The sequence below is a fragment of the Elephas maximus genome, chromosome 1 (assembly GCF_024166365.1).
Source record: "Elephas maximus indicus isolate mEleMax1 chromosome 1, mEleMax1 primary haplotype, whole genome shotgun sequence".
In the NCBI taxonomy this organism is placed as follows: Eukaryota; Metazoa; Chordata; class Mammalia; order Proboscidea; family Elephantidae; genus Elephas; species Elephas maximus.
In genome coordinates this window covers 28418048-28536061 of record NC_064819.1, presented here as the reverse complement: position 1 = coordinate 28536061, position 118014 = coordinate 28418048, and the positions used below count along the sequence as shown (strand labels likewise).

The following is a 118014-nucleotide window of genomic DNA, read 5'->3' as shown; positions in this document are numbered from 1 at the left end:
CCCCTTTTACACAGCGTCCCTGCTGGGCTAATCTGCTCCTGGTTGTAATCAGCAAGCCCTGAGTGTTCCCATTCCATAAACAAACACGGCTCCCATAAATACCACATCCACTGGCTTTGAATCCTGGAGCCACAGACTTTCCCCAGACAGCCCCTTGACACCCTTCTACCTGGTGGGACGTCCTTGCCACCTGGTCTCAGCTAAGCTGATTTCCCTAACACCTTTGGAAATGGTAGGCACTCTTGAAGAAGGAAAGGCCCCATGTGCTTAGTTGGAGCCAGTTCCTGGTGCAACAACGTTCTCATATTTCCAGCCATGTCCCCAAATGTCCAATGTCAGTGCCTCCTCCAAAAGGTGGGAGGAGACATATGAAAGAAAGAGAATTAATTTTTTGTTTGTTTGGGCCAGGAATTTTATAGAAAATCTCATCACAACTTTATGCAGGAGATGAGATCACCTGATTTGATAGAAAGTGGTGCTCAGATAAGAGGCAGGGAAGATTCCCAGCAGGTCTGTCTGTCTCTAAAACACAGGCTGTCCACTCTGCCCCACTGCCTCCCGACATTGGTATGATGTCTGCAGCTTGCCAAGAGCCTCACACAAACTATCTCATTTGATCCTCACAGCCCTGAAATCTGGGAGTTATTTCTGATTTCCATTTCACAGAGAGGAAAGCTGAGGCTCAGAGAGGGGAGCTTAGAGACAGCAAGGTTTAAGAGAGAGAGCACTGGACAAGGAGCGGGAAGGCCTGGATCCTGCTCCTGAACAGCTTTGGACTTGGGCAAGTTATGTGCCCCCTCTGACCCTCCGTTTCCTCATCTGCAACATGGGGCAGTGGACTAGATTGTCTCATGACCCCAGCAGCTCAGGTAGTCTATGATCTTATCAAATCTCTCCATATTCCTTATAACAAGATTAGAACTGTGGTAGCAAGGGGGAGCCAACAGAAACTCCTGTACTCAAGTGTCTCCGTTGGGATATTTGCATTTGTTCCTATGCTCAAGTTCACACTTCTAAGTTCATACAGTTACAATATCTTAATCATAATAACACTGTTTCTAGCTCACCATTAACATTCCCATAGGAAATGGAGATGCCAAATTGCTAATAGCACCCCAAGGCTTTGCAGCTCAGACTATCACCCACCTTCAGTGATTTTTATCATGTTTAAATGTGTTATAATATCAACCTTTTAAATTTTAGAATTAGGGAACTCTAAGCCAGTGTCTGAAAACCTTGGTGGCATAGTGGTTAAGAGCTACAGTTGCTAACCAAAGGACAGGGCAAAAAACAAAACTGTTCCCCAGAAACAAATGCAAGTCACTGACTACACTGAGCTGGTGAAACCATTTGAAAAACCCAGCTCTGCTTGTCTGTCTTTGGGGGTGGGGGTGGGGGGCTTCCCTTTGCTAATGGGAATTGCCAGCAGTGGTAGCAGGCCATTGCTGAGTTAAATAAAGCAGTGGCCCAGACTAGCTGTAGGTAGAGGCCCACAGTCCCTGTCTTAGGCTGGGCTCTCTAGAAAAGCAAAACCAGTAAAGCATGTAAATATATATATAGAGAGAGATTCATATCAAGGAAATGGCTCATGTGGTTGTAGAGGCTGTAATGTCCCAAGCCCATGGGTCAGGATAGAGGCTTCTCCTGATTTATGTTGCAGCGGGGCCTGGGGAACCCAAGATCAGTACGTTGGGAAGCAGGGGTGTTGCTCTCAGGCTCTGAAGATCAACGAATCCCAAGATTGGCAGGCAAGACAGCAGGTAAGCTGCTAGCTCAAGCCCTAGAAACCGGAAGCCAGACAAACAGGAGCTGCAGAATGCAGATGAGCAAAAGCCCCGAGTCCTGCCAGAACTTCCACCCACACTTGACGCAGGCCACACGCCCAAGGAAATTCACCTTCAATCAATTGGCTACTCACAGCAGATACCATCATGGGGGTGATCACATATCAAATCCCAACAGGGAAGTGACCACAACATCACACGACTGCCAAAACACTGAGAATCATGTCCCAGCCAAGTTGACACACTGTCTTAAGCATCACAGTCCCCATCTGTGGCACAAAACCTGAGAGTGAGCAATGGCGCCATGCATGGTATGGCAGTGGGAAAAGAATGGGCAGGCGGGGCTTGAGTCTGGGTCCTTTGTTACTTGTAGCTCTGTGGTGGTGGGGCAGTTACTCAATCTCTCTGAACTTTAATTTCTTCACCTGTATTTCAAAAAAGAAAAAAGGATGCTTAGGTTACAGTCTCCTAGAAGCAGTTCCAAACACAAGATTGAAGTGTAAGAAATGCATGTGGGAGGTCATCCCAGGAAGCCCTGGGAGGAGAGTAGAGGAGTAAGACAAGGACGAGAAAGAAGTCAAAACAGGGTTGTCGCCAAGCAGGTAATGGTGGGTACAGCTGGAACTCAATCCTGCCGGGGATCTTTGGAAGGCAGTGTAGAATGTGCCTCACTCAGGGTTATCCCACCCAAGGGGTGAAAAATTGGGGTATATAACCTCAATTCCCTTCCGTCATTGGCTAGGGATACTCCCAGAAGCACCAACTTCCAGTAAAACTTCCCAGTATGTCTGGCCTTTCCCATGTACTGGCTGAATTTGCTCCAAGGATTGGGCAGGCTTAGATGTGTGGAGAAAACAATGACTGTCAGCATTCACTGAGTGACTAATAGAATGCTGTTTTATATGTATCAACTTAAGTAATTCTAACAGCACTCCTAGTTTACTATTCCCATTTAGTAGATGAGTAATTGAGGAACAGAGAGATTAAGTAATTTGTCTGAGGTTATTCATTTAGTAAATTATAGAGCAAGGATTTGAACCCAGGTGGTCTGGCTCTGGAGTCCTAAGTTGATGTGAATGTCTATCATGCTCACCTGCTAATCAAAAAGGGTGGAAGTTTGAGTCCACCCAGAGGTACCTCAGAAGAAAGGCCTAGCAATCTACTTCCAAAAAACCAGCCATTGAAAACCCTGTGGAACACAGTTTTACTCTGATACACGTGGAGTCAGTATGAGTCAGAATTGACTCAACAGCAGCTAGACTTGTACTGGCCTAGCTCCGGAGCTTGCATGGTTAACCATTACACTAGGCTACCTTTCTAAAAAAAAAAAAGAGCTCTCATTCATGACTACACAACACAATCAACGTGTCATTTCCTGGGGATGCTGTCTGCGCCCCAGGATTTCTTACAGAGTATCCTTCATTGCTTTGGTGAAGTTGTCCTAGTCCAACACCTTGCCTTTAGATCTGGCCCAGAAACCTGCTTCTGTCAGACAGCACAATGTAGATGGGTCCACTCCTAAAGTGTGCACAGACACACATTATCCCACTCCAGAGACTGATGTGTAAACCAGGTCATTAATTTCCAATGAGTAATAACTATCTCAAGGAAAGTTAGTGGTTCAATGGTTAAACACTTGACTGCTAACTGGAAGGTTGGCAGTTCAAACCTGCTAGCCACTCTGCTGGAGAAAAGCCCTGGTGATCTGCTTCTGTAAAGATTGTTATTGTTGTTAGGTGCCAAGAAGTCACTTCTAACTTCATAGCGACCCTATGTAGAACAGAACAAAACAGTGCCCAGTCCTGCACTATCCTCACAGCTGTTGCTATGTTTGAGCCCATTGTTGCAGCCACTGTGTCAATCCGTCTCATCGAGGGTCTTCCTCTTTTTCACTAACCCTCTACCTTACCAAGCACGATGTCCTTCTCCAGGGAGTGGTCCCTCCTGATAACATGTCCAAAGTACGTGAGATGAAGTCTTAGCATCCTTGTGTCCAAGGAGCACTCTGGCTGTAAAGATTACAGCCTAGAAAACTTTATACGGCAGTTCCACTCTGCCCTATACCAAAAAAAAAAAAAAAAAAAACCCGTTGCCGTTGAGTTGATTCCAACTCACAGCGACCCGATAGCACAGAGTAGTACTGCCCCACAGGTTTTCCAAGGAGTGCCCAGTGGATTCAAACTGTCAGCTTTTGCTTAGCAGCCATAGCTCTCAACCACTATACCACCAGGGTTTCCACTCTGTCCTGTAGGATTGCCGTAAGTCAGAATCGACTCAATTGTACACAACAACAACAAATATCCTAGGAACCAGAACCCTGGAGTCCTTACGATCAATAGCAGTCAGAATCAGAAGTTTACCTGAAAACCACGGGCTCAGAAAGAGGGAGTGGGAGGATTTGTGTCTGACAGTTGGGGGTGTGTCTCCTCCTTGCTCCTGCCTGGAGGACAATGACTCTGAAGGCTCTGGCCAAGCCTTCCTCTCCCAACAGCAGTGTTTGGATACACTCACCCATCACTTTTCACTGGGATTCATGTTTTCTTGGATTTCATGGTTGACCTAGTCCCTGCTGCTTATTATTTCTTCACATAAGTGACTCGTTGCTTTTAATGAGGTTACAGTAAAACCTGGAGCATGGGGAGGCTTTCTGTAAGATGACTTTGGGGGTACTGTTGGTTTAGTGATAGAATTCTCATCTTCCCTGAGGAAGACTTGGGATCGATTCCCAGTCAATGCACGTTATGCACAGCTGCCACCCATTTGTCAGCAGAGGCTTTTGTGTTGCTATAATGCTGAACGGGTTTCAGTGGAGCTTCTAGACAAATACAGACTATGAGGAAAGGTCTGGTGATCTACTTCTGATTATTACCCAGTAAAAACCCTATGGATCACAAGTGTCCAATCCTATTGTGCAAGAGGTCACCATGAGTTGGGGCTGTCATGGATTGAATTGTGTCCCCCCAAAATATAACAATTTGGCTAGGCCATGATTCTCAGTATTGTGTGATTGTCCACCATTTTGTCATCTGCTGTGATTTTCCTTTGTGTTGTAAATCCTACCTCTATGATATTAATGAGGGGGGATGGGCGACAGTTGTGTTGATGCGGTAGGACTCAATCTATGGGATTGGATTGTGTCTTGAGCCGGTTTCTTTTGGGATATAAAAGAGAGAAGCGAGCAGAGAGACAGGGGGACCTCATACTGTCAAGAAAGCAGTGCCGGGAGCAGAGCATGTCCTTTGGACCTAGGGTTCCTGCGCAGAGAAACTTCTAGGCCAGGAGATTGATGAAAAGGACTTTCCTCCAGAGCCAACAAAGAGAGAAAGCCTTCCCCTGGAGCTGACACCCTGAATTTGGACTTTTAGCCTATTTTAATGTGAGGAAATAAATCTCTCTTTGTTAAAGCCATCCACTTGTGGTATTCTGTTATAGCAGCACTAGATACCTAAGACAGGGGCTAACTCCATGGCAGCTAACAACAATAACAAAGATGACTTTGAGGATGTCTGCTGTGACCCTTGAAAAGTTTAGGAGTTCACTGTCCAAGGAGGTAAAAAAACATGGGTAGACAACTACAACTCAAGATATGGAGGATGATGGAGGTGAGCATGGAGTGTAACAGGAGCTGAGAAAAAAGTTGTGCAGCCATATTGGGAGGGAGGATGTTGTCAGGAAAGACCCCCTGAGGGGACTTTTTCAGGCTCCTTTGATCTGGCTGTACTTTAGCACCTCCCCTCAGTTGGGTGTCTTTGTGCACAAACCACACCACCAACCCCCAGACCCTGGCACAAGGTACTGTATCATTCAGGATATGTGTCATGATCTGGGGGGTTCGGATTTTGTTCAGAAAGTACTTGGAATTGGAAAGATCAGACGGGTTGAAATCAAGTTATCAACACAACCACAACTGTGTTGGAGAAAGAACACTCTGAAAGTAAGGAGGATGTTGGGTTGGTAGAGAGAGAGAGAAGGCTACGAGGCCTGTGGGGAGGCTCTGGTAGTACCAGGCAAGACACATCAAGGGATATAAGCAGAAGCAGGGGAAGTGGAGGAGAGAGGATGGCTTTCAGAGATCCTTGGAGGGTAGACTGGACAGAATTTTGTAACCAACTGGATAAGGGAGAAGAGAGGTGGGGGACAAGATTATGGCTGGGTATCAGCTTGGGAAAGAAAGTGACTCTGGATGTGGAAGCCATTGATAGAGAGAGAGAGAGAGATGAAGTTGAATCCATGGGAGAATCAAGTGTGAAGAGCACCAAGAACAAAATCAGGGAACCCTGAGATTTTAGAGACAGGAAGAAATTTGCTGGGAGTGTGGAGGAAGCAGGGCCAATGCCCCGCCTACTGGTATTTTTCTGATAAGTAGGAGGTACCTCTAGAGGCCAGCATGTGATGGAGTCTTAAGAGAGTGAGGAAGACACAGCTGCTGTGGGGAGTGGGTGAGGGAGCTGACTGGGGACACAGAGAGGACTGCCAAGCCTGGGTTGTTTTCTCCTTGCCTGACAGCTGCTCACCGTCAGTGCACCAGATGGAATAATGAGGTAAGATTCTCCCAGCACAGAAGCTACACCCCGGGAGTGAAGCAGGTACTTTCTGGACCACTAGAGGGCTGTTGGGGCCTGATGAAGTAATTTGCTCAGCAAAGCGGATGAAGAACCTCCCGAATGACCTCTGTAGTTACAGCCAGGAGTGGGCCTGCCCCTAATATTTTCAGGCCTGGGCAGGAGTACAAATGGAGACCCATATACCAGATGTCTAAATATTTACAAACTATAAATTTATCTATTCCCATGGCTGGCTTGCATTCCCAGCCAGGGCCTTGCAGCCCATTCCCAGGCAACATTTTTGCAACCCAGAGGCTAAAGAAGCTGAGCGCTCCCCTGGACCAGTCCTGCCACTGTGAGCCTAGGAGTAGCTCAGATCAGCTCCTGGAGCAGGACGGGGCAGGAGCAGGACGGCGCAGAAGCTGGACCTGGGCCCAGGACTCCTAGCTGATGACTGGACCCCCTGATCCCTGGGTAGGGACCAACTCAATTAAGACCCTCAGGAAGCCAAGTGTCTCAGTCATCTAGTGCCGCTATAACAGAAATGCCACAAGTGGGTGGCTTTAACAAAGAGAAACACATTCTCTCACAGTCTAATAGGCTAGAAGTCCGATTTCTGGGTACCAGCTCCAGGGAAAGGCTTTCTTTCTTTGTTGACTCTGGAAGAAGGTCCTTGTCATCAACCTTCCTCTGGTCTAGGAGCATCTCAGCTCAGGGACCCTGGGTCCAAAGGACATACACTGGCACTACTTTCTTGGTGGTGTGAGACCCTCCTGTCTCTCTGTTTGCTTCTCTCTTGTATATCTCAAAAGAGATTGACTCAAGATACAATCTTCTCTTACAGATTGAGTCCTGCTTCATTAACGTAAGTGCCTCTAGTCCTGCCTCATTAACATCATAGACTTATAACACACAGGAAAGTCACATCAGATGGCAAAATGGTAGAAATCACACAATACTGGGAATCAAGGCCTAGCCAAGATGACACACATTTTTGGAGAACACAATTCAATCCATTCCCTGGAGAAGGACATCATTCTTGGTAAAGTAGAGGGCCTTTGAAAAACAGGAAGACCCTCAATGAGATGGATGGACACAGTGGCTGCAACAATGGGCTCAAGCATAACAACAATTATGAGAATGTCAGAGGACCAAGCAGTGTTTTGTTCTGTTGTACATAGAGTCGCTGTGAGTCAGAACTGACTCGACAGCACCTAACAACAACAACAACAAATTCAATCCATAACACAGAGGCAGCCAGCACTGCCCCTCCCCGCCTTCCGCCAATCCCCACCACTCACCATTTCGCCAACTCAGCATTTCCAGGCAGTTCTAAGACCTCCCAAAACTATATTATTGGGGCAGAGAGGAGGGAAAGAGCACAGTGATCTTAGGGAAACTGGCTAGACATCCCCTTTAGGTGATTATAATCAAAATGGGCCCTCTGGAAACATTCAGCTGCTGAGTGGGAAGACAAACAATACATACAATAGAACACTACTCAGTAATAAAAAAAACTATTTGTTGTTAGGTGCTGTCAAGTTGGTTCTGACTCACAGCAACCCTATGTACAACAGAATGAAACACTGCCAGGTCCTGTGCCATCCTCACAATTGTTGTTATGCTTGAGCCCACTGTTGTAGCCACGGTGTCAATCCATCAAATGTGTGTATGCAATTAATGTATGCAACAACATGGAGGTATGTCAAAAGCATTACACTAAGAAGCCAGAATCAAAGGGGTCATACTGGATAATTCCACTTATATTACCTTCTGGAAAGGGCAAAGCTGTAGGCAAAGAAGACAAACCAGTGGTTGTGTGTATGGGGGAGGGTTAACTGCAAAGGGACACAAGGGAATTTTTTTGGGTAATAAAAATATTCTGTCTTGATTGTGGTGATGGTTACACAACTGCATGAATTTGTCAAAAATCATGGACCCATATGCTTAAAAAAGTGATTTTTATAGTTTGTAAATTATACCTTCATAAAGCTAACACCCCAAATAAGTAAGTAAATAAATACATCAATCAATCAATCAATTGATCAAGACCGTCTTTCTCTGGTTTTTGAGGACAGAGGCTGTGATTGTCTCCCTCCCTACCCAGCCCCAACTTGAACACTCAGACCCACATTGCCTGGCCTGGGGGGTCCAGTTCAGCCCAAGTGACACTCTCCTATAATCATCTTTCATTCAATTTTTTATCAAACCGGATGGATGGATGGAGGGAGGGAGGGAGGAGGGAGGGAGGGGGGAGGGGGAGGGAGGGAGGGAGGGAGAGATGGATGGATGGACGGATGGACGGACGGACGGACGGACGGACGGACGGATGGACGGATGGACGGGTGGACGGGTGGATGGGTGGATGGGTGGGTGGATGGGTGGATGGGTGGGTGGGTGGATGGGTGGGTGGATGGGTGGGTGGATGGGTGGGTGGGTGGATGGGTGGGTGGATGGGTGGGTGGGTGGATGGAAAGAGATTTTTAGACAGAAAAGTCAGAAAATGTTTTGTATTTCAGAGTTTGTGACAGGTTTGTTGTTGTAGTGTGCCATTGAGTCGATTGTGATATATAGGAATATCTAAAGGGTAGGCCGCAAGGCAGGGTGGGGCTCCTCTTTGCAAGGTTAAGCAGTAAGAGAATGTGAGAGGCTGAGTGAAAGCACTTTGAGAAGTCTGGGTGTACCTCAACTTCTAACACCCAATAGGCTCTCACCTAACACACAACCTTTGAGAGTGAACTTCCTGTGAAAATTATTTTTGTTCAAATTTTAAATGTGCATTTTTTAAAAAGAGTCTCATAAGTAAGCATTTTAAAGTGAATACTTTCCCTCTAATTTACCTGTTTTGCAAATTTGAAATCTTTCATGGATTGGTTTTGCTTAAAAGGTAAGCCGTCATGTCTCCAACTTCCTTAACAGATCTACCATATGTGTCCTTTTATTATGGCAGAGCCAATTGGAAACCAGAAAAATGGAGGGGAAGAGAGGAGAAGATAATAAAATAATGGATAAAAGAGAAAGCGGTTCTATTTGTCTTTCTAATGCAGGCTCACAGACACTCACAAGTTCCTCCCCAGGCCAGCACTCCAGTTCCCACTTGCTTTTCACAAGCATCACATGAAACCATAGGAGCCACTTATACTGAAAGTGTGCCTTACTCTTGTGACATAACTGAAGCAAGTGCTTTCTTAAAATTGTCATATCATGGGGAAGACATTGGCACGAACACCTGTTACACCAAAGCGTTGTTCTTAACTATGGGGTTCTAGGATGTCTGGAATGCCTGCTAAAGTCAGTCTTTCTATGACTCAGTTTATTCATTTGTAAAATGGGAATAATAACAACTGTCCTCCTATTCTCACATAAGGGGTTTGCGCTCAACTACAAACCTAAAAGTTGGTGGTTTGAACCTACCCAAGGGCACCACAGAAGAAAGGTGTGGCCATCTGCTTCTGTGAAGACTACAGCCAAGAGAACCCTATGGAGCAGTTGTACCCTGTAACACATGTGGTGGTCATGAGTAAGAACAGACTCCAGGGCAACAGGTTGAGTTATCATTTTTTTCCTCACATAAGCATGGTGAGGACCAGATAAGATGTCATATATGAAAGAGCTTTACGAACTCTGAGATAGCGTGAGCAAACCTGAGCCGCTGCTGAGTGCGGTAAGACACAGCCCACATGGCAGGAAAATGTGACTTAATGTGCTTGGCTGCTAACTGAAAGGTTGAAGGTTCAAGTCCACCCGGAAACACTTCAGAAGAAAGCCCTGGCGATCTACTTTCAATCATGGAAAGCCCTGTGGAGCACAGTTCTACTCTGACACACACGTGGCCGCCAGGAGTCGAAATTGTTTTTTTTCCAACTGGTAACAACTTCAGGAACCCCTGGCCCTTAGAGATGGCCTCAAAAGCTTGTTAGTGGGTGGAATCCTTTGTATCTCTAGCCTACAATCAACATGCAGGCAGCCCTCCTCTTCCCCATCTTCCTCCCTTCTCTTACCTCCTATTCACAGGAACACAATCTAAAGATTGCTCTTTCTGCTTGAGTTCTGGGTCCCAGCCCACTAGCCTAACCAAGGTCACTAGGTTGACTGGTGAGCTCCAGCAAAACCATCCTGTGTATGCTCAGAAACAGTGGAGGTCAGCAGTACAGCCGCCCCGCCGTCGTTCTGGGTGCACAGTTCAGGGGACAGGCTAATGCGGCTGGTTCAGGGAGCTGGGGCGTGAACAACGGGAACAAAGCCCGGTCTGCTGTGCTCGGGGAGGCAAAGTGCTGCCAGGATTTCCCCTGAGAGCTCATCAATTCCAGAACCACTCATCCAGGCTGCTGAGCCCCTGTGGTCGCTGACTTGCAATGGGGCATGTTGGCTCTGGGGAAAATGGGACCAGAGTGAAAGGAAATGAGATGGGTTAGCTGAGATAAGAGAAAACCAAGGGGCCATAAGGGCCATTGAAATCTCGATGGAGCACAGTTCTACTTTGACATACATGAGTCACCATGAGTTGAAATCTGCTTGATGGCAACTGACTTGGTTTTTTGTCTGTTTGTTTTGGCATCTCCTGAGAGGTGTAGACAGAAGAAATGGGTAGAAGAGAACAAGGGGGATTTGTGTGCACTCTAGAGACAATCCTACTGACTTTGAAAACTGCTGGGATCTAGAACCAGAGAGGCTTATGTGAGAGCTAAGAGAAGGCCAGACTCCTGTGATAATGAAGACTTGGCTCTTTCTAAAGGCAGTGGGATGGGTTGGATGATTCTGATATATTCTTTTCCAACCAGGAAGCATTTGCCAAAACATAGATGCTTTTCTAAAAACAACTGGGGGTAGAAAAAAGCTAAACAAGTAAAAAAAAAAAAAAAAACCAAACAAGTTGGTAATAGAGTTACTTTTAGTACTAAGAAATAGCACCATCATGGTATCCAAGGTGGTCACGTACATGCTATGTAGTTTTCATACATTATCTCATTTTAATGCTCACAAGGAAGATGTTATCTTTGTTTTGCAGGTAAGGAAATGGAGAGTTATATGTATTGGATTGGGTGAATCTGCTGCAAAAGACCTCTTTAAAGTGTTAAAAAGCAAAAATGTCACTTTGAGGACTAAAGTGAGCCTGACTCAAGCCATGGTATTTTCAGTCACCTCATATGCATGTGAAAGCTGGACAATGCATAAGGAAGACCGAAGAAGAATTGATGCCTTTGAATTATGGTGTTGGTGAAGAATATTCAATATACTATGGATTGCCAGAAGAGCAAAGAAATCTGTCTTGGAAGAAGTACAGCCAGAATACTCCTTTGAAGCGAGGATGGTGAGACTTTATCTCACATACTTTGGACACGTTATCAGGAGGGACCAGTTCCTGGAGAAGGACATCATGCTTGGTAAAGTAGAGGGTCAGCAAAAGAGAGGAAGACCCTCAACAAGACGGATTGGCACAGTGGCTCCAACAATGGATTCAAGCATAAGGATTGTAAGGATGGCACAGGACTGGGCAGTGTTTTCTTCTGTTGTACACAGGGTCGCTATGAGTCTGAATTGACTTGACAGCACCTAACAACAACAACACATACCAGATTCTGTGACTTACACCTAATCAGTAGAAATGGCAGCATTTGAATCCACTTATGCCTAACTCCCCAGGGAAGAAGGGGACTTGTTAGCCCTTGAACTAGAATGTTGGTTCTTAGGAAGGGGCTGTTGTTGTTGTTGTTAGGTGCCATCGAGTCGGTTCCAACTCATAGCGACCCCATGCACAACAGAATGAAAGACTGCCCAGTCTTGCACCATCCTTACAATTGTTGTGATGTTTTAGCCACTGTGTCAATCCACCTTATTGAAGGTCTTCCTTATCAGGGCTGGTGGAAAAGCACAAGGAGAGCTGAGTCTCCTTAGGACTTATGCTGTTGTCTGAGTCTGAGAAAGGAGGGTCAAACGTAATCCTCCAGTCGCAGTCTGCGCTGCTCAGACTAGAGCTAAAACAGAGTGAAAAATGTAAATGGCAATCTGCACAGAGGAGAGGACCAGGATGGGGAGGAGACAAGGAGCCAACAACATCCAAAGAGAAACTGTGCAAGGAGTAGGAATCGTTCGGCCTAGAGGGCGTAGAGGCAAGTTGGAGGGGCCTTTAAACATATAAAGACCCATCTTGCAGATGAAGAACTAGTTGGAAAGCAGAAGTAGGATTGCTGGTTGAAAGCTACAGGGAACAAATTTTGGCTCCATGTAAGGAAACACTTTCCAATATTCAGAGCCCTTTGACAAACAAAAATTGGAAACTGGTGGTCCATAGGCTAAATTCAGCTGTGGATGCATTTTGTTGGCTTGCGGTGTTTTCTCATTGTGTTTGTATGTCCTTCTGTGGGCGTGTGCTGGCCTGTTAGGCCACAAGTTCACACCCCTTTGTGCTTTTATCTCCCAGGTCATTCGTGTGTAACCTGCTTTGCCCCTGAAGCAGAGTCGTTGAATTTAGAAAATAAAAATACAAGATGTCCAGTTAAATTTGAATTTAAGACAAAGGACAAATAATTTCTTAATATGTCTGTGTAATGATTGGGATATACTTATGCTACTTGGGGTATACTAATATTGTCCTGTATTTAATCTGGCCACCCTAACCTGGAGGCATTTAAATGTGAGCCCCGGATCATACATTTTCAGGAAGTAGGCTTCACATTTGGGAAATATCCAAGCAGAGACTTGTCTCAGAGGAACGGTTGGATGGAAACTGGGCTAAAACGGCCTCAGTATGCCCTTGCCCTATTTTCTTCGGCTTCCACTCGAGGGCAACAAAACAATAAAAGGTAGAGGGAGAAAAACCTCTCACTAACAACTGAGGTGCTGTTCTGGGTGTGGTTGACAGGAGGGGAACCCCCTTCTTGCTCTAACAGCAGAATGTTCTGGGATTGATTTATAGATGAGGATATCAAATATTTTTGACCTCTAACATCAATTGCTAGTAAAACTCCTTTTAGGTGCAAGTTTACTGACGTGTCTGCAGCTGGGGAGAATGGTGGCAACCTTTTTGCCTCAGGGCAAGTACCAAGAGGCATGTAACACCCTAAAATGATAACCCTGGCTTATCAATTGAAAGCCATTTTCTGCTTCTCTGTGACTGTGGTTCTTCATCCTGACACTTCTTGTTTGTCCTGTTGCTGGAATGGCTACCGTGGTTGTTTGACCGACTCACCAAGGATTGCAACGTGGCAGCTGTTGATATTCAAGAAGAGACTGGCACTAACTACTCTGTTACCACAGCCTCAGTTTCCTCCACGGAAAATGTGTCAGGATCCCTGAGGTCACTTCCAGAAATTGTGCCTCAGAAAATAAGTGTCTATAGTCTTTGGTCATCTGCTAGTCCTTGTGGCCCCCAGAGAATTAGAATGCGTTCACTCTGAGTCGGAATTGACTCGACAGTAACGGATTTTTTTTTTTTTTTTTTTGGTTGATATGTCTTGAGAGAGTATTCAACTCCCACATTCTGGAGATAAGGAAAGTTAGCCTCACGTAGGGTGACAGGGCCAGGGCTGGTGACTAGAGTCAACCCTCAGGCCAGAGCTCTTAGCAGCCCAGCCCATGGTCTCCCCTTCCTTCTCCTCAGTCCTCTATGTCTCCCTCCCTGACTTTTACCCAATTTTCTCAAAGCCCCTCACTCAAAACCAAAACCAAAAGGTCAGCAGTTCAAATCTACCAGGTGCTCCCTGGAAACCCTATGGGGCAGCTCTACTCTGCCCTGTAGAGTCGCTATGAGTCGGAATGGACTCGACGGCAACGGGTTTGGTTTTGGGTTTTGGCGTATCTGAACAAGCCCTCTCCTTAGTGACTCCAATTTGTAATTTTGGGGAAAGCTCCTAGAGGACATGGGCTTTGTCGCCTCTTTTAAAGAGTAGTGCACTCAGAATAGCCCAGGTTTCGTCAGATGCTCACAAAATCTTCCTGATGACGCTGTGTTTCCTTCATTGTTCTCCTCGTCGAGGTTAAATGGCTAAAAACCTTAAGAGTTACTCAAAACAAGTAAAACTAAATAAACTTCCATTTTAACTATTGTGAAGTGGGGACGAACTGTTTAACAGGTCCTTTATTTTCACAGGAAAATTCTCAACCTTAAGTTAACTGACACAGAAATGCCTGGATCTTGTACAAGGGACGTTAGGTGACTATGGCACCATGTTTTTCAAGTAAGAACCCTGTTTTTACTGGTAGTTCTTGATAGGTACTCTGCCTCCTTCCGGGGGCCCTGTCCTTCCCTCCTTTAAAATTTTTTCAGGGTCTTATACTGCCATCATGCACACAGATCCTCAGCCAGTGTGTGTTGAATGCATGAGTTGAAAATAGAAAAGAACAAGGGCTTTGAAAGCAGAAATATCCTCAATCAAACCCCGGCTCCCCCATCCATCAGCTGATAAACTTGGGCAAGTTTTTAATCTAAGCCTCCGTTTCCTTATTTGTACATTGCCAATCAACCACCTTTCTTCCAGGGTTGTTGTTAATAGAAAATGGGATGATGTAGGCACTCAATACCTAAAAAAAAATACAGAGCTGTTCAATTCATGCAAAACGTAAGCAATAAGAACCACCACGTGGCGCCATGATTTTCTAACTTTTAATGCAGTCCCACTTGGTTTGGCTCAAAGATCTAAATAGGCAATCTGAAGGATGAGGTGTGTCAAGTAACTGCTGAGTGTGGGGGGCACTATGTTGCTGGTCCCTAAAAGCATTGAAGGGGAGGAATTACAGTCAGCAGTGGAATGCAAAAGCCCACTGTTTTATTTATGCTGCCTATGTGGACCACACGGCCAGCCGGCATTTGGCCCCCATGACGAAGCTTGTGGCTCAATCCACATCATCACTCCACAATGCGGCGGAAAGACTGAACAGCTGGGGACACTGCGCCCCAGTCGATGGGCTTCCGGTACTCCGTCTTGTCCAGGAGGTACTGCCTGCCACGGTAATTGGGCAGCTCATAGAAAATCCAGATGCCCTCCAGCACCTTACAGGAGTGGATCTCTCGCATGTGGAACTGCTCCATGATGGAAGGGCAGTCTTGAGTGGTTTCATGCATCTGGCCATTGAAATCCCCCTTCTCAAAGATCTGAAGCTTATACTGGGCTCCCCTAGGCTGAAGAAACATAGGAGGAGATGAACAGGAAACCATTATGGAAACCACCAGCAGGTCAAGGACTCAGAGAACAGGACGGCTCAGAACCTACTCTCTTGAAAGCTAGGTGGTCTAAACTCTTATCCCCATTGTGCACTGACTAAGACATCTGACTTTTTCAATAAGAAAAAAAGTAATTCCTCAAAATGCTCAAGAGGTCGAGAAAGAGCTATGGAGATCATCAGTGTATTTGGTCTTGTGATGAAATGCCCTCAGATTTTATTCAAGCCTCAAAAAACAAAACAAAAAACCAAACCCATTGCTGTTGAGTTAATTCCAACTCATAGTGACCCTACAGGACAGAGTAGAACTGCCCCTTAGAGTTTCCAAGGAGCTCCTGGTGGATTTGAAGCACTGACCTTTTGGTTAACAGCATAGCTCTTAACCACTACGCCACCAGGGTTTCCATTCAACCCTCAGTAGCCAACAAAAGACAGGCACCCATGAAGACTTGGAAAAATTATAAGAAAACTCAGGTAAGAGCAACAAAGAGAAGGAGAGAGCGAGGAAGTGAGAGAGCAAGTGTGAGAGACAGCACACAAGCCTGGCTTTCTCACCAGGTGAATAGCTCTGCAGGAGCTCAGGCGGTCATTGAGGCCCATCCAACGCTGGTATTCCGGGTACTCGCCCTGAGGTAAGATGTACACGTGGCCAGCAAAGTTAGGCCTTTCGTACACAGCCCAGGTGCCTCCTTCCACTCGAATGGAGTTGCAGCGGTTCAGGTATATGTGGAAATCTGCACAGTCACAGTCACAGTCATAGTGACGGCCTTGGAAATTCTTCTCTTCGTAGAAAGTAATCTGAAGAAATGGAAACCCAAGAGAAGAACTGAAGGGTTGGGTGGCTTTATTCAAAGATAAAAATGAACAGTATAGTCTTTACTTTTAGAAATCCCTTTCTCTTCTGTTTTGAGAAGAAAATATGTCATTGTACCTTGTCCCATGACAGTATCCATTTCCTGGAAGACAACTTGGAACCCACAAAACCAAACTCATAGCCACCCTATAGGACAGAGTAGAACTGCCGCATAGGGTTTCCAAGGAGCAGCTGGTAGGTTCGAATTGCCCACCATTTTGGTTAGCAGCCGAGCTCTTAACCAGTGCACCACCAGTCTCCAAAGGCACTTTTAGTTGTCAATAATATGTACAGGTACTTTCTCAAGGCTTAAAATGAAGCCAAACAGAAGAGTGCTCCGATAGAAGCCAGCACCTTCAGACTCAAGTTCATTGCTTCCTCCTTTATGTTCCCACAGCCCTCTGTACTTATCACATTATGTTACAAAATCTCCATCTGTAGTCTGTCTCTCCCTCTCTCCCACCAGATTTCTTCCAAAGGCAAGGACCAAGCCTTAATCAGTAACAGAACTCCTGTGCTAGCACTTGACAGGCCTCAGTGTTTGATGAAGATGAGCGAGTTCTGGAGGCAGAAATTCATATACAAAAAGGAGAGAGAGAAAACACACAGACCTGATATTTAGAAAGCTGATTTTAGGTGAGCACAGAGCATACACACATGAAAACATATTATGTTCCATGTTATTAGTTTATAGCCAACAGAGTAGTTGCAAAGGAATCAAAATGACAAGACAAGAACGCTCTTTGCTTCCAACTCTTACCCACTTCTCAAGTTTCTATCACAATGCCTGGGGCGTGAATCCGAGACCACTGATGGTGCTAGAAGACATGGGTTCTCGAGTTGCCTCCCCATAACCTGCCCTACTACTTTGTCAAGTCACCTCTGTGCTTCCGTATACCGTTTGTAAATGAAAGGACTAGACTAGATTAGAAGCCCTGGCTATAAAATAAACTCAGAGCTTTTCTGGTTGAAACAGGAGATGGAGTTCCCAGGAACTCCCAGGACTTCGCGGAGCAGTTCCTGAAAACTAGACCAACGAACTCTAGAGTCTGTTCCTCCTTGCTCTACAATTCCACCATTCAAGATAGATACTAGGATGTAATTTAAACCGAAACCACAAAAAGGTGTCCCCGCTTCCAGTGGCCAATTTCCTGGCATTATGCTGCCACCTAGTGGCTGATTTGCTCGGTCGATTTAAAAACTGAAAACACATGAGCCGTTTCAGATTGAAAGGAGCTGAGTCTGGTAAAGGGAGTCTGTGAGCTGAGGATTAAAAGATAAGTGGGGTTTTCCAGAGGCAGAGGGAAAGGATAAGCCTGATCAGAAGAATAAAGGAGTGAAAGAAAATGGCCCGTTATGGGACAGCAAGTAGTTCATTAAGACAAGTGCCTATTGGTATGTGGTGAAGCATTAGAACATAAAGCCAGAAAAAGGGATACAGGAACCACGTGGAAGCCCGTTGGTGATTACGTGGGAGATAGAACATGGTGGTTTGTGCCTCTAAACAGATGGTCCAGGTGAGGGATGCTGAGGACCACCTGAAAGGCAACTGCAATGTGAATAACCATGTCAAAAGAAATGTAGGATTTGGTGATAATCAAATGTAGGGAACAAAGGAGAGGAAGAGACCAAGAATGACCCACCAAAGGGCATGAATCTCGTTCTCTTGTAGCCCAGGTGATTCTTTCTAAATAGTAATACACCAGTAATTCCTTTCTTCACCTTCATTTTTTCCCTCCCATTTCTCTTAACTCATCTTTTTCCCTTTCCCTAAAAGTTTCCTTTTTCTTTCCCACCCTTCAATCATCTACTTTATCTCTTTTATAGGCTCCCTCAGTATCTTTCTCTCTCCCAGCTTCCTTCCCTATCTTGACATCCCAGTTGCCGTGGAGTCAATTCCGACTCATAGCCACCCTATGAAAAAAAAAAAAAAAAACACTAAAAAAAACTAAACCCAGCGCCATCGAGTCGATTCCGACTAATAGCGACCCTATAGGACAGAGTAGAACTGCCCCATAGAGTTTCCAAGGAGCGCCTGGCGGATTTAACTGCCAACCCTTTGGTTAGCAGCCATAGCACTTAACCACTATGCCACCAGGTTTCCAGCCATTCTATGAGTCACAGTAAAACTGCCCCACACGATTTCCCAAGGCTGTAATCTTTATGAAGCAGACTGCCACGTCTTTCTCCCACAAAGCAGCATCTGATTTTTCTGTTAGCAGCCAAGTGCTTAACCGTTGTGCCACCAGGGCTCCTTATCTTAGCACAGCACATACTTAGAGATACATGGTACCTCAGTTTACAAATGAAGAAAAAAAAAATCCCACTGCTCTGGAGTCACCTATGGATCCCCTACTTGCTGGTTATGTGACCTTGGACAGGTCATTGAGCCTGTCTCTAAAGCTCAGTCTCCTCTTCGGTAAACTAGAGTAACAGAGGGCTGCTGTGAGGGTCCAATAGGATAAAGCATTGAAATATCTGGCTCATAATTGCCAGTGAGTTTTTGCTAGTTATCACAGACATAGAGGTTCAGTGCCTTGCCTAAGATCTACTAGCTAGTCACACAATAGTTGCAGGCAAACCAGCAGACTGTAGCACAAAACTGGTCCCTAGTCTGTGGTTCCTTCTATTTCCCCTTGCCTCCCTTTGCTGTCTTCCTACTGGCACAGCTAGCTCTGTTCAACATGGCACCATTTGCTCTCTGAGAAACTCAACAAGACTGATCCTGAGTCTGAAGGGCTTTTCCCATGACCTGTGAACTGTCTTTAGGACAATCAAGGTAACGTCTCTAAGAATGGATAGATTCTAAACTCCTTAATTCAGAGGCTCTGCTTACATTTGTTGGCCAACTATTCACCAAAAACAAGGCTTGGCAAAGGATATGCTGTTGGAAATGAGGTTACCTCCCTCCAAGCACCTATGGACTTCAATTCCTTTTTAGGAGATTTGCCTGGCACTCTTTTAAGATCCTCACAGCACTAAAGACACTATCTTATTTTTCTGCTCAAAACTCCTGGATGGCAAGTATGATTATTAATTCTATTTTCCAAAGGGAAGAAAAAGATAGGCACTAATCGGTTTGGGGACAAGTTAACAGGTGCCTCCAACATGATGAAATGGGAAATACTTGACATTACCTAGGTTGTTTTCTTGCCAAAAATGTTAAATCTAAATCTGACAATATACATTGCAGGGCTTTCTACGAGACACCTGGCCTAGACTGAAAAATGTCAATGTCTCAAAACACAACACAAAAGAGAAAGGGGCTGTTCTAGCTTCCAAAACAAACAAGCCCTTTGCTGTCAAGCCCTAATTGGTGCCCTGGTGGCACAGTGGTTCAGTGCTTGGCTGCTAATTGAAAGGTTGACAGTTTAAACCCACCAGCCACCCCACAGGAGAAAGATGTGGCAGTCTGCTTCTGTAGAGATTACAACCTTGGAAACCCTATGAGGCAGTTCTACTCTGTCCTATAAGACCTCCATGAGTCGGAATCGACTTGACGGCAACAGGTTCTAGATTAAAGGGGGTTAAAGGGACTTGACAACCAAATGCAACGTGTGATCCTTGGCGGGATAGTGAATGGGTAGAAAGCCAGCCATCAAGCACATTTTGGGGGAAATTTGGATACGGTCTGAACATTAGATATGTATGATATATTTCGGGGGTGTTTAAACAGGGAAATGCCCTTGTTTTTAGGAGATACATGGCTAAACAGGGGAAAAGTATAATTAAGGCTGATACTTACTTTCAAATGGTTTAGTAAAAAGAAAGAGACAGACACCTAATACGGCAAAATACTAACAGTTGGAGAATTATCAGTGAAGGCCATACAAGCATTCATTCAATATTTCTTTCTTCTTTCAACATTCAATGGGTTTGAAATTTTTCAAAGAGTTGGAGGGAAAATCAGGCCCCAGAAAGTGGCTTTGCCTTACACCAACAGGTCAGTGGAAGAGCCGAAGAGAAATGAAGGTATAGGCCCCATTCCCAAAACCCTGCTGAGAGATCAATTTCCATGCCAGTCATCCCGAGTCAAATATTTTAGAGGCAATTTTTCTAATGTTAAGTGAGCACTTTATTTGGTGGAAAGGAAGAAAGTAACTGCTTGTATAAGAAGAATAATTAGGATTTAATTCACCTCACTGGTCCGTCCACCGTGGTCTTCTAGAACATTAATTAATAGTTGAGGCTAAATTTCACAGAACACATTTTAAAACGAATACCACAAGTTTTCTAGTCCACAGAATCCATTCACTAGTGTTTCCTATTCCTGTGGAGATACACAGAATATTAGCTGCTGAGAAGCAGAAATCATGATATTCAGGCATGATTTCCTACACAGCATTCAACATAGCACCACACATAAAGATAAACCCTTAATAGAAATAGAGTGCTGGGTAATTCTGCTGGAGGAAAAATATAATAAGCATTTCTTAACCTTCCCTCCTCACCCCAGCCTACCCTAACCACTAGCATACTCACCTCCAGGCAACGAGGCAAAAACACTTCTCCACGTTCCTGTCAGTGGGTCATGAGGTGAAAAGCAAACAAGACATCACTATGACTATTTACTTACCTTGGTTCCAACCTTAGACATTTTTGGTGTGTAGGCTGGTTCCCCAGGGCTGAAAGAAATCCGGGAACAGCTACAGAGAGTTAGAGGGGCAGAGACAGCATTTATACAGGGCTGATTTCAAATCAAACATTTGCTTGGTCATGAGAACTGAATCCAAAAATTGAGTCAGTCATTTGGAGGCTACTGACACTTTCTAGAAAAACAATTGGGATTATGAAATAAAGGAAAGCTTCAGTGCCCCCTTTCTTGCTTACCAAGCCTTCCTGCACTGGGATTTTGCTGAGTCAAGACACTAAAACCCAGCCAAAGTTTTGAAAATTAAAAACACAGAAGTCCCTCTTCCCTGGGCAGTTTTGTTTTTTAGTAAACAGCCCCTCTGAAATCTCCACAGCCTTTTTCCTTTAACGAAACTTGTAGGATGCAGGAGTCAAAAGACCACCCTCTATTCTGAACAGAAGTGACCCAAAGGCAACAAAACTTACCTGTTATGGGCTGAATTGTGTCTCCTGCCCCACTCCCCCAAGAAGATATGTTGAAGCCTTAACTTCCAGTACCTGTGAAAGTGACCTATTGGGAGATGATGACTTTGCAGATGTAATTAGTTATGTTAAACATGAGGTCACACTGGAGGAGGCTGTGGCCTAATTCTACTGATGTCCTTATAAAAAGAGACACAAACCAGTGACACGGGGGGAAGACGGCCATATGAAGACAGAAGCAGAGATGGGCGTTATGCCTCCATAGCCTAGGAGTGCCTGGGGCTGCCAGGACCTGGGAGGCCAGGAAAGATCTCCCCCTAGCCTCCAGAGAGAGAATGACTCTGCTGAAACCCTGAAATTGAATTTCTAGGTCCCCGAATCGAGAGAATAAGTCCTGTTGTTTTAAGTTATCCAGTTCTGGCACTTCGTTACAGCAGCAATAGAAAGCTAATACAGATGACAGCTAAAGGCAAGGCTTGGTCTCGTGTGTGAAAAACCAACACGCCAAAGGGCATTCGGGGATGATTGGTGAAAATTTTAATATAGACTGTATTTAACCCTAGATTTTTTTTTTTTTTTTAATGTTGCTGTTAGATGCCGTGGAGTCAGCGCTGACTCATGGCCACCTTACATTTAACAGAATGAGACACTGCCTAGTCCTGCATGATCCTCACAGTTCTCAGTACGTTTGAGCCCATGGTTGCAGCTATTAAGAGTATTGCATCAATATTAATCTTCCTGAATTTGATTGGCTGTACTATGATTAGGTAAGAGATTGTTTTTAGATGCATGATAATGTATTTAGGAGTAAAGGATCATGAGGTCTGCCACCTACTCTCAAATTGTTGTGTGAAAATAAAATACTCTATGATGTTGTGGTTACAGGCCGTGGAGCTGGCCCCTGCCTCATGACAACTCTGTGCTGGTCCCGCACCGGCCCCATGATCTGCTGTAGATCAGAGTGTTGTGATCCACACGAGATTCACTGGCTGACTTTTGGAAGTAGATCGCCAGGCCTTTCTTCCTAGCCTTAGTCTGGAAGCTCTGCTGAAACCAGTTCAGCATCAGAACAACACACAAGCCTCCACTGACAGATGGTGGCAGCTGTGCTTGAGGTTAATTGGCCGGTAATTGAACCTGGGTCTCCCGTATGGAAGGTGAGAATTCTGCCACTGAACCACCACCGCCCCGATACTGTACATACTGGGAAAGCAAATACGGCAAAAGGTTAACAATTGGTCAGTCTAGACAAACGGGAGTTTGTTGACTGACTCTTGTAATTTTTCTATAAATTTTTTTTTTCAAAATATAAATTTTAAGAAAAAGCTCTAATCCACAAGGAGCCCTGGTGGTGCAGCGGTTAAGAACTCAGGCTGCCAACCAAATGGTCGGTAGTTTGGATCCACCAGCAGCTCCTTGGAAACCCTACTGGGCAGTTCTACTATATCCTATAGGGTAGCTATGAATCAGAATCGGCTCAACAGCAATGGTTATTATTATTTTTTTTTAATCCACAAGAAAGGGTGCTACTATATGGAGCCCAGCAGGCAGAAAGTACCGTGGGACTCTTGAATTTGCAAAGGTTTAGCTAAATTCAACTTGCCACCTACTAGGTTCTTTTCTCTGCCCATGATAGCGTAGTAGGACCTATTCAGAGAACATTTTTTGTCACTTAATACACTTCAGGAATGAGATTAGTTTAAGTAGACTGTTAGGGTTTGAATTGTGTCCCCACCCCCCCCCAAAATATGTGTTGGAATCCTAAGTGCTTGGCTGCTAACCAAAAGGTAGGCAATTCAAACCTACCAGTCGCTCTGCGGAAGAAAGATGTGGCAGGCTGTTCCTTTAAGGAAACCCTGGTGGCGCAGCAGTTAAGTGCTTTGGCTGCTAATCAAAAGGTCAGCAGTTTGAATCCACCAGGCGCTTCTTGGAAATGCTATGAGGCAGTTCTACTCTGTCCTATAGGGTGGCTATGAGTCGGAAGCAACTCAAGGGCGATGGGTTTGGGTTTTTTGTTGTTGTTGTTGTTGGTTTCTGTAAAGATTACAGCCTTGGAAACCCTATGCGACAGTTCACTCTGTCCTATAGGGTCACTGAGTTGGAATTGACCCGACAGCAATGGGTTTTGGGTATACAGCTATGGATATAATCCAATTTGGGAACAGAGTTTTCTTTCTTATGTTAATAAGGCCATACCGTGTAGGATGTATCTTGAACCTACTCACTTTGGAGATAAAAAAAGAACAGATTAGGAACAAGAAGCAAACACAAAGGACGGGAAAACAGATGCCATGTGGAGATCGCTGGGGAGTCAAGGAATGCCACTCTATTTACAGAAGCTGGAAAAGATCTTCCTCCTGAGACGAGAGAGATAGAGCCTTCCCCTAGAGCTGGCACCCTGAACTCTAGCCTCCTAAACTCTGGGAAAATAAACTTATTTTTTAAAACCACCCACTTGTGGTATTTGTTACAGCAGCACTAGGTAACTAAGACATAACTCAAAAGAAGCAACTAATCAACTCTTCTCCATTTTAATTTTCCTGCTCAAGTATGTTCTTCTCAAAAGGCCAACTGAATCCTTCTGCTAACAGAGCTCTCCAACAAGTATTTTTATAAATGGGATACCTCCAAGAGGTACTGAGGCCACTCAGAAAACGTCAAATACGCCTTGACATGAAGATTACTGAGGAAGTATTAAGTTACATACTTAGTTTTCTGAATTTTATAAACTTTTTTAAAAAAAGTATGTGATTAATATTAATTTCATTAACCATTAGCAATTTCCAAAACACACTTCCATTATTCCAGTGTGTCTATATCTGGTAATACTCTGCTTGCTTGAATTTCATCTTAAAATAAAGACTAAGAAAACCTGAATTAGAATGAACAAACACATTTTGGAGGTTGACTTTCACTGCAGAAAGAAAACATCAAGTCCTTTTTGATATAATGACTAACTGAACGGTCAGTGAGCATATGAAACAATGTTTATCAGCCAACAGATTCATTCCACCACTTTGATCATCGTTTTCCTTGACATTATTAACAGACAGAGGTTTCCCAACAAAACGGAAACTTTATTTTGACATAACTTCAGGAATGACGTTGGAGACCTTTTCCAAAGCGAAAAGTAAAGCTTTATCTTTTCATCAAAAGGAGAAAATAACTTCCTAGAGTTTACTGAAAACTCGAAGCAGAAAACAAAACATAGATTGTCACACAATTTGGTTACATTTCATACTTTAATGACTAAAATATCTTTGTATAAAACTGTTTCTGCTATATTTATACACCAACCGATCATATTTTCATTCCAATTATTTTTTACAAGGAGTGCAATTACCTTTTAAATAGTTATAAAAAAAATCATAAAATTCGTATTTAGCTCTAGAAAGACTGAAACCCTTCATACACGTTAAATGTGAAGCTCATTTGCAAATTCACATTCAATCACTTTAATATTAACATATATACAAAGGTACTGCCTTCACCAGCTTCTTCATTTAGGGTTTACAGGATGAGTCTTCCAGTGATCCATAAACAACATGTTTATATGACAGTCAGGAGTTTAGCTAAAATTCAACCTAAACAGTAATACAGGAGTATGGAATGGAAACCAAGGAAAAGTCTTAAATAGGGAGAAAAAGCCCCAAAGTCTCTATGCAGCAAGAAAAAAGGTCTTCCCAGTTTAGTTTCAAGATGGGTACCATCTGCCATTCATCCTATTTCCGAGGTCCTAAAGATAACATAAATAGAAATTAATATTGGTAACTTAATTTTCTGTTGCCTTCATGCAAATAAGAAGAAAAAATGAGTTTGCAAAGTCACAGATGATCGAGGTAAGATGACAGTTCAAAGTGATAAAATACATAAAGCTTAAAGTTAATTAAATTAACTTTTTCTTAGCGCCAATTAGTTCATAGTAAAAGAAAAGAAATTCACACAGACATAAAAAACTGGTAGGCTATGAAGATGAATCTAAACTAAAATCCTTACCCTCTTACAGTTCCCATTTCCTCTGTATAATCTCTATCAGATTTCCAATGCTCAATCTCAGCATTATTAACTAAATATTATATAATTATTTTTAAAATATTTATTAAAGAAATCAATACACCCATAAAAATGTACATAATAGTCAAAATAAATCACAAAGAGTAAGTTTCCATAGCTTTGGAAAACTGTCTGTTTTCCCCCATAATTTGCAATTCCACTCTTAGGTGGTATAGTAAAACCTGTGAAAGCTGGAACCTCTGTAAGGCAGAGACCCGTCAGAGAAGGGACACTCAAGTATTTCCCACTAAAACGAGTGACAGGCAAGTGGTAAGACTGCACCCTGTCATGGGGAAAACCTGTGAGACCTGGAAAAACAAGGCAGTCCCATCAAGTTCTGGGTCTCACAGGTTTCCTGGATATACCCAAGAGAAATGAAAACACGTTGACACAAAAACTGGTACATGCATGCTCATAGCAGCATCCTCCACACCAGCCAAAAAGGGAAAACAACCCAAACGTCCCTCAACAGAGGAATGGATGAACCAAACGCAGATCCACCAAATGGATGAACCAATGGAACAGTACTTGGCCACAAAAAGGAACAAAGCACTGATACATGCTACAGCACGGATGACCTTAACAACATCATGCCAAGTGAAGGGAGCCAGACGCAAAAGGCCACGAGCTGTATGACTGCATTTGATGAAATGTCCAGAACAGGCAAATCCACAGAGACGAGAGCAGATTAGGGGTTGCCAGGGGCTGGGGGCAGAGGAGACACTGGGGGTGGGGAGAATGCTGAGTGACTGCTGACATGTACAGGGTTTCTTTCTGGAGTGACGGCAACGTTCTGGATTTGACATGGATTTGACAGCGGTGATGGCTGCACAGCCTTATAAATATACTAGCAGCCACTGAATTGTGTACTTTTAAAAGATACATTTTCTGGCATGTGAATTATATCTCAATAAATTCAAAAAAGACTGTTTTCTCCTACCCTGGACCCCCAGCCCTACTCCTCAGAGAGAAGTGCCGTTAAAAATTTCTTTACATCCTTCCAGAAATGAGCATGTGTGTAAGAATCCCTCTCTTCTTAAACACAGAAGGCGACATTTTCTGTTTCCCCCGATCTTGGAGATCAGGCGGTGTCCGCACATACACACAGCCTTCACTGCTGACGGACGCATCCCACGGCATGGACGGAGCAGCTCATCAGGCTCCAGCCCTCTACAGAGCGGCACCGGGTGGGTTCCAGTCTACAGCTGCTTCACGTGCTACGATGCGCGTCTGTGTAAACACATCTTTGCACACGTCTGTGAGATAAATTCTAAGACGTGAAATTGCTGAGTCAAAGAATGTGTGTATTTTTAATTCGGATGTTGTCAAACCGCCTGCCAAAGAGTCGCACAGATTTACACTTACCCCGGTGGCAAACGAAATACCTTGCCAATGTTTTGGACGACTAGTTTTTAATCCTTGCCAATCTGACAGCTGAAAAGTAGCATCCTATGTTTCTATAATTTTAAGTGAGAATGAGCGTCTTTGTGTTTATAAGTATTTTTCTGTAAATTACCTATTCAGGTCCTTTGCCTGTTAGTCTTAAAAAACTACTTTAAAAAAGCAAAATAAACTAATTTCTATAACAAAGAGTACCATATATTTGGGTTAAGTAACTTCCAGTACATCTGTCTGTATCCACATTCTCTGCTGTTTAACTGTGACCTTCTAGCGCACGATAATCAAATTTTCATTTGAAAGAATTCTGGCAATTTACTAATGTTCACATGTGCAATTAACAAAGATCAGCTAATCTATTAATTGGCTTATGTGTGGGGTGATGGGAAAGGGGAAAGACGTTTTAGAAATGGGGGATAAAACCTGAAGCAATGTCTGGGGGATGCAGTATCTTCGGACAGTATGCCTTGTGGCAGGCAAGAAGCAAAAGGGCAAAATTTGGCCATGATATTTGCCCGTAATGCTACAGGATCCACCTGAAAAATATGGTTGGCCTTTTCACTGTAAAATGCAGAAAATATGGAATACTGTACAAGTCTGTGTATGCTGACAGGAATGGTGGAAAAAACTGGCAGTGGTTAATGTTGTGGGTTGAACTGTGTCCCCCAAAAAGATACGTCGAAGTCCTAAGCCCTGGTACCTATGAATCTGACCTTATTTGGAAAGAGGGCCTTTGCGGATGTATTCAAGTTAAAATGAGGTCGCACTGGGCTAGAGAGGACCTAATCCGATAACTGGTGTTCTGAAAGGAAGAGGGAGATTGGACAGTCAGACACAGGGGAGAACGCTATGAGAAGACAGAGCAGAGGCTAGAGTGAAGCTAGGAGGGGGCATAGAGCAGCGACTCCCTGCGAACCACAGAAAGAGCCAACCTGCTGAACCTGGATGTCAAACTTTTAGCTGTGAGAGAGCAAGTCTCTGCTGTTTTAAGGCACATACAGTTTGTGATGACTTGTTAGGAAATGAATGCAGTCAGTTATGTAATATTCTGGGCAGTTTTTGGTATCTTTGCAGGATTTCCCAGAAGTAATTTGCTTTAAATGTCTGGATTATAAATGCCTACCCTGGGCTTTGGTATAGCAGTCCTAGCCTGCTGCCTGTTTGCAGCCTGCTGCAGGGGGCACGAGGCTGTCCAGCTGTTGGCGATGCCCGGTATTAATCAGCCACTCATAAAACTTGTTCTCCACGAGCACCTGGAACTGCTTCCTTTGATCTCTAAAATTGCAGTCAAGAACAGAAAGAATATAAGAACATTAATTCACGTAAATTTTACTCCAATTATTACAGAATATTTTACTGGGATAATGTTAAATGATTAAGTATTCCTAGTTATCCATTTCTTCTTTCCAAATACCTTCTCTGTTTAGGGGACACTGGACCACCACCACCATCACCACCAAAAAAAAAAAAAAGATTGGTCAGATTTGTCAAGACATACTGTCGGTCATTATATTTTGTTCTACTGTGGTTATTCACTCAACAGGTATTTACTGAGGACCAAATGACTGCTAGGAAGTGTTCTGACTGACAGGACAGATGTGGGAAGAGAGGAGTGACAAAGCCTCCGTCCGGGCAGGTCTGCACTGCACAACTCCACAAGGCACCATTCACATTATGATCCACGGAGTCTCTGCCCCTTGTGGACCTTATATTCTAGTAGGGAATACAGGTAATAAATAAAATACGTCATATATGGTTAAGTAGTTGTAAGTACCTTAGGAAAAAATAAAGCAGGGTGAGGGAATGGAGAGTGTGGGAATGTTGTTTTAGAAAAAGAATGGCCAGAGAAGGTTCTCTAAGATGACCCTTGAGCAGGGGTCTGAATGAAGTTCTGGACAAGCAAAATGAGTACCTGCAGAACATTCCAGGCAGAGGGGAGAAAATGTGCAAAGGCTCTAAAGCAGGAGCATATTTAGCATGTTCACGATAAGAAAGAGTAGCTCCTGGCAGCTGGGAACTAGCTTAGCTGGGAACTATCAGCTAGACTTTGGTATAACTAGGAACTGGCTTGGCTGTGGAGCACCGGTGGTACAGTGGTTAAGAGTTCAGCTATTAACCAAAAGGTTGGCAGTTCAAATCCACCAGTTGCTCCTTGGAAACTCCGTGGTTTGACGGCAACAGGTTCGGGTTCAGCCTGGCCATGGTGTTCTCCTGCTGAAGAGAGTATCTACATCAGACAAGACCACTCTGTGCTGACGACAGATCAAGGTAAGAACAAGACCACTCTATAATCGTACCTCAGCCCAGACAAAAAAACCAAAGAAATGACTAAACATACTCTTTCCTGGCTAATATGAGTGACTGCTGCTTCTTTAATTACAGTTTTAGCCCCATTTCACTCCTCTTGCCTTCAAGATAAAATTTATTAAGATATAAAATCACAGAATTACCTTTACTTCCAGATAGCATCCAATTCACAGCAAAGCCCTGCTTCCTAGCCCTTCCTAAAATCACCTAACACGAGACAAAATCCAATAACTTCTTTTAACACCTTTTACAGAGATGAAACCCAGTTCCACACGTTCCCCAGCCTCCTGCTGAGATGAAACACAGTTCTCTCCCTCCTTGCAATAAAATCAACAAAACTCATCTTTGTTCTGCAGACATGTTCCTGGTGGCCTTTGGCTGGAGGGCAATGACAAAGGAATAGCAAAAAGGCTATATGGCAGGAGTTGGGTGAATGAGGAAAGCGTGGCAGGACACAGACGGTAAAGGCTTTGACGTATGATGGGAAGCCGTTGGAAGGGTCAGAGCAGGGAAGTGACACAATCTCATTTTCAAGGGATCGCTTTGGCAGTTTGTGTTCTCAAACTGATCAACAACTCTCCTGTCTTCCTATATTCCCAAAATTAAACTGACTGCTTTCATTGTTTCCAGTGTCATCATGGAGCTTGCTGTTTGGAAACATGACTCAATGCTTGCCACATTCCAGACTCTGTAATGTGTGGAAGCTTCTTACTTGTGCAAGGGAATCTAGACACCTAAATACGACACACATTCAAACAACAGAATTGTCTTAAAAGAATGTTTTTTCAATGATGGTCCATTTTTAAAATCGCATCATTGTAATGTGAAGAACTATTAACAATAGTTCCAAGAGAACAAGAGATATTAGAGGCTTCAAAGAACCCAGGCTCTGGAACCAAGCTGACTGGATGTGACTCCCGGTTCCTGTGTGACTCTGGGTAAGTGAATCTCTCAGTTTCCTCTTCTGTAATGGAATAATGTTACGAAGAATAAATGAGTTGATACATAGAAATATGGCACATAGCAAATGCTTAATACATACTACCTGTTATCACTGTCATCATCATTACTACATGACACGGTAGACTGAGAATGACTGGTCTATAGTATTAATGTCTTGGTGGCTCAATTCATGAGATATACCAAAAAGAAAACCCAACCCATTGCCATTGAGTCTATTCCAACTTACAGCGATCTTACAGGACAAAGTAGAAACCCCACAAGGTTTCCAAGGAGCAGCTGATGGATTCAAACTGCAGGCCTTTTGGTTACCAGCTAAGCTCCTAACCACTGCGCCACCAGGGCTCCTCATGAGATATAGACCAGGTCAAATGTTTGTAATAGGAAATAGCAGTATTATGATAATAGACTGCCAGGAAAAGTATGTTCTGGCAGGTAATGACTGTTTTTTTTTTTTTTTTAAGAGTCTGAAAACAACTGTATTACTATATGTATTTCACTTCTTAATCCATATGATGAAAACAAAACCATGAGAATGCATCCAGAGAATATCATGGCTGCATCAAGACTCCAATTACCACATAATGTTAGAACGAATTTAATTCTAACAGTCAGGCCTCAGATACTCTGAGTAAACAGTCTCACCCAGAAGATGTGTCTTACACATATAACTAAACAAGGTGTCTCACACTACTGAACACGGTATCTCACACGCATAACTAAACACAGCACAGCACACATCACACAGTGTCTCACAAGCACACTGCTACTGTATGCTATCTGATTAAATCTTCACATCAATCTAATGCGGTGGAAAACATACTTTATATATGAAAAATTAAGAGGCAGAGAGGTTAAACGACACACTTGGTGTCAAACAGTAAGTGACATGATCAATATTCACTCCTGAGTCTGAATCTAAGGCTTCCCACGATGATACAGACACAACTATCCAAAGAATAAGACTAAACTTGACAAAACCTAACCAAACTTAGAGACTTAATTAAAATAAGCATTTCTGTTCATATATCAAACAGCAGTTCTGGATCACCTGAAATAGAAACATTTTGGAATGGCCGCTACTCTCCAAGATAATGACAACCAGGGGAAAACAAAGCAAAACAGAAAAGGCTAACATCATGAAAACAGAATCCAAACATTAGAATTTTTCTAAGTCGTAAGAAAAAAAGCCATAAAAAGGTGTTATGAGGACATATGACCTTTCATATAAAAAAAAAAAAGGCCTCCAAAAAGAACCTGATACTCTTTACTCAAACTAGCTCCAGGTCTCAGATGGGGAATGCTACAGAAGGAGCTACCCTCCCTTCATCTTTGGGCACTATAACGTTTCTTGTTTTCCTCTTCTAACATCTCTAACAAATAAAACTTGCTAAAATACCAAAATACTTGTGCAAGAGTAATTACTTACTCTGAGCATCTCCTACTTTTAAGCTGGATATGCTATTCTGTCCAGAAGACAACTGATTAATCAAAAGTTTCTAAACTGAGCTCCAATTTTTGGAGTCATCTTTGATTTTCTTGCCGTCTTCATGAAATCTGGCACCCAGCCTGGCCTCCTTGTCAGAGTATTCCTGGTGTCCGCCCCCTTTCTCTCCACTCTAGTGCAGTTTCTTGGCACCTCAAGTCTGGGCTATTGTAAAGGCACTCTACTTCCTCTTTCAAATCTCTCTAACCAGAGGATTTTCTTATGCGCCAACCACACTGCCTTACGCATTCTGCGATCTGCCCCAGCATCTAAAACAGTGGCTTACACGTAGTAGGCATTTTACAAATGCTTCTGAATAAATGAAACACGACTTTCTGGCCTGCATTCCATTGCTCAAAGCCCTTTAAATGGCTCCTGCTGTGTAACTTTCACTGCCTGGCATTCAGGAGTCTACATAATTCAGCCCAATCTACCCACCCAACCCTAAACCCCATTAGCTCCGTACCCAGAATCCTACTTCAGTGATTGATTTCCAGGATACCCAAGGTCTGCTTCTACTTCCACATCTACTCCTCTGGTGTTGTTAGGAGTATTGGGCCCAGTCCTCACCTCCTGTCTAAACTCTGCTCATTGTTCGAGGTCCGACACAAATTCTGTTTCCTCCATAAATCCTCCCTGACTATCCACACTGATATCCACAGAATCTCCATAAACCATATAGGGGGTTCCTGGCTTTTGAGTTCAAAGGCCAGTATCCTTCAAATAAAATTGTGGAGTAGACATAATAAACCACAACCATGTTATTAAAAATAAGGTAGTGTAGTACCCCAAAAGTAGGAAGGAAATAATCTCAGAATAAAAGACAATATTTTAACTAGACTAAATTCAGCTTTATTTAAACACACTGTACTTATTTCTTACATTTACCATGGTCTAGGGAAGACTTTTATTAAAAACTGCCATTGGTCCTTTGGCCGCATCAGGAATCTGCCCTTGGAGATTCTGACCCAGTAAGTCCGTGGTGTGGTAGAGCTGGGGAACTGTATTTTTACCAAGCTCCTTGGAGGATTCGGATGCTTAACAACTAAAACTCGTCCATTTAGGTGCTGGATTATGTGGCACATTCTATATGTCATTTCGTTTACGTCAGTCTTGTATCTGCCAACTAAAATTAAGCTCCTTAAAGAAAGGGGTCTAATACTTAAGTATCACCCATTCCCATCCCCCAGCCAAACTTTGCCTAGCACACTGACCTGAAATCCAAGCCTTAACAAAAGATACCGTATAGATATATGTACGTACACACACAGTGTGTGTCTCTCTGTATACATCTAATTGCATTACCACAGCTATAAAAATATACAGATTAGTTTGTTTTCCCACGGAGTTTCACAAAAAGACAATTGCTTCTAGAAAATACTCACTTTGTCAAGCGAGCCTCCTTCACGGTTTTCTGCCAGATTTGTATCTTCTGTTCTCTTTGACCCAGTGCTTTCTGGTATGCAGGTGGAAGGCCCCCAGGTATCTCTGTGGTGTCCCCTTCCATTTCAAAGGGAATAATAAATACATAGAACTCACAAGGAGGTAAGAGCCGGAAGACGCTGGTGTCGCTGCTCTCTCTGCACACAACCATCGGACTATCCCAATAGTTAGGCACTGTGGCAAGGCCGGTCCTGGCCATGTGGTCCTCCAGCATTGGGTAATGGGTATGAAAAGGGGCAAAAGTTACTGCCTGGTTACCAGAGAGAATAAGTGGGCGTGTAGGCGTCAGCATATGAAAGACACAACCTGTCGTGGAAGAGAGGGACAAGCGATGGCAGACAGCAATGGCTTTAACATTGTCACAGCCGTGGAGGTGAAGAGCCGTCTGTACAGGGCCCAGGACAAAGGTGCTGTTCCTGCACTTCTCAATTGTCACAGATCTGAAAAATGAAAAGATGAAGGGAATTCCTCTGAATGAGAATTAGATAAACAACATGTCACTAAAATACTGTTCTCAGATGGCAAAAAAAAGGATCGATCCCAGTGCCAAGAAAAGGTCAAGGTGTCGGTGCGCTGTGAGGACCGTGCTTACCGTAAGGGAGACAGCAGGTAGATGAAAGACTCGTTGCACCGATGAATCTTTACGTGCGCCCCCACCAGAGTATCTGAGCTCTTGGCCAATGTCTGCTTGTAAACCTGGCTCATCACTACCAAGCGGTGCATCCTAGGGGCCACATGAGTATTACAAGCAATCTTAGCTCTTTTGGTCGTCCCTTCAACTATTTAAGAAAACATATAATAAATGAGATCAGCTTCAAATCAATGAAAAACAACCATATGAGCTTATTTGTGTTGACATGGAAACATCTAAAATTGGATGCATGTGAGGGGAAAAAAGTTAAATCTGGCTGTTGGGTAACAAGGTATTTGCTATACTATTCACTATACTTTGCTGTATGTTTGCAATATTTCATAATTAGAAGCCTATAATCCATTCAAAATTGCCTATAAATCTAAGCTTTTTCATGTCTATCCTTCAAATTAAGTTGTTGCTATCGATGCTGTTGAGTCACTTCTAACTCACAGGGACCCTATCTACGTACAACAGAATGAAACACTTCCCTGTCCTGAGCCATCCTCACAATCGTTGCTGTGTTGCAGCCACTGTGTCAACCCATCTCGTTGCAGGTCTTCCTCTCTTTTGCTGACCCTCTACCTTACCAGCATGATGCCTTTCTCCAGGGACTGGTCCCTCCTGATAACATGTCCAAAGTTCGTGAGATGAAGTCTGGCCAGCCTCATTTCCAAGAAGCGCCCTGGCTGTACTTCTTCCAAGGCAGGCTTGTTCATTCTTTTCGCAGTCCATGGTATATTCGATATTCTTCGCCAACACCATAATGCAAAGGCGTCAATTCTTCTTTTGTTTTCTTTATTCATTATCTAGCTTTTGCATGCATATGAGGTGACTGAAAACAGCATGGCTTGGGTCAGTCACACCTTAGTCCTCAAAGTGACATCCTTTGCTTTTCAACACTTTAAGAGGTCTTTTGCAGCGGATTTGCCCAATGCAATATGTCATTTGATTTCTTGACGGCTGCTTCCATGGGTTAGATAGCCTTTATTATCCTACTAGTGCCTACCCTAAGAACTTTCAGGAACTTACCTGAACCTATATTCCTTCATCAACATCAAGAATGATCTAGTATCTACTATATATTAATATATCTGAGAGTTTTTGCTCTTATACTAGACCAATACTTTGGTGGGATACAGAATTCTTGGATCACAATACTTTTTTTTTTTGCTGAAGAGTCTAAAAATGCTGTCCAACCATCTTCTGTTTTTTTAGTATTATGAAAATTCTGATACAAAATTAATTCTTTTAAACATTTCTATGGAACATATTTTTTCTTTATCTTCGAAATTCAGATGTTACAGTAATATATCCTAGTGCAGTTTTCTCCCCCATTAATTTTGTCTGTCGCTTGCCTTCAGGGAGGCTACCTACTGAGATGTGCACCTGAAGCCTCTTCTCTTAAATCCTACACCCAGACCCCAAGCAGCCACATATCACCTGGACCTACCCCTTCAGCCATAGCTGAACTACCAGGAATAGATACCCGCTGCAATCAAAGCCAGGTTGTCTCTACCGTAAATTTAAATTTCCAGTTTAGAAGCATCTAGTCTGCTTGTGTCTACGTAGCTAAAAAAGGCCCCATCTATACACCAACTCTCTGAGGTTGCTCTGTGGGATGGCCAAGCTCTGCTGTGTTGCACAAAAAATAGGACAGCCTCAAGCAAGTGGGTGTATGAGAGTGAGGAAGAGAGAGACTCAGAGCAGAGGAAAGAGAAAACTAACTACAGTTTGGAGTTTCTGTTAACTGCAACCAAAAGGACCCTAACAAACAAATCAACTCTGAGATTGTTGCTGCCTTGAGAAAAAAAGTCACATACAAAAGAGAGATACTCCCCCTGACGGAGCAGAGCAGTGGGATGCAGACCTCAAATTCTCATAAAAAGACCAGACTTAATGGCCTGACTGAGACTAGAATGACCTCGGGGGTCATGGTCCCAAGACCTTCTGTTAGCCCAAGACTGGAACTATTCCCAAAGCCAACTCCTCAAACAGGGATTGCACTGGACTATGGGATAGAAAATGATACTGGTGAGGAGTGAGCTTCTTGAATCAAGTAGACACATGAGACTATGTGGGCAGCTCCTGTCTGGAGGGGAGATGAGAAGGCAGAAGCGGACAGGAGCTGGTTGAACGGACACGGGGAACACAGGGTGGGGAGGAGGAGGGTGTTGTCTCATTAGGGGGAGAGCAGCTAGAAGTATATAGCAAGGTGTGTATAAGTTTTTGTATGAGAGACTGACTTGATTTGTAAACTTTCACTTACAGCACCATAAATAATAATAAAAAAAAGATACTCTCTTTTTCTCTTCCAAAGTAGCAATTATTTTCTTTAGGTTACAGAAGATATGTGATCATTAATACACCAGGAAACATTAGGTTCCTTAATTTGTCATCAATTTAATAAGCATTAAAAAATTAAAAAATACCTTGGTGAGCCCAAGCCAATTTCTTTCCTGACTTGAGACAAGCAGATGTACCAAATGGATTCCCAGTTAAGCAGGCTCTCACCCAGGCTTCCAGCTTGTAGAAAGAGAAGGTCTTGGAGATCTTCGAGAAGCCACTCTCTGCATGCAGCGGCTGCCACAGTGCAAGCTCATGAAATGGATAGATCTTCCTGGCTCCGCTCACTGTACCTTCAATGAGGAAGCTGAGCGCCACAACAGCTTCACGAGAGACAAGACTGCTGTGGGTCGAATGGAAGGATGCGGTGAGTTGTTCCGGCTCCAAAAGCAGCTCAAGGAGGTCTGACAGGTGGTCGCAGATGAAAGCTTGGTGACTATAATCATTCCAGTTCTAGAAAGCAAAAGAACGCACTCTCAACAGAACAAAGGGATTCTACAAGACCTGAAGCGTTTACATTTTAACTATTTTGTTTTTACACTTAGCCTTGTCTCAAAAAAAAAAAAGGTAGCCACATAAATCTTATAAAGTTTGCGGAGTTTTTTTTTTGTATGTGTGACAGGTATATATAGGCTTTCTCTACCTTAGCTAATTCAAAAGCAGTACTAATAGCTAACCCTTAGGGTATGTCAAGTACTAAGTATTGTATATATGTTAACATATTTAATCCTAAAACAATCCTAAAATAGATGCCATTAGCACCCCCATTTTACAGATGAGGAAAAGAAGATACAGAAAGGTTAAGAAACTTGCCCAAGGTCACGCAGCTAATAAATACTGCGTAAGTTTCAGATCAAATATAAAAATAACCACTGCATACATTCATTCAACTTGTGAAGCACTGGGCTTCTCTGTTTGTCTTCTATATTTAAAGAAGGAATTTCCAATTCTACTGGTTGAAACAAGACAACTGACCTCACAGTGACTGGATTTAAGAGAAATTATAACTTTGGGAATAAGCTTTCACTCATTCGTTTGACAGGTATTTTTTTTTTTTTGAGGACCTCCTATGTGGTATGAGCGGTGTCAAGTGATAAATATGCAAACTGAAAAACTGAGTAAGACATGGACCCTGTCCTCAAAAAACTCAGAGTCTACTTAGGGAGAAGACAATATAAACAAATAAGTACAACATGATGAGATTAGACCTATAGCAGAGACGGGTAAAAGATGTTCTATGCACATGAGGGGAACAACTAACTCCATCTAAAAAAAAAAACCTTCACAGTGACACGATGTGTGAACAGATCCTTGATTGATGTTGGTAGTTATGCAAACAGGTAAGGACAAACAGGCACTGTAGGCATACAGAACAGCATATGCAAAGACCCAGAGGGGTGAAAATACCTGCTGTGTGCAGAGAGCTGGGTTTTGGGTGGGGCGTGGGAAGCATGGAGCCCCTGAGTGGTGCAAACAGCTAATACACTCAGCTGCTCGTCAAAAAATTGAAGTTCAAGTCCACCCAGAGATGCCTCAGAAGAAAGGCCTGGAGATCTACTTCCAAAAAATCAGCCATTGAAGACCCTATGGAGCACCGCTCTCTGACACAAATGCGGTCATCATGAATCAGAGTCAACTCAACGGCAATTTGTAGGAAGCACACTGAGGAGAGGCAGCTGAAGTAAAACGGTAGGCAGGAACCAATCATCAAAGGCCTTGTATGAAATACTAAAACAAATGCATTTTATTTTGTGTGTGCTGGGAATTTTCAAACTATTTTTTAAATAGCTATACTTTTTTTTTTCCTTTTTAATAAACTCTCATTTGGATGCCAAAGGAAACGGGTCAAAGTAGAGTGGTCCACAGCTCACCTCCTCTTCCTCCCTCGTGCTACACCCGCCTCCCTCCTAGCAGGCCCTGAGGAAGGTCCACAGGGTACAGTTTGAAAATAACATTGACAATGAGGATTCACTGACAGAGTTTAAATAGGTGATAGATACAATCCAGTAACTGTATCCATCATACAATAATTCCTAAAATTGTATCCATACACAATACAATAATTCCTAAAATTAATTAAAGATGTGGCAAGATTATGGCTTTGGGAACCCTATGAGGCCATTCTATTCTGTCCTATAGGGTCACTATAAGTGAGAATTAACTTGACAGCAGTTCGTTTGGTTTTTTGTTTTGACTTTTTACAAAGTTCAGCACGGCAGGTGGAATGTAGACTAATAGAGTGACTAGTTGGGGCCTAATTACAAAAATCAAGGCAAAAAAGTCACTAGGATCTGTATAAGAGAAAGAAAAGGGACAAGGTTAAGAGTTATTTTGGAGGCAGAATCAGTAAGACTTGACAACTGGGTATGGGTGGTGAGAGAGAGCTCTTGGGTGGCTGGTGTAATGCTCATGGCATAAAGAATACAAATTAAGTGAAAGGAGGGTTTACTCACAGGGATACACAGTAGACTCCCAAACTGAAGTATAGGCAGGCCTCATAAGACCTGGAGAGCATCTGAGCCTGGTTCTCTTATGGGTCAGTGTTGCTCTGCATGTCTGTGCAATTCTCTTCTTTTCCTTGAATGACAAGCATCCTGTGTTTGGCTGGTTATCTCAGAGTTTCTAACCCCTCATAACCCCAGGTCACTTCTGATAAACCATTGCCACAGAGTCGATTCCAACTCATAGCAACCCTACAGGATAGAGTAGAACTGCCCCACAAGGTTTCCAAGGAGCGACTGGTGGATTCAGACTACTGACCTTTTGTTTAGCAGCCAAGCTCTTAACCACTGTGTCACCAGGGCTCCTTGTTTATGATGCACAGTGGCAAATTTGGTCCCAGTGCTATGGGAGCTTTCAGCTCAAGCACCCTCACCAACTGGTAACTTCTTAAGTCCCTGGGGAGACTAACTGTCCCAGGTCATCATTTCAAATTGGGCTAGTGTCAAATGCACACCAAGGAACGGGCTGGCCCCCTCCCAGTTCTAATCAGTTGTTGGGAGGGGTCATGATATAGCACAAACCAGTCACCACTTACTGGTGTTTACTGTGCAACAAGCCCTATGCTAGTATGTTATGGAATTTCACAGCCATTCAGAAATAGGCACTATTACCCCATTTATAGATGAACAAGGCTTAGAGAAGGTAACTGACTTGCCTAAAATCACATGGCTATTAGGTGGCACAGCCAGATCTGACTGCAGGCTGCCTTCGTTCAAAACACAATCTCTTAACAGTACCCATTCAGCAGGAGCCTCCTGTGTAGAGAGCCTGCAATCCGGACTTGGACATTCTGAATTTAAGGTACAGATAGGGCATTTATGTCAAGAGGTAAATATGAGGCAAGAACTCTAGGATGGAGAACAACTTAAGAGTCACTGAGGTCTATGAAGTCATGGGAACAGAAAGAATTATGTTGAATGTGGATGTCAAGGGAGGAGCAAAGAATACCACTGGCAGAATCCCAGGGGAAGAGGGGCATGTAAGGGCCAGGAGGAGAGAGATGCAGGAAAAAGTGTGAGAAGATGACTCAGAAGCAGAACCTGGAGGGTGTAGCAAATGAAATGTATGGGAAGGCAGATTTATTAAAAAGGAGGTTATAAAAATGCCAAATAATGAAGAGGATTTTTTTTAAGCCTCTGAACATTTTTAAAGGACCTGTGCATGATAGTAAATACTGAGAGCTACATTTCACTTAAATTTTTTCAAAATACTTTCATAAAAACAGGTAAAACATTTTCTTTATAAAAAAGGAAGGAAAGAAACAATGAGACATTTTCCAAAACTCACAATGTGAAACAGTTAAATTTAGCTACTGGGTGGCCACATTAGATATAATTACTTAAGCATGAGGAGGCAATACGAGAAGGTATTTTTATACAAAATTTTTTCAGTAGATTTCAATAGACTTTGCAAACACTACATCCTCTCATTTATCCTGTTAAACAAGCAGATTCAAATCCATCAGCATGTGGAAAAAAGGGGAATGCTTGCAAGAGTGATTTGCCCAAAAATCATGTGATTTTTGGGTCCATGAAGCAACTGAAACCACTGATTAAGATTACACACACTGATTTTGTTTTATAATTAAAAAAAAAAAGGTAATCAAATCAATGCTTGTATATAGAACACCAAGATAATTTCTGATGAAGATGAGCCATCTTCCTTACAAATGGCCCCTTTCATAGAAGAAGATTTAAGCAGTACCTTATTATGACAACTGGATTTTTCAGTCAGGTCGGGAGACTGGGATCGGTTTCTGGGACTAGGCCACTCTTCTCCAATCAAAGACGTCCTCAGGGAGACCTTGTTTAACTGCTGTATGTACAAGAAGAGCAGAAACTGCAGGCTGTCCACAGAAAGCTGTCCAAGAAGGGAAGAAATTATGAGCACATCTCCTGAAACCACAATTACTAGTCCACAACTGAGAAGATACAGTAGACTCTGGTGCTCATATATAGGAACTCCTGAAGTCAACTGAACTGAGTCCACTACCTTCCCAGAAAGCTGCAGAGAATCTATGGCCATAAAAATTCTCTCCCAAAACTGATGAAGGGGAAACGACGAAGTACATGCTTTGTTAAAGTACATTATTTCAGAAGTTTAAAAGTTTAAAGAAAACAAACAAACCTTACTTTGAATAAATAAATGAATAGATGGAAGAAGGAAATTTAGTTAGGACATTGGGGTTGGTTTAACCGAAGGTTCACAGGCCTATCAGTGAAACCCCTGAAATTGTATGCAATTTTTTCTGAGTATGCACATTTTGTGGTGAGGGTCTCATTTTCATCAAATTTTCAAAGGGCTCTTTAACTAAAAACAATTTCTGGTCCAAGAGTTGTTTATAACTGATTTCTTAGTTGAGGATGGGCACGGTTTGAAGCTCACCATTTGAAGTTCATGATTATCCTCACATACCCTTTCCTATGCACGTATAAACCCAAAAACCAAACCTGTTGCCATGGAGTCGATTTCTACTCATGGCGACCCGCTGGACAGAGTAGAACTGCCCCATAGCGTTTCCAAGAAGCTGCTGGTTGATTCAAACTGTGCCACCAGGGCTGGGTATACGAGTGGCAAAAAAAGTGGTGTAATCCATCTGGGTCTACTGTACTACAAAGAAGTTAGGCTATATTTACCCCAACGCTACCTGGATAAAAAGCATTATCACCTCAGGAACCTAAAAATACAGATTCTCAGGAGCCACCTCAGATCTATTCAATCAGCTTAGGACGTGTTGCCCCTCCGACGCTGTATTTTTTATTTTTACTTTCTTAAATTTTTTTATTTTGTGGTATCTATTTTTTCCACACAGTTGTGAAGAATAATACAAAGATTCCATGTAACCTTCAGAAAACTATCCTAGACTATCACACCCAGGACACTGATACAGTTAAAGTACAGAACATTTCCATCCACACAAGGACCCTCATGGTGGCCTTTTATAGCCACATTCACTTTCCTCCATCCTTCACCCCTCATTTACCCTTGAAAACCACTTACCTGTTTTCCATCTCCACAACTTGTCATTTCAACAATGTTATATAAATGGACTCATATGCTACATAACCTTTTGGGATTGGCTTTTATTCACTCAGCGTAATTCTCTGGAGATTAATCCAAGTCACTGTATGTATCAACAGTTCATTATTTTTTATTGTTGAGTAGTATCCCATGGTACGGATGTGCCATGGTTTGTTTAACCATTCACCCACTGAAGGACATATGAGTGTATCCAGTTATTGGCCATTGGAATAAAGCTGCTAAAAAATTTCACGTAAAAAAGTCTTTGCGTGAACATTAAGTTTTCATTTCTCTGGGACAAATGCCCAGGAATGCAACTGTTGTGTTCCGTAGTAGTCACGAGTTTAGATTGTTAGGAAACTGCCAAAATGTTTTCCAGAGTGTACCATTTTACATTCCCACCAACGATGTGTAAGCGATCACTTTCTCCACACCCTCGCCAACAATTAATGTTATCCCTTTATTTTTGCCATTTTTGATAGGGATATAGTGATGTTTCATCATGGTTTTAATTTGCATTTCCCTAAAGACTAATGATATTGAACTTCTTTTCATGTGCTTATTTGCCACGTCCATATTTTCTCTGGTAAAATATCTTTTACCCATATTCGGGTAGGATTATTTTTTAAGTGTTGAGTTTTGAGACTTATATATTCTAGGTCCTAGTCTTTTGTCAAATACATGCTTTGCAAATAATCTCTCCCCCTCTATAGCTTCTTTTCATCCTCTTAACAGGGTCTTACACAGAGCAAAAGATTTAATTTTGATAAAGTCCAATTATTCAATTTTTCCTTTTAAGGATCATGCTTTTGGTGTCAACTCTAAGAATTTTTGCCTAGCCCTGGGCCAAGAAGATTTTCTCCTGTATTTTTTTATAAAATTTTTATAGTTTTATGTTTTACATTTAAGTCCATGATCCAAGTTTTACTTAATTTTTGCATTAGGTGTGAGTCATAGGTTGAAGCTCATTTTTTGTCTATGAATGTCCAATTGCACCATTTATTTAAGTGGCTATCTTAAAATACACAAACATACAAAAAGGCTATCTTTACTGCTTCTGTACCTTTGTAAAAAATCAATTGGGCATTGATGTCTCAGTCTATTTCTGGGTTCTCTATCCTGTTTCACTGATCTATGTTTCTATTCCTCTGCCCATACCATATGCTTAATTACTGTAGCTATGTAGTAAATCTTGAAATTGGGAAGATTCAATTATTTTCTTTCTCAAAAATGTTTTAGTTATTCTTGTCCCTTTGCTTCCCATATAAATTTTAGAATAACCTTGTCTATATCTACCAAAAGAAAAAAAAATGCTGGTATTTTTATAGGAACTGCATTAAACCTATGCATCAGTTTAGAGAGTACTGACATCTTTAGTATTTTGAGTCTTCCAATCCATAAACACAGTATGTCTCCATTGATTTCTTTCATCAGCGTTGCATAGATTTCAGTGTACGGTCTTATATATGTTTTGTTAGATTCACACCTAAGTATTTTCATTTATTTTAGCAATTGTGATAGTGTTGTATTTTTAATTTCAATGTCTGTATGTTCATTGCTAGTCTGTAGAAACACAATTAATTTTTCTGTTTATCTTGTAACTTGCAATTTTGCTGAACTCAATAGTTCTAGTAGGGTTTTTCGTAGATTTCCTACATAAATAACCATGTCATGTGGAAAGAGGGATTTCATTTCTTCCTTTCTGGCCTGTATGCCTTTTTTTTTTTCCCCCTCTCCCTTTTTTTGCCTTATTGCATTGGCTAGAACTTCTAGCACTATGTTGAATAAAAGTGGTGAGCAGACATCCTTGTCCTGTCCCTGATACTGGAGGAAAACACTGAGTTTTTCACAATTAAGTATAATACTAGGTGTAGGTTTTTTCATGGATGCTCTTTATCAAGTTGAGGAAGTTCCCCGCTATTCCTAGTTTTTCTGAGAGTTTTTATCATGAGAGGGAGTTGAATTTTGTCAAATACTTCTTCTGCATCAATTGATAAGATCATTACATTCTTCTTCTTTAGTCTCTTAATATGGTGAACTACATTGGTTTTTGAATACTGAACCAGACTGGGATCCCTGGAATAAACTCCACTTGGTCACGATATGTAATTCTTTTTATATATCGCAGAATTCTATTTGCTTATATTTTGTTAAGGATTTCTTACCCTCCTCGTCTCTCTGCCCTGCCCCCACAAACCTCAACAATTCACCTCCAGACACCCACTAGAATATCTTATCTTAAAGTATAAATTTACTTAGGTCTCTACCAGGAAACCCTGGTGGCATAGTGGTTAAGTGCTATGGCTGCTAACCAAAGAGCTGGCAGTTCGAATCTACCAGGAGCTCCTTGGAAACTCTATGGGGCAGTTCTACTCTGCCCTGTGGGGTCGCTGTGAGTCGGAATCGACTCGACGGCACTGGGTTGGGATCTACCTCAATTAAAAACTCTCCAAGCTATATTAGAACCTAGCTATAAAATGAAGCCCAGATTTCTTAGCACAGCAGTCGATGTCATGATTTGACTCCTCCTACATTTCTATAGGAAAGCCCTACGGGACAGTTCTACTCTGTCACATGGGGTTGCTATGAGTCAAAATCGACTCGACGGCACCTAACACCACCACATTTCTACCTTCAGGCCCACCTCTTCACTCCACTGTCTCTCCTGTCCCGAAAACATCCAACTATTTTTAGACCCTAAAAACACCTTACTCTCTCTCACTTCCTTGATTTTGTACATATTTCCATTTTAACAATTAGTCGTTATATTATCATCATTCCTTCATATGCTTGCTTCCTCATGAGACTGTAAGATCCATGTCTTCCCCACGTTTATATTCTTAGGAACTAGCACAGAATCTGGCCATAGTAAGCACTCAAAAAATCTGGAGCTTCGTAGGTTCTATTTATTTCTGTATCTACACACCCACTCTGTAACTGGCACACTGTTGTTGTTAGTTGCTGTCAAGTCAGCTCCAACTCATGGCGACCCCATGTATAATAAAATGAAATACTGCCTGGTCCTGTACCATCTTCAGTGTGTCTGAGTCCAGTTTTGTGGCTTCTGTAGTCCCTTCCAACCTATAGGGCTCACCTTCCAGCACTATAATGGAAAATAGTCTATTGTGATCCATAGGATTTTCATTTGCTAATTTTTAGTAGATCATCAGGCCTTTCTTCTTAGTTTGGAAGCTCTGCTGAAACCTGTCCACCATCACAGCAACACACAAGCCACCACAGCATGACAAACTGACAGATGGGTAGTGGACCCAGCACGTAGCAGGTACTCAACAAATGTTTGATTAATGAATAACTGTAATGCCCTTCCCCTCTTGCCAAGCTTCTTTTCAATTTCCAAAACCTTGTTTATATAGTACCTCATGTGGCAGAGACTGGCTAGAAGACAATTAAACACCTTTTACAGTCTTCCTGGGCACAGAGTTAGATTACATTTCCCAGTCTCCCTTGCAGTTAGATATAATATGACTGAGTTACAGTCAATTGAATGTGGGTAGATTTATAGATACCACTTTCAGGCCTAGCCCACAAAACTCACCCAAAAGAAATGGAAGCAAAGGACTCTTAAGGCCCCAGTGGCAATAGCTGGGGAAGATGGTATTATTATTTACAATGGCTCACTTCCCCATTCTCCAAGAGGCTAATATGGCTCTGTCAGTGGCTGTGGAACTTGCCTTATATCTAGAGAGGGGAATTTACCTTCCCATCTCATTGACTTTAGACTTAGTCATGTGACAAAGCTTAAGCTAATGGAATGAAAGTAGTAGTTTACGTTCCATCTGAGCAGAAGCTTTAAGAGGCATCATGAGTTTCTGCTGTTCTTCTCTGTCACAAGAACAGGCATGACCTACAGAGGGGCTCTTTCTTCAGCATGGGTCCCTTCAAACGAGAAGACACATAGAGCTAAGCAACAGCCTGGAACAAAGCCATAGCTGAAGTGCATCCTACATGCACCATGAACAAGAAATAAACCTTTGGTGCTATAAGTCACTGCATTTTTGTTTGTTCTTTACTGCAGCAAAACTGACTAACAGTAACACCAAAAGATAGGAGCCTGAATCCCTAAATCATCACACAGAAAACAGCAGCCCAGAGATTCATTAAAACCAGGAGCACCTGTGCTGGATTGCTCCATGAATGAGAAATAAATTATTGTTGTGCAGAGCCGCCAAAATGCTGAGATTGTTTGTTACCGTAATTAGCCTATCCTGATTAACAGACCTCCTCTGTGGAGCCTTTCCTGATTACCAGAATGAATGGTTCTCTATTTAATTTCTGTACTTTATGGATACTTTTATTATTATACATATCACACTATTAAGTAGTATTTTTAACACACCAGCCTCCCCACCTAGTCTGTAAGCTCCATGAGAGCAGAGTGCTGTCCTGATCATCTTTCAATCCCAGCATGCAGCAGATACTCATTTGAAAATAATCAGGCACCCTCACTATAACAGGTTAGTGGTTCATAAGTACTCACCCTAAAACATTTTAAAAATCAGTGAAGATATTTCCCTCTTTCAATTACAGAGTTCCTACAACATTATCGCTTTGGGAGTAAGGAGAATAAAGATTAATTCATTAAATACCGCCAAACTGGAAGTGTTAAGACTGAAAGGGTGCTTTGGGGTCACAACGGTCATTAACCTAAAACCACAAATTATACAGATAGTACAAAGATTTTTAAAAAACCAAACCCATTGCTGTCAGGTCGATTCTGACTCAGAGCAACCCTACAGGACAGCACAGAACTGCCCCACAGGGTTTCCAAGGCTGTAAATCTTCATGGAAGTAGACTGCCACATCTTTCTCCCTCAGAGTGGCTGGTGGATTTTAAATGCCGACCTTTCAGTTAGCAGCAGAGCACTTCGCTACTGTGCCACCAGGCTCCCAGTACAAAGATTAACAGCTTATTTCCTAAAATAATTAAACACCCACACCCCTATACTCATAAATCTATACCTGATTTCTCTGCTTTTCAACTTCATCCTCAGATGTGCAGTTGGATATAACCTCAGACCATTCCAGGCGCTCCTCCGGTGTCCGCACCACGAGACTATCAAATACTTCAAAGTAAAGCCACGCCAGGTCCTTAGGCAACTGCAACTTCCCACATGCGATGTGCCTCCACGTAGACCAGTAGAGGCGTGGGTAAGCTCCCTCTGAGGCCCGGGTTCGCACATAGGCAGATATCTTCCTGAGGTAATGAAGGCTGAACTTGGACGGCCGGGGCATCTGCAAGGCGCCCACTATAAAGGGTTCTGCTTTCACCCACAGGAGAACTCCGGACTGATCCATATTATCTCTAAGGACATCTGTGGGAGAAGGCTTCTTTGCATACCTAGGAAACAAGTTTCTTCACAAACTGATTCAAAACAAAACTCATTTATACATTTTCTTGGGAGATGAGCATTCCCTTAGCTGTTTTTCAACGTACTGTATCAGAAGAGTTTGTTGGTTAGATAGCATTACAGATTATTTGAGCAAGAAAAATTTTGTGATTAAGACAAAATTATCTCACTTGTATACTCAGAAATGGCAGTTTTAGGAAGAGTGAATAAACGTGTGAGGTATGAATTGGATCCTGGCTATCGGGGCAGGTGAAAAGAAGGCCTGGGGAAAAGATTCATTCCATTACTGGAAATCTTGTTCTACCCTGAGGGGAACGTCCACAAAGTTAAATCATTTACATATAGAGCACAGTTGGTTAAAGATTTGGAGGTGTTAGCTGATGGTAGAAGCTCAATACTAACATGACGGGGCGGTCAAGAAGGCCACTGCAAACTGTGGAGTGAAGGGTTATTTTACCCAGGGAATTTGGTCTCTGTCCCTAGTTCTTGGGAGATAACCTCTAAAACCTTCGAATGCCTTTGTTATTTATGGAGGGCACCAGACCACACAGGACAGTTTATACAAACGAGATGACCCATGGTGGGGACTGGCCATTCCAAAAAGACCCACCTGCGATATCAGCTGGACTTATGGGGAGAGGAAGTGAGCTTGAGATTGAATTCAATCACATGGCCAGTGATTTGATCAATCATGCCTCTGTTACAAAACCCCAATAAAAACTCTGGACACTGAAACTCGGGTGAGCTTCCTAAAGACATCTGTGCACCAGGAGGCTAACACATCCCTGGGAACATGGAAGCTCTGCATCTGGGACCCTCCCGGGCCTTACCCTGTATCTCTTCTTTTGTATCCTTTTTGCTTATAATAAAACTGTAATCTTAAATATGGTGCTCTCCTGAGTTCTGTGAATCATTCTAGCAAGTTATCAAATCTGAGGGGATAGTGGGAACCCAAGCATTTGCAGTCAGCTGGTCAGAAGTTTGGGTGGCTAGGAACCCCTGACCTTGTGGCTGGGACCTGAAGTCTTGGGCTGACTTGGCAGTCCGGAGGACTGTTCCCTTAGCCTGTGAAATCTGACCTAAGTCCCTGTGGTTAGGGTCAGAAAAACTGATACCTCTGCAGTTGGTGCCAAAATTAAACTGAAATGCATTTGCCATTGATATTTAGATAAACCTAGCAAAAATAGATCAAGGGAAGTTAAAAACATCTTTACTCTCTGTAACTATTGTGCTTAGTTCAAGTGCTATACTTTTAGATTCTGTTCGTTGTTTCATTGTTGTAACGGCAATGCATGATTTTTACAGAGTATTTTATTTTAAAAAGTGGAGAAATCATCCATAGTCCCACCACCAAATGACAGCTAGTTAATATTTTGTAGTACTTTCTGTCTTTTTTCTACTCATAATCGGATGTTAGTTTGCCTCTACATTTTCATAGTTGTGATAATGGCATATATACAAATCCATATCATGGCATCATCAGTGCTTCATATCGTTTAAAATAATTGTAGTCTAGTTTATTAAATAGTTCTCCCACTTTCAGACACTTAGTAGGTTCAAAATTTTTCACAAAATCAAAATAGGCATAATATTGATAATTTCTGAAGCCCAGTGATGGGTTATGTGAGGGTTTATTTACCTATTCTACTTTTGTGTATGTTAAAATTTCTACAATAAAAGGTTTAACATTTTTGTTATTATAAATACTGTTCTTATTACCATCTTTCTACATATTTCCTGCATTGTGAATTATTTCCCAAGGAAAATTCTAATATTTGCAAGATGAAGTAACACTGACATTTCTGAAGCTACTGACATACATTCCCACTGCTTTCCAAAACCCTTGTATCAAATTATACTATGGCTTGACCACGGGTATCCTCTTCACTGACCATCCCTCAGCATTAACATCGTTTAAATAAATCTTTCCTTATATAAGATGAAAAATGCTTCATTGCTATTATTATACTTTTCATTTGTATCAAAGAAAACTGTGCTTCTTTTGGGAACTGTCTGTTCAAGAAAATAATTGACATCAATGGAGTACTTCCTATGAACCAGAAGCCATGCTAAATATTTTGCATATTTCACCCACTTTCATCCTCACAACCACCTGGAGGGACCTATGATTATTCCCATTTTCATATGAGGAAACGGGTTCAAAGAACGGCTTGCCCAAACTCACGTGCTTAATTGGCACATATGTGGATTAGAATTCCGGTCTACCAGACTTGAGAACTGTGTTGCTACAAATATACTTAGGGAACCCAGCTTTGGGATGCCCCCTGAAAAACAGGAGTGGATCCAGTGGAGAGCCACAAGAATGACGAGCCTTAGACATGACACCATATAATGGCCAGGGCGAAGGAAAGAGACAGTGTGCGCCCCAAAGAAGGAAGGGTGAGGATCGGTAAATGACAGCTATTTTTGAATATGGGTATGGTTTAGCGTCGCTCTGAGTAAAACTAGACGACGAAAGTGACGTGAGTAAGATCTTAGTTCGCCCCCAAATGGACACAGGCTGCTCTGTGAGGTACTGGGAAACCGTGATGGCGCAGTGGTTAAGAGCTCGGCTGCTAACCAAAAGGTCTGCTAGTTGGAATCCCCTGGGCGCTCCTTGGAAACCCTATGGGGCAGTTGTACTCTTCCCTGTAGGGTCGCTGTGAGTCAGAATCGACTCGACGGCAACAGGTTGTTTTGGTTTGCTGAGGTACTGGGTTCCTGTCCCTAAATAGCCAGGTCGTGGAGATGTACCCTGTAAGGTCCCTTCTACCTGCGGGACTCGAGAGGACCAAATATGTAAACAAACACAAGCTGGGCTCTTTCTCTCTTCAGAAACTCCCCCGGGGCGCTGGGGCACCTTAAGATCTTTCAGGCGGGGAGATGGGCGTGAGGCCCACGGCGGCCCCCCTGAGGCTTCACCTGAGCTCCCCAAGCGACACGACCGGCTTCCGCGACCGGAAGCCCCCGCTGACAGGGTCCGCAGGGGACCCGAGGCCTGGCCAGCGGGAAGGCAGCCTACCCGACCCCAGCCCGGAGCTCCACCGGCCCATCCCTCCAGCCCTGGCGCCAGCCCACGCGCGGTTACCTGCGAAGGCAGGCAGCGCTCCGCCGGCCTCTCCACGCGCCGCCGCGCCCCACGTCGCGCTCGCCCGCCCGCCCCTCGCCCTCTGCCGCGCACCGCCGCCAAACACAGCGCAAGCGCGAGCCCTTGTACCACCGAGAACAGGCGGACGGCGTTGCCAGAGCGGCCGGCTGCTTTTCCAGTCACTCTGAGAGAAACTTGGCTTAGGCCACCACGCTGGGACCTGGGGCCGGACTGGACTCCTTTCTGGTGTCTCGCCTTTCAACCTACCAAAAAGCAAAACTGCTGCCGTCCAGTTGTTACTGATGCATAGCAGAACCGCCCCATAGGGTTTCCAAGGCTATAAATCTTCACAGAAGCTGACTGCCACATCTTTCTCCCCCGGAGTGGCTGGTGGGTCCAGTGGGTCCGAACCCACGACCTTCCAGTTCGCAGCCGAGCGCTTTAACCACTGCGCAACCAGGGCTCCAACCTAAGGGAGTAGGAAGTTTTCTATTGCTCCGCAGAAAGGTAGTTGGCCAAGAGCTGCTGTTGCAAGGTCAGCACGCTTTGATCTGTAGTAATAATTATGGCAGTTTACATGAGCACTTACCGTGGCAGCTGTGTAAAACACCTTCATGTGTATTATCTTAGTCTTCCCAAGAGTCCTCTAAGTCAAGTTCATTTGTTTGACTGATGAGGAAACTCGTACCTGTATTGTTCGGCGGTAGCGAGTCGCGTGCAACTCATAGTGACCGTAGGTATAACACAACAAAACACAGCCTTGTCCTCTGCCATCCTGACAATCCTTGTGAAGCTTGAGCCCATTGCTGCAGCCACTGTGTCAATCCATCTCGGTGAGGCTCTTCCTTTTTTTTGCTGATCTTCCACTTTACCAAGCATGTTGTTCTTCAGAGACTGGTCCCTCCTGATAACATGTCCAAAGTACGTGAGAGGAAGTCTTGCCATCCTTGCTTCTAAGGGACATCTGGCTGTACTTCTTCCAAGACATATTTGTTTGTTCTTCTGACAGTCCATGGTATATTCAATATTCTTCACCAACACCATAATCCAAAGGCATCAATTTTTCTTCAGTCTTCCTTATTGTCCAGCTTTCACATGCATATGAGGCAACTGAAAATACCATGGATTGGGTCAGGTGCACTGTAGTCCTCAAAATGACATCCTTGCTTTTCAACACTATAAAGAGGTCTTTTGCAGCAGATTTGCCCAATGCAATGTGTCATTTGATTTCCTGACTGCTGCTTCCATGGGTATTGATTGTGGATCCAAGTCATACAAAATCCTTGACAGCTTCAATTTTTTCTTCTTTTATCATGATATTGCTTATTGGTTCAGTTGTGAGGATTTTTGTTTTCTTTATGTTGAGATGTAATCCATACTGAAGGCTGCAGCCTTTGGTCTTTGTCAGTAAGTACTTCAAGTCCTCTTCACTTTCAGTAAGCAAGGTTGTGTCATCTGCATACTGCAGGTTGTTAATGAGTCTTCCTCCAATCCCTATGCCCCGTTCTTCATATAGTCCAGCTTCTTAGATTATCTGCTCAGCATACAGGTTGGATAAGTACAGTGAAGGGATACAATGCAGATGCACACCTTTCCTGACTTTAAACCATGCAGTTTCCCCTTGTTCTCTTCGAATCACTGCCTCTTGGTCTAATTTAATGTTTTAAATCATGGGAGAGAGGGATCCTCATGAGCACGATAAAGTGTTTTGAAATTCCCATTCTTCGCAATGTTATCCACAGTTTTTTATGATCCGATATAACATACCCTTAAGGTCACACAATAAAAGATGGAGTCAAGATTCAAACCTAGGCAGTCCGAAGGGAGAGGCCCCTGCGTTACTGCCTTAATTCTGTTAGCTTCAGACGAGGCTATGCCATGTTGCCTCCTTCATGAAGCTTTTTTGGATTCCACTCAGAATATGTCACTCCTTTCTCTGAACCTCCATTTTATGATTTCTGGCCATTTCCTGCTTTCTTTGTTTGTTTATGGCCTCTGTACTTGTGGGGTATACAAAGATAAATAAGATAATACGATGTAATTTAGTTCCTCTTTTGCATGGCCTCTCTCCCCTAATAAGCATTTCCTGAAATCAGCAATCTTGTCTTCCCCTTAACTCTACAAGAGTCAAGATGCAAAAAGCAGGGGATTTGGATTCAAATAGACCCGGATTAGGATCCATTCTGCACCAGTTAACTAGCTCAGTGACCTTGGGCAAATTCCATCACCTATCCGTGCCTCAGTTCTCTGCAACAGCAATTATTTTGTATTGAGCACCACTGTGTGCCTGGCAAAGTACTAGGCACTAGGATTACAGCAGTGAACAAAACAGACAAGGTCCCTGCTTTCTTGGAGTGTATATTTTAATAGGGAGAATGTTGTTGTTGTTGTTGTGTGCCATCGAGTTGATTCTAACTCATAGTGACCCTGTAGGACAGAGAAGAACTGCCTCATAGGGTTTCCAAGGTGCAGCTGGTGGATTAAAACTGCTGACCTTTTGGACAATACATGATAAATAAAATAGGATAATTTTTTATAGTGCTAAGTGCTATGAAGAGATGGAGGAAGGGGACAGGGAAGGCCACTTTGTGGTGTGCATATTTGAGCTGAGGTTCAAAGAATAAAAAGCCAGCCACATGAAGATCACAGTCAAAACAACTATTCATTTACTCAAAAAATTTTTATCTCCTACCCTATGCTAGGAGCTGTTCTAAGATGCTGGGGATACAGCTGTGAATGTAACAGACCAGATTCATGATCTCCGGGAACAGACATCTCAGTGTGTGAGTACAAGGGGGTGGGGGGGGGGGGTAGGGTTGGAAACAATAAAATAGGGTGGCGTAAGAATAAGGGACTCAGTGGGGGCTAATTTGAATTGGTTGGTCAGGGAAGTCCTCTCTGAAGTGTTGGCATTTAAACTCATACCAAACCAAAAAAAACCAAACCCAGTGCCGTCGAGTCAATTCTGACTCATAGCAACCCTATGGACAGAGTAGGACTGCCCCATAGTTTCCAAGGAGTGCCTGGCGGATTCGAACTGCCGACCCTTTGGTTAGCAGCCGTAGCACTTAACCACTACGCCACCAGGGTTTCCTAATATCTGAGTTTAAAAAGGAGTCACCCATATTAAGATCTGAGGGAAGAGTGTTGCAGGTGGAGGGAACAGCTAATACAAAGGCCCTAGGATGGAATGAGCTTGGTGTATTCAAAAAAGAGGAAGCCAGGTTTGCTGGAACGTGATACGGAGTATACTAGGTGAGGGTACAGATCATGTCACCTAAAGAGTTAGGACTGTATTCTCAGTGCAATGAAAAGCCATCTGGGGCTTTTAAGCAGGAGCGACATAATTTAATGTTTTAAATCATGGGAGAGAAGGACAGGAGTGAACAATGGATGGTAGGACATTAAGAGTGGAGGCAGAGAGACCACTGAGGAGCCCTTGCCAGGTGAGAGATGGTGACCTGGCCCAGAGGTAGTAGTGGAGATGTTGAGCAGTGGACATATTCAGGATACAGTTAGGAGGATGAATAAACAAACCCTAAAATTGGGGCTGCTTGGCATGATTGAAATGGTTAATCCCAGACCCAAAGTGAAATTCTGTTTTAGATGAAGTTGCAACTACGTTTGAAGCTTGCCCTTGCCGTCTACAAAAGACAAGTTGGCTTCCTGTGAAAGTTTTAATTGCTTATGACACAAAGAGTAGAACTTACGTAAATAATCCTGCTATCTTAACTGCTCTCAGAGAGTTAATCCAGTGTATGCCTAGGCCCTAACTCACTTCCTCTCAGCCAGATTGGCAGTGTTTACATTTCGAGAGGCTTCACATTGGAGTTGATTTCATCTTCCTAACCAAATGGTCTGAATCAACTCGATGGCACTGGGTTGGGTTTTTTAACCAAATGGTCGACTTTTATATTTCAAGGACTCCAACTAAGGTTGAGCCAGTGTACAATCAATCACTAAACCCCCTCATCAGGAATGCTTACACAGCTTGCTTTAAAAATATTGTTTTAGTCAACTTGTAATGGGAAGTAAGAGACTGATGTTAGGCTAGAAATCGAAGTTAGGAAAGTTTGTAGTTTGACAACCCCTTGTAAATTTGTCCTTCCTTATCCTGCATCCCCTTGGATATAAAACCACTTGCCTGTTTGTTCTGCCTGATAAATACCTCACTGCTGTCCTCACAAGCCAGAACACATGCTGCCTGTTGTTTGAGTGCCCGTGGGATTCTCCATTTCGCGAAATTATCTTGTCTTTTTCCTTCAATAAAATTGTTATAATTTCTAGCGGAGCGTCACTCTAGTGTTAATACTAGGACAAGGAAGACACCTGGAGTTTTGTTCTAAACTTGGTGAGTTTCCTGAGATGAGCAAGACTAGATTGGGGCAGAGTTCTGGTCATAACGGTAATAATAGTTATTATTCATTGCGTGCTTACTATGTGCCAGAACCTGTGCTAAACGACTTAAAGATTTTCTCCCATTAAAATTCACAGCAACACTGTCACTGGGGGCTTTGCCCCAATTTTGTTAATATAATCAAGCAGCTCAGACTTGTGCAAAGTCTTACCGCTAAGAAGTGGTGGGAGCCTCATTCAAACCTAAGTCTGTCTGCCTCTACCAAAAATATTCACCTTAGGCACCACGACCTCTTCTCTAAAACGCGGACAACCTCCTCGTAGGGCTGTTAAGAGAATTTAAAATAAGATCTAAACAACGTATCCGTTGTACCGTTGGCCGGGAATTCTCGTCCCCGCCCATTTCGCCTAGGTCGCCCCGCCCCCGCATCCAGCAAGCACTTCACCGTGAATGAAATTCCGAGACTTGTAACCAAGATAAAGTCTCCTTCCCGCAATTGGCTGGAGCCGGAGGAGGCTCCTTCTGATTGGTGAAGAGTCCGAGGAGGCGGGCGAGGGGAAACCTACCTCTGGTACCCCCGTTTGGCCCCACCTTTCTCTTACGTAATTTTCTATGACTTGCTGGAGCTGGAGCTGAGAGGATTCCTGCGGCGGCGCCACCTTCTGACGTTTCCTCTTGTAATTGGTCGCGAGCTGCGGCTGCAGTTCTGAGACCTAATTGGCCGTCCGCGCCGCCTCGGAGGTGAAGTGTACCGCGTTAATTGGCTCCGAGGCGCCGGCAGCGTGTGATGTCCCAAGCAGCTATTGGCCGTCGCCGGCTGTGGCTTCTCTCACCGGACTGGATCCCCGGGAAGTGGACTGGCAGAGGAAGGGGGCAAGTTACCTGTCGCTGCGGACCGAGTAGGAGACCCCCGGCGCGAAGCGGCCTTACAGGGCCGGGTGGACTGGCTAGCCAACGCGCCTGCTGAGGCGGCTGTGAGGAGAGCGTGGGCGAGGGTCCGGGACGGAGGAAGCATGGCCCCGCAGAACCTGGGCACCTTCTGCCTGCTGCTGCTGTACCTCATCGGGGCCGTGATCGCCGGGTGAGGGCCAGGCCCCCGCGGGCACGGGGCCCGTGAACCAGCTTTTGCTGGGGAGGAGGGCGGCCGGGGGCAGATGGGGGGCGGAGCATTGCTGGGCTGAGGGAGTGGAGAGGGGCAGTGCCGTGGTGAGGCGGTGGGGAGGAGGAATGGATAGTGCAGGCCAGGCTCTTGGGGTGGAGAGGAGAGCCGTGGGTAACACGAGTGAGAAGGACTTAGATCCAGAGGCCCCGAAGACCTAAATTAGCCCAGGGATGTAGGAGTTGGATGCAGTGCCAAACAGCATTGGCGGGGGGAGGAGGAGCGTATTTGAAGCGAAGCAAGTGATTTGTGAGCGGAAGCAGTGTCACGCAAAGGTGGGAGAGGGACGGAGCCCCTGGCTATAATGAAGGAGTGACAGCGGCAGGCTGAGGTTGAGGGGCCTGGGCAGGTCTTTGGTCAGAGAGGTGGGTTGTTGTGCCTGCTGGGCTGGAGAAGAGGACGATGCGATGCTGTGCCTGCGACGAGCCATTGGGGCGCTGATATTAAAGTGGGTGGGTTATGATAGCAGGCTGAGTGACGAAGTGAGGGGAGAGGTAGGGAGGCCATGCTGGGACTGAAGAAAATTAATTGAGGAGCAAGGCAGACCGTTTGGAGAGTCTTCCCAGCTTCCTGGAGTATTGAGCCTAAGCTGTGATTGTGTGTCACTGTCTCTCTCAATGGTACCTTCTTGAGAAGCTGAATGACATTATGAGCGAGAGAAGCAGTTCACCAACTGGTACCTGACTGGGATTCTAGCCTGCAAACCCCACCCCACTTATGAATTATGTGACTTTGAAGGAACCTGTATAAATTCTCATTTGTAACACGAGGATAATGTGCCACCTGTATGAAGGGAGTAGGACCAGATGAACTCTTGAGGATCCTTCCTGTCTTTAAGATGCATGATTCTCTAAGTCTGGTGACCACAGGATGTTTATGCCAGGGATTAGTAGGATCTTAGCTTCTGACAGTTTATACATTGTTCTAATAGGGGCGATAGTATTTAGCAGAGCTTTAAAATCTATGTGCTTCTTATTTTCTTAAGTTTTTTTTTAAATGTGCATTTATGCTTACCGTTTTGTTACTTTGTGAAACACTAAATGTCAAAAATATTTACTTATCCTAGGTAATGCTTTTATTGTTTTTTCTCGGCATGTTTTTGGTAGTTCTTTTAACACTTAAAGCAACAAATACCCTAAAAAAAAAAACAAAAAAAACCCAAACCCGTTGTTGTCGAGTCACTTCTGACTCATAGCAACCCTATAGGACAGAGTAGAACTGCCCCATAGGGTTTGCAAGGAGTGGCTGCTGGATTAGAACTGCCGACCTTTTGGTTAGCAGCCTGAGTTTAACCACTGTGCCACCAGGGCTCCAACAAGAACCCTAAGGTGTTTAAATAAAATGTTGATATAAATGTTGTTAATACTGTAGCTTTGAACTTCATTCATAAAGGAGCCTCTTGGGAACGGTAATGTTGATGGTGAGCTAGCTATACTAGCCATTGTTTCTCTTCCTTTTTATATTAAGTATATTCCAAGGAAGCATCATTCTTTATAGATTTAGACCTCTAGTTATTAATTATAGCAATCCTTTTGATTTATTTAGTTCTTATCATAAGAGATGTCAAGATTTTACACGTTTTGGGGGGAGCAGAAGACACCTAATTCTCATGGAACCACTTGTGGGTGATAATTAAAAAAAAAAAAAAAAAATTACATGAAATGGTCAAGTGATTTTTTTCCTAAACTGGGACTAAGGGCTTATGAAACTTATATTTTTTAATATTTTGTCCTATATGACTTGCATTTTGGTACTCCAATATATTTTTACCTTCACTGCTACATCAGTGTCACTATTGTGAACAACTTTCCCAGCCTCATTGTTGAGAAAGCATTTTCAGAATAACTTAAGGTGGTGAAAGGAATGCATAGGTTTTTTTCTTGCGAACGTTCTTTTTTATTCATTTCATTCAATGAATATGTATTGGTTTCTTCTATGAGCCAAATACCATCCCTATCCTGAAAGTTTTAATAGTCTTATTCTACCTTCCCATTGGCCCTTCTTGCAAAGATCCCCATTAAGATTAATTGGGTTCCAGCATAGTTCATGGAAAGGAGGTCAGTGGATCTCTGTGTCACCTCCCAGCATATGCCATATGCATACCCATGGCTGCTGAGACATACAGGCTTCTGCATACGGGCTTCAGCAGCTGTCTTTAACTAAGACTTGACCTAGACAAACTAGCATAACAAGAAGATTGATATTTCTTCTGGCTTTCTCTTTCAGCAAACACACCACAATTTATACATCCAAATGGATGTTCTTTTCTCTTCAGGTTTGTCATGTGTGCTTTGGTTTAAACTCTGTGTTAACCTCTGAAATGAGCTTTAGTCACTTCATCTTTAACATTCCAGTAGTTCCACTGTTAATGAAAACATTAATGTAACAATCTTTTTGAGTATGGAAAATAATCCTTTGAGGTTGTTATTTGACTTTTGGAAATTGTCAGAAGTCATTTGGAGTCGATACAGGGAAATAAAGAGGAGAGTTTCTTTCATGATACAGTTAATTGGCTGAAAATAACCTGTGACCATAAAATAAGAGTTTTTTTTTTTTTTTGACTGAAGGTAGTTCTAAAAGAAAAGTGCCACAGATGTTTTGAATAATTCTAGCATTGCTCAAAATGTACATAGCCTCTCATTGCGATTAATATATAGGACTGGTGTTTCTTTCTAGTCATTTTTTTTTCTTTTTGCATCATATGTATATCTTCATTTTCCTAACCCTTTGCTCAAACACAAACCTAAATGTAAATGCAAAAAACCTCACTTTTATAAAATGTAATATACAACTCTCTAATGATGTCTTCTTCCCCCATCCCCACCAGGCGAGATTTCTATAAGATCTTGGGGGTGCCTCGAAGTGCCTCTATAAAGGACATTAAAAAAGCCTATAGGAAACTAGCCCTGCAGCTTCATCCTGACCGGAACCCCGATGACCCGCGAGCTCAGGAGAAGTTCCAGGATCTGGGTGCTGCTTATGAGGTAAGTCAGGAAAAAGGATAAAGTATGAATAAAACCTACAGATACAGAACAGACCATGTAGCCTAGAAACTTTCTTCTTTCAGGTCACTTCTATTTAAAACCAGACAGTAGATAAAAGTAAAAGTCATACTTAACCATATTGTAGTAGATCTCACATTCATGTTAATAGACGTTTCCTTCCTTCTTCCATACTAGTGTTTCTTTTATTAAGGAGAGTAATGTTAAAAAGATATGAATGAGAGAAGGTACGATTAGTAGACTAATGAGTAGATTGGTCATCTATAATCAACCAATCAGTTTGCGAGCTGGAGCCAGAAATACAAAGTCTAAGTGCAAATCCACACACCCACAGGGACCAGACAAATAACGTGCAGGGCAGGTATAAGATACAACAAGACAAGGGATACTCTGCTGCCATAATGGGGAGCAATACGGAATGGTGAGGAGTGTTACAAACTAGAGCTTCCTGCCCCATTACAAGGCAGCGGCTGTTACCTAGCTAGATGTTGGCCATATGGAAATGCAAACACTGTATTAACTGTAACCTCTAATCTAGAAGTCACAACACTTTCATGCATATTGTCTCATTTAATTGTCACTGGGACACTATGAAATAGAGCAAGGCATATTTTTCTTCCCATTTTTTAAAAGGGCACAGAAAAAATATATTTTTTTTTCTTTTATTGTACTTCAGATGAAGGTCTATAGAACAAACTAGTTTCTCATTAAATAGTATACATATTGTTCTATAACACTGGTTAACAACCCCACGACATGTCAGTATTCTCCCTTCTTGACATTGGGTTCCCTTTTACCAGCTTTCCTGTTCCCTCCCACCTTCTAGTCCTTGCCCCTGGGCTGGTGTGCCCCTTTAGTCTTGTTTTGTTTTATGGGCCTGTCTACTCTTTGGCTGAAGGGTGAACCTCAAGTGATGTTCTGAGCCAAAAGGGTGTCTGGGGGCCATATTCTTGGTGTTTCTCTGGTCCCTATCAGACCAGTAAGTCTGGTGTTTTTTTTGTGAGTTAGAATTTTGTTCTACATTTTCCTCCAGCTCTGTCCAGGACCCTCTACTGTGATCCCTGTCAGAGCAGTCAGTGGTGGTAGCCAGGCACCATCTAGTTGTACTGGACTCAGTCTGGTGGAGGCAGTGGTAGTTGTGATCCATTAGTCCTTTGGACTAATCTTTCCCTTGTATCTTTAGTTTTTTTCATTCTTCCTTGCTCCTGAAGGGGTGAGACCAGAATTGTACCGTAGATGGCCACTCACAGGCTTTTAAGACCCCACACGCTACTCCCCAAAGTAGAATGTAGAACATTTTCTTTATAAACTCTGTTATGCCAGTTGAGCTAGGTGTTCCCTGAGACCATGGTCCCCACAGCCCTCAGCCCAGCAATTTGGTCCCTCAGGGAAAAAATATTTTAACTCCAAAAATCATAGAGGTAAAACTCCTGCATTCAGATTAAATTGCTGTGTAGTAAAGACGCTGAGAACAAATCTGAAAAATATTTTAGTGGAAAGAACCCAGAAGGAAGGCATCTCAAAGTTCCCCCCTCCTGCCCCACACCGCCCCGATTAAAGACACTATGGGATTGAGTGACTAATATCTGTGTGAAACCTAGAGCCAGTGGACTCCCCATTTATTTCCTTCATACGTTTAGGGAGCCTGTAGGACAGAAATTCTTAACCTGGGGCCCATGAATTTGAGAGAGCTGGTAGACCCTCAAAAATTGCGGGTAACACTTTGTATATTTTTGATAATACACCAGATTCCATATTTTGCATATATTTCCCATGAACAGTCCCATTATTTGCTAGGAACCCAGTAGTCAAAAATATTTTCTAGGAAACTGTATGGGCCAGTTCTACTCTGTCCTATAGGGTCGCTATGAGTCAAAATTGACTCAATGGCACTGGGTTTTAGGAAACTGTTGGTAAGAATTTACCATGCCCTTTAAAGAATCTGTCACGTTCTTTATCTGAGCCCTAGGCAGGATAGATAATTCATGAGACTGCAGTTTGTGAAACTATGAAAAACTTGCTAGTCACAAGTTGAACTTTGCATCGTTCTTTGTAACTGTCAAGCCCGACTGCCCTTGGTCCTTGGGTGAAGTGGTGTTCACAAATCAGAATCCCAGCACTGCATGAAGGGCTCTTTTGTGAATACAAATTGGTCTTCTCTACTGAGCTGGGATTACTGCTGGCATTTTAATTAGTGGAGACCCTGGGTTGTTTGGCCAAAATCAACTAAGAAACCCCTCCTCCTCCTTTTTTTTTTTTAAATAAAATAGTTTCCAGGACCATGGAGTAAAATTACATTCCTCAGCCAGAGGAAAAGTGAGTGAAAATAAATGACTTCAAGGGTCGTTTTTTGAGAGTTATTATAGAAGCCTCTGATGTCTAAAAAGAAACTGGCATAAAAGTGTCTTTATTTGGGGGTTTTGAAAATGATCTTCTTTATAGACACAAATGTGAAGCTCATTTCTTTGCCAAGAAAAGACCAGAGAATTAGAAATTCAGATGACCTACTAGTAAGAGAACTATTTTTGCTTGAAAGTTAGCTATGCCCCTCTCTGCTGCCCCAAAGCACCTATTTTCGAAGGATGTTTGTGAAAACGTTCCTTTCTGTTACCTTCTGTTTTTGGCCCATCGTAGTGACTTTGGTCATTTCTGAACTAATGTAGAAATGAGTTTTTGCTTTTAAGAATGCCCACTCTCTCGTAAACTCAATTTCTATTTCTCTCCTTAAATATGTACTAAGGATTAAGCGTTCGGCTGCTAACGAAAAGGTCGGCAGTTTGAATACACCAGCTGTTCCTCGGAAACCCTATGGGTCACCATGAGTCGGAATTGACTCAGTGGCAGTGGGTTTGGTTTGGTTTTTTAACGTCAAGACATTTTTGCCATGGCTTCCTACACATTTCAGGCCCTGAGCCAAAAGTGTGTTGTGTTTGAATATGCCAAACAGGCTTTTTCTTTTACTGAGTGAATAAGCACTGTCACTTCTGGCCTCTCTTTTCTCGGGCCACCACGAATTTGGGCTTGAAATAACTTTCTCTTACAGCCTTCTAAGTAGGAGTTTATGAATATCAAAAGAAGATCGTAAAGCTATTTAATTTTCAAAGATACATGTGTGCATATACTGCAGATTGCTCCAAATGGAAGGGAAGCTTTGTTTATCTTCCATGTTGAAGATAAATTTTGAAGAGTACGGAAGTTTCTTGTGTTCTTAAATTCCTTAGCATTATATATGGAGTGGGTGCAGTGAGGAAGCATAAAGCTGTGACTATGTATTAAACCATTAAAACTTAATAGTTCTTTGCGAACTGTGAAATTGACCTTGAGCAACCCTTATAGAACAATGTCCCTTTTACCCTCTCTGGAGTTCAAACTCAGGACACAATGAACTGAAATAGATATTTCACACGCATGTGTGCACAGATGGCATCGGTCCACAAGTGAGTTTCTGTATACACCAATAAATGGAAAAAAAGAGTATGAAGATACAGGAGTATAGACCTTTCTAGAAGAGCTAGGGTCTGATTACTCTGATTTGCTCATCTCTTAATGCATGGAGTGTGTGTGTGTGTGTATACTCGTGTGTGTGCCCATGTCTTGGACATAGAAGGTAGGGCAGAGCTATTTTTAAGGCTTTCCTAGTCTACTGCTTCTGTCACTAATAATGATTTCTGGTGGTGAAGAGCATAAGCACTGGAGTCAAACTGCAGGGAGGTAAACCTGAGGGATCCATCACACCTCTTCCTTCTCACCTTCACAGACACGTCGTTCATCTCAGATACGATTTCTGAGTGGCTAAGGAAACCCTGGTGGCGCAGTGGTTAAGAGCTACAGCTACCAACGAAAAGGCCGGCAGTTCCAATCCACCAGTCGCTCCTTAGAAACCCTACGGGGCAGCTTCTACTCTGTCCTGTAGGGTCGCTGTGAGTCAGAATCGACTTGATGGCAACGGGTTTGGTTTTTTGGTTTTTAAGCTCTGAAAAATTTAAATTGAGAACACAAACAATGTGGAAGTTACAAAATGGACAATACATCAAAAAATTTAGTCTGTTAGAGAAAATAACTGTTTACAATGTGCTTAAATAATACGTACATTCCACAAAAATCTTAGACACAGTTTCAGAGTAAAAAAACATGAGTCTGCACGTACATTAATGGAGTATTACCAACTCATGGTCTTTCCCTTCACTGACTCTACCCCCAGGTCCTGTCAGATAGTGAGAAACGGAAACAGTATGATACTTACGGTGAAGAGGGACTGAAAGATGGTCATCAGAGCTCCCATGGAGACATTTTTTCACAGTAAGTGTTCTACCTATCTACAAAATATCGGTGTCTGGGAATGGGTCTCTTGGTGATAATCAAAGAATTAGCCTTGCTCCTTGTTCAGAAACTTTTGATGGAGAGTGCATATGATCCTTGAGCAAAGATCAGCCACCATCCTCTCTGCGGGAAGGGAGCTGTCTCCATTTTTACAAAGCTTCAGGAAAAACTGCCCCAAAAGGACTGTCCATCTAGCCAACATCAGTCAAATCAACCCTGACAATTTTAGGGGGGGTTTTGTGGAAGCCCTTTCATCCTCAGTGTCTCCTGGAATCTGCAAACCGCTTAATGAGCAAAATCATTCTTGTAAGCAGAGAGAAAGAAATTCCTACTCCCATCCTCAGAGCTGCCACTTTTTATCCCTATCAACAAAAAAGGGATGGTGATGATAATCAGCGATGGGGGAAAGAATTGCGGTCAGGACTCTGTCTCCTGTGGTGCACAGCTTTCTGGGAAGGCTGAGTGTCTGGATTAATAAGCACCTTTGCTGCTTACTCTTTGAGCCCCTCTCTTGAGCATTTGTTTCCACATGCCCTGATGATGCCATATCCTAACCAAAAAAACAAGTGCTTTTCCATCAGGTGGACTCCAACTCCTGACTACCCCATGAGTTACAAGTAGAATTGAGCTTCATAGGGTTTTCTTGGCTGTAAACTTTAAAGAAGCAGATCACCAGGCCTTTCTTCTGGGGTGCTGCTAAGTGGGTTCGAACCACCAACCTGTTAGTTGGTGGCCAAGTGCAAACAGCCTGCTTCACCCAGGGACCTTGCCATATACTAGGCGATCTTACGCTGGGGTTTCAGGTTGGAATTATAAACAAAAAGATGTTTGAATAAGCATTTTTGCGGGGAGAAATCTGGCTGCTTTCTTCAGATTCTCAAAGGGTTCACGAACCTTTCCCCAAAAGAAGTTAACAATCACTGTTGCATATGGTAGCTTCTGCCATTTATTGATTAGGGTGTCAGTAGATTTCCCAGCCTTGCGAAGATGTGCAAGTAATACGATTATAGTATCTTTTACTTCCCAGGACTGATTTTGATGTTTTGGCCTTCTAGGGACGTGTCCTGTTTCCCACAGCTGTTTGAAGTGATACCTAGGGATGGCATAAAGAGAAAAATCTCCTCTCTGCTCCCGCTTTTATTTAAGGCTCAGGGAAGCCATTCACCAGGGTTGCTGGGGGGGAGTTATATAGTTGTCATCATTAGTATGCTAATATCTGAGCCTTCTAAATAACATCCAAAATCAACATTAAGGTTAGAATTCCTGCACAATTGAAGGCTGCTGTTGATAGCAATCATGAAGCGTTGTTTTTGTTAACATTCAGAACAGAGTTTTGGTCTTGTGGAGGCCAGAACTTCCTTTGTCTTCAGCACTACAATTTTACTAAGGCTGTTTCCTTTTCAGCTTATTTAGTTACATACCCAGGATTTTTGTACAAAGTGGTAACTTCTTTTACCGAGGTGAGCGTCTAAAACGTATGTAAAGTGCACGCTACCCATGGTCAAAATTACCCTTAAAAATTCTGTAATTTAACCATAAAGTTCAACATTACATGGGATTATAGATGCTATACCAAAAAAAATCCAAACCCATTGTCGTCGAGTTGATTCTGACCATACCAACCCTCTAGGACAGAGTAGAACTGCGCCATAGGGTTTCCAAGGAGTGGCTGGTGGATTCAAACTGCCGACCTTTTGGTTAGCAGCCGACACCTTAACCGCTGTACCACCAGGTCTCCTATAGATGGTGTATGCTTTCTCAAATCCATCAATCCGGGTTTCCCTCAGTATTGAAACAGATCATTATTTCATTGCTTCAGTCTCGCGTTGAGCTCACTGGCATACATTTAGGGCCGTGGCGTATCAAAAAGTAGATTTTTTGTGGTGGTGCAGCAATAAAATTGATCCTGTATAAATTAAAAATTATGTCTGATAGATGACTGAAATGTATTAAATAAAAATGTCTTTCAGTTTTGCACAGCAAGTTGGTAGGACACAATATTTTACCAGCAGAAAACAAAGTAAATAATTGTGAAATGTGAACTCCGGTTTTTTCTCCTGATAATGTTGCACTTATTCACAGCTTCTTTGGAGATTTCGGTTTCATGTTTGGAGGAACCCCACGTCAGCAAGACAGAAATATCCCACGAGGAAGTGATATTATTGTAGACCTGGAAGTCACTTTGGAAGAAGTGTATGCGGGGAATTTTGTGGAAGTAAGTTCAACAACACAGCTGTTCACACCGACTTCCAGAGCTTGTTCTTTTGACTGGAGTTTCTGAGCGCCTTTGTGTTGAGGGGTTAGGAAGGAGTGACCAGGTTCACAGAACTGAATTAGCCCTTGGTTCATGGTACACTTGGTGTCGTTTTTTCATGAACTCAGCACCCAGCCCGAGAACTGAGTGACACAATACCGTGACTCACGTCTACCTACATGCTGTTTCCCCATGCATTCCCCTGCCTCTCTTCTGGGCTAACGACGATCCTGAGTGTTGTGTTTTTTGTTCCCCTGTCATTTTTGTTTGTTGGTTTGATCACATACACATGGGTACCTGAGCAATATATTGTTTTTGACTTTGTAAAAATGGTCTCATATGTTATCTTCTGGAGCTGGCTTTTTTGTGTTACTAGGGTCCATCCATGTTTGTAGCTGTAATTCTGCTGAATAAAATGTCATTATGTAAGTATACCATGGTTTTTCAATAGGCATTTAGGTTATATTTCCAGTTTTCTTTTTCAATTCCAAACAGTGCTTCTATGGGCATTCTTGTACGTAAATCCAAGTACCTATGAGCAAGAATTTCTCTGGGGTAGGTACATCCTAGATGTGAAATTTCTGGGTAAAATGAGCAAATGTTCAATTTTACAAGATAATACTGTATCGTTTGCCAAAGTGATTGTCCCAACGCTTCCACCAGCAATTTATAAGAGATCTATCGATTCACTGCCTCTCTAAAACTTGGAATTATTAGACTTCTGAAATTTCGCCTATAAAATGGTATCTCACCGTGGCCTTGAGCTGATTTCCTTGATTAGGAGTTAGGGTAAGCGTCTTTTCATATGTTTCTTGGGCGTATGCGTTCCCTCTGTGTGAATTGCTCTTTCGTGTCTTTTGCCCATTTTTCTGTTGGGTTGTTTGCCCTTTTCTCATTGATTTCTAAGAGTACTTTATTCTTGCTTCCAATCCTTTCTTGGCTATTTATAACACAAATACATTCATGTGCTGTGTAAATCTGCCCCTTCAGGCAACATCTGACATCTGTAGTGGGGGGGCCCTCCAGGGGATGCCCATAGCCCTACCTCACAGCGAGCCCACTCTGCCACCCTCCAGCACCAGGAACAGGCGCCCTTGCCACCAAGAGGAGTGGTTGCTGGGTCCTGCTTCCCAGCATGCCCAAGGTCAGCAGCAGGCATTGTGGGGCCTGGCTGGGGCAAGGGCGCCTGGTCATCAGGTCTGTCACTGAGACCTCTCCCCTGCTGTCTGGGTGCCCTGGAGCCAGATCCTTCCCGCTGTGACTTTCACGGGGCTGCAGGGTTGCACCCTTGGTGGGATTCGTCCAAGCAGTCACCTAAGGAATCTGCAGGGGGGGCTGCCCAGGCTGCAGCTGCATGGCAAACCCCTGGCCTGTGTGCCCAGGAGCCCCATGCCCCGTGGACCCAGGTGTTAACAGAACATCCCAATCACGTAACTTCCGATGTCACAGGACCTACTTGGACATTACGTGATGCGTGACTGTATATCCTACCAGTTCATAACTTGTCTTTTCATTACGTTGAAGATTAAGTGAACAGAAGTAATTCATTTTAATGTGGTCAGAATTATCAGTCTTGTCTTTTGTGGTGAATTTTGATGTCTTGTTGAAGAAACTCTTCTCCAAAGTCAGAGTGCTATTCATATATATTTTCTACTAACACTTTGCAATCTTTTAATTTCATGTGATTTATTTATTTATTTAATTCTGGGAAGTTTATCTCCATTATTTCTTCAAATTCTGAATCCTGTCCTCTGGTACTTCTATTTCTATCTGCTCTTAACTTATATATCATATATTCTATTTCTTTATCTTTCCTTCCTTCTTTGTGGGAGAGGGCCTCATTCTGGTCTTATACCTGACTAGTTCAGTCTTCAGCTATATCTGTTCTAATAATATCTCATCTGTGTTATTTCAACTCATATTTTTATACATAGTATTTCTGCTTGATTCTGTTGTGATTTCCTAATATCTATTTCATTTTGCTAGTATCGTCCCATACCCCGCTAAATATTATTATGCTTGTTTTAAACTCTTGGTTTGTCTCCTCTAATACATTTTCTTAATATATATGTGTTATCCAGCCTCTTGTTTTTTGTGGGGGAAGTGGGTAGTTGGACTTTCGAGGTGTTGAGTTTATTTGGCCTGTGGTCCCTTGTTCCCCTATGGATATTGGCAACTCTCTTTCCCTGGTGGTTTTAACTGCATTTTGTTTGTTACCTTGTTTTTGTTTTGTTGTTGTTGTTTTTGGTGTCTGGGGTCCTGTTGTTTTCTGTGGAGAAGGGACAGGCAGTATCTGTCCCAAGGTAGTTCAGGAGCCAGGCAAGAGCAGAACTTGAACCGCTTTTTTTGGTATCTTCTCACTGTCACCACTAGCTGCTATTGCCCCAGGTTGTAGCTACCATCTGACGCACGTACCAGCTCAAATCAGACTTCCGTCTCCAGGCTTCTCTCATAAATTCTGTGTTGTCATTTCCTGGAATCCATGTTTTCTTGTAGTTTTTCTAGGATTGGTTTCGGAGGAGACAGCTGGTAGCCTGTGCATATTTGCCATGTTGACAAGAAGTAAACATTTTCTTCTTCGCCGTGGGTTTGCTCTGAATAGTTGAGAGGAGAAGACTAGACAATTACAGAAGATGTGACTGTCTAGCAATACGTTTCTTCAGTCTGCAGAATGGGAGCAAGGCACATTCAGAATACAAGCCATCTTGCCTTCAAAAACAGGAGATTGTACAGGTAGGAGAAAACCAGGAGAGACTGAATAGGTCGGAGAAGACCAGGAGACTGTATAGGTAGGAGAACACCAGGAGAAACTGTGTAGGTAGGAGAACACCAGGAGAGACTGGATAGGTAGGAGAAAACCAGGAGGCTGTATAGGTAGGAGAACACCAGGAGACACTGTATAGGTAGGAGAACACCAGGAAAGACTGGATAGGTAGGAGAACACCAGGAGAGACTGGATAGGTAGGAGAAAACCAGGAGGCTGTATAGGTAGGAGAACACCAGGAGAGACTGGATAGGTAGGAGAAAACCAGGAGGCTGTATAGGTAGGAGATAACCAGGAGACACTAAATAGGTAGGAGAAAACCAGGAGAGACTGGATAGGTAGGAGAACACCAGGAGAGGCTGTATAGGTAGGAGAACACCAGGAGAGACTGGATAGGTAGGAGAACACCAGGAGAGGTTGTATAGGTAGGAGAACACCAGAAGAGACCGGATAGGTAGGAGAACACCAGAAGAGACCGGATAGGTAGGAGAACACCAGAAGAGACTGGATAGGTAGGAGAACAGCGGGAGAGATTGTATAGATAGGAGAAAACCAGGAGAGACTGTAGAGGTAGGAGAAAAGGTGAGCTTCATTAACCCTGTATTCTCTGTTCTGCTGCCATCGCCAATACACAGTGTGATCACTGTTTGCGTTTGACGTGTTCCTAAACAAATTACTCTCTAATCTTATTACTGTAAAGGATGTAGGTGGCCTTGCTATTTAAATGACCCCACAATATATTATTTTTCTAAATTACCTTGAGAATTAGCATGTACAGTGGTTAGAAGCATGGCTTTGGGAGCCAGACCACCAGGTTTAGAATCCAGCTCTGCTGTTTATTAGCTGTGTGACCTCGACCACACTACTTAACACTTGACCTTTCTCTGCCTTCGTTACCTCAGCTGTAAAGTGGAGATAATAGCAGTACCTACCTCATAAGGCTGTTGTGAGGACTCAATGACTTAATATAGATGAGTGTTTAGGTCATTGCTTGGCACAGTTACCACTATAAAGGGTTTGCCCTGGCTACTATTATTGTTGTCATTATAATTTATTCTTTTGACCTGGACTTTCCTATGCTGGTAGGCTTTGAAGGGTTTTCCTCCAAGCATGTTTCATTCTGCCGCATGCACACTTACCTTGTGATGAGGTGTTTGATTAATTAAACAGGCAAAAATAGGAACACCTTTCTTCATCTATATATATGTGTGTATGTATATATATATATATATATAGTAATTTTCACATACTTGGAGAGATCAGAATATTTGACTGCAAGTCAACTGCAAAGAGATGGTTATTGTCTCTCTAACCACGTGTGTCTGAATTGAGATAGCGCCGGCAAACAGACCTAGACTGAGCTGCCTGAAACAAGGAGGCATTTCATTAGGTTAATCACAGGATTAGGTTGTAGTCACATACCTATTCTTCAGGTATCGTGCTTCACGTAGCTCAGATTTCGTAAAAGAAAGTAATTCTGTGAAGTATAACTCAGTAGCATTCAATTACGGCACAGAAACACTGATACCACGCACAGTGTCTTTCAGTTCTTTCTTACTCCTCTTTCTCTCCCCTTCTCCAGCTTTAGAATAGAGTCATTTAAGTGTCTGTTTGCTTCATTCCTGTTTGGGGGCCGATTTGTAACTCCTCAAAGAGTTTTGCCAGCTGTCGGTCACCTTGAGGGATAACTTGCCAGAAAAGGAGAATTACCAGCCTGGGCATGTGCGAGGGCCCTGATGGGTTGAGGAAACTAAAGGCCGTTTTACTGGGGAGAGCAGGCTTGATGTTCCTAGGCCAGCGTTCAGCCCTGAGGCACCCAGCCCAGCTGATGTTGTGTGTGCACTTGTAGGTAGTTAGAAACAAACCTGTGGTACCTGCCCCAGCTAATGTTGTATGTGCACTTGTAGGTAGTTAGGAACAAACCTGTGGCAAGACAGGCACCTGGCAAGCGGAAATGCAACTGCCGGCAAGAGATGCGAACCACCCAGCTGGGTCCAGGTCGCTTCCAGATGACCCAGGAGGTGGTCTGTGATGAGTGCCCCAATGTCAAGTAAGTGAAAGCACTTCTGTGCTCAGCCGGGAGACATTTTAATGATCTGATTTGTCTTGTAAGGTGCCGACGGTCCACACTTAGGTTTTTTTCCTTCCTTTTGTCTCTCTCTTTCACGGCCTACCAAAGGATAGATGATAGAGCAAAGAAGTGTACTTTTTTTCAAAAAGTATTTATTCTGAATGTCTCCTTGCATGTTTCTGGACTGCTCTTTGTTTCTGAATATACTTACCAAGTTTTAACATTGCATTTTCTTCCTACTTGGAATATTAAAGCGATCTTCTATGTCCAGCCAACATTTCAGATTAGAGAAGTAATAGCTGCTGATTAAGTTATAAAAACAACTATTTAATTGAACCTGAGTACTGGAAAGCATTTTAAATATAATATTGATTGAACACTTGGCCATGTTGCTGTTTACTACGTTCCTTGGCACTTGACTCTGACAGATTTGTGACATTACATGCCCCAAAAGTAGGCCCAAAGCCCCCAATAAAACCAAACCCATTGCCATTGAGTCAATTCTGACTCATAGCGACCGTATAGGACAGAGTAGAACTGCCCCTTAGGGTTTCCAGGGAGTGGCTGGTGGATTCAAACTGCTGACCTTTTGGTTAGTAGCCAAGCTGTTAACCACAGTGCCACCAGGGCTCCAAATGTAGACTCAGTTGTTGCTTTATTCTACCTCTTCAGAACTCACAACTGCCAGTCATGAGCATGTGTGTCTCAGAACTGTATCGGTTCCTTTGAGATCAGTAAAAAAATCAGATAGGGTGAACTCTTCTGGTAGATTTCTAATACCATGAGGCTGTCCCTCCAGATGTAAACTTATATAAGTGAGTAGTTTTTTCTGTTACTTATCCCAGAGTTCAAAGCAATCAGCCTGCTGCAGGCCGTTTTGGAGGCAGCACTTGTGTGTTTTTATAGTATACGGTAGCTTGGTCCTGGATGCTGGAATGTAGAAAATGTAAATGGATATCAGGTAGCTTTGTTGAGTAGAGGTACAAGGTAGCATTCTAAGAAAACACTCTAATAGAATAGATAAAACTTTGTCTATCTGGGGCTTGGTTCATATATTTATATTTTCTCTCTTAATTCTCTGTCTCAGACTGGTGAATGAAGAACGAACACTGGAGGTAGAAATAGAACCTGGAGTGAGAGATGGCATGGAGTACCCCTTTATCGGAGAAGGTAAAATATTGATGTTGTTGTTTTGTTATAACTTTCTGCTCTCTGCTTGTCAATACCCCTACCTCCTGCCTCCTGCCATGTCTTATTGGCCACATAGTAAATGCATATACAAATTCAACACTCTTCAGCTGGTTTCAGGATGCAGAAACCCTTTTATGTCTGTCATGATTGGTTACTTTGAGCAGTAGCATCACTGTTTATCCTTCAACTATCTGGCCAAAGCTTGCCATCAGGTAGCCTAAGTTATATCAAGATTTAGGGCATTCAGACCTTAACGCAGCAATGAAAGAAGACCTGCAACACTAGTGGCATTAATAAGATGCTCACAGACCGCACCCTTGGGCTTAAATTGAAAACTCTAAAAGGAAAAAAAAAAAAGCTTTAAGGCTTCAGGTTCAGGAAATGAGTGAGTTGTTCTTTGTTCAGTAAATAGGTATTTATTGCTGCACCTGAGGCACAGGTGATCTTTACCCATCATCCGATATAACCAGCTAGAGACACTGTTCTCACAGATAAATTTGACACTCAGTGCCTAAGGTAATGGCTTAGAAAAATTCTCTCTGTACTGCCACGTAGATTTACGTGACTTAGAGTATGCTGTAATCTGTTGTACTAGGTGAACCGCACGTGGATGGGGAACCTGGAGACTTACGATTCCGAATCAGGGTTGTCAAGTAAGTAATCTAATCTTGGAGGCTCTGCTGGCCTCCAGAGCACTTCAGACTTTTTCTCTGTTCCATGTCCTTAGTGCCCTAAGCCGTTATTTGTGACTCTACAACAATACTGAAGATTTAATTTGGCTCGGGGCCTAGAACTGAGCCTCAGTTATTTATTTACTTAGGACCTACAAATCCAGAAGATGTTGGAAAGAAAGAACTGATAGGACAAGTGAGGGGTTGAAAGAGAGGCAAACAAGAACAGAGAGCCGAGGAGAGCTGAGATTTTACCTGAGGAAACAGTGCGCCATATAAGAATGGGATACTTCCCCCAGCCCTGTTACGTAATAGGCAGCTTTGCTGCAGAGAGAGATCTCTGGGCTTCTCTCAGCATGAAGTGCTGCTGAGATAATCATTTTGCCAGAGACTCGGGCTTGTTTGTTATTTTTCCCATTACCGCGTCAGAAACCAGTGTTACCTTTGCATCCGAGGATTCATTGCAGTAGGGTTCCCACCTGATGGGGAGCAATGGGCCCCCGACTGGTTAGGACTTTCCCCTCACTGCACACTAAAATCTCAGTGATCTTCCCCCAGCTTCCCTTCCCTACCTCGTCTTTCTCATCACTCCCCAGAGAGACTGTTCCCTGAATAAACCTGGTGCCTTCTCAACTCCTGGTCTTTGCCAGAACTACCTCTTGCCTTCTCCCCGCCCCCCACCCCTAGCTTATCTGCATATCTAGAGCCTACCTGACCTTGTGAGCCTGACTCAGGAAACCCCCACAAACCCGTTCCTGATGTTATCTCCCTGGCTGCTGCGGTAAGTTATCTTCCTCTCTCCCCCATGAACGAAGTATAGTTTCATTTACATGCTTTGGCTTCTGCCGATTGCAAGCTCCTTAGGAACAGGGTTTAATAAGCCTTACGCAGCTTTATAGTTACAGTTAATACTATGTACTGAAGGAAGGTCCAATAAATACTCACAGTTTGAAAGAGCGGTGGTCACCCTTTTCCAAGATTTTTCCGGAAACTTTTTGAACTTTTCTCGAAGACACAAGGAAGCTAACTTTTTGTCCTGTTTTTAGGCATCCAGTATTTGAAAGGAGAGGAGATGATTTATACACAAATGTGACAATCTCTCTAGTTGAGTCTCTGGTCGGCTTTGAGATGGATATTCCTCACTTGGATGGTCACAAGGTAAACAAACTGATTTTCCTGTTTCCTGTCCTGCTAAAGCCTTACCGTGGGTGGTTTTGTGATTCCTTTGGCGACTACAGTCATTTAGAGCCACAGGGACGCCTGTCAATCTGCTCTGCCTTCTCTCCCCACTCTGCTGCAGAATGTCAGTCAGTAACAGCACCACAGACCTTTCAGCTACTCACCAGTGATCACACAGCCTTTTTCTTTTGCCTGCGCATTTTTCTTTAACATTGAAAACCCTTTCCTTCTTCAGCTCGCATCGCGCTGATGATGGCCCCCTTACCCCTCCGCCCCTTCTTCTCTGCTGAGCCTGTAACACTAGGTGTGTGCACCGGTGCTTGCTGGAGCCTGTGCACTGTACTTGAGTGCCAGCCCTGTTCCAGTCCAGTGCCTTTTGCCCTCCAGGTACATATTTCCCGGGACAAGATCACCAGGCCAGGAGCCAAGCTGTGGAAAAAGGGGGAAGGGCTCCCCAACTTTGACAACAACAACATCAAGGGTTCTTTGATAATCACCTTCGATGTGGATTTTCCAAAAGAACAGTTAACAGAGGAAGCAAGAGAAGGTGCGGGGTGTGAGTGTGTGTGTGTGTGTGGGAGGGGGTGAAGGGCCAGGTAAGTGAGCGTGAGAACATCGTGGTTAAAGAGGGAAGACAGTAAAAAACAAAACCTTCTGATGACGTTTGTGAACTAGGGATAGGAATGAATTCTGCTTTGTCTGTAAAGGCAATACTATAAACCCCACTGTCGCCGTGACAAAAGGCTACGTAAGCTGGGCTTTGAAACCTAAGAGATGGGTTGTGTGGGTGTGTGAGTGTGAAACAGATCACTGAGAGCAAATTTCTGGACCAGACTGTAAAAGGAAAGATGAGGTGTACCTCTAGGGATTAGAGGCTTAGGGGTGATGTCGTGTTCACTGGTTGAGAAAAGGGCCTAACTGGTGGGCCCTAAATAGTAAAAAAAAATTCCAAACCTATTGCTGTCAAGTTGATTCCGACTCACAGCTACCCTATAGGACAGAGTAGAACTACCCCAGCGGGTTTCCGAGGAGCGGTTGTTGGATTCAAACTGCCTACCTTTCTGGTTGGCAGCTGTAGCTCTTAACCACTGTGCCACCAGGGCTCCCAACAGTAAAAGGAGAGCAGTGAACGAGGTGCAAACTGAAAAGGGGACAAAGAAAAAGGAATGGAAGATAGCTGGAGAGCTTTCTTTCCGTTTCGATTGCCTCTTCTCATTAATTCGTGGGTGTATGTGGTATGCGTGTCTGAGAGAGAAAAAGACAGGGATTATGTTGGATTTCCTTGGCATATGTGGGGATATTCCTAGGCCATCAATTTGGAGATTAGTAGCTATTTGTTTAACTCAGATCGGTGGTTGTCGTTGGGCCTTTTGTGAGCCTCCCCATGAAAGATGCTCTTTAAAGTCTAGGGAAGTCAGTACATTTTCTTAATGGATTCATTTGTCCATTCTTCCATCAGGTATCAAGCAGCTGCTTAAGCAAGGCTCAGTGCAGAAGGTGTACAATGGACTGCAAGGATATTGAAGTCAAATAAAATTGGACTTTGTTTAAAATAAGTCAATCAGTGATATTTATTATCTGCAGGAGTTTTTTGTGTTTTTGTTTTTACTTTCAGTACTCAAGTCTGACTTAATTTTTTTTTCTTCTAATGATCGTCATGGAATGAATACGTGGGCCTAAGCATTTGTCCATTTGTATTCAGAAAGACTGGCCAGCAGAAGTTTAATAATACCTCTCCCTTTGGGGATTTAATGTCTGGTGCTGCTGCCCAAGTTTCAAGAATTAAAGCCACAAGAGGACTCCAAGAGCAAAAGAAACACAATATAGAGGGTTGAAGTTAACTGTCAGCTGTTTCATTCAAAATGCCAACTGGAGAAGTCTGTTTTTTAAATACAATTTGTTGTTACTTTTCCTCGACTCCTGTTTCTTGTTGGTTGAGCTACACTGCTGTCTTTCCCATGTCCATTTTAGCCATTTTTCTTTCATCTGCCCAGTGTCCCTCTTTGTGGCCTGTGAGCTCTTTGGAATGTCTTCTACCGTCAACCAAGATGGATGCAAAAACCAAACCAGACCCGCAGCCATCGAGTCGATTCCTACTCATAGCGACTCCATAGGGTTTCCAAGGCTATAAATCTCTAAGGAAGCAGGCTGCCACGTCTTTCTCCCAGCGAGCAGCTGGTGGTTTCAAACCGCTGGCCTTTCGGTTGGCAGTTGATCACATTAACCACTGTACCACCAGGGCTCCCCATGCACACCCTTGCAAAAGAGTGATAAAGATCCAGTCCCCATGCCCAGCTGCACACACACGGTCTCTTTTAGAAAGCACTTGAAGAAACTGAACAGATTGAGCAATTGGGGTTGATGAATCAAGTATCTTTAGAGCTTTACACAAAGATCTAATTGTCCTTGAAAAAAAGTACATTTCCTCTCATTTAATTTGGGAGTTACAAAATCTAATATGGAGACTTTACTGTTTAGACAGCACTTTTCATATATACGTTCTCTGTTGACCTCATGATTAGAAAGGCTTTGGTTTGTTGTAGGAAGTAAGATTACCATTGGCTCTAGAAAGTGGCCGTAAAGCAGAGTTACAAATGACATTTGCCTCTTCAGCAACACCTAATTCAGATGGTACATGACTTTAATACATTTAATTTTTGAACCTTCACTTTTCTGCATTATATAGTCACATTGCACACTACTTTTCATGTCCTTTTGGACTTCCTGCCTCAGCTCTTGAATGTTTCAAGCTGTTGCAAGGTGTGGGGAGCTGCCTTCCAGCTACCAGTGTAGTTCCAGCAGCATCCCCACCTTCAGCTACTCAGCCTTTTCATGACATTTTGGGCCTATGTTTTTTTATTTTTATTTTTTTCCTTTTTTTATTGTGCTTTAAGTGAAAGTTTACAGTTCCAGTTAGTTTCTCATACAAAAATTTACATACACATTGTTACGTGACCCTCATTGCTCACCCTGCGATGTGACAGCACGCTCCTTTCCGCCCCAGGTTTCCTGTGTCCGTTCAGCCAGCTCCTGTCCCTTTCTGCCTTCTCCTCTTGCCTCTGGACGGGAGCTGCCCTTTTAGTTTCGTGTACTTGAGCTAAGAAGCACACTCCTCACAGGTATCATTTTATATCTTACAGTCCAGTCTAATCTTTGTCTGAAGAGTTGGCTTCAGGAATGGTTTCAGTTTTGGGTAACAGTACAGGGGCCATGCCCTCTGGGGTCCCTCCAGTCTCATTCAGACCATTAAGTCTGGTCTTTTTACTAGAATTCGAGTTCTGCACCCCACTTTTCTCCTGCTCCTTCAGGGACTCTCTGTTGTGTTCCCTGTCAGGATGGTCCTTGGTGGCAGCTGGGCACCATCTAGTTCTCTGGTCTCAGGGTGATGGGGTCTCTATGTGGCCCTTTCTACATTTTGGCTCTATTTTACAAAAATAAGTGGAAAAAGGAAGGGGGGGAGGGTAGGAAATGAAATCTCATCAATTTAGAACACGAGAAAAAGGCAGAAAGTAGCTCATTTTTAACCTCAATCAGATACTATTTGGACTTGAATAGTCCAATCGTGAAAGAAAAGAACAAAATTAAAAGGTTTATTTGAAATGCTGAAACTCCATCATCGGAAATCAAATGAAACAACCCATAATTACACATTTAAGTTTATTGGACTTTTTGTACATTTACGATTCATTAAGTGTGGAAGTACTGAATTGCCTCTAGTCCAGCATTTCTTAGATCAACATTTTCCTTATATATCCTAGCCCAGGACAGTTTCTGATCATCATTTTCCCAAGACATTTGCAAGAATCCGTCATGACATTATGGGCGAGACTTAATTATTAGTCTCGGCTGGAAAGACCCCAGAGATGAAATGCTCTTCCTACAAAGAAGAGTATTAATGGGCTTTATCTCTCTTGAGCGATGGTGCAGACCACCCTGACTTAATGAGTTAGAATATTCTTTCATCATTGGACCCTGCGCTTCAATTACCTTCTGAAGCACATTGTAATTTGGAAAGATTTGTACCCAAGTTCCAGAGACTTTTTTTGTAATAAACTGTGGAGGGGTGGGGGTGGGGATGATAGGATCATAAAACCAGGCTCCACTAGGGGTTGTACGGATGACGAACATGACTTTTGCCATTAGGAGTCTCACATTCTAGTGCAGGGGTTTCCAACACTGACCCAAACAAAATAACTCATGCTCAATGCAGAAAACTTGGAAAACACACTTGCATACTGTACAGATGCCAGACAAGATTTTTAACATAAATACACACACATGCACAAAACAAAACTACATTTGTAAACAAATGAGCCAGACCACAAAACTCATAAAGGTCTAACCACTGACCAGTAAGGGATTTGAAATGTTTTAGCTAAATATGGAAAACTGAGTTAGCCTAACACAGATGGAGTAACTATAATGACATGATGACAGTAAAAAAAAAAAAAGTGTCAACTGTTTATCCAAGTCAAAAGACAAAGTGGCTGCTTCCTGCATTCCCTGCGTCGTTTCTCAAGTTTGTGCTGTGAATCTCACAAGTCCAGTCTGCTGCATGAGCAAGGGGTTAAAGCTGTATCCCCTTCACGGGTAGTCAATGCCTTTGGAGGAAAAATTTTGAAGACATTGAAGCAGATGTGAGGGTTTCTTTGATTTGGATGCACTTAGTGGTTTAATTATAGAAAATGGGAGAGATTTTTTAACTCAGATCAAGTCCTTTGAGACTTAAATTCTCTGAGAACTCCTAAGAATAACTCCTAAGAATAGACTTTCCAACTGATGTGATATTCGAATATAGTAAACCTAACATGCTTGGCAGAGTACAGGGTCAGCGGAAAAGAGGAAGACCCTCAACGAGGTGGATTGACACGGTGGCTGCAACAATGAGCTCAAGCATAACAACGATTGTGAGGATGGTGCAGGACTGGGCAGTGTTTCGTTGTGTCGTGCATGGGGTCGCTATGGGTCGGACGACGGCACCTAACAACAACAAACCTCACACTCTAGAGGAGAACTCAAAACATAGGTAATCTGAACATGTACGTGCTTACAGAGAATTCGATCAAGGAGGATGTGCAAACCCAAACTGTCATAAACGATCACACCATGAGTGGTTTTTTTTTTTTTTTCCTATGACAGCCTTGGAAGTACAAACCTTAGGGGTACCTGAATTCTCAAGCCCAGGCTTTATTAGGGTGGTTCACTTTCAAGAGGAATTGGTTGAGTTGGAAAGTAGCCGTGGGTTACCAGCCATGGGCATGGTGATCCTGCAATTCTGGTGATACCATGTGAATCGCAGAATAATCACGAAATTTTGGACTGTATGGCCCAACTCTGGTCCCTTTAGTCCACAGACATCTTGCTATAGAAACTAAGAGCTCCATAACTGATATCATTGATATAAACCCAGGTTCAGATAGGAGACACACTGGCCGATATACCCCCTCATTGTCTAGAAAGTGGTCTGTGACATTGTAATGTTCTCATTGGCTTGTTCAAGCGTGATTGTGCTTCGCATCAGGCCTATAGTTCTGAGTCCACGTGCTGGCTCTGAGTAAGACTGTCTACAATCAAATCCCAGCTCTGCCCATTAGTAGCTCTGTGGCCTCAGACAAGTATCTTAACCTCTCTAAGCCTCAGTCTCTCACCTACCTCATTTTCTGAAGATTAACCTGATTTAAGTACTTCACACAGTACCTGGACATAGCAAGCACTCAGTAAGTATAAATTGTTACTGTTATGTAATAAATGTCATTAAACGTTTTTTACTTTTTGGTGAAATATATACATAGCAAAACACACACCAATTCAATAATTTCTACATCCACAATTCAGTGACATTGATTATGTTCTTCAAGTTGTGTAACCATTCTCACTATCCTTTTCCAAATTATTCCACCACCATTGAGATAAACTCACCGCCCCCTAAGCTGCTCATCTAACCTTTCAAGTTGCTCTTAATCCCATATAGACAATTCTTTAGACAAGCACAGTGTTCAAGGCAAACATTCTTTACTAATTAAGCTAAACTACTCTTTGGTTTAAATGTGACTTCAGGGGATAGTTTTGGTTTAAGGTTTGTGATTTAACTGTTTTTGAACCAATTTGTAGTTTTGTTAGGAAGTCATCTTTTTGAAACAGTGACAGGTAATCCTTCCCCAGTGCTACTGATGAGACATTCATTGAACTGGACTTGTGTGGGTTTATGACTCTCTGACACCCCCTACTTTGGAAAACACATACGAATGTCCTTGCCGAAGGATTTCTGCACAGGATGGACACCACATTCTCTGTCTGCTTCAGGCCCAGAAAGACAGGAACAGCCAGGAGGAGAATGCACTAAACATTAAAAAGGGTAAAGGTAAACCAACCCCAGAGCCTTACAAGGAATGAAAGCGGGTGTCTCAGGAGCTGACCTGAGATGGGCCATCTAGCAGGAAGCCTCAGAGATTACAGGCCTTTACTGCTAGAGCTCAGAAGCCAACAGTCACAGCCCAGCCCCTGCCTGTCATGACCTCCCTGACCTCACCCCCACCACTAGGGTGACCAACTCATTCCTATTTGCCCAGAAACCCTGGTGGTGCAGTGGTTAAGTGCTACAACTGCTAGCCAAAAAGGTCGGCAGTTTGAATCCACCAGGCGCTCCTTGGAAACTCTATGGGGCAGTTCTACTCTGTCCTATAGGGTCGCTATAAGTCGAGATCAACTTGATGGCAATGGGTTTGGTTTTTGTTTTGTTTTTTCCCTCAGTTTTAGCAGTGAGAGTCCCAGGAAATCCCTTAGTCCCAGGCAAACCAGTATGATTAGTCCCTAAGGTTCAGCACTGAGGGTCCCCTTGAGGCTCACATCATGCATCACCATCATGGACAAGTGCAGAGCAGTGGCGGAAGGGACTGGGGGTGCTAGAGCCAGGTCGAGTACTAAGAGTGCTCCATGAAGGAGGAGTCCATGGGAGAGGTGCAGAGTGACCTACAGGGGCATGACCAAAGTGCAGCTCTTCCAGAGCCACTGTGTGCAGGGGCAGGGCCACACCAAGGGGGGTCCTAGCCAGGCCAGTTCATAGACTGGTGTTTCTCAGGCTCGGTTCTCCAGAGAAGCAAAACAAGTAAAGCATATAAATGTATATAGAGAGGGATTTATATCAAGGAAATGGCTCACACGGTTGTAGAGGCTGAAATGTCCAAAGTCCATGGGTCAAGCGGGAGGCTTCTCCTGACTCCGGTAGCCACAGGGGCTGGTGAACCCAAGATCAGCAAGTCAGACAGGCCCTGAAGACTGACGAATCCCAAGATCAGCAGGCAAAATGGAAGGTAAGCTGGTAGCTCAAGTCCCAAGAACTGGAAATCAGACAAACAGGAGCCCCGAGAACCTCACCAGAAAGCCCACCTATATTGGATGCAGGCCACACTCCCAAGGAAACTACTTTTCAACTGATTGGCTACTCACAGCAGATCCCATCATGGAGGTAATAACATTATATCAAATCTCATCACGGAAGTGGTCCAGCCAAGTTGACACACAACCTTAATGATCACAATTGGCATACATTAAAAGCAACATTCTATGTTGGATATTTATTTAGCAGAACTAGGAGAAACTAATTTTCTTTGCTCCAAGTTGTGTCTGCACTTGATCCTTCACATTGAAGATAAAGCGAATTTGTGCAAGCACTGAATATAGGATTAAAATGTAAACTTAATTTCACACTTTTTCTGTTTATTTTAATGAGTAACTTACCAAGAATGGAAGTTACTTACATGGTCATTGGTTATGTATCCTCTGGAAAATATCTTTTATATTATTTTTTTCTGGTTGTACGTTGGCAAAACCCTCCCGGTTTTTGTTTGTCCTCTTTTTATTTCTGTTGATCTCTTTTTGCTTGTTGTGTGGTTATTTTGTGTGTGTGTGAGTCTTGAGCCAGACATTGTCTTAAGACACATATTAGGGACTCTACAATTTTAGACAACAAAATCCATCAGTTTCTCCTGTAAATGTGCTATCACTCAGTTTCAGAATTTTAGCTGGATCTGATTGCTGATGGCAGACAGCTGCCAGCTAGCTGCTCTTCCAGTCATTTCACACCCTCAGCTTGTGGGTAATAGAATAAATATTTTTAGTGCAGATGGCAAAAACCTGCCACAGAGAACAGCCCGCACCTGCAAGGTACATTTATGAGAATGTTTATTTCCACTAGAGGGCGCTGTTGACCATGGATGGTGTGGGAAGGATGTAACACTCCTACCTCCTCTCAAAACAAACAAACAAACAAACAAACAAACGTTGCTGTTGATTCAGACTCACGGCGAACCTATGCGTGTCAGAGTAGAACAGTGCTCCATAGGGTTTTCAATGGCCTTGAATTGGCTATGGAGCACAGTTTTACTTTGTAACACAGGGGGCCGCCATGAGTCAAAAGAGACTCCACAGCACCTAACAACAATGTGTGTGTGAGTGTGAGTGAGTGTGAGTGAGTGTGAGTGTGTGAGTGTGTGTGTGAGTGAGTGAGTGTGTGTGTGTGTGTGAGAGAGAGAGAGAGGCGAGAGAGACAGAGAGACTCCTCCCGAGGGCTGTGGCTGTCCTTGGCACCACAGCAGAACTGGGGCCAGACCGTTGATGACACCATCAGAAAGTGGCAGTACATAGTAGAGATGAGCTTGCAGGTAGTGGTGGGTCTAGAGTTTCTATTCAGGAGGTGCTTGGGGTAACCTAATGGGGATGGGGGGAGCTGACAGGTCATACAGCTGCACTCACATAGCATTTTTTTTAATGTAACATTGAGAAAACATCAATTATTCTTATCAAAGATGGGGAGTGTTGATGGAAATTAGGGGGGTCTAAGCCCCACCCTACCCACTCCAGGTCACCCAAGTACTCCCAGGTTTCAGGTTCTCTGGTTAACAACTTTCCCCTGAGCCTGTCTTTGAGCTCATGAGCAGGGGGCATACGAAGACTTTGGACCCACATTTTGTTACATCAGACAGTAAACCAACATTGACCTGTTTGGTAGCTTTAGGTATTTTACAAAGAGATAATGCTGACCCTCCTCTCTACAGTCCCCTGAGTGCATGCAGGCACTGTTCGTTTAGACTTTCCTCGGTAACCATGTCCTGTTCCTTAAATGTGAGGCTCTCAAATTTCTTTTGGTTGAAGTTCCATCTTCTCTGTTCACTTTTCAAAATACCCCATATATTAGCTATTCACGGTGAGTGGCTGTTGCATTCTAATAGCAATCAAATGACACACACAAAAAAAAAAAAACCAAACCCGTTGCCATCAAGTCAATTCTGACTCACAGCGACCCTATAGGACAGAGTAGAGCTGCCCCATAATAGAATTTCCAAGGAGTGCCTGGTACAACAACAGACACATAGACCAATGGAACCTTTTGATTAGCAGCCATAGCACTTAACCACTACACCAACAGAGATGTAAATTACAACTACAATGAGACAACATCTCATACTGCTATTAGTGTCACTGATAAAAAAAAGAAAACAACAAATGCTGGACAGGCTCTGGGGATTGGAACTCTCAAATACTGCTAGTGAGAATGTAAAATAGTACAACCACTATGGAAAATGATATGGGGCTTCTTCAAAAAACTAGGAATAGAAATACCATATTATCCAGCAATCCCACTCCTAGGTATATGTCCTAGAGAAATAAGAGCTGTGACACAAATAGATATATGCATACCCATGTTCGTTGCAGTATTCACAATAGCAAAAAGATGGAAACAGCCTAAATTCCCATTAACGGATGAATGGATAAACAAACTGTGGTACATACACACAACGGAGTGCTACTCGATGTTAAAGAATAACAGCGAATCCACAAAACATCTCACAACGTGGATGAACCTGGAGGACATTTTGCTGAGTGAAAGAAGTCAATCTCAAAAGGACAAATATCGTATAAGACCACTATTATAAAAAGGCAAGAAAAGGATTCACACAGACAGAAATGTTATTTGATGGTTACCAGGGATGGGGAGGGGCGGGTGGAACTACTAACTAGATAGTAGACACATACTAGCTTTGGTGAAGGGAGAAATAATATTCTATATGGGGGAAATCAGCACAGCATAACCTAGGTAAAGGAAGACACTGGAAAGTATGCAAGAGTGAAAAACCAAAACCAAACCAAACCCAGTGCCATCGAGTTGATTCTGACTCATAGCGACCCTATAGGACAGAGTAGAACCGCCCCATAGAGTTTCCAAGGAGCGCCTGGCAGATTCAAACTGCTGACCCTTTGGTTAGCAGCCGTAGCACTTAACCACTACTCCACCAGGGTTTCCATGCAAGAGTAAAACCCAACAATAAATACTAATACACATACAATCCTGCAACAACAGTAATAACAAACAAAATGTATGAGTGGACACATAGGAAGACATGTAAGCTGAACAGAGCTGGGAGGGCGTATGGAAGTACACCCATGTACACAGGTATTTCTACATGCTGCAAATATACCCACGTGTAAAATAGTGCACACAAGGGACAGAGACATGAAAACTTAGCCATAACCATACACTTCCTGGGACTGAGATACTGGGTTTGAGGGCTAGGAATCATAGACTCAGGGGACATCTAGGTCAAGTGGCTTATCATAGTCTATATAGACAATGTCCTGCATCTTACCTTGGGGAGTCGTGACTGGGGCCTTAAAAGCTTTCAAGCAGCCATCTACGATACGACAATTGGTCTCTTCCCATCTGGAGCAAAGAAGAGTGAAGAAAACCAAAGACTCAAGGAAATAATTAGTCCAAAAGACTAATGGAGCTCATGAACTATAGCTGGCACTAGCCTGAGACCAGAAGAACTAGATGGTGCCCAACTGCTACTACTGACCACTCTGACCAGGATCATAATAGGAGGTCATGGGCAGAGTGAGAGAGAAATGTAGAACAAAATTCAAACTCATAAATAAGATCAGACTTACTGGTCTGATAGAGACTGGTGGAACCCCCAAGACTATGACCCTGAAGTCACTCCCAGAGATCACATTATAACCATAAATAGACAGGCCTATAAAATGAATAACACCAATGAGGAACGTACATCTTGGAACAATTAACTACATGATACCTAAAGGGTAGCATTCGCCCAAACTCAAAGGTCAGAAGGGAGGTAGGGGTAGGGAAGCTGGGCTAATGGACATGGGGAACCCAGGGAAGAAGGGGGGAGAATGGTGACACATTCAAGGCTTGCAACCAATGTCATGAAACGTGCTGTGCATACATTGTTGAGTGGGAAACTGCTCTGTAAACTTTCACCTAAACCACAATAAAATTTCAAAACAGATTTTCGAGATGGTGACAGCAAAAGATTAACCCAAGTGCAGGGCCCTTCTGTGTGTGGGACCTTGCTTGCGTGCCCATGAAGTTGGCCTTGATGATTAAACTTGTAGACTTGGATCCCCTCCTGGGGGGCCTCCTGTGCAGTACCCCCTTCCTGAGTCCTGTTTCAGTGCTCCAGCACCTACGACATTGCCAAGGACTTAGCTGAGCGCTCTGCCCCATGCCTTTTCCATGAGACTTGCTGATTCTCTTGGATTGGCCACATGCCTTTTCCATGAGACTTGCTGATTCTCTTGGATTGGCCACTAGTACAAGGAACATGGAAAAACCTATGGGTTACCTTTCCACAATATCAATGTCTCTCTTTACGGTCTCTCCTGTTGCCAAAAGTTGCCGAACGTATAACTCTCTCATTGCCACTGTGTTTATGCATAAAATGAGGTCCTTGCACTCTTCTTCCACATGTTGTATTTCTTCTTCTCTCCAACAAAATGGTAACCACAGATGCTTACCTGATGCCAGGCACGTTCAGTGAACTATCTCATTTCGTGGTCCAACAATCCTTTTGTGTATTTATTTATTTTTTAATTGTGGTAAATATGTTTGTAACAAAATATTGGCCATGACAAACATCCTTCACATGTGCAATTCAGCAACGTTAATTGTATTCATCATGCTTGAAGAAAAGCATTGTTATTATGATTCCTTTTATAGATGAGCAAACTGAGACTCATAGAGGTTAAATAATTGCTCAAGGTGATGAAGTTAAGGAGCCCTCGCCCTTAGCTGCAAGGCTATATGGCCTCTGTAGTTGAAGGCAAAGGCCAAATCCTACTCAATATCATATTTCCTGTGGTACCTCTTTGTGCTCTCAGTACTAATGTGTTATAGGGTTAGCAACAACCAGGGCTTCGAATTGGTTTCAGCCCCTGCTGAGAATTTGCATTTCCACTCCCAGACATACTGAATCAGAATCTACATTTTAACAAGATTCCCAGGTGATTCTTAATCATTTTTAACAAAATCCTCAAGTGATTCTTATATGTAGGATTTTGATTCTGTGTACCTGGAGCGGGGAGGAATGCAAATTCTCAGCAAGGGTTGAACAGGAACAAACCAGTTCAAAGTCCTGGTGACAACTCCCTTTTATTGATAGCTTATCACGAACCAAGCTCTACACTGAGCAGTTGGCAAATGTTATTTCATTAAATCCTCACTGCAGCTCTACTAGCCCATTGCCGTGGAGTCACTTCTGACTCATAGAGCCCTTCTGTGTTTCACAGTGGAACTGTGCTCCATAGGGTTTTTAATGGCTGTGGTCTTATGGAAGTAGATCACCAGGCCTTTCTTCCCAGGTGTCACTGGGTGAATTCAAACAGCTGACTTTTGGGTTAGTAGTCTAGCGCAAAATGTTTGTGCCACTAGGTTCTTTGCCCACATTTCACAGATGAGAAGACTAAAGATTAGCAAGGTTAAATCCCTAGCTAGGTCAGAGAGTTAGTGAATAGCAGCAGCAGTGTTTGGAATCTAAGCGTGGGGCTCCTAATGAAGCTAGGCTGCTCCCATGGCCCTGCCTCCCACCCATGGGGCCCCTCTCCATCCTGCTCACCCTTACCTTCCTGCCAGTGTCCATCCTCCCACTGCCTCAGTAACCCCTAGAATCTGGGTCCTGGAGACTCAGCCTGTTGCTTAAACCACTAGATTATTTGGCCACCAACAAGAGGCCAGGGAGTAAACCCTTGCCCTGTCCTTTTGGAAAGATCTTACAGAGGATCCTGGGCTATAAACAGGACAATGGAGTCTCCTCAGTTTTGTCTCTTCTATATTAATCTTCAGCGCTCTTTAGTCCTCCCTGTGCAATGGTGTACAAACTCCCATCTCCCAAGGTCAAGACCTAGACTATCCATGAACTCTTGGAGGAGTTACTGTGGGTACCCGGTATGGGATCTACATAGAAGATCCTCAAGTTCCTGGATGGGATTCCTGGACCACCAATATTCCATGATTATCTCTGTGCCTGTTTCCTGGGTTTCTTCCAGCTGACCCTACTTTCCGTTAGCAGTGGTTGACATCCCCCAACTCTGTCCAGATCCTAAAGTTAAAGAGAGTTTCAACATGGATCCCATTCCACTTGAGAGACAACACAATATTGTAGTTTTTTATACTCATGACAACGTCTCTTGCCCAACCCCAATAAAATAAAAATAAAATACGAAAAAAAAATTGGCCACCTGTTGCACAATCCTAATGCAGAAAGAGAAAATTTCCCACATTGCCTGCCCCAGCCCAGGAATTTGTACCCTCTTGATTTTGAGTCATGACCTTCTAATATTCTAGCAAGAACACCAGAAGCAAAGACTGTCCCTAAGTGTTTTCAAGAGGTCAGACACCGAGAAGTAGTAAAGAAATGCAACCAGCTGAGGGCCTTGCAGGGTTCAAGACAGATTTTAAGTCTTCCATGTGCTTTAGCTTCATGCGTTTTCCCTCTCAACATCCAAGAAGTCTGATCAAGGCAATCTGTTAAGAATGGCCTGTGTGTTGGCTTCATTATTAATCCCTTTGAGGGTCTAGATAAGTTGCTGGAAACCAAGAGAAATCCTCCTTTTCTGTGAGTGGCAAGTGGCCTGCCTGCTTTCTTAGTAACTGTTGAATTGTCCTTCACATAAGCCCATGCCCACACACATATCTATACAATTAATTTGACTCATAACCACAAAATGATTCATCCTACTTTTAACTACCATTTGGAGCCCAAACCAAAAAACCAAACCCACTGACTCATAGTGACTTCATTGGGTTTAACAGGCTGTAAATCTCTATGGAAGCAGACTGCCGCGCCTTTCTCCTGCAGAGCCACTGGTGCTTTCGACTTTTTGCTTATCAGTCAATCGCTTTAACCACTGTGCCACCAGTGTTGCCTACTGAATAAGATGGTGAGTGGTCTCAAGACTAAGTCACCTGAAATGTAACTGAAGGAACAGGGAGAATGAAGCCCAGAGAAGGGGAGCTAGATACATCATGATTGTCTCTAAATATCTAAAGCTCAACATAGAGACCACGGAATGAATTTAGTCTCTGTAGTCCCTAAGGGCAGAATCTGGGACCATTGGTGAGGTTACAAGGCAGCAGGTGTTGACTCAATATGAAGGAAAAATGTCCCAGGAATTAGAGGTATTCAACAATGTGATGGGCTGCCAGGATGGTATAGAGTTTCCTGTGTCTGAAAGTGCTCAAGGAGACCCCAGACACCAGAAGGAGGCTCTGCATTGAGTGGGGGGCTGGCCTAGACTTCCTCAGTCAGTGATCATGTACTGGCTCACTCTGTGCTGGGCAGGAGGCAGGGGCCGGGAATGCAAATTTGAATATGACATAAGTGCTGCTGTCTTCTGAGAACCCTTCCAACTTAGGGATTGGACTCCTTGGGGTTTAACACATGTTGAGGGAAGGGATCAGAGCTCACGCTTCTCTCATGTGCTTGAAGTCGCTAACATAATGCTGTGGAGCTAAGCCCTTCATGGTTTAGGGATGTATGTTAATGGATGTGGGGCCACAGAATGCTCAAACATGTCAATAAATGGACCCACAGAGTCTATAAAATGACCTACCATCAAAAGGACACATTCCAACCCCAGTAATCCATCTAAGAGGCAAAGAAGTGCCTAAATTTAACAAGGTACAATGAGTTAATTCACTCCAGTGGCCTCAGTATAACCATATGGCCCTTCCATGGTAAGGTCACGGGTCTTCTGAAAATCTCCATGCTCACTTGGGCCCCAGCAGGCACATCATGGGGCTCACTAGCAGATGATGATCTTACTTCTTTTGGTGCAGTGAATTACTTAATATGGCCTGCATAAACCCTGGTGGCGTAGTGGTTAAGAGCTACGTCTGCTCACCAAAAGGTCAGTAGTTCGAATCCACCAGGCACTCCTTGGAAACTCTATGGGCAGTTCTACTCTGTCCTATAGGGTTGCTATGAGTTGGAATCGACTCGACGGCAATGGGTTTGGTTTGGTTTTGGTTTTAGCCACAGTCTTTGTAACTTCCAACAAATGACAGCGTGGAACTAGGCAAATGAGGTGCTTGTAGCCCACCAAGGAGACTGGATAGCTTGCTAATAATGAAGATAAGGTGCATGGCACCCTCGGGGGTAGGACCATACAAATACGGAATGTGGAACCCTGACAAGGGAATTGATCAGTTTTGCCATTACACTAAGTTTAAGATGAGCCATCCCAGAGATAGGAAGGGAGGATCTCACCACTACCAAGAAAGAAGAGCCAGGAGTGGAGTGCACCCTTTGGACCCAGGAACCCTGCACTGAGAAGCTCCCAGAACCAGGAGACTGAGAGAAAGATCTGTAACACTGAAGACTTCAAGAAGCGGCAGCACAGAAACGGCAGCAGCAGAGGCAGGAGACTGGCAGGGGATGCCGTGGTGGGCTTCCTGGCCCATGGAGCAAGAAGGCTGAGCACCTTCGAGTAGGAGGCTTACTAGTGTAGTAGGATGCCTCTGATCACTTGGTGGAGCTAGGTTTGCTGACCCACAGAGCTAGAGCTGCACGCCTTTGGGCCGAGGCTTACTGTCAGAGACGGGTGCCCCTGGGCATTTATCGGCAAAGCTAAGAGAGCTTTGTAACACTTGCCCGAGAAGGGCAGAGGCCAGGCTGAGGGCCAGAGAGAGGCGTGCCTGCGGGCACGCCTGAGAAGAGGCTGTCCTGACTGAAGAACCATATACTGGGCGTTCCTGAACCTGAATTATAGCCTGTTACTCCCCTAATAAACCCCATAACTGAGAGTATGGTCTCTGAGTTCTGTGTGGCCATTGCAACGAATTATCGAACCCAGCAGAAAAGTAGAGAGTGTCATGAGAGGGATGGCTGGTGTCAGAACTGGTCAAGACGGCAGAGAGAGGAGGTATGTCTGATTTCTGCCTCATAGGAATCACCCTTGGGCTGCTGATCTGGATTCTCCTTCCCCCTTTGTGAAGTTACAGGAAGTCAGATGCCCCCGCCATGCCATTTTTACACTTCTCATCTTCCTTCTTGCCTGAAGAGCGCCACTCACCTTGTTTTGAAGACATGAAAAGTTTATGACAAAAACCAGGAAGAGAAAGGAATGTGGCTCTCTGCTTTGATTAGCGTTTTCTTGGGAAACCTCTAACTAGAAATAATTAATTATTTACCTTTTATTTATCTTCTAAACTGCAGGTAGAGGTAACTTCAACGCTGGCTGAGCCATCCTTACGTCAATAGGTGAAAGTCTCTTCTTGAAAAATTGATTTCCAGGTATTTTTTACTGACTGAAATTATGTGGATCAACTAATTTTTTTTTTTAACTCTTTTAACCTTTTACCAAGCTCAATACATTTTTCTATTTATTTAGTTTTTCTTCAAACAATAGTATACAACCATGCTTTCTGTTGGTAAGATTAATGATCTGCTTTCTTTAGACAATGTCCAAAGCCATTCTCTGCAGTCTTCTTTGGGCCCCATATTCTTTTGGTTTGGAGTTAGTAGAGAAGTAGGAGCCTTGGTGGTGCAGTGGTTAAGGCACTCGGCTGCTAACCAAAAGATCAGCAGCTTGAACCCACCAACAGCTCTACAGGAGAAATGTGTGACGGTTTGCTTCTATGATGATTTACTGCTTGGAAGCCTTATGGGGCAGTTCTACACTGTCCTTTAGGATCACTATGAGTCGGAATCAATTCGATGGCAGTGGGTGGAGAGAAGCGAAGCAACTGGGCAAAGGTTCAATCCAGGCTCTAGCACTTTCTTGGTGTGTGACTCTTAGTTCCCTAGTTGCTATGACAGAAATACCACAAGTGGGTGCCTTTAAAGAGTAGAGATTTATTTTCTCATAGTTCAGGAGGCTAGACGTCTGAATTCAGGGCACGAGCTATAGGGCAAGGCCTCTGTTGGCTCTGGGGGAAGGTCCTTGTCTCTTCCAGCATTTCTGTGGCTCCTCGGTGATCTTCATGGGGCATCTGTATTCTTGCTTGTCTCTGTGTCTACGTTGCTCCTTATAACTCAGGAATGATTGGGTTTAGGACACATTCTACACTGATATGGCCTTACTAACATAACAAACAAAACCCTAACCCCAAGTGGGATCACATCCACGGATATAGGGGTTAGGATTCCAACACATTAACCAAAACCAAACCTGTTGCTGTCGAGTCGATTCTGACTTATAGCGACCCTGCAGGACAGAGTAGAACTGCCCCATAGGGTTTCCAAGGCTATAATCTTTATGGATGCAGATTGCCACATCTTTCTTCCATGGAGTGGTGGCTGGTGGGTTTACACCGCTGACCTTTTGGTTAGCAGCTGAATGCTTTAACCACTGTGCCACCAGAGCTTCACACATACTTTGGGGGGACATAATTCAATCCATAACAGTGACCTTGATCAGATTCCGTAACCTCTCTGAGCCCCTGTTCCCCCCTCTGCAAAGGAGGGATGATAAGAATAGCATACCTCTCATGGACTCAAAAGGATTAAAGCACAAGCCTTTTACAGGATAAGCAGTCTACAACAATAGCTATGATGGTGATGTCTTCTCAGAGGAAGTGCTCGTCCAGTCTCAAAAATCCAAACCAAACCAGTTGCCGTTGAGTCGATTCCGACTCATAGTGACTCTATAGGACAGAGAACTGCCCCATAGTTTCCAAGGAGTGGCTGGTGGACTTGAACCTTTTGGTTAGCAGCTGAGTCTTAACCACTGTACCACCAGGGCTCGAGCCTCAGAAAGGTCAGCTCCAAATCTCCCCATCCTTTCTTTAACCCTAAAACGATTCTTTCTTTTGTGAGTCAGGATGTTTGGGTGTCAAGGCCACACTGAACAGTGTAAGGTAGGAAGTCTTCTCTCAGACAGAGGAGAATTAAAGCTTTTCCATCATTCCTTATAGAATAATGAAAAGTCTACTGCAAGGATCATTGTGTTCTTGAGGTCTTTTGTGATTTGAAAAGCCCCCTCTCCACCTGCAGAAAATCAGTAATCATCTTGGTTGTGGGCTTTAGCCATTTTTGCCAAGCTGTTTTTGTGGTCAGGTCCGTGTCTCCCAACTCAGGTGCATCGGCTCTGAGTGCAAAACGCTCTTCCAAATTACTGGGTGATGACTTTCAGGGCAACTAGCGCTGAGTTACCTCCACGAGAAACTCGATGGGTGGGTCCCTGGACAAGGGTAAGCTGCATTCCATCCACAAAGGCTTTCCGTTGGAAAAATGAATCCAAATTGTCCTCCACGGAGCAAACATTGTAACAGCTTCATCTACTAACTTTGCTGATCAGACGTTGCTGGACCAAATGAGTTGAGGTGAGCTCCTTCAGGAAGATGATGTTTTCTCATCACCCTCTCTCCAGGCACCTAACATCACAGGGAGTAACTGCTCAATAAATGTTTGTACAATGAAGATATAAAGGAAGAAACACCAGGCTTATCAGAAATTCATACCGAGCCTTTCACGGCTGAGGCCCTTTAAGTACCAGAAACGGCAGAGCCAGGAACCCAGTCCAAGGACTTAAAAACCAACCGCTGCTACTTCCTCCCTGTCAGAACCAATCATTCCTCTAGTTTTGCTGACGTGCACTTGTACATGGTCTGCTTTATGAGAAGTGGCTTTCTGGCTCTCACCTCCCCTCTCACTGCCTGACTGACGTTCCACTCCCTTCTAGCTCAGTTCTTCCCCTATTACAATTGGGACCAATGCTAGGACCTTTGATGGAGCCAACCCCTGAGCAACTTGGATCCTGCGCTTGCTGTGATCCTCCTCGTCCTGGTTGTTAACTACCAAACACCAAAACCAAACCCATTGCCGTTGAGTCCATTCCGACTTATAGCAACCCTATAGGACAGGATAGAACTGCCCCATAGCGTTTCCAAGGCTGTAATCTTTACGGAAGCAGGGTGCCACATCTTTCTCTCCTGGAGCGACTGGTAGAGTGAACAACTGACCTTTCGGTTAGCAGCTAAGCACTTTAACCACTGCACCACCAGGGCTTCTTAGCTCTTGACTAACAACTATAAATACTCATTTCTGCCTTGGAATAGTCCAAATGCATCACTCCCCGAGTAACTTCCGGGTGGAGAACCCTTCTGACAAATTTAGAGGTCCTGGTGCCTGTGTAAAGGAGCCCTGGTGGAGCGGTGGTTAAGCATTCAGCTGTTAACCCAAAGGTTGGCAGTTCGAATCCACCAGTTGCTCCTTGGAAACCCTATGGGGCAATTCTACTCTGCCCTACAGGGTCGCTATGAGTCAGAATTGACTTGATGGCAATGGGTTTTTGGTTTTTTGGTGCCTGTGTAAAGGAGCCCTGGTGGCACAGTGGTCAAGTACTTGGCTGCTAAGCAAAATGTCGGTGGTCTGAAACGACCAGGCACCACTCCATGGCAGAAAGATGTGGCAATCTGCTTCTGTAAAGATTACAGCCTTGGAAACCCTATGGGACAGCTATACTCTGATTGATAGGGTTGCTATGAGTGGGAACTGACTCAATGGCAATGGGTTTGTTTGTTTTTTTGGTGTTTGTGTAGTGCAGTTAAGTACTTGAGTGCTAACCACAAGGTTGATGGTTTGAATCTACCCAGAGGCACCTGGGAAGAAAAACATGAAGATTTGCTTCTGAAAAGTCAAGCCAAAGGAACCCTCCGGAGCAGTTCTACTCTGCACACATGGGGTCGCCATGAGTCGGAAGTGACTTAATAGCAACTGGTTTGAGTTTTTTTTTTTTTTTTTTTTGGTGCCACTCTCAGCCGCCATCTTATGGGTTCCACCCAGGAAGCACTGCTCAGTGTCCTGCTGCCGTCTCTTGGACAGTTTTGATCCTTCTCTGATTCTTAAACCTTTGGGCCTGGCTTCCTCTACCAGCTCCAACAAGTCCCTATTTCCTCAACACACTATCAGGCATCATAATTAGTGTGAACAAAAAGCATATCGTTTTAAGGCAGCATGTGGGCTTTGTAGAAAAATGCACAGAGAAGTAATTAGAATAATACAGCAAGTGACAGGAAACATGGAGTAAAGGCCTATCTCGTACATAGCACGCCAAGCTAGAACCAGTTGGATAAAAATGACTCAAGATCACTCATGAGTGTACGCATTCGAAAGAACTGAATATGAAAATCTTTTCAATTTTGAAATTTGTGTACGCTTACGAAGCCTTACAATCCGTCTCCCTTTGGCCCTAGTGCTATCTCAATCTTGGAATGTATACCACATCATCCTAAATGTCCCAAATAAACAGCAATGTTTCTTTCTAAGGAAGCTGAAAAAAATCTAAATAAGGGACTGTTTTATTTAGCTTGTCACAAAAGTTATTTAAATTTGTGAGCAACAGACATATGCAGTAGCTGAGATAACACCACAGATAGTTGTGAAATACCGTTCAATAAAAGAATTCTGATGATTTTCACATATCTAAGATCTCATTATGAGCCCTGATGGCGCAGTGGTCAAGAGCTATGATGAGCTACATATGCTAACCAAAACATCGACAGTTTGAATCCACCAGTTGCTCCTAGAAAACCCTATGGGGCAGTTCTACTCTGTCCTATAGGGTCACCATGAGTTGGAATCAACTCGATGGCAGCGGGTATGGTAAGTCCTATTTAAGTAGCCCTGATAGGGCAGTGGTTAAAAGCACTCCACTGCTAACCAAAAGGTTAGTTTGAACCCACCAGTCACTCTGCCCAAGAAAGATATGGCGGTCTACTTTTGTAAAGATTTACAGCCTTGGAAACCCTATGGGTGGCTATGTGTTGGCATTGACTTGATGGCAGTGGGCTTGTAGAATTTCTCAGAAAAGTCAGCATGCAAGCAGTAGCAGAGTAAGGGACCAGCTGAGCTGACACAACACACGAGTTGAATCGTAGGGGTGGAAATTGGAATAGCCTTTCTGACGGGCAGTCTGAGCATAGAAATTAAGAGCTTTAAAAACTCCAAAAGATTTGAATCAGTAATTCCACTTCTAAGAATCTCTCCTGAAAAAAATACCTAGAATTTTAAAGTTTGCTAAAAATAAACTTTTTATACGATAGTGATAAGCTGACAGCAAACTAAATGTGACCCTACGTACAAAAGAATGAAACACTGCCCGGTCCTGCCCCATCCTCACAATCTTTGCTGTGCTTGAGCCCATTGTTGCAGCCACTGTGTCAACCCATCTCAGTGAGAGAATGGGCTAAATAAGTGGTGATGCAGACAGACGACGGAATGACAGGTGGCCCTTCTAACATGTTGTTAAAGCCGATTTAATGATGTGGGCAAACACTCCAATCACAATGTTAACAGAAAAAGAGAATACAAAATTGTATATGGAGTAGGATCTGAATTTTATTAAAATGTTTGTATGGATAGAAAAAGACAAGATGGGAATTCACCACGCATTCACACTGCTTATCTCTGCATTGACCTCTCTGAGGGTGGCTTTTGTTTTCTGTCCACATGAGGTAGGACAGTCTTCAGAGTATTTAATTGCTCTTCACTACATGCCTTGTTTTTATAACAGCAGCTAAACTGGAAAAATACCTAATGCTTTAGAAATCGTCACCAATGGAAGATCCAAGGACAAAGATACCAAACCCTTAGCTTCTGAACTCAAAAGCAATGCTCCAAGTATGAGACAGAAATGACCAGAAAGCATTTATGATCAGACAGGTTCTTTTTTTCTCCCCACACCCTCAGATTGAAGTGGCAATACAGCTTCCCACAGATCAGTGTGGGGGTCTGAGAGCAGGGGAGACCGAAGCTCACTTCCCAGGGGGCCGCACAGGGCACTATCATGTCACAGAGGAAAGCCCTTTGAGTAGTGGGGTAGTGGGGTGGCACCAAAGCAGTGGGGGCCATGATGGCACAGGGTCTCTAGGCAGATGGCTTGAAGGCAGCTTCCTGGACCCCCACCCCTCCACAGCCCTGTATGGTCCAGCAGTCAAATTTTGCCATAATCAAAGAAAGGGGGGTACTTTGCTAAGAGAAGGCCTGTGGTCTAGAAATGGACTCACAGCTGGAATAAGGGACCCCTAGTCAGAGGATCAGAGCCCTGGTGGCCCAGTGGTTAAGAGCTCAGCTGCTAACCAAAAGGTCAGCAGTTCGAATCCACCAGCCACTCCCTGGAAACCCTATGGAGCAGTTCCACCCTGTTTTATAGGGTCGCTCTGAGTTTGAATCAACTCAACGGCAATGGGTTTGGGTCTTTTGGTTAGTCAGAGGGTGCAGGAGGACCCTCTCCATGGACTAGATGGAAACAAGCATGGCACTAGTTCACAGGTGGACTCGCCAGGTGGACAGGTTACCTGGCAGAAAATGCCAGCACAGGCCCTTGCAGCACAGGCCAAGGAGGGACACCCCTTTCCGCCCTTGACTGGAGAGACTTTTGCCTAAGCCTTCCCCCACCCTTGCACCTCAAGCTTACCTTTAACCCCACAGGGGAGAAGAAGAATGAGGGGGAGACAACACCAAATGTGACTGGGTTTCAACCACAGTGTCGGAAAAACCAGGTTCCCTGGAGGTGAGTAGATTACGTTTTCAAGAATAAGAGCTGAGAGCCAGAAATCCAATCGCACTGTGGAAAATAACGATTTATTTTACACACCTGAGCTTACTGCTTATAAAACGTGCTCACTGCACATACATGCCTTTTATCTTTTGACTTTCAGTAATAACTGTATTTTGTATTTTTTAAAGGTCAATTAAAAGAAAAGCAAGCTATCCATGAAAAGTTGCTCATAAGTCAGGGTCCTGAAGGAAGTGGGGTATAAAGCAGGTGAAAAGTTGCTGTTGGATTTAAGGATCACCTCGCTAGAAGACCAGGAGTCCAGAAGGAGCCCTGACCACACCTTCTGAGTCTCCATCATTAAGATTCTGTACAAGTTTAAGAGCAGCCAGGTGTAATGTGTCCTTATAGCCACCTTCTCTGCCCCGTGGCCTCCCCTAACACCCCCTCCCCAATCAGCATCATTAAGCTTTCCTGTGGAGGGCCCCTTCTTTTTTTATTTTTAACCAGGTTTTGCTTTCTGAAGCAATGTCAAGCAACAGAGCAAATACACCCACACACAGTGATGACCTTTAAATATTTGAAGAGCGTGTTGGTCTCCATTTTGCAGCTTCTTTGCTCCAGGCTACGCCAAACCAGACCCTCACAGGACATTTTCCAAGCCTCTCACTACCCTGCCCACCCTGCTTACAGGGCTCACCTGGGTTTGTCAAAAACCAAAAAAACCCCACTGCTGTTGAGTCATTTTCAACTCATAGTGACCCTACAGGATAAAGCAGAACTTTCCCATAGGGTTTCCAAGAAGCGCTTGGTGGATCTGAACTGCCAACCTTTTAGTTAGCAGCAGAACGCTTAACCACTGGGTTTGTCAAGGGCCTCTTGAAAGGTGGTACTGATTGGAAAAGATTGTTGAAATAGGTGGCACAACTTGAAGAATATAACCACTGTCACCGAATTGTACCTGTAGAAATTGTGTGTATTTTCACAAAAAAAAAAAAAAAGTGGCACTGAGAACCAACAGTGTCCCTGTGGCCTAGCCAGAAAAATATACGATAGTTCTGCTAAGGCATCAAAGGGCATGAAGGAGGCATTTGTGTCCTGAGCTTCCACTTCGGCTTCTCAGCCTGCGGTACTGGACTCAAACTGAGAGCTTTGTCAAATCGTGTTTGGTAAGCCAGGGTTCACCTCTGCTGTGCTTATGCATGAGCTGAGAGCACTGGGCCCTGGCTCCAATCACTCTCAGCCACCCCGGAGACCCAGATCGGGGCTTACCATGCTCTCTCACCCTCCAGGGCCCTGACAACGAGGACTGGACAGAGGAGGATGACCAAACCAAAAGCCAAACCTGTCGCCGTCGAGTCACTTCCTACTCACAGTGACCCTACAGGACAGAGGAGAACTGCCCCATAGAGTTTCCAAAGAGCGCCTGGTGGATCTGAACTGCCAACCTTTTGGTTAGCAGCCGTAGCACTTAACCACTATACCACCAGGGTTTCCAGAGGAGGATGAGGGGGCAGGAAACCCCCACACTGCTCTGCTGGTTGTACCCCTTCCTGCCTGCCACAGGAAACCCCTTTCTTGTTCCTGTTCCCCACTTTAGCCAAAAATCTCTCCCTTCCTTCTTTTCTCAGAGGATGTCACCCAAGATCTTGGCATCTCCCATAAGCTGTCTCCCCTCACTCTTGCTCATCTGTGCTTTGCTGCATCAGTGAGCCTTGTTCTCCTTCTTGGACCTCTCTTGCAGGAAAGAATCCCGACATTAGAAGATTTTAGTGACTGGTTTTTCACCCAACAAATCAACTTGCTGAATATCTTCCGTTCCCCCTCACGGACCCCTGGTGTGCTCAGATCACGTGGAGGACACACTCTCTGCTGCTAAACATGCTGTGCTCTGGCGCTGGCATGCTGGCCCCCACCCTGTGTGGTGTGCTCCGGTCCCCTCAGCCACTTCCTTTCTCTGCCGCTGTTACCACGTTCCAGCAGACTTTGGAGCATCTCCCCCGCAGTATGATTGACTTTGGCAGATTTCTTGGGGTCAGCGATGTCCTAATCTGTTTGCTTTTCCATGGCTGATGTTTGCAGGGGTTTTCTTGGAGCCTGAACAGAAATCATCCCACGTCCTTGTGCAATTCCTCTGGCAGGCTCCAACAGATAAATAAAGCCCTCCACCCCTCCAACAGTCTACCTTTCACAGCAGAGCACCTGGGTTGGTCCCGAAGCCTCAGCTTCCTGCTTACCTGCCAGGGTCTCTCCAGGGCAGCCATGAAGTCCCTTGCTCTGCTCCTGTGCCTTGCTCAGCTCTGGGACTGCCACTTGGCCTCACCTAGCCCACTTCTGGGCTACAGGGAGCCGAACTGCGATGACCCAGAAACTGAGCAAGTAGCTAAGGCAGCCGTGGACTACATCAACGCACACGTTCTTCACGGCTACAAGCATGTCCTGAACCAGATTGACGAAGTCAAAGTGTGGTCTCCGGTGAGTGAGCCTGCTGGAGGTGAGCTGAAATGACCCATGTGTGGAGGTCAACCAGGTGCCTTGAAGACCAGCATCCCCCATTACAAATAAAACCACAAAGGGGGTAAACTCCTTGATTTCTCCCAGGAGTACAGGAGGGGGTGGGAGGACAGCAAGACAGTGGTCCTTCTGTCCTGCAGTCCTGGGTCTCAGGAGGGTGCTGGTGGGGAAGGGGGTGGGTAGGAGAAGAAAGGCCTCAAATGATATTGTGAATATCACAAGTGGAAGGTGTGTCCTGCTGGAAAATCTAGAGATCAAAAGACTGGCTTTTATTTGTCAAGTTACCACTTCTCTTTTTTGGCCTCCATTTCTCTCTGTGACGTCAAGAAGACTGACAATGAATGAAACAACCATTTGACAAGCGCCTATTATGTGCCAGGACCTTTCACTATATCATGTCATTAACTGCCACCCCTCACCATGAGTCCTGTGTGGTAGGTACATTATCTCTGTGTTACATGAGGGGAAATCAAGGCTCTGATGTATAAACTAATTTTTCCTCCAGGCCATATAATTAGTAAACAACAAGACTGTGATTTGATTCCCTACCTGTGTTCCTTCCCCTACACAAGCTGCCTCCCAAAGAGAGATGCTCACACCCCAGGGAGAAGTCTTGGCACCAACGAGATTCACTTCTTCACACGCTACGCAAGAAACAGATGCAGTCTGAAGCCAGTGACAGTAAAGACAAAGCTGGAAAATACTCATTGGGGATCAGTCGAGAGATTTGGAGGGGTGGGAAAAGGGCACCTGTCTACTGCCTATTTTAGAATTAGGTTTTATATTTGATTAGGGATCATTCTTTCAGCAAAGCCTTCCTTGTGCAAGACCCAGTGTCAGGTGGTATGGGAGGTTATTAGGTTGCATCATTTTAAACTGCCGTTTTTATAGGTCAGAATCAGTGGAAGGTTGGCAATTCTACACGATTCAACCTAAGACAACAGTGAGAAAGACCTAGTTTGTGCCCACCGGAGACTTACAGTTTAGGAAGGAAATAACATGGATTGACTGCCTTCTGCTCTCACCATGGGACAAAATATGTAAAATCGGGATTGCTCCAGATGGATTTTTAGGAGTACACCGGTGGTTTAGCGGAAACACTGATCAATGCAGGGCAAAAACAGGCAGAGTGGACTTCTGAGGTGCATAATGAATAAGTATTGCGACTTTCACTAAAGACAGAGCTTGACAGTTAACTTTTTTTGAAAAGCCCAGAGTACCCCGCTCCCGTTCACTGCAGCTCTGAGCGTTTTCAGGAAGTTAACACGGGCAATCTGCACGTCATGAAATGCAGCGCTTCCGCCAGGCGAGGGTGCTAGTGAGTCAGGCAGAACTGACATGAGAAGCAAGCAGAGCTGGGGCTGAGAGGAAAAAAAGGCATACTTGTACCTTCTGGATTTTCTAGGCTTTGAAGAAAGGCTGCAGACAGATGAATTGCAAGAAAAACTCCAAGAAATTATACAAACTTCTCTATCATTGCTTTCCCCACAACTTCCCGCTTCTGCCTGTCCCGACTTACATACTGGTTCTTCAGGGTCAGAGAGAGACCAGCTCTTCTCGCTCAGGACCAGCAGGGGGCAGTAGAGAGCAGCAGTTTTGCCTCCAGACATCTCAAGCTGAGAGGGGAAAGAAAAAGAAAACAAAACAGCCAAGGACAGCAACAACATAAACCTTTAGGAAGGAAAAGAACATAGAGAAAGAAGGAAAGTAGATGATGAGAGAGAAGGAATAACAACAACAAAAAAAGGTAGAGGGCGGGAAAGAGAAGGCAGTAAGGAATTTGCTGCTTGATTGATAAAAATCCAAAGCTGGCTTTTTCAAAGCAGTGGGTGAAGGGTGAAATTTAAAAAAATAAATTTTAAAACTTATTTTAAAAAATAAATATCAGCTCTGATTTTTAGCTTCCAAATAGAGCTCAAAGGGAGGCCTGTGGTTCCATCAACCTCCATAGATACCTACCACGCTGGACCTGGATGGGGCAGGCAGACAGTGAAGGGGCCCAGCTCATAGCAGGCACATGTCACACCTCCTTCTTCCTGGCAAGTGCCATTTAGCCCAGTCAGGGGAGAAAGATCACAGAAGCCTGGTCACTGTCCTGACCACAGACCACTTCAAAGCGACAGAGTTACAGGCTAGCAGTAGGGATGACTTTTCCTTTAACTCCCCTAGAAAGGTGGAGAGGGCAGTTGAGCCCAATGAGGACTCACTGGCCCACATGACAGGATCGGGGGAAAGGCTGCTCACCTCCTCCTTCTGTTTCCCCACAGGACCCCACGAGAGAGGTGTTTGAGCTTGAACTAGACACGCTGGAAACCATCTGCCACGTCCTGGACCCCACCCCTGTGGCTAACTGCACCCCGAGGCAGCTGACGGAGCACGTGAGTGCCCTGTGAGGGTGCCTACGCTGGCGCCCCAGCCAGCCCAACCTTGCTTCAGCAAAGAGCAAGCCCAGTACCTGTGAAATCGCCCTGTGAGGCCACTTTCCCTGTTGCTGATGTTTACAGCAGTTTAACTTTCTTGTTGCAGCTCTCTCTCAAAGCATAGAGTGTAGTGTTTTATCATTACCCAGTGGAGGGGTTTTGGGAGAGGGTCACCTTTGGCAACCATGCCTGGGGGACTTCTCTCCGGGTGAGAAGTGGGAGGCCGGCCTCTTCTCCTGAACCCTTATTGTGGGTTTATTTCTCCAGGCTGTGGAAGGAGACTGTGATTTCCAGGTGCTGAAACAAGGCGGCCAGTTTGTTGTGTTGTTTGCAAAATGCGATTCCAGTCCAGGTAGAGATGATTCTTCTTCTTTTAACCTTGTAGAGAGACTGGGAAGGAATCTGTTTTCAACGTAGGTAAAAAACAGTTGTCATCAAGCTGACTCTGACACTTGGTGACCCTGTGTGTGCCAGAGCAGGACTATGCTCCATAAGGTTTCCAATGGCTGATTTTTCAGAAGTAGATCACCAGACTTTTTTTTGCAAGGCATGTCTGGGTGGACTCGAACCTCCAACCTTTCAGTTAGTAGCCAAACACGTTAATTATCTGCACCAGCTAGGGACTCCTCAACCTACGTCCAGTTGCTCTGGAGTAGATTAGGACTCATAGCGACCCTACAGGAAAAAGTAGAACTGTTCCATGGGGTTTCCAAGAAGTGACTGGTGGATCTGAACTGCTGACCTTTTGAGTTAGCAGGCGTAGCACATGGTAGCTTACTTAGTTCTAGCAATTTGTTGGTGAGGAAAAGTCAAAGTCGAATTTCATGGGTTCTGGGATTTTACAACTGTTCTTTAAAGAGCTCTTCTTATTGGAGGTTAAAATTGTCCTTAGAAAGGAGCAGAAGTCAGCATGACTTAAGCCACTCGAAGGTTTAGTAACAAGCAGAGAAAATGCCTAAAGCCTTTTGGAGCATGGGTAAGCCTTTTGGAAATCAAAACAGCTGAGGTGATCGCCATGAAGAATTACAGCCAAGATGGCAGCTTCTTTTCTCTCTGTGCGTAGACTCTGAGGAGGACGTGCGCAAAGTGTGCCCACACTGCCCCCTGCTGGCCCCATTTAACGACACCAAGGTGGTGCACGCTGTGGAAGCTGCGCTGGCTGCCTTCAACGCTCAGAGTAACGGCTCCTATTACAAGATTGTGGAAGTTTCCCGGGCTCAGCTTGTGGTAAACACTGAGGGACTTTGAGGATTGGGCAGTTTGGTGGCGCTGCGGGAATGCGTGTGGTGAAGCAGGCGTAAGGACAGCACAGTGCTGGGGAGGTGGGAGACTTGGGGAAGAAAGGGTGCTGGGCGGGTCTGTGTCCTGAGGACTTAAAGAACCCTCAGCACCTCCCCTGTGCTGAGCCGCTCTAATGTGAAACAGCCACAGGCTGTGGGGCACATCTGCACGTCCTCAGTCCTAGTTCCTCAGGCTGCTAACTAAAAGGTCGGCAGTTCGAATCCACCAGCCGCTCCTTGGAAACCCTATGGGGCAGCTCTACTTTGTCCTCTAGGGTCACGATAAGTCGGAATCTAGTGGATGGCAGGTTTTTTTTTTTTTTTTTTAATAGCGGGTGAGGGAGGGGTTCGCACATTATCTAAAAGCAGGCACTGTAAAGTCACTGGCCACCACATCCTTAGCACCATCACCACTGACCAGCCAGAGAACTCTCATAACTGACATTATAATGGCATGAGCCTGCTTATACTGACTAGCCTGTCATGGCAGGATCCTAAAATGCCTTTGGAATCCCTGAGGAAAGAAAAAAAAAAATAATTGTACTGTGTATTGTTTAATACATTTGAATGCAAAAATTCTAGTATTAAAACAACAGCAACATAACATGGAAAAGTATGGTATAGGTGGTAATTCTATTAGCCAGAATATGTGAATTCTTAGGGCACTGGAATCCCAGGTTATACCAAATGACAGATATTTTATTATTTCGTATCCATATGTTCCAAGTACTTTAAGAAATAAAAGCACAAGCAACGTCTTCCATGCTTTCGTCTAAATTTTTCATCTGATCCTGCTCTGTGAAATAGGTGGCAGAGGTCTTAATCTTTCTACTTCCCCACCCTATCTTGGGGTGACCTGAACCATAGGTCTGGAAATGCAGACCCAAGAGTGAGGGCCAGGGGGCGTCAGAGCGCCCACCCGTGCGTGGAGAGTCTGCCGTCTGAGTTCCTGTGCCTCCACCTGAATGATGGACAATGGATACCTGCACCTCCTTCAGGGAAGACCCAACTCCCTCCCCATAAGGTCTCTGTAGCAGAGCACTTCAGAACCCAATCCCATAGCACCTGCCCGTGCATAAGGGTGTTTCCTGGGCCATGCTATGTGGTCCACATGAATGGTGCCCCCCTGGAGCTGTGCAATGCCATGGCTTCACTACTTCCTTGCAGCCTCTCCTTCCTTGCCTTTTCCGTGCTAATTCATTTTCCTTAAGAGCATTTTCTTTTATTTTAACCAGCTTCTTCCACCTTCTGCCTACGTGGAGTTTGCAGTGGCTGCCACTGACTGTGTTGCTAAAGAGGTGACGGACCCAGCCAAGTGCAACCTGCTGGCAGAAAAGGTGAGTTTGCAAAGGACCTGGAGCTGTTGCTCTGCAGGCAAAGCCAGTCACAGAACATAGCATCCTACTGTGGTTTGTATTTTGAAGCTGTGGAAAGGGAACACTGGGGCCAAATGCTGCTTCCTGTTGTTGGCTGGGTCATGCCAGACTTTCCTCCAGGGTGTCCTCTTTTGCTTTTTAAAAAATCAATCAACAGACAGGCCCATAAAATAGACTGTAACACCTGAGAGGAACGTGCTCCTTGGAAAAATCAATTATAAGAAATCAAAGGGTAATATTTGCCCCAAAGCAAAGAAAGAGACAGAAAATCAGGGCGAAAGGAAATGGGGAAACCAGGGCGGAAATGAGGAGAGTGCTGACACATTGTGAGGAATGAACCTAAGGCCATGAAACACTTTATGTACAAATTTATTGAATGGGAATATAATTTGCTTTGTCGACTTTTCACTTAATGCACAATAATAATAAAAAAAAATCAAAGTCAGTTGCTGTGAGTCATTTCTGTCTCATGGCAACCTCATGCATGTCAGAGTGGAACTGTGTTCCATAGGGTTTACAGTAACTGATTTTTTGGAAGTAGATCACCAGGCCTTTCTTCCAAGGCACCTCTGGGGGGACTTGAACTGTCAACCTCTTGATTAGCAGCCAAGTGCATTAATAGTTTGTGTCACCCAGGGATTTTCACACTTTTAGGGTCATCATCAAATTATTTCATCCACTGGAGGCTCGTGGGACTAAGAGAAAGCAAAAGCCTGTTTCCTAATGACGCCAAGTCCTACCTGGCTGCTGGTTGTGTGAAATATAGATTTTCTGGATATTTCTTTGATGTGAAAACTTTCAAGTCCTTGGCCCAGTAATATCCATTTCTAGGAATTTAGCCTAAAGAAGTAATCAGAGATGTCTGACAGAAATGTATTTATAGACATGATTTATTGTAGATATTAAACAGCAAAAGAAAAATAAGATCAAAGCGTTCAACAGAATGGGCTCACTGAATAAAATACGGCATATCAGTAAATAGAAAATCATGCAGACTAAAAAATTACATTTTCAAAGAATAATGAATGATACAAGAAAATGCTATTATAGTATGTGAAAAACCCAGGATACAAGATGGTATTGTCAAAATCATCCAACTTGTAAATTATATGTATATGTGTTTAAAAGTGAGAAAGACAAATTCTCAATGGAACCCGCCACTGAGGATGGATAAACCCCTGAAACTATTGCCCTGAGATAATCTTTAAACCTTAAGCCTCAAATGAAACTTTTCCCAGAAGTCAGCTTTTAACCAACAACAGTTTAGCTTAATTAGTAAATTATGTCTGCCTTGAGCATTGTGCTCTTTCAAAGATTTATCTAGTTGGGAACAGATTGACGACAGCATCTTGAAAGTTTAGATGAGAAACTTAGGGGACAGTGAGTTTACATTGATGGTGGTGGAATAATTTGGAAAAGAATAGTGGGAACAGTTACACAACTTGAAGAATGTAAAAAAATCACTGAATTGTGCATCTAGAATTGGTTGAAATGGTATGTCCTTTGCTGCGTGTATTTTCACAAAAATAAAATAGAACTTTTTAAGTGAAAAAAAAAAACACATCAATGTTAGCAATAGTTACCCGTGTATCACCACCGTATCTGCATCTCCCTCACTCTCAAAGCATTTCTTTATTTACTATATTATATATACATTATAGATTATATATCTTCCATATAAACTTTGTTGGATATATAAACTTAAAGAAAAAGAGTTTAAAAAAAAAGGAATTAGGATTTTTTTTTTTTTTGCCTTGACATGTTGGAGTACCAGTGAAACAGGAAGAGAAATCCATTTTTTTCATCAGGTAAAATAGCTCCTCTCTTTCTCTGGGCAGCAATATGGCTTCTGTAAGGCCACACTCACTGAGAAGGTTGGTGGGGAAGATGTTGCAGTGACCTGCATGGTGTTCCAAACACAGGTAACAACTTATGAGTATACTCACCGTCCTCTTTGGAATACAATGATCCCTCAACATTCATGTAAACCAAAAAAAAAAAAAAAAACCCAAACCTGATGCCTTCTAGTCTATTCCGACTCATGGCAACCCTATAGGTCAGGGTAGAACTGCCCCCATAGAGTTTCCAAGGAGCGCCTGGTGGATCAGAACTGCTGACCTTTTGGTTAGCATTCATAGCTCTTAACCACTAGGCCACCAGAGTTTCCAACAACCTTTGATGTTGTGTCCTTCTGAACGCTGGGGCATGCATAATCATCAATAAGCAGACATATATTAGCCATGCCTTCCCCTGCCAAGGACTGAAGGCTACAGGGCAGAACCATCTTAGTACATAGTTGATAAGGCCATCTTTTTATTTGTGGGGAGTGGGGTGATTTTCTGTGTTGTAGAGACCAGATATCCAGATCTGCCTGGCAGCTCCCAGTGGTTGCAGATATAGACGGCAAGGGTGGCACTGCTGGCTAAGGTTAGCTGTAAAGTGGGGTGGGACATGTGTATGTAAGTCCACCGTAACCAACACAACCCTGGTAAGACTGGGGCTACTACCACAGTTACCCCTCCCCTATAATCCAGGTGGAAATTATCTGGACTAAAGTAGTTCTTCTCTTTTTTTGCCAGATTCCTTGAAATTAAAAATGATTACTATGAGAAAATTGGGTGAGAGGTGGTGAGAATTGTGGGTGACCTTGTCTGGGGGGAAGAAGCAAGCTAACCTAAGGAAATTGTCCTTTCTCCAGCCTGTGGTTCCACAGCCCCAGCCAGATGGCACCAACGCGGCAGCTCCCACCCCTGCAGTAGACCCAGCTACAGCCGAGCCCTCTCCAGCTGGCCCACCAGTGGCTGCCGTGGTGGTGGGACCCTTGGTGTTGGCAGCTCCCCAAGGACCCCCACTGCACCGGGCGCACTATGACCTGCGCCATGCCTTCACAGGTGTGGTCTCAGTGGAATCGGCCTCAGGAGAAGCATTCCACCCAGTGAAACCCCCTGTGGTGGTGGGTCCTGGGCCCAGAGTCCACTCATGCCCCGGGAGGATCAGGTACTTTAAGGTCTAGGCTAGATACAACTGTGGTTATAAGGTTTGGCACAGAAAACATAGCCACCATTTTGTCCAAGTCTGGCCTTGGGTAGGTGGCCTTGTCTGCTGTCAAAGCAAATGCCACATGCCGTTGAGACTAATATTATGCCCTGAATCCCAACTTCTCCTCATTTCTCAGAGGACAGAAGCAGAGGGGGCAATGGTTATGTTTGATGGAAGGCATACAGCTGGCAACTTGATTGTCATTGTTTTGATGCTAAGGTCCGGCCACTGTGTTTGCTGTCTTCTGGCTGACCTCACAAAAACCATTGAAACTGTTACTTTGAGAGGTGCTCTTGCCAAGCTTGTATCTGCCTGTTAATAAAAGTGCCTGAAGGACCTTGCTTAATAACGAAGGTTCTGAACTGGAATGTAGTCATAATTATTCCCTATTCATCCAAGGATCTGCTCATATGGTGGTCTGCCTTCTCAACAACCACACAATTGTCCGTCAGCAAAATCTAAATGAAAACAGAAACGAAAAAACAAAAATCTGCTCTCTTACTATACACAGGACAAGGTGAGACTAGGATCTGATCACAACCCATAGGATATGCTCCATTTCTTTATGATAAAAAGTTTTTTTTTTTTTTTTAATTTCCTAAGGGACATAAAATATTGCTAAAGAAGGGCTAAATGCCTGAACTTAGTACAGACAAACTAACCATGGAAGTCTTGGTTCTTTCTCTAAGGGAAAGAGTGGGGGGGGACGAAGGTGAATAGTCTGTTAATGGTACAACCATATAAATTATTGTCCACACAGGGACATTTTTGAGAGTGAAAGGGGACACTATTGATAATTATGTTGGGATAACAGGTATAGAGTGTGTGGTCACCCTATTGAGCAGTTTAGTGACCCAAGGTAAGTCAATGTATCCCAAATTTTTTTAGTCTAAGGATCCCTTTTTTAGTTTCTGTGGATAGCCCTGCCCTCTGTGAAGGTAATGGTTGTACTTGTTGATTGAGAAAATATATATGCACAGGTTAATTTAGGACTCTTAAGAACTTCATGGCCCTAAAGCAGTGGTATACTGGTAAATGCTTAAGAACTGGCTAGGGTAGGGGGCGGAACACCTGTTTTGTAGTGTTTGTAGATTTCCACGATATAAATACTCCCACCTCGGTTTTAAGCTACCAATAAGACTTCTGATGGTTTGCAAAATTCTTGAAAATTTAACAATTGGCTCTCCAGAGTGCTACAAGCCATCTCCAGCACACCACTAACCTAAGGGACTTGTGGCAAGCACTTCAGGAACCATTTCTGTTAGTGGTACCTGAGGAGCAACAGTGAGGTACACACCAAGAACTTGAAAGTAAGAGAAAGAGCAGAGCTATCACACATACACACACAAAGAAGGGTGGCAAACAAGCACATGAAAAGTTGAGATACAGTATACACCTATTAGAATGGCAAATACTGACAGTAAAGCACTGGAGAGGCTATGGAGCAACTGGAACTCTCATAGATTGCTGGGTGTCTTTGGCTGGGTTCTCTAGAGAAGCAAAACCAGTAAAGTGTACTGGCGAACCCAAGATCGGCAGGTCATAGAGCAGGGCTCTTGCTCACAGGCTTTGAAGATGGACGAATTCCAAGATTGGCAGGCAAGACTGCAAGATAGCTGCTAGCTCAAGTCAGAACAACTGGAGGTCAGATGAACAGGAACCAGCTGCAGGATCCATAGGGAGCAAAAGCCCATGAGCTTTGCCAGAATGTCCACTTAGTGCAGGCCACACACCCAAGAAAAATCCCGTAAAACTGATTGGCTACTCACAGCAGATTCCATCATGGAGGTGATCACATTGTATTAAACCTCATCATGGAGGTGATCTCAACATCATGACTGCCAAACTACATCATAACTGCCAAACCACTGAGAATCATGGCCCAGCCAAGCTGACGCACAGCCTTAACCATCACACTGGTGGAAATGCGAAATGGTACAGTCATTCTAGAAAACTATTTGACAGTTTCTTACAAAGTTAAGTAACACTAGCCATATAACCCAGAAATTCTACTGTGGGGATTATGGTCACACAAAAGCTTTTACACAAATGTCTTATAGCAAGTCTATTCATAATTGCCAAACAGTGGAAACAACCCAGATGTCTGTCAATGAGTGAATGGATAAACAAACTATGGCACATCTGTATGATGGAATGCTATTCAGCAATAAAAAGAATAACTACGGACACACACACAAAGCCATTGCGCTGAGTGAAAGAGGCCAGTCTCAAAGGGTCACATGCCATATGATTCCATTCATATGACATCCTCAAGAAGACAAAACCATAGTGAAGGAGAGCAGAACAATGGTTGCCAGGGGTTAAGGATGGGGGGAAGGTGTGATTATAAGGGGACACCATGAGACAGTTTTATGGGGGGTGATGGAACAAATTCTGTGTTCTGATTATGGTGGTGGAACAGCATTATTTGAAAATCGTGAACAATATAAAATTTCTGTAATACATAACTGGTTAATGAAATTATGTTACATCTGATAAAGGGTTAACCTAACCACAGCAAGCCATAACCACAAAAGGCCAATTTGTTTGTCAGAATCTATAAACTTTTGTCTTAGTCATCTAGTACTGCTATAACAGAAATACCACAAGTGGGTGGCTTTAACAAAGAGAAGTTTATTCTCTCACAGTCCAGTAGGCTAGAAGTCCGAATTCAGGGTGCTGTCTCCAGAGGAAGGCTTTCTCTCTCTGTCGGCTCAGAAGGAAGATCCTTGTCATCCATCTTCCCTTGGTCTGGGAGCATCTCAGTGCAGGAACCTCAGGTCCAAAGGATGTGCTTTGCTCCTGGTGCTGCTTTGTTGGTGGTATGAGGTCCCTCTGTCTCTCTGCTCACTTCTCTCTTTTATATCTCAAAAGATATTGGCTTAAGACACTATCTAATCTTGTACATCTCATCACTGTAACTGCCGCTAACCTATCTCGTTTCATCATAGTGATAGGATTTATAACAAATAGGGAAATCACATAAAATTGTGGACAATCACAGAATACTGAGATTCATGGCCCAGCTAAATCGACAGATGTTTTGGGGGGACAAAATTCAATCCATGACAACTTCAAACAGTAAAAAACTACACTAAAGGGCAGAACAGCATGCTGTAACTGGTCCAGTGGACTGTGGACATACATACCAAAAACTAAATAACAATTTACCCCAGGAAGCGAGTTAAAGATCTACCCAATAACACACGTAGTCCACATAACAAAAAACAGTCAGCACATGACAGACTCAGGACCCCTGAGCCAAGAGACCAAGTCCAGGAAAAGAAAAAAAAGGTCACCCAATCATGATCTTAGTTCTTTGCCTTTACTTTAAACAATCATAGCGTGTAAGTTACTTCCTCACGGATACATGTTCCAATGACTATAAAGGGCACGCTAAGAGACCCCTACGCCCAGTGAATCAGCACCGGTCAAACCTGTATTAAAAGCACCTGAAAATTCTACTTCTTTGGATTTTGGTCTGTTTATAGCCTGAGCACTTGCAGCCGATTACCTGTTTTTGTTTTTCTGATATGTCACAATAAAGATCTCTTTGTTGCACAAGGCTTTGGTGAAAGTTGTTACTCTACAACGTATCCATTCCATAGAATACTATGCAGAAGTTTAAAATCATGTCACAAAAATATAGCAAATCATGTAAGAAAATATTCACAATGTATTTTGAAATGAAAAAGCAGGTTTTAAGATTGTATGATACTAACTTTATAAGAATAATTTACATATGTAGGCATATTTATATACTGAGTATATTTAGGACAAAGAATAGGAAGAGATGGAACTAAAAAGAGAGAAAGAAGATGATGGGGCAGGGTGCCAAAGGAGACAGTTAGTGGAGAGCTGAGAATTAGAGTCTAGCAATTCTGCCAAGGACTCTAGTCCTTCCTTGAGGGAATTTGTAACAGGATCCTGAAAAGGAAATTTAACCCAGTACTGAAAGAGACCCATCTGCTTTCCACCAAAGGGTGGAAAGCACACACACATGTGTGGCTGGAGGGAGCACATGGAGTATTACTCAGGGTGTTTTCCATGGCTGGTGGCAGACCCCCAACTCAAATTAGCTAAAGAAAAGAGGAATATTATTGCCTTGTTGTCATTGTTAGGTGCTGTCGAGTTGGTTCTGACTCATAGTGACCCCGTGTACAACAGAATGAGAAATTGCCCAGTTCTATGCCATCTTCACAATCGTTGTTATGCTTAAGCCCCTTGTTGTAGCCATTGTGTCAATCCATCTCGTTGAGGGTCTCCCTTTTTTTCGCTGACCCTCTACTTTACCAAACATGATGTCCTTCTCCAGGGACTGATCTCCCCTGATAACATGTCTAAAGTATGTAAGACGATGTCTTGCCATCCTTGCTTCTAATGAGCGTTCTGGCTGTACTTCTTCCAAGATAGGTTTGTTCGTTCTTCCGGTAGTCCATGGTGTGTTCAATATTCTTTGCCAACACCATAATTCAAAGGCATCAATTCTTCTGCAGTCTTCCTTATTCATTGTCCAGCTTTCACATGCATATGAGATAATCGAGAACACCATGGCTTGAGTCAGTTGCATCTTAGTCCTTAAAGTAACATCTTTGCTTTTTAACCCTTGAAAAGAGGTCTTTTGCAGCACATTTGCAATGCATCGTTTGATTTCTTGACTGCTGCTTCCATGGGTGTTGATTGTGGATCCAAGTAAAAGGAAATCCTTGACAACTTCAATATTTTCTCCATTTATCAGGATATTGTGTATTTAGGTACCGGTAATTCAAATGGATGAGTCCTACCTAAGGCACAGCTAAATCCAGGGGTTCTCAAAAGATGTCATCAGTTCTCTCTCTCCTGCCTTCTCTCTCTTCCTCTGCCTACCAGCAATTCTTGCCTTCAGTCTTAGCTAGAATGGCCACTGGAAGCCTCATATCTATATTTGCCTTAATGTTCAATCCTGAAGGAAGAGAGAAGGGCCAGGCAAGAAGAACAAAGGGAGAAGCATTCCAGGCCAATGGGATAGCAGTCACAATGGCCCTGAGGCAGGAAATAGGTTGATGTAGCCAAATAAGAGAAAGGAAACCTGCATTTCAAGACTGAAGTGAGCAAGAAGGTAGAGAGAGTCGTAAAAGGTAAGGTTGGACAAGCGGATAGGGCAAGGTAATGGAGGACCTTGAGTTCCTATAGTAGGTGTTGAGATATTATTCTCAGCGCAATAGAAAACCACTGCTGTTGTTGTTGCATGCTATTGAATTGATTCCAACTCATAGTGACCCTACAGGACAGAGTACACTGCCCCATAGAGTTTACCAAAAAAAGCAAACCCATTGCCATCGAGTCGATTCTGACTCATAGCACCCCTATAAGACAGAGAAGAACTGCCCCATAGGGTTTCCAAGGAGCGCCTGGTGGATTTGAACTGCCAACATATTGGTTAGCAGCCGTAGCTCTTAACAGCTACAACACCGGGGTTTCCCCATAGGGTTTAGTAGGCTATAATCCTTGTGGGAGCAGATTTAAATAATCTAAAGGAGGCTAAATAGAACATCTTGTAGCCAGACGCTCAAAGTGCTTTAGGAATATCACCTGTGCCTCTCACATGTAACCAAGGGTTTGGGAATAGTTTCCTGATCTAATAAGAAACGGTGAACACAGGATAAGCCAGGAATGCTGAAATCAATGACCACTACCGGGACACATGACCCCATGCTCCTTACCTGAGACAGTATTAATGTGGCCGAGGAGATCTGCTGGAAGGAGAGAAGGGGAGATGGTGACAGTCCTGCATATTCTCATTCATGTGAAGAGTAGACACTAACTGGAATCCATCATAACCTCCTAGGAGCTTTGGCCACATGTTCATTAGGATTTCTTAGAAAAGGGTTAGGAAACCTAAATTTGTTTACAACACCCACGAATATGAACTTGCTTTAGCAGTCTAAAGTTACAAATATTGGCAAATCCAATTCTGAGGTATTGACTCAGTAGATCAGCCTTTAGAATTCAAGGTGATAAATAGGATAACCTGTTTCAAAATTTGGCCACCAGTTTATGTTATAATTGCAAAACTGCTCTTGTCTTGCCACAAAGGAAAGAAACACTTCTTCTTTTTGTTATTTTCACCTGAAAGTGATCTGGAGTTGGTGTGATGGTTAAGGAAGGGTGTTAACCTGGCTGAACCATGATTCTCAATGGTTTGGCAGCTATGTGATGATGTAGTTTAGCAAATTGGTAATGGTGTAGTTTGGCAGTTGTGTTATGATATAGTTTGGCAGTTGTATAATGATGCAGTTATCCTCCATTTTGTGATACAATGTAATCACTTCCATGATGTGATCTGATGTGATCAGTCAATCTGTTGTAGGGAGAGTTTCCTTGAGGGTGTGGCCCACAACCAATATAGGGATGTTCTGATAAAGCTTGCTGGCTTTTGCTCACTCTGGATCCTGCATCTGGCTTGTCATCATCAGACCTCCAGTTCTTGACACTAGAGCCAGTGGCCTGCCATCTTACCTGCCGATCTTGAGTTCATCAGCCCCTGCAGTAAACAGGGCACTGTTAATCCATGGCATGAGGTGGCAATAGAAATATGTAAAATATCACCACCAGTAGATCAAATGTTGGTGAGAGACAAGACTCTGGGTGACCACATGTTTGATACTTTTCTACAATTTTGTCAGAATGAGAAGAATAAGGAAGCTGGCTGGTTGGTCCTACTTTCGCTAGAAAAAATGGTGAAAGAAAGACATGAACTCAGGGCTTCAGAGTCACAGCTCAGGCACTGCGTAAATGACCTCAAAGTTTCTACTTGTGCCCAGAAAGAAAGTTTTATTTCTTGGATATTGCCAAAAACCAAACTCAGAGTCTTGTCGTAAAAGTGGCTGAATTACAATGCCAATTGAATTCCCAAACTTGAATGGTGTCCGAAGTTAAAATGAGGACATTGATTGGGAAGAATGGGATCCTGAAACCTGGGATGGGGACAGAGGATCAGAAAATCAGGAAGCTGGAAACACTGAGCCCCTAAATTCTGCTGAATCACTCCTGCCAACATAACCAGCCCTCTCACTTCCGTCTGAAGAGATTAATACATGTTTGTCTGCTAAGCCACCCTTTCCAGTAAAACCATTAGCCCTTCCACCCCTATTATTTGAGATTAACCCAGTTGTGTACGAAGGGCCTTTGTCTGAGATATTGTCTAAAGTGGCATCTGAGTTATTGCCTGGAACATTGCCTGAGGCAGATGCCTCACAAGACATTTCTGAACGTTCTCAGAACACATTCCACCACTCACTCTTGCTTCTAGACCTATAACTAGACTTATGTCCCAGTGAGCCCTGTCATCTTCATCAAATCACTACTCGTCTTTTGAGAAAAAGCTTTTGACTTTTACCAGGCCGTAGTAGAGACTGAATGCTTAACTGTAGACCACCAAGTTATCATATGGCCTGACCTTCCCATCAGGAACTGGGTGTTGTCTGACCCACAGAGCCATAAAGTCAGACGTACACAGCAGGTTCCATCATTAAATGGAAGTGGTATATACGAGATTGAGCCCAAGCAGGACCTGAAGGCACAAGTAAGTTGCATGAGGAATTGTCCCAAATACCCATGATCTCCACTTCTATCACATTACCTTCCTTCTCCCAGTCTGCACCTATGGCCTTATGAGGCATTCTTTACGATCAGTTGACTGAGAAAGAGAAAACTCATGCCTGGTTTACAGATGGTTCTGTGCGATATGCAGACACCGCTGAAAAGTGGACAGCGGCAGCCCCTTTCTGGGACCTCCCTGAAGGACAGTGGTGAGGGAAAATCCTTCCAATGGGCAAAACTCTGAGCAGTGCGCAAGGTTGTTCCCTTTGCTCAGAAGGAGAAATGGCCAGATGTGAGATTGTATACTGTGGCCAATGGTTCGGCTGGATGGTCAGGGACTTGGAAGGAACGTAACTGGAAAATTGGAGACGAGGAGGTACAGGGAAGAGGTATGTGGATAGACCTCTCTTAATGGGCCAAAGAAGTGAATATATTTGTGTCTCGTGTGGATGCTCATCAAAGGGTGGCCTCAGCAGAGGAGTTTTTTTTTTTTTTTAAATTTTTATTGTGCTTTAAGTGAAAGTTTACAAATCAAGTCAGTCTCTCAAAGAAAAATTTATATACACCTTGCTATATTCTCCTAATGAGACAGCATACTCCTTCCCTCCACTCTTTCTTTTTGTGTCCATTCTGCCAGCTTCTGACCCCCTCTGCACTCTCATCTCCCCCTCCTCCCCGACAGGAGATGCCAACATAGTCTCATGTGTCTACTTGATCCAAGAAGCTCATTCTTCACCAGTATCATTTTCTATCCCATTGTCCAGTCCAATCTCTGCCTAAAGAGTTGGCTTTGGGGATGGTTCCTGCCTTGGGCTAACAGAAGGCCTGGGGACCATGACCACTGGGGTCCTTCTAGTCTCAGTCAGACCATTAAGTCTGGTCTTTTTATGAGAATTTGGGGTCTGCATCCCACTGCTCTCTTGCTCCCTCTGGGGTTCTCTGTTGTGTTCCCTGTCAGGGCAGTCATCAGTTGTAGCTGGGCACCGTCTAATTCTTCTGGTCTCAGGCTGATGTAGTATCTGATTTATGTGGCCCTTTCTGTCTCTTGGGCTCATAATTACCTGTGTTTTTGGTGTTCTTCATTCTCCTTTGCTCCAGGTGGGTTGAGACAGCAGAGGAGATTTTTAAGAATCAAGTGGATAGGATGATGCATCATCCTCTTTCCTCAGCCTCTCCTGTCATTACCCAATGGGTTCATGAACAAAGTGGCCATGGTGACAGCGCTGGAGATTATGCCAGGGCTCAGCATCCTGGACTTCCGTTCACTAAGGCCAACTTGGCTACAGCCACTGCAGAGTGTCCAATTTGCCAGCAGCAGAGATCAACACTGAGTCCCCAGTATGGCACCATTCCTTGAGGTGATCAGCCAGCCTGGCAGCAAGTTGGTTACATTGGTCTGCTTGCTAAATGAAAGAGGCAGCATTTTGTTCTTACTGGAATAGGCACTCTGGATACAGATTTGCCTTCCCTGCATGCAATGTTTCTGCCAAAACTACTATCTGTGAACTTGGACAATGTCTTATCCATCATCATGTTATCCCACACAGCACTGCCTCTTATCAAGGGACTCCCTTCACAGCAGATGAAGTGTGGCAAGGGGCCCATGCTCATAGAATTCACTGGTCTTACTATGCTCCCCATAATTCTGAAGCAGCTGGCTTGATAGAATGATGGAATGGCCTTCTAAAGGCACCATTATGGCACACCAGGTAGGTGGCAATACCTTACAGGGTTGGGACAATGTTCCCCAGGAGGTTATATATGTTCTAAGCCAGCATCCAATATATGGTGCTGTTTCTCCTATAGCCAAGATTCATGGATACAGGAATCAAGCAGTGGAAATGGAAGTGGCACCACTCACTATTACTCCTAGTAACACACTCGCAAAATTTTTGCTTTCTGTCCCCACAACCCTATGCTCTGCAGGTCTAGAGGTCTTAGTTCCTGCTCCCACCGGGAGACACAACAATAATTCCATTGAACTTAAGTTAAGAATGCCACCCCCCAGGATTGGGGACTATGGCTTAAGGAGACTTCTAAGTCAATTGGCAAAATAAATTCTATTATGAAAACATTCTGCATCCCACTTTGAAGTGTAGCATCTGGGGTCTTAAATGCTAACAAGCAGCCGTCTAAGATGCATCAACTGGTCTCAACACACCTGGATCAAAGGAGAATGAAGAACACCAAGGTCACACGAACTATGAGCCCAAGAGACAGAAAGGGCCACATGAACTAGAGACTTACACCATCCTGAGACCAGAAGAACTAGATGGTGCCCGGCCACAACTGATGACTGCCCTGACACGGAGCACAACAGAGAACCCCCGAGGGAGCAGAAGAACAGTGGGGTGCAGACCCCAAATTCTCATAAAATGACCAGACTTAATGGTCTGACTGACACTAGAAGAATCCCAGCAGTCATGGTCCCCAAACCTTCTGTTGGCCCAGGACAGGAGCCATTCCTGAAGACAACTCATCAGACATGGAAGGGACTGGACAATGGGCTGGAGAGAGATGCTGATGAAGAGTGAGCTACTTGTATCAGGTGGACACTTGAGACTGTGTTGGCATCTCCTGTCTGGAGGGAAGATGGGAGGGTAGAGAGGGTTAGAAACTGGCAAAATGGTCACAAAAGGAGAGACTGGAAGGAGGGAGTGGGCTGACTTATTAGGAGGAGAGTAAATGGAAGTATGTAGTAAGGTGTATATAAGCTTATATGTGACAGACTGACTTGATTTGTAAACTTTCACTTAAAGCACAATAAAAATTATTTAAAAATTAAAAAAAAGAATTATGCACTCTGAAAAAAAGAGAAAAAGACTAAAAAATAAAATAAACAGAGACTTAGGAGATGCATAGGACTATAACAGACATTTACTATTTATCTGATTGGAGTCCCAGATGAAGTGCAGAAACAGTGTGGGAGAGAAAACGCATTTGAAGAAGTAATGAGGGAAATTTTTCTAAATCTAGCAAAAGACTCAAGAAGCTGAGCTTACCCCAAAAAAGAATAAACCACACACACGCAAAAAAAAAAAAAAAAAAAAATACACACTAAGATACATTATAATCAAAACTGTGAAAACTAGAGACAAAAAATGTTTTGCAATCAACAGGAGGGAAACCACGTAATCTACAGGCGAAAACAAATAAAAATACAAATTTCTTATCTGAGATTACTGAATACAGAAGGAAGTGGTACAAAATATTTCAAGACCTGAAAGAAAAGAATTGTCAAACCAGAAGTCTATATCTAGGAAAAATATTCGTCAGCAATAAAAGGGCAATAAATACATTCTTTAAAAAAAAAAAAAGTATAGGACTTTTTCACCAGCAGACTTAGCCTAAAGTAATAGCTAAATGAAGTCCTTGAAACAACAAAAAACTATAATGAACAAAATAAATGATAAACATCAATAAAAAGAAAAAACGGAGTAAAAAAAAAAAAGAATGCCCCCCCCCAAAAATGCAACTGGATTCATATCTCACAGCATACACAAAAACCAGCCGAAAATGGATCAAAGACCAAACTATAAAACCTGAAATGATAAAGATTATGGAAGATAAAATAGGGACACTGCTAGGTGCCCTAATACAGGGCATACATGCAGTACGAACAATAGTTAACAATGCACAAACACCAGAAGATAAATTTGATAACTGGGAGCTCCCGAAAATTAAAAACTTATTCACTTCATCATCTCTTACTTAGTGCAGTGCCCGGAGAAGAATTCAACAAGTAAGGAAAGAAGAAATGACTTCCTAACTGATCTTGTCAGCTTCAGCCTCTCCTTCTTCCAGTTTTCCTATGCAGGGCTGTCAGATGGACATGCACAAAGCCTGAATCTTGGCATCCTTTGCTCAACAGCCAGGGTGGATCCATGTAATCTGTATCAGAGGTCCCCAAAATAGGGGGTGTAAACTCTAGGAAGTGCACAAAATAAACTCTTGATTGTGGGGGAAAATATCAGAAACCTATTTATTTTTTATCTACAAAGTAAGAAATTAAGCTTTGCTGCTATTTAACATATTGATCACTG

The 118014-nt window shown here is 43.5% G+C and overlaps 4 protein-coding genes across 7 annotated transcripts; 2 read left to right on the top strand and 2 right to left on the bottom strand.

Moving 5' to 3' along the window:
- Positions 1-14945: 14945 nt before the first annotated feature.
- Positions 14946-21954, bottom strand: CRYGS (crystallin gamma S). Its single transcript, XM_049880828.1, has 3 exons — positions 20917-21954; positions 16043-16285; positions 14946-15446 (listed from the first exon to the last, which is right to left on the bottom strand). The coding sequence occupies exons 1-3, from the start codon at positions 20935-20937 to the stop codon at positions 15174-15176; spliced, it is 537 nt and encodes a 178-aa protein (XP_049736785.1). The 5' UTR covers positions 20938-21954; the 3' UTR covers positions 14946-15173.
- A 2265-nt stretch (positions 21955-24219) lies between these two features.
- TBCCD1 (TBCC domain containing 1) lies at positions 24220-50106 on the bottom strand. 2 transcript variants are annotated; one of them, XM_049880805.1, is made up of 8 exons: positions 50000-50106; positions 46523-46901; positions 40226-40381; positions 36106-36472; positions 33635-33821; positions 32985-33482; positions 27970-28121; positions 24220-25131 (listed from the first exon to the last, which is right to left on the bottom strand). In XM_049880805.1, the coding sequence occupies exons 2-7, from the start codon at positions 46856-46858 to the stop codon at positions 27992-27994; spliced, it is 1674 nt and encodes a 557-aa protein (XP_049736762.1). In that variant the 5' UTR covers positions 46859-46901; positions 50000-50106; the 3' UTR covers positions 24220-25131; positions 27970-27991. The 2 variants fall into 2 exon arrangements, with proteins under 2 accessions (XP_049736762.1, XP_049736771.1); XM_049880814.1 differs by lacking the exon at positions 24220-25131 and having other exon boundaries at positions 28032-28121; positions 33139-33482.
- Positions 50107-55159: 5053 nt separating this feature from the next.
- Positions 55160-74878, top strand: DNAJB11 (DnaJ heat shock protein family (Hsp40) member B11). Of its 3 annotated transcripts, XM_049880779.1 has the most exons (10): positions 55163-55437; positions 58343-58499; positions 62719-62816; positions 64920-65052; positions 69763-69905; positions 71014-71096; positions 71713-71770; positions 72835-72946; positions 73355-73514; positions 74427-74878. In XM_049880779.1, the coding sequence occupies exons 1-10, from the start codon at positions 55370-55372 to the stop codon at positions 74489-74491; spliced, it is 1077 nt and encodes a 358-aa protein (XP_049736736.1). In that variant the 5' UTR covers positions 55163-55369; the 3' UTR covers positions 74492-74878. The 3 variants fall into 3 exon arrangements, 2 of the variants coding, with proteins under 2 accessions (XP_049736744.1, XP_049736736.1); XR_007516843.1 differs by lacking the exons at positions 69763-69905; positions 71014-71096; positions 71713-71770; ... (1 more) ...; positions 73355-73514; positions 74427-74878 and adding exons at positions 67588-67965; positions 68024-69755 and having other exon boundaries at positions 55160-55437; XM_049880787.1 differs by lacking the exons at positions 69763-69905; positions 71014-71096; positions 71713-71770; ... (1 more) ...; positions 73355-73514; positions 74427-74878 and adding an exon at positions 67588-69755 and having other exon boundaries at positions 55160-55437.
- Positions 74879-98023: 23145 nt separating this feature from the next.
- On the top strand, positions 98024-106364 carry AHSG (alpha 2-HS glycoprotein). Its single transcript, XM_049874819.1, has 7 exons — positions 98024-98236; positions 100543-100653; positions 100963-101047; positions 101759-101922; positions 103211-103312; positions 105190-105273; positions 106050-106364. The coding sequence occupies exons 1-7, from the start codon at positions 98024-98026 to the stop codon at positions 106362-106364; spliced, it is 1074 nt and encodes a 357-aa protein (XP_049730776.1).
- The last annotated feature ends 11650 nt before the right edge of the window (positions 106365-118014 follow it).

Coding starts and splice junctions, on each gene's coding strand:
- CRYGS (XM_049880828.1), bottom strand. CDS start 20,937: ATGTCTAAGGTTGGAACCAAG. Junction 16,286..20,916: donor TGTCTAAGGTTGGAACCAAG/GTAAGTAAATAG, acceptor CCATTTCTTCAG/ATTACTTTCTACGAAGAGAA. Junction 15,447..16,042: donor CCTGCAGAGCTATTCACCTG/GTGAGAAAGCCA, acceptor ATGTTTCTTCAG/CCTAGGGGAGCCCAGTATAA.
- TBCCD1 (XM_049880805.1), bottom strand. CDS start 46,858: ATGGATCAGTCCGGAGTTCTCCTGTGGGTGAAAGCAGAACCCTTTATA. Junction 40,382..46,522: donor TTGAAAAGCAGAGAAATCAG/GTATAGATTTAT, acceptor CTTCTTGGACAG/CTTTCTGTGGACAGCCTGCA. Junction 33,822..36,105: donor ATTGGCTTGGGCTCACCAAG/GTATTTTTTAAT, acceptor TTTCTTAAATAG/TTGAAGGGACGACCAAAAGA.
- DNAJB11 (XM_049880779.1), top strand. CDS start 55,370: ATGGCCCCGCAGAACCTGGGCACCTTCTGCCTGCTGCTGCTGTACCTC. Junction 62,817..64,919: donor CATGGAGACATTTTTTCACA/GTAAGTGTTCTA, acceptor ACTTATTCACAG/CTTCTTTGGAGATTTCGGTT. Junction 69,906..71,013: donor GATGAGTGCCCCAATGTCAA/GTAAGTGAAAGC, acceptor TCTCTGTCTCAG/ACTGGTGAATGAAGAACGAA.
- AHSG (XM_049874819.1), top strand. CDS start 98,024: ATGAAGTCCCTTGCTCTGCTCCTGTGCCTTGCTCAGCTCTGGGACTGC. Junction 101,923..103,210: donor TTTCCCGGGCTCAGCTTGTG/GTAAACACTGAG, acceptor TATTTTAACCAG/CTTCTTCCACCTTCTGCCTA. Junction 105,274..106,049: donor GCATGGTGTTCCAAACACAG/GTAACAACTTAT, acceptor TCCTTTCTCCAG/CCTGTGGTTCCACAGCCCCA.